Consider the following 143,562-nt stretch of genomic DNA (forward strand, 5'->3'; position numbering starts at 1 on the left):
CAAGGAAATCCTGAAAATTGCAGGCAAATGGATGGAACTAAAAATGATTATCCTGAGTGAGTTAACCCAGACGCAGAAAGATACACATAGTATATACTGACTTATAATTGGACACTAGCCCAACAGGGATGTCCCCTGAAAGTCTTCAGTTAGTAGGAGATTGGGATAGTTGCTGGGACTTCCTATTGGGACTTCAGGTGAGAGAAGTATGGGAGAATGGGGAAATAGAAGGATCCAGAGGGTCCTAGAAACCTACAAGAAGACCATCAAGGCTGCCGGATCTGGACCCAGGGGGGGTCTGCTCAAACTACTGTACCAATCAAGAACAATGCATGCAGTAAACCTAGAGCCCCTATGCAGCTCTAGCCAATGGACAACACATTCTCCACAGTTGTCTGGAGAGTGGGGACTGATGCTTACATGAACTCTGGTGCCCCCTATTTGACCACTTCCCCTTGGTGGGGAGGCCTGGTGGCACTCAGAGGAAGGGTAAGCAGGCCAGGATGAGACCTGATAGGCTGTGACCATATGGTGGGGGAGGAGGTCCCCTTCTGTCACAGACCTAGGGGAGGGGAAAAGGATGAAAGAGGAAGAGAGAGGGGAATGGGAAGATACAAGTGAGGGGATAACAATTTAGATGTAATCTGAATGAATTAATTTAAATAAAAATATATAAAATAAACAAACATTTAAAATACATATAAGTACAGGGGTGTGGCTCATTAGTGGAGCATTTACCTAGCAAGTGTGAAACCCTGAGACTTCAATCTCCAACACCAAGAAAGATTAAAGAGAGATGAAGAAGGCAAGGAGAAAGGAAAAGAGAAGAGGCGGGTACAGAGAGGAGAGGAGACGGGCAAGGAGGCTGGGAAGGAACCCACAGCAGGAATGTCAGATACAGAGTTGCAAATAAGAATCTGGGAGTGAGAGAAGATGACTGAGTTTGGGGTATAAAATTGAGCATCCTATAGATACAGGTGGTATATAAAGCTGGCAATTCAGATTAACACCTTGCTGTACATCTTTCAGTAAGGCATGTAATTTCTCTGATCCATCACTGGGCACTGTCTTTCCTGGCATCATCTCAAACAACATGTGTTCATTCTCTTAATCTTAATAATTTGAGCTAAATATTTTTAATCCTTAGAAAGAAGGAGGAAGGGAGAAAGAAAGAAAACAGACAGATAATAAAGGTTTAATTTGACCAAGACCGTGAGGTACCAAAGAGACAAGAACAATTTCACTGCATGTGCCTCAGCCCTTTTGAACCAGCAGCACTGGTACTCGGTTTTATATTTAAAAATTAGGGCAGTAAGATAAGGTATAATAAGGTATTTTTTAAAAAAGGTTCCAGGCAGCAGATATTATGTTGTAAGAGGAGTTTATTAAATGAGCATGGGGCGGGTACCCCAGAGAGAAAGAATGAGATGAGAAGAGAAAGGAAGGGTAAGAGGGGGGGGGGGAGAGGGGGAGAGGGAAGAGGGAGAGAGAGAGAGAGAGAGAGAGAGCACACGCACACGCGCGCGCACGCACGCACGCACGCACGCACGCGTACACACACACACACCACTGGACGGTTTGTCCTTTTATATGGCCCTTGGCAGGGTCACGCCCTCCCCCACCCCCACCCCCGTGGCAGGTAAGCAATGACATCAAAAGTAGGCAGACTGAACTGAATCACACAGTCAATTTTAACAAGCTACCCAGATTATTTGCAATTAAATGAGAGACGTAAACAGACATAGTTACGCCTGTTTTTAGCCTTTGGTCCCAGCACCCCAGGGGAAGAGGAACGAAGTGTCTGTGTGTTCGAGGCCAGCCTGGTCTATATAGCGAGTTCCGGCCCAGCCAGAGCTAAACTGTGAAAATGAACTACCACAACAAAAACGCGAGAAGCACTAGACTTTAACCTCCTTCCGCAAGGGGGCAGGTGCTGCACAGACAGCCTAATTCAGCAATATTAGGATCAGAATGACCTCAGCTCTGTAAGTCTGCTCAAACCATTCTCTCTAACTGGATTTAACTTTCCAAGGGCCCTCGGTGTTCTCATTCTCAAGAACTTTTCATCTGTGTCACTAAGGAAAAACAACTGTCTTCGTTACCACTTTGAACATTTTATAGGGGGTTTTCTCACGTAAGTTTCCCAGACCAAACAAAAAGCAAGACCCAAAGCAAACGACCAGCCACCATTTGAATGGAAGTAAGTACTAACAACAACAAAGTGAATGAATGAATGAATAAACAAATGTCACCACAGAGGTCTGCGCAGGCGCAACTAAGTCCTCCTGGCTTGAGAGACGACGGCGACAAGGCTGGAGGTTTAAACGCCGGCGCTTTCTCCAGCCAGCGCCCGGAGCAGCCGGCGCATGCGCAGAGAGCACAGGCGCCGCCTCTAACGGCCTTCCCCGCTTGCGCAGCGTCCCGGAAGTGACGGGACTGCAGGAATGGCGGCGCTCAGGCTGGCAAGCGGTAGTGGCCATTGGTTTTCGGCTTTGGCCCTCGGGGTGACACTCCTCAAATGCCTTCTCATCCCTACCTAGTAAGGACCTGCAGAGACAGGGGCTGAGCGGGAAGGCCCCGAGATCGGCAGGGTGGGCGAGACTTACGTGGATGCGTTCTCTCTGCCGCTGCTAAGCCTCCTTTCGCGGGGGTTGGTATTTAACCTGAGAGCTAGACTATGGCCACGTCTGGCTAGGATGAGACCTCACGCTGTCTAATGTTGGGCAAGTCACCTTCAAGTTTTTAAGCTTCCCGGGCCCTCATCCTCCATACGCAAATGAATGACACCCACCTCCACCAGTCTTTCAGCCAGTGTGACCTGCTGCTCACAAGACAAGGCGTTCTAAATCCTGAAGTGGTCAACAAAACGTTTCAGGGCCTCGTCTTCCCTGGAGCTGGGAGCAGCAAACTTTCAGACTCTTGCAAGATTTAGAAAGGAGACTGTAACTGATGGGCAGGGCTTTTACTCTTCTTGTAGGAGGTGATGTTTGAGTTCAAATTCTCAGTATGAAAAAAAAAATAGCCAATGTGGAAAATGGTTCAGGAGTAGGAAAGAGTAAGTGCAAAAGCCCTGTAGTAGGAAAGAACCCAGGATTCTAGGTACAGAAAGTTGTCATTGTAGCTGAAGAGGTGGAAAAGAAGGGAAGAGGCACAAGATAACATAAGCAGTGGCCAGATCACACAGGGCTGTGGAAAACGTAGGTAGCTTTGTGTAAAAAGAAATGACTTGTATGGTCAAAACTGAAAGCCCAGGAAACACCACTTAGTTGTGTGTAGACAGTGAGTATTCAGTATGCATATTTAATAACTTCTGCCATCCCTGAACTCTTCTGATGTGCATGCTTTGTGCATACACACACTGGCACACTCGGCCTCCACTGGATCTTTACACTTCCTAGCTTAGGGTTTATTAGTATTCTTTAATTCAAGAATTTTTTTTTTTTTTTTTTTTTGAGACAGGATTTCTCAATGTTATCTTGGCTGTCCTGGACTCGCTTTGTAGACCAGGCTGGCCTCGAACTCACAGCGATCCATCCACCTGCCTCTGCCTCCCGAGTGCTGGGATTAAAGGTATGCACCACCACGCTTGGCCTTAACTCAAGATCTTGATCTCTTGTTGAGTGTGAGAAAGCCATTTGTGTAGAATGCATGCCCATTATAATGTATGTGTAAATATAAGTACTGCAGTGTATAAGTTAGGCAGTGAACTTGGGGAAAGAAGGGATCAGTTGGCAGAAAACATAGCTAAAAGCAAAATCACCTTTCCTATCTGAAGAGACACTGCCACCCCAAGCTCCTTTTAAACAGTATTTTCCTGCATTAGTTATTTCAGTCTAGAAATATCTCCTCAGGGTCGATACTTTGAATACTTGCCTTGGTCCTGGATTAATCTTGTCCTAGAATACCTTTGTAGTTGGTTCTCTGTGTTCACTGTGGCCACTTGTTAGTCTGTCCATCACACTGCATCCCAAATAAAGTAGTGGCTGGGCGTGCTGACGCAGGCCTTTAATCCCAGCCCTCGGGAGGCAGGGGCAGGCAGATCGCTGTGATTTCAAGGCCAGCCTCGTCTACAAAGTGAGTCTAGGACAGCCAAGGCTACACAGAGAAACTGTCTCAGAAAACAACAACAAAAAACAAAAACAAATACAGTACTATGTCATTTGATGATAATGTTTCTGTCGCTGGTAGACTAGGTATACAATGATTGTCCTGTAAGGTTGTATGTTTTCCTTTGTAAAAGAGATTTGTGTGTGTGTGTGTGTGTTTGTGCGTTCACGCACGCACACTCCCCACATATGTGAGGGCACCCTTGGAGGCCAGAAGGTGTTGGATCCCTTGGAGCTGGAGTTAGAGGAGTGTGAGAAGCCTAGTGTGGGTTCTGGGAACTGAACTTGGGTCCTCCGTAAGAGCGTTTGAGCCACCTCTCCAGTTTATTCTGTAGTGATGCCACAGCTGGATTGGTTTGTATAACTGTGCTCTGTAATGTGTATGCGATGACAAATTGCTTAAGGTTTCTGAAAGTGCCCTTACCTTAAGTAATGCGTCACTGCAGTTGCTTGCTATTTGACACCATGTTTCTCGACTTAGTTTTGCCCTTTTTTTCAAGTACTCTTTCAGCAAGTTATAATTACCTTCATTCTTCATATTCATTAATTAGAAAAATGAACTGCTGATACTACAAAACTAACTTTCTCTCCCTTTGGTTTAAATTTATACAACACAGTTCTGAATATTTATAGCTATTCATTCCTATATCAGTATTGAATGAGGAAGAAATAACTATATCTATATCAAAACCTTCTATTTACTTATTTTTTTGAGGCAAGGTCTCACACTACCCTAGGCTGGCCTCGGCATGTAGCAATCTTCCTCCTTCCATTTCCTGAATGCTGTGATTATAGCTGTGTCTCACCAAGCTCAGCTTGTAATTTATCGTTGTTGCTGCTAGTTTTGAGACAAGGTCTTACCATGTAGCCCAGGCTGGCCTCAAACTGAAGATCATTATGCCTCCACCACCTTGTAGGTGCCGGGAATTGAACCCAGGTCCTCTGGAAGAAGAGCAGCCTGTGCTCTCAACTACCGCCCCACCTCTCCAGCCCCTTGCTTTATTCTAAGCACTATACCAACACAGAGCACTAAGATTTTTTTTTGATTGCTCACAGTAGACATGGAGAAACTCACAACTTGATTAAAGGTTTTGGTTACGAAAGGTAATCTCTTCTCCAAATCTCATTAAAATGGTGCCAAAATAGTATAAATTAAACCCAGGCATGGCAGTCCACATCTGTAATGCCAGCAGGAGTCTATAGTACCTCCGGAGTTCTGGTAGGAGCATCATGAATTGGAGGCCAGCCTGGACTACATAGCACAAACCCCCTTCTCAAAAACAGTAACATAAACTGTAAATATGATAAAGGGTATTGATAGTTATATGAACAGCATTCCACGGTCGAACGATGACTGATTTAGTAAGAAGGGGGCCCTTTAACTGTTAAGCTGGGTGCATGCTTAATAATTCCAGCACTTGGGATGTGGAGGTGGACAACTCCAGAAGGCCAGGGTAAAAGCACTTGTAGGCAAGCCTGACAACAGGAGTTTGATGCCCAGACACTATGTTGTGAGAGGAGAGAACAAACTCTTCACGTTGTCTTCTTGATCTGCACGCACACGAGAGCACACAGACACCAGTGCACTTGCACACGCAAGTGGCAGCTTGTTCCTCCTCTCTGCACAAAATAAATAAATGTAAAAAAATAGAAAAGAATATAAGGCCAGCCCGGACTGTGTATCCAGACTTTGTCTAACCAGGCTGGTGGGGGTTGTTGCACAAAGGCACCTTTATATTATTGATGTTAATTCAAGAGAGTTTCCAAGGTCAGGAATGTAGCCCATGTCACAGCATGGTCTCAGTGAAAGAAAAGCGTTCGGTGCTGGATGTGGTGGCTCATATCTGTAATCTCAGCACTCTGAGAGCAGAGGCAAGACAACTGATGCAAATTCAAGACCAACCTGGTTTATGAAGCAAGTTCAGGTCCAGCCAGGGCAACATAATGAAAACAGCACGTGCTCATGAGATGCTCAGTGGGCGAAGGGCCCCTGCTGGCAGGTGTGACTCACATAGTGGAAGGAGAGAACCAGCTCCAGTACGTTGTCCTCTGCCTTCCACACGTGTACCTACACAAAGTGATGGAAATGTAGTTGTAAGACTTTAAAGCTCCTTGGTAAGGCATTTTCTAGATTATGGGTTTGTTAGGATTGTTTGTGAGAGAGAGAAAGCCACTCTTGTGCAGTGGTCTGAGAACCTGTTTGAAGCTTTTTGTCAGCCCTTGGATATCTGTGACCCCATCACAAACCCCCAGATCCTCCAACAACTTCAGGGGGAGGCCTGACCTTCTGACTGCTAACAAGTGAGGTGTTTTAGGACTTTGTATATGTATGCATGCCTGTCATTTTATAGGATATAATGAGATACAGCTCTTTCAAAACTCTCATTTTCTTACTTTAATTGCCCTGTGTAGCCATTCCACGGATTTTGAAGTGCACCGAAACTGGCTTGCTATCACTCACAGTTTGCCGATATCTCAGTGGTATTATGAGGTGAGTTTCACTTTTACCTTTTCAAATTGTATGTAAGCCAGCCTTTTCTTTTAAGATGGCTTCATGGTTGGCCTTGAATTCATTCTGTAGCCGAGGATGGGCCAATGTGTATACAGTACTGGGGATCCCAAGGCTTTGTGCATGCTAGATAAGCAACTATTAACCGAGCTGGATCCTCAAGTCAGCTTATTCCCTAGTCAGTGTAGTGAGGAAACCTAAAAACAGCTGTTCTAAGGGGCTGGCTTTACTTTTACCTAATAGTGCTGTAAGTATTTCATAGACATGCTGGGCAGCTTTAGGTGATTGTTTTAGCTTCAGCCATCACAGTCCGCGGGTGTGGATGCAAACCAGGGAAAGTGGTATGTATGTAGGCTGCTCGTCCAGAGCTTTACGGGGCTTGACAGCTCGCCTGCTTAATGACCATGCTGCGTGGTATTTGCAAGGTGTCTCCAATTGTGAAACGATGCTAGTTAAGATGAAACAAGTGGAAGAACTTGGTGCAATGCAAAGTGCTCAGTACGCATTAATTATTAGCATTATATGTATGAAAAAGCAGCCCCCTGTCATTTCCTCCTTTTTCTCCGACTTCCTTCTTAGTTTCCTTTGCAACTTTATTTCACACCGCTTAAAAAGCTGGTATTCTCGGGCTCTGTGGTCCATTTCCTTTCCTCCCCGCCCCCCAAACAGAGTTTCTCTGTGTCATCCTGGCTGTCCTAGACTTACTTTGTAGACTAGGCTGGCCTCCAACTCACAGCCTCTGCCTCCCGAGTGGTGTGATTAAAGGTGTGCGCCGCCGCCACCCACGCCACCCCCCCCTTCCTTTTCCCTTTTAATTCTCCGCCTCCAGCCATCTGCCTCCAGCTGTGACCACTCCCAGTCACCTGAGGACCACTCTCCTGTGCAAGGGAGTCTCCTGTGTCTGCTCGCTTTACACAGAAGACATGCTGCTGCGTCCTTGTTCTTTCTAACAGGGAACAAAAATTAGCAACCCAAAGTGCAGTACTGTGGCAAAGAAATGCTGTAGGACATAGGCCTGGGCAGGGCGGAGTTAGCCAGGCCGTGTCTTCAGGCCGTCCCAGGAAGGTAGACAGGTGAAAGTAGATTGTCTGTAGAGCCCTCCTTACTTGTGACTTCATCGGTCCTCACTGACCTCCAAGTGGCCAACTAGTTGGGAAAGGTACTGAAGAGACTGTTGATATCTATTGAGTGAAAACATCGTTTGAATCTTCATATGGGCGCGTGGGTTGTTATTTTGGTGTTTGGCCACCAGGCTTTGAGTCTCATGTCCTGTACACTTAGTGGAGTGACTGGGAGGAAATACTAGCTAATAAAAGCTATCTAGGTAAAATGATGGTGGCAGATGGAAACTTGGGGTGCAGAGGTCATCTGTGCCCAGTTTGGGGGTCTGTGTGGACTGGGAATGGTGTACAGAGAGGCCCTGAGTAGTGTGGAATTGGGGTGGCAAAGGGAACTCAAGGGCACTTTGTTGTGGGAAAATGGCCATCTCTCAGCAGCCCATGTCTTCGGCTGGTTCCTGCTTACTACTTTTAAAGAATGTATATGTGTCAGTAAACTAAAGTCAGAAAGTCTTTAACTTCCAATTTAAAAAAAAAAAAAAAAAAAAGCTCTCTCAGAGGACATTAAGCTCTGACATTTTAAATTATAGCTAGGATTTAAAATGTGAATTAAAGCCGGGCGTGGTGGCGCATGCCTTTAATCCCAGCACTCGGGAGGCAGAGGCAGGCGGATCGCTGTGAGTTCGAGGCCAGCCTGGTCTACAAAAGTGAGTCCAAGATGGCCAAGGCTACACAGAGAAACCCTGTCTCGAAAAACCAAAAACAAAAAAAAAAAAAAAATGTGAATTAAGTCTAAATTGACAGTAGAATTATGTCGACTTTTCTAAACATTTTTATTGTACATATCCCAGCAAGAAGTCATTTCTGAGTATGTTCTGTTGAATATGTCTATGTTAGTTACAAAGCCACTATTCTGTTAATGTACTGTTAAAATAGTAATTTTAACAAATAAAAATAGAACTTGTAGCTTTTCTTTTCCTCAGTTCAGTGGGTCATTTTGCTTACTTCCTACTTTGGAGACTTGGAATTAGAGAGGAGATGTTCTGTAAGTGTCGAAGTTAGGGGCTGCGTTCATTAGAGACTGAGAGCCTCTGGGTTTACCTGGGGCCATCTAAACCTTCTGTGTTATACCTGCAAACAGGTCATGATTTCTCCAGACCTAGCAGCTGTCTGTCATTAATTCTTATATGCAGAGGGCTAGCCTGGGAATGAGGCTGTGTTATAATGCTTGCCTGAGTCCAGCCCCCAGGACTTCAGAAAAGAACTTAAAATGAAAACAAGAAGAGAGTTTGCCTTGGGTTTATTATCTTTTAATCATGAGAGACCTTGAACTATAGTCCTCAAGGAGAACCAGTGTGTCCAGTGTGTCCAGTGAGCCTATACTGGACTTGTAGAGACCGAAACTTGGAGTGAAGGGTGCCAAGGGGCCAGAGAATAGGCTCTGGGTAAGAGCACTTGTTCTTACAAAGGAACAAGGTTCAAGTCCCAGTTCACGACAGTCTGTAACTCCAGGCCTGTTGATTCTGACACCTTCTCCAGACCTGCAGGGGCACCAGATACATGGTAGTGCATCTATATTTATGCAGGAAACAGACTCACTCACATTGAAAAATAATTTAAAACTTTAATTTTTTTTTTAAAGTAACAAGTGCAGAGAAGGAAAGTTATAACTAGTGTGTGGCCCTTCATACCAAGGGCTGGGATTACAGGTGTGTGTGCATCGTGTCCTGTGTTCTGATTCTCCTGACATAGCAACTGCTGTTGATTTTTAGGGCGATGTAAGTGCAACATCCTTTCATTATGCTTTTTTACAGACTAGTGAGCAAATCTAAATATGCCTTGTTTAGTTACTTAGGGTGTGTGTTAATTTTGATTTTTTTTTTTTTTCCATCACAGGCAACTTCAGAGTGGACCTTGGATTACCCCCCTTTTTTCGCATGGTTTGAGTACGCCTTATCACATATTGCCAAATACTTTGATCAAGAGATGCTTAATATTCATAACCTGAACTACTGCAGCTCAAGGACGTTGCTTTTCCAGAGGTTTTCTGTCATCTTGACAGATGCACTCTTTGTGTATGCTGTTCATGAGTAAGTGGTAAATGTCATGCTGTGTGGACATTTGTGTGGAAGGTATTGAGAGTGGAATACTGGTGATTTACAGGGAACACAGCCTTGCTGGTGTAATAGCACAAAAACCCAAGTTGAGCTTTAAAATGCCTGAGAGTATTTACAAGAAACAGTCTGTAAAAGGAACTTTTGTTTTCCTGAGGTAATTGTTATCTTGGAGGCTTACTGCCTGTCTCTGCTAACCTAGGTCTAGAATGTTTTCATCCTCTGAGACTTACTGCTGCATAAGCTCACCCTTTCTTGTTCTTTCTGAACTCTGGGCTGGCTGGTTCACCTCAGCTGTTGTGGTTCAAACTCCTCTCCCATTTAACTTATTCAACTTGGCTTCTCTCTCAGCCCCAGAATTGCTCTGCATGGCCTCAAACTAACCCCAGCAATCGTTTCTAATCTTCTGGCTCTTTCTCATTCTCTTGTTTGTTCAGTCTTCACCTGAGCTCGCTCTGTCCCTGTCTCTCTATTACTGTCCCGGTAAAATGCTCATATTCGTTCTCTACCCCCCCTCCCATTAACTACTTAACCTTTCCTCTCTTCTTTTCTTCTGAGAGTTGGGCGTATCCTGTTCTGTCAAATCTTGTCACTTTTTCTGCCACTCAATTAGACATCACTTTCAAACATGGGTGTGCTTCCTTCTACACACTAACATTGTTTTATATTAAGGCGTGTCTCACCACTCCTGGACCTAAGCTTTTTCTTTACCTGAAACTTGCATTAAACCAGGCTGGCCTTGAACTCAGATCTCCTTGCCTCTGTCTCCTGGATTAAAGGTGAGTTTGTATTCCAGTCTGATCTCACAGACAAGAGAAGGTCTTTGATGTGATCTCTTGCCAGAGCAGCCGTATTCTGAATTAAAATGCCTCTGCAGCAGTCTTGCGAGGTTTTGTAGAGAAATGGGAATAAATTAATATTTTTGAGGTGGTGGACTGTGAGCATTGTGAGTGTTGTGAAAGAACTAATCCAAATAGAATTCCAGGACGAGTTCTCTCACTCAGAATAACTCCACAAACCTTCCTTTCCTTTTGGCCATGACCAGAGGCTTTTGTGACCTGCCCTGCTTTGTGGGATGAAGCTCCATGTGGTACTGCTGTGCCGGGCTTAAATGAAACCCAGTCAACACTAGGAGCCGGTTCGGATGCAAACACACAAGGGTCTCGTTTATTGACTGTTCAGCTTAAGCTGGACCCACCCTATCACCGACACAGCGGAGCAGGTGCGAGTCCCGAGGACAAGTAGGAAAAAAGTCTCTATAGATGTAGTAAGCGAGAGAGCAAGTAAGGGGGTTTCTAGCTTGGCAAGCATCCTATTAATTATTTCTTAAACTAATTGATATTCGTCTGGTACCAGACCGGTATCACCCCACGAATGATTAACTTCTAAGGAATAACTCTTAAGAAACCCGGGGGAGCGTCTGATCTTATAGTACTTTCTTATTTTCCAGCTAATTGGCAATTCTATATCTCTGTGCCACGTGTATCTTTGTGGGTTTTTCTAAATCCAGAGTTCAGGAGTAGGTCACCTAAATACAGAAATGAAAATTTTAAGCAAAATGAAGTTGCTTTGGTCCATCAGTACATACACATTTATGCACATATGTCATGGGCCAGCTTAGTTGGGGATCGGTTTTTGGGATTGGGAGTTTTTGAAGTGTTGGTGGGTAGAAATAAGGTGGTTGACAAACAGACAAAATTTAGGATTGAGTTTGTATCTGAGTGTATTTTTTTAGTCAAGTAGTTCAAATTTATATATATATATATATATATTTTAAAGTGGGGGTTTGTGGTTACATTTTTTTTACAGAGTAGTTTTAAGGAAGTTAGTAAGTATATAGAGTGTAGGTATAGAATGTAAAGTTATTGTGTTGTTATATTTTGAATTATAACTTTGAATGTAACAATATAGGGTATTGAACACACAGTAAAGGCATTATTACTTTTAAGTTATTGGCTTGATATTAATATGTATGTGGTTTTTTTTGTTTAGGGTTAATTTTTTTTTAACAAAACTTATGTATAGTATCTGTGTTAAGACAGTTTTTTTTTTTTTTAATATTTGACTGTCACTATCTGGAGGTTTTTTTTTTTTTTTTGATATATCTTATTTTGTAAGTTATAATATAATTTATTAAATAATGATTAATTTTTAGTCAGTGATTAATTTTTTTAATAAGTGGAAGTGAAGTGGAATTACTCTGGGCCTGGACAGTCTTTGGCTGTAGTCTCAAGTTAGGCTTGTCTCACAGCAACGTTCATGTTTGAAAAGTCTTGATTTGGGAGTGAAGTAGAGTCAAGAAAATAATAGCTTTTAGTATAATGAGAAGAGAGAAAAGAACTGTAATTTAAAATTTTTTGGGGGGGGGCAGAAACATTAGTCTCAGTCTAGGAGGCTTTTTTTTTTTTTTTTTTTTTTTGGTCGGGGCGAGGAGGCGGGGCACGTAGTCTTAGGCCTGTGTAGTATTTGTCATATAGACACCACGGGAGGGGTCATGATAGTTTTCCTTTTTTAATTTTTTAATTGTAGTTTGTAAATTTTTTATTTGGCTGTAGAAATGGACCTAAAGATCAATTTAAGAAAGAAGGAAAGTATAGTAATATTAGAAATATAACTTTTATCATAACTTTTTTTTAATCATTTATTTTTACTTTATATGCATTGGTGTTTTGCCTGCATGTATGTCTGTGTGAGGGTGTCAGATCTTGGAGTTACAGACAGTTGTGAGCTGCCATATGGATGCTGGGAATTGAACTGGGTCCTTTGGAAGAGCAGTCAGTGTTCTTGACTGCTGAGCCATCTCTCCAGCCCGTTTTTGTCAGAACTTTAATAGAAATTAACCAATGTAGTTAATTGTCAGGATTTAAGTTGGTAAGTTTTGTTTGTAATGATTTTGTTATATTTTTTATTTTAAGAGAATCTACGTGAGCATGACTAATAGTAGTAATCTGTATTTGAAGAGTTTGTATATTTTGAGTAAGATCATTATTATTTTTTATTTTTAATAAATTATTTTTAGTAAGTTTTTAATTTATAGTTTTATTATAAGGAAGAAGTGTAACATATATATATTCAAAGTTTGTATGGTATTGGGTAGATAACTGAACTTTGATTTTTTTTTTTTTTGAGTGCCCAAACCATATTTTTTAGAGTATTAATTTTTGTTTTTAACTTTTTATTTATAATTTGTTGTTTAGTGAGAGCCTGAGAAATATTCTTGTTTAAGTTATTAACAAAATGAGTAGTTTGGTACTTTTGAAATTAATGAAACAGTTGATATTGTAAAAGCTGTAATAATGGCTATCAAAGCATTAATTTTTAGAATAAGGACAGTGACAAAATTTTTAGGCCTAATGAGTTTATAGACCCTTTTTAAAGTTTGTAGAGTTGTATTATTGAACCATGGATCTTTTTTAAGGTCCATTGGTAGGACAACATATTTTGGGTTTTTAAAAAAGTATCATGACAGAATAAGACATGTTTAAAGAAGGTTTTATATAATTAGTAAGAGTATATTTAGAATAATGTATATGAAAAGACTTTATATTAATAATTTATAAATTTTGAGATTGTTTTATTAAAATAGCATATGGATATCTAACACAAGTTTTAATAGTAACAGGTGAGGCATGTGTCTGTTTAGGTTATTTTAGTAAAAGTATGTTAATTGTTGTAAATAGTTTAAATAACCCAGAAAATAAGTGAATTTTTTTTTCTGTAGAATAATTAACATAACAGGTTTTATTTAGTCTTTAGAGTTCTACTTTTTTATAGGCTTAGGTGGAGGAATATAGTTATTAAATATGAGATTACAAGTGAGATGATTGTAATAGTTAAAGTCAGGAGATACAATAGAATAATAAAAAATTTTTTACATCTGATTTATAGGAACATGAGCAAAGTGTGATTATATTTACATTGTAACCGTGGAGGACTAGAGTCTTGTTTTGCTAGGGAATATCAAGTTTTGTCTTTGTTATATTTTTGTACATAGCTTTTTTTTTTTTTGGGGGGTACATAGCTTTTTAATGGCAGTGGGAAAGGAGGTATAGAGTAACTTTTATTATAATTGTAATAGTTTAAAGTTATAAGCCCAATTTTTTACATTTTTTAAAAAATCTTTTTATAAGTGAGTGACAGAGTCACAGGCCGTGATGAAGGAGTTGGAGCATCAGCTAGGAAAGTGTGATAGTTGATAAGGAGGCATCTTGCTGGTGTGAGGGCTGACAGAGCTACACAGATGGGGGCAGTGCTTGACATTTTTTAATAGGTAGTTACAGAAGATGTCAGCTTTGATTTATAGATTTTTTTTTTTAAGATTTGAGTATCATGAGTTATGACTTGAATATGTGATTTTTTTTTTTAACCCACAGGATGAAGTAGAGGGGGATGAGGAATGTAAATTTAATATAATTTTTTTGAAATACATGTTATTTATTGAGCAAAAATAGCAAGCATTGTTAGAAATATATCTTTTGGTGTAGGGTTCTTTTTTTAGGGTAGTAGACTAGTTTAGGGTAGTATAACTAGTTTTTAATATAATAAGAGACTAAGGCTTAGTATAATTAATTTGTTGCACTTTGGCATTTTGTATATTTTGTTTTATTAGTTTTAGTTGTAAGGCTTTTTGTGTTAACTGTCTGGGAGATCTTGGATCTGGGTCTCTTTAGAGTTTTTAACAAATGATGTAATTGTCTTGTAGTAATTTTTAAATAAGGTCTAATCTAATTTATATTTTTAAATAATTTTTGAAAATCACTAAGTGTTTTTAATTTATCAATCTTAAGTTGTAACTTTTGTGACATAATAAAGTTGTCATAGATAGTTTTTTAAAGTAATTAATTGGTCTATTATGTTGTATTTTATTAGGGGTTGTTACCAATCTATATTGATTTAAAGACTTAATCATATCTTTAAGAATTAATTCAGTCAGTTTTTTTGTTGGGTTTTTTTTTTTTTTTGTCATAAGAATATTATTTATATAATGTAAAATAAAAGTATTTTTATCTTGGGCTGGAGAGATGGCTCGGAGGTTAAGAGCACCGATTGCTCTTCCAGAGGTCCTGAGTTCAATTCCCAGCAACCACATGGTGGCTCGCAACCATCTATAATGTGATCTGATGCCCTCTTCTGGCCTGAGGTGTACATGCACACCACTGTATAAAAAATCAATAAATCTTTAAAAAAAAATAAAATTTTTATCTTTATCTTTTAACAGATTTTAGTGTTTGATCTATAAATTTTTGACAAAGAGTGGGACTATTTTTTATTTTTTGTGGCAAAACTTTTCATTGATACCTTTGATAAAGTCTTTGAAAGTTAACTGAAGGTATGTTAAATGTACATTTATGAGAAACTTTTAGGATGTAATTTAATAGTGAAAAAACAATCTTTTAGATCTATAACAATAATTAATATAACAGCCTTTAAGATAGTTATAGGAGAAGGGAGGCCAAGTTGAAGGACCCCCATATCATGTGTAGTCTTATTTACAGCTATTAAATCTTGTAAAAATCTTTATCCCTCTGATTTTTTAAATAACAAATATAGGAGTATTTTGTGGACTATTTGATATTTTTATATGTTTTGTACTTAATTGTTTTTAAACAAGTTGTTTTAATGTTTGTATCTTTTTTTGTATTAGGGACCACTGATTAATCTAAACAGGCTTTTTATTTATCTATGAAATTTTATCTGTATATAATTTATCAGTGGCCCCTATGAAAAATGTTGGTTGTTTTAAATATCATTTGTGGTTAATTTTATTTTTATTTTTTCAATATATCTGTTCCCCATAATGAAGAAGGAAGAGAAGGAATGGCATATAGTTGAAAAGTCTCAGTTTTATCTTTAATAGACCATTTTAGAATTTCTGAACTTTGGGCCGTATTTGAGGCTGAACCTAATCCTACCAAAGTTGATGTGGTGTGATAAATGGGCCAAGAAGCTGGCCAGTCTTTACCAGTAACACACGATTTGTCCGCGCCAGTGTCTAATATTTTTTTTACCTTTAGGGTTTTTAGAGGTCTCTGTTTAGTTACCTTTTGAGTCTAGGCTACCACTTCAGTAGACCAAATCTCTTTGTCTCTGTCTAGCTTTAAAATCGGATTAGGCAGGTGAACATCGGGAAGCAACAGATTCTGAGCCACTTGTTGGTTCTTGTGTAATTGTACAGTTTCTTTTAACGGTCTGGTTTTTGTTTGTTTGTTTGGCACAGTCACAACTAATGTGACCTTGTTGACTACAAGAAAACATGAAATTTTTTTATTGTTACCTCTCTGTTTTTTTAATTAGTTTCTGGCAGAGAGCATTGGCATTTTTTCCTGTAAGTTGTTTTAATGACATGTGTGGTCTCTCAGAGGGAGGAAGCATCTCATCTAGCGCCTTTTTCAGTCTGGCTCTCATGGAGCAGCTTCTTCCTCAGAGGGAGCTTTCTCCGTGAAGAACTCTATTTTAGGTTTGTCTGATAACAGGTCCCTAATATTTACCCATAAGGAAAATGTCTGTGCTGATATCTGACTTGGACCATGAGTTTTATAGAATCTTTTCACTTCTTTTTTTACTTTTTTAGTTCTCTAAAGATAAGCTTTTTTTTTTCTTCCAGGAACCAAGGACTTATATTTAATAAAAAGTTGTGAAATTTTGTCTTAAACTCTCTTTTGAGGTTTTTATGTCTCTACCTTTTAACATATGGCTTAATATTGTCAAGAACATTCTTCTGTTTTGGACTGAGAATATCTCATGGTTTTGCCTACTCACTCTTTTGGCTCAGCCTGTCCTTTGTTGCGGAGTCTGTAGTACTCTTTGGCGAGGTCCTTGTCTTTGTCTGAAAAAAGTATTTAAAAAGAGGAGAGAAAGCTTAGCTTACTTCGAGTCCCATGCATTGTGCACCACCTGTTATGGACTGGCTCAGTCGGGATAGGTCTTTGGGATCGGGAGTTCTTGAAGCATTGGTGGGCAGAGATAAGGTGGTTGGCAAACAGAGACAAAACTCAGGATCGAGTTTGTATCTAAGTGTTTTTTTGTTTGTTTGTTTGTTTTTTAGCCAAGCAGTCTAAATTTCTACACATACATTTAAAAAGCAGGGAGGTTCGTGGTTACATTTTTTCACAGGGCAGCTTTAAGGAAGTCAGTGAGCACTCAAGCACACATAGTGCAGGTACAGAATGTGAAGTTATTGTGTTGTCGTAGTTTGAATTACAATACAGGGTACAGAACACACAGCAAAGATGTCATCACTTCTAAGTTACTGGCTTGATATCAATATGTATGTGCTCCCTTTGTCCAAGGTTAATGGGTTTTTTTTTTTTTCCTACCAAAACTTATGTGCAGCACCTGTGTGTCAAGACAGGTTTTTTTTTTTCTTCTTGATATACCTTGTTTTTTTGTAAGCCATAATATAACTTATTAACTAATGATGAATTCCTAGTCATGTTTCTTTTAATAAGTGGGAGTGAAGTAGAACTGCTCTGGGCCTGGATAGTCCCTGGCTGCAGTCTCAAGTTAGGGTCGTCTCACAGCAATGTTCATGCCTGAAAAGTCCTGACTTGGGAGTGGAGTAGAGTTAAGAGAAGAATAGGTTTCAGCACAATGAGAGAAAAAAACTACAATTCAGTTTCTCCTGGCAGAAACATTAGCCCCAGTCCAGGAGGCTCTCCCTTGTCAGGAGTGGTAGCCTCAAGCCTGTGTAGTATTTGTCACACCGACACCACTGGAGGGGTCATGACACACATATATCCGTTGTGCGTCATCCAAGTCTGCTCTTAGGGAGTGTCTTCCAATAAACTCATCTTGTGGCATGCTGGAAAGATGGCTCAGCAGTTTAGAACATTTGTTCTTCGTGCAGAGGACACAGGTTTGATTCCGGCACCCTCTTGGCAGCTCACAACTGTCTAGGGGTTGGATGCCTTCTTCTGACCTGCAGGAACTAGGTGTGCACATGGTATACAGATACACAAAAGAACAAAGTACCATGTGGAAAAGGCAGCCACCTGGCACACATTTGTGATCCCGTTATTGAAAAGGTGGAACAAGTAGATCCTTGGTGCTTGTGACCAGCCTAGAACAGCCTACTTGGCAAGTTCCAGACCAGAGAGAGACCCTATCTCAAAAAAACAAAATGGATGGCAATCCCCAGAGATCCGCCTGACTCTGCTCCCTGACACTAGAACTACAAGTACTGCACTCAACATTTGGGGGCCTTGGGGGATTTTTGGTTTGTTGGTTTGGTTTGGTTTTATTGTTGCTGTTGGTTTTGGGTTTTAATTTGGAAATACTGGTTCTGGGGAGTGAACGTAAGTACTTGACTGACAGAGCCATGTCCCCGGCCCTTTACATAAAAATTTATTTTTGTCATCGTCATCATCATCGTCATTGTCATCTGGGTAGTGAGGAATTGAGACAGGGTCTCGCTGTGTAGCCCAAGACTGGTCTGGAGCCTGCGGGTTTAACTGAGTGCATGTGTATGGGTCTTGCATACACATTGGGGATTGAACCTCGCTCACACAGAATGTACCATTCTGCCACTAGGTGCCTTGCATTTTTTGCTCCTTCCCTTTTCTTCCTTATTTCCTTTTTTGTTTAGATTTTGTTGGTTTTTTTTTTTTTTTTTTTTTTTTTTTTTTTTTTTTTTTTTTTGGTTTTTCGAGACAGGGTTTCTCTGTGTAGCCTTGGCCATCCTGGACTCACTTTGTAGACCAGGCTGGCCTTGAACTCACAGTGATCCGCCTGCCTCTGCCTCCCGAGTGCTGGGATTAAAGGCATGCGCCACCACGCCCGGCTTGGTTTAGTTTTTTGAGACAAAATTTCTCTATGTAGTCTTGGCTGTCCTGGACTCACTTTGTAGACCAGGCTGGCCTCAAACTCACAGCCATCTTTCTGCTTCTGCCTCCCTGAGTGCTGGGATTACAGGTGTGGGCCAACCATACCCAGCTATCCTTTTTTGTTTATTAAGACAAGGTCTTAATGTTGCTGAGGTTAGCTTCAAATTTGCTATGTTGCCGATGATGACTTTGAACTTCCAATCCTCCTACCTCTACTCACCAGAGATGGACTTTAGGCATGCACTGCTGTGCTCAGTTGGTGCAGGCCCTGTGTGCTAGGCCAGCCCTCTACCAACTGAGCCTCACCCTTAGCCCACACTGTTCACTCGTAAGGACTGAACTAGTGTGTGCCCTCTTGTTTTTAAAATCCTTACTTACAGGTCTTCTATCACTATTTATTGGCTTTAGTTTTATTAAATGAGCACTTGTTTCTGACCTGCATATGTGAGGAAGAGATGTGGGATTGGGCCCTGAGGTCATGGACAGTTTGTGAGAAACGGCTCTGTGCAGAAGTGTTGTGAGTCCTGAAGCGTGATGTTACCTGTCTCTGCTGCTGTGTGCATGTAGGTGCTGCAAGTGCATCAATGGGAAGAGAAGCAGCAGAGAGCTCACGGAGAAACCCAAGTTCATTCTGGCCGTGCTGCTGCTGTGGAACTTCGGCTTGTTAATTGTAGACCGTATCCTTGGTGCTCTTTATCCTGACTCTGTCGTGCACTAACAGGTTAATTCTGGGTGTAGGGATGATTATGAAATGTGAACTGCTTTTGAAAGGGGGCGTGGTCTGGGGCACTTAACGCCCCAAACTGTGCTCTCTCCAAGTTTACCGGATTCTGGTAATTAAAATACTTTGTCCCTGGTCTTTAATCCCAATACTCAGAAGGCAGAGGCAGGTGGTGGGAGGCCAGCCTGGTCTACAAAGTGAGTCCAGGACAGCCAAGGCTACACAGAGAAACTCTGTCTTGGGGGAAAAGAAAAAACTTTGTGTCTGATTGAATTTTGAGAACTAGTTAAACTGTCATTTTTTATTTGCACATTAAAGAAAACACCCACAAGTTCTGTGCTCATTCATAGCACACCTCACGGTGAATCTAGTGTCGTCTTCCTTGACACCCACCCAGATATTCATTTCCAGTACAATGGCTTTTTATCTGGATTAATGCTGCTCTCCATTGCACGGTTATTTCAGGTAAACACAGAGGAACCTAGTGAGATCCCCCTTTTAGTTCTTAGCTTCTAATGATAGTATCGTAGCGGGTGACAGATAATTATTTGACCTACTCTTCAGAATTTCACCACATAGGCACTTTTCTTGTTACTTCCACAAATTCTACCTGGTTTTGGATGTTTGTTTTTTTTTTAATTTTACATATGAGAAAATTAAAATTATATCCTAAAAACTCATTACAGTGTGGCAGGTATGGATTAGAGTTCTGTGTCTGGCTGCACTGTTTCTGTGGAATCTCCAGCAGCACTTGCTGTATAAATGATAGTGGTCTTTTTCTTTTTCTTTTCTTTTTTTCTTCTTTTGTTTTTCTTTTTTTTTTTTTTTTTTTTTTTTTTGGTTTTTCGAGACAGGGTTTCTCTGTGTAGCCTTGGCCATCCTGGACTCACTTTGTAGACCAGGCTGGCCTCGAACTCACAGCAATCCACCTGCCTCTGCCTCCCAAGTGCTGGGATTAAAGGCGTGTGCCACCACACCTGGCTTTTGTTTTTTCTAGACAGGGTTTCTCTGTGTAGCTTTGGCTGTCCTAGACAAGCTTTATAGAAGAGGCTGCCTCAGAACTCAGAGCAATCTGCCTGCCTCTGTCTCCCTGAAATTAAAGGCGTGTGCCACTATGCCTGCCTGAAAGTGGTGTTTTTCTTTGAGATGTTTGTAGGTTACTTAGAATAGTGTGATGGAAATACAGAGGTTAAAATAAAAAGACCCATGTTTCTATCTTAACACTAATAAACTGTATGGCTTAGACAGGACTTAACAAGGCCATATTTGGTGGTTCTCCAGTTGCTAAGAGGTAGGTGGAATTCAGACTTCTTCTGTTAGAGTTTGTCTGAGGTTTTGTTATACTTTTATGGATTAAGTACCATATTTAGTCCTCTTAGCCTGGCATGGTGGTACACCCTATAGTCCATGCTGCCTAGAAGACTAAGGTAGGTTTGAGCCTTTGGACCTGGGAATTCAGGGCCAGTCTGGGCAACAGCTCCGTGAAACCATACTGGAGCTAGAACTCAAGGTCTCCCACACATTAGGCAAGTGTTCTAATCACTGGAGGGTTTTTGGTTTTTCTGTTTTTTGGATAGGCTGAGTATGTAGCTCAATAGTAGAATCTTGGCCCAGCACAACCCATAAACAAAACACAGCATTATAGGTTCTATTCATTCATCCTTTGAGCCTAGCTCCTCTTTGGCCAGGTTAACTATATTGCTTCTGTCTCCTTAGAATATAGTTTGTGGGTACTGATGGCATACCTTGTATCTTGGCATCAGGCTTGATGAAGTAACTATTATTTATGTGTATGTGTATGTGGTATGCCTATGAGTTTCCTATGAGCTTATGTGCACAGGTCTGTGCAGGTGCCCACAGGTGTCAGAGGGCATCAGATCCCTGGAACAGAACACCAACAGCTCAGGCTCTAAGATCAACAGTTAATAATGGGACCTCATGAAACTGAAAAGCTTCTGTAAGGCAAAAGTCGCTGTCAACAGAACAAATTGACAGACCACAGATTGGGAAAAGATATTTACCAAACCTACATCTGACAAAGGCTAATATCTAAAATATATAAAGAACTCAAGTAATTAAACACTACCAAACCAAATAATCCAATTAAAAATGGAGTACAGAACTAAACAGAGAATTCTCAATAGAGGAATATTGAATGGCAGAGAAGCACTTTTTAAAAAAATGCTCAGCATCCCTAGTCATCAGGGAAATGCAAATCAAAACGACCTTGAGATACCATCTTACACCTATCTGAATAGCAAAGATCAATAACTCGAATGACAACACATGCTGGTGAGGATGTGGAGAAAGGGGAACATTCCTCCACTGCTGGTGGGAGTACAAACTTGTACAACCCTCTGCAAATTAATATGGCACTTTCTCAGAAAATCAGGAATAGTTCTATCCCAAGACCCAGCTATACCACTCCTGGGCATATATCTGAAAGATGCTCTACCATACAACAAGGACATTTGCCCAACTATGTTCATAGCAGCCTTATTTGTAATAGCCTGAACTTGGAAACAACCAAGATGTCCCTCAACTGAAGATGGGGGGGAAAAAAACTGATATATCTACACAGTGGAATACTACTCAGCTATTAAAAAACAAGGAAATATTGAATTTTGAAGGCAAAGGGATGGAAACTAGAAATGATCATCCTAATTGAGATAACCCAGACCCAAAAAGACATGCATGGTATATATATATACTCATATCTGGATTTTAGCCCAACATAGACGTCCTCTGAGAGACCTCCACCCAGCAAGGTGTAAGGACAGTTATGGAGACTCGAAGCTGGACACTGGACAGAGTGCCGAGAGTATAGGGTGGCCCTGCCAGGCCACAGAGGAAGAGGTTATATGTGCTACAGGTTGACACTAAAAAATCTGAGATCAGATGCTAGGAGAGGGAGGGAAAGGGCACAAGGGAGGGGATGAGATTGGGAGATGTTAAGGGAGGGGGCTGCAATTAGGATGTAAAGAATTCAAACTGCAGAACAAGCAGGTAACTTATATCGCTAATCCCACTACATGGGAATAGCTCTGAGACTGGAGATACAAATGTAAATGCATAGAGAGGCTTCATGTTGGCCACAGATTCTCTGTGACTTATTACTAGAGACCATTCTCAGTATTGCATGAAGGAAGATTTGCAGATGTCTTACTTCTGTCCATACAAGGAGCAGAGAATCAGCCTTAATTGCTGTGTACATCCCACACATCTCATAAAATTATAATGTTAGAACTGTATAAGGCTTGTGAGAAATTATGTTTTCAGAACAAAAGAACTGGACACTGACGCTGAATCCAACCTGACAGGATTCATTCCTCTCAGCGTGCTGGACGATGACATCCTGCATCCTCCTTGCTCCAGCCCTGGATGTCTTTGTCACTGTTACCCATTAGAATTGGACAGCTTCCCAGCAGCGTTGCAGAAAGCTTCTGATCCCATTTGGTCCAGCATTCCAAACTCCGATTAAGCCTGGAATCTCTCAGCATTTAGCAACTGGACCACAAATGCAATCCCTGGCATGTTTAATCATTTTCCCAATTTTTTCTGGGCCCCTTCTAAGGTATTATTCGCCCCCAATTCAGTCTGAAGAAACCTTAAGCGAACGATGACCCATTCCCTCTAAGGGGGGTCTGGGAGATTTCTGTTTGCTCTCTTGGTCTACAAATGCTTTATTTTCATTGGGAGGGAGGGGGTATAAGTTATTATTGGTTTTCTACAGAGAGAAAACTAGGCTGAACTCAAGGATGTCTCTCTTTTCATTTATTTTTCATGCATAGGTAAAAGAGATAGGAGCTGAAAAGAAAGGGGGACATAGAAATATAGAGGGAGGACAGAACAAAGATAGGAGCTGAAAAGAAAGGGGACATAGAAATATAGAGGGAGGACAGACAAAGAGTAGATGATTGAACCTCCACCTTAACTCAAGGCCTAATTGTTACTCATAATGAAGGTTATTTCTAAGTCATTGGTATAAAATTTTGTATATTGATGCAAAGCATGGGCATGTCAAAACTAGTCAGATTTAGCATAAGAATATATATCCTAAGTCTAACAGATAAATATGAATCTATAGATGTATGAGGTAAACGAGTTAAGTAAGGTCTTCAAATGCCTCAGAGACCCACAGAATATGGCATTTTAAAATGTTTTTATTATTCTAAAGTTTCTTCGACAACAAGACAAGTTAACTCCTGACAACATCCAGCCAATCTCAAAGAAGATCATGATCATCAGAGAGCCTCCTTATGGTGTTGGCTTTGAATGTGGCAAACCATCCGCTGGGCAAAATGCCCTATTTCTGCCACAAACAGATTCTGCCTAAAATGGGCATCTTAGATGCAGGCAGAGTCAGCGGCAGAACTCTGCCAAGCCAGGGTAAACAAGACCTCAATAGTTCCTGCCTCACGAGAAGTCTGGTAGAGATATTGGGATAGAAGTCTGAAGATGAGGCTCCAACTGTCAGTTGGAGTTCAGGCAGTAAGCTGTTTCAGTCATTTTTTTCATTTTGGAAGCTGCTAACCTGCACTACTGGTTCACTCAGGCATTTAAGTTTTATTCCTTCTCAAGTCTCTGAGGAGGTTTGAAGACCAGATAGTTTCACAATCAAGTTTAGCTGGTTAGAGGTTAAGATCTTTTTAGATCAAGATAAAGGACTTAAGTCAGAAGATGAGATGATACTGAATTTCATTCAGAAATTTAGACCCAACAAGATAAGAAAGATGTTTACTTCAAGTTTGACATTCACTATGAATGTAACATTTATATAACTCATGATTATTACATGGTTCTCCCTGCTGTATGTAGTTTGTATTATGCATGTACGATAAAAAATGTATATGGGGGAAAAAAGATAGCAAAAAAAGAAAAGAAACCAGCATTGGGTTATCAAAACTAAGAAACAAGCACTGGTTTATCAAGGCCAAGAAACCAGCATTGTGTTATCAAGAACTAAAACCAGCATTGGGTTATCAAGCCTAAGAAACCAGCATTGGGTTATGCAGAGTAAGAAACCAGCATTGGGTTATCAAGAACTAAAACCAGCATTGGGTTATCAAGGCTAAGAGACCAGCATTGGGTTATCAAGGCCAAAAAACCAGCATTGAGTTATCAAGGCCAAGAAGCCAGCATTGGGTTATCAAGCAGCAAGAAACCAGCATTGGGTTATCAAAGTTAAGAAATCAGTCTTGGGTTATCAAGACTAAGAAACCATCATTGAGTTATCAAGGCCAAGAAACCAGCTTTGGGTTATCAAGGCCAAGAAACCAGCATTGGTTGTGCTGGGCATGGTGGCGCATGCCTTTAATCCCAGCACTCAGGAGGCAGAGACAGGTGGATCGCTGTGATTTCAAGGCCAGCCTAGTCTACAAAGGCCAGCCAAGACTACACAGAGAACTGTCTCAAAAAAAAAAAAGAGAAAAGAAAAGAGAAAGAAAGAAGAAACAAGCATTGGCTTAACCAAGCTAAGAAACCAGTCTTAGATTATCAAGACTAAGAAACCAGCATTGGGTTGTGGAGAAATGTCTTGAATGGATGTAACAACTGTCAATAAAGTTCTGTTTAGCCAATCAGCTGGGCAGAAAGACAGGAAGTGAAAGGCAGGACTTCCTGGAGAGAGGACAGAGCCAAGATTGACAGTTAGAGAGGAAGATGGTTGAGAGTTGATGAGGACAGGGGAGAGAAATGGCCAGAGGAACACCAGATTGGCTAGTGCTTGGAATATATGTATGTTATGAGTTTAGAGTAGTTCATTTATGTTAGTTTACGAGTAGATGTGTATCAGTTTAGATTCTGCTCAGGATAGTGCTGGCACTTTTAAAGTACTTTTCAGACTGTTTCATTTATTAGCCATCTTTGGCTGAAGGGACACATTTTACTGTAACAAATTGGTGCCCAACTTATTTAGTGTATCCAAACCCTTGATAAAGGATAATTTTTTATAGTTTGGTTGGGGAAATAGACTGCTATGGTTCCTCTCCAGCTCACTCTCCAACTCTCCAGAAGGCTCCTGGATCCTTTTTGGCCTTTTCTTGGCTTTTGTTCTTCAGGGAGAGAGGCAGAAAGCTGAGAGATGCCGGGCTAAGTTACCAATAATGAGAAGGGAAGAAGGAACCAAACTCCTTTCATAGTGTTGATAACGGCTGAAATTCAGAACTTATTAGCTGCAAGGTGTTTTTCAGCTCTCTCTCTCTCTCTGGAAAGAGTACACCTGTGCAACTTAGCAATAACTAAATTCAAAAGAATGGTGGACAGAGCCTCATTTACTGAAGCCTAAATTCGCCCAACTGACCCAAGACTTAGAATTTTTTGTTAACTTTTGAATATTACTTGATATTTTGTAGATTTTGACTGGAATTGAGATGAAATGTTTGTGCAGGGTAGTAGTGGCACACATCCTTAATTCTAACACCATGGAGACAAAGACAGACAGATATCTGTGAGTTCTAGACCAGCCTGGTCTCCACAATAAGTCAGGGGATGACCCCCTACTGATAAATTAAGTTACTCGCAGAGACAACCTAGCATTTAAACTGACAAACTTGTCCTTAAATTTATTAAGTATGTTCCTTTGTCTTAACAATAGATTATATGTTCTTACTAATCTAAAGGATGGCTACACATCAATCTTAGGTTTATGTAAGGAAAATGTCATTGCTCTAAAAAGGCCAGCCAATCTCCTTTAAAGTGGAGCTTCCATTGGGAGAGCTGATGCCAAAGGGTAATTGGCCTAGGAGATATATTCTGTTGGTCTATGTAAGGACCAAGGTTGGGCAGGGAGACAGACATGCAAACTGCTTGCCTCCCATGTCGAAAAGCCTTTGTATGCTGAGCTGAGGTGTCACTGCTCTGGCAGCTGACATATCCCTCTAAATGTGAGCTACTTTCATGGGGGACAGGTGGCAGTCACACCAGATACAAAAAGACACTGAAGACTTATAGATGACAAAGTACACGTCAGCCTAGTTAGGTCCCCAAAACTCAAAGGCTAAAATTCATATACTTAAAAGGGTAACCTTAATGCCTTTTCTTTTGCTCAGGGCAACCAGCTTGTCTCTAAAACAGGGTACATTTTCTCAGGAGACAGCTAGCAGCCTGGCCTATCCATCAGGTGCCACAGAGCCTAGAGAAGGACATTTAGTTTAAAAGGTAGAAGTGTCCACCCCTATGGAGAGAAGAGGTGAGACAAAAACACCTGCAACAAATGTAAAAACCCAGGTACAAGATGCCTAGGGAATGGATAAACTCTAAAATGAGAGTTTATATAAGTGTGAAAACCCAGGTATAAGATGCCTAGGGTATGGATAAACTCTAAAATGGGAGTTTATATAAGTGTGAAAACCCAGGTACAAGATGCCTAGGGTATGCATAAATTCTAAAATGAGAGTTTATATAAAGTTTAAAAGGTGGAAGTGTCCATCCCTAATGGAGAGAAGGGGTGAGACAAAAACACCTTCAATAAGTGTAAAAACCCAGGTGCAAGATGCCTAGGCTATGCATAAGTTTAATTAAGGCTTAATGCCTCTTCTTTTGCTCAGGGCAACCGGCTTGTCTCTAAAGCGGGATACATTCTCTCGGGAGACAGGTAGCAGCCTGGCCATACATCAGGCACCACAGAGCTTAGAAAAGGACATTTAGAACTATACAATCTTGTTTTAATTTCAGTTAAATAATGATTTTATGTTCTTTGGTAATGGTAATATTATACTTCCTCTTTGAAAGAAGTCAAAATAAAACAGACCTGGTTGAAAGGGAGACTGTTAACTTAAGTCAGTCTATATTTACATGAATGCAAATTGCAGAAACAGCCTCAATTGTTCTGTGTATCCTGCACACCTCGTGCATTTATAGATTTAGAACTGTATAATACTTGTAAGAAATCATTTATTTTCAGAACAAAAGTACCAGACACTGATGCTGGATCAGACCCAACAGGATTCATCCTCCAGCACGATGAAATGCTGACATGCTGCATTCCTCATGTTCCATCCACAACTGCTTCGGCTGCTGTTGTCATCAGAACAGAACATCTCCCAAGATAGCTTTGGAGAAAGCTCCTGATTCCAATTGGTCCTGCATTTCAGACTGTCCCACACAGGACTTTTATTAAGCCTGAATTTCTCAACATTTAGAAACTGGACCACAAATGCTATCTCTAGGTTGTTTAACCATTTTCCCAGTTTTATTTGGGCCCCTGCATAGGTATTATTCATCCCAAATCAGCCTGAAGAAGCCTTAAAAAGAGAACACTGTCCCATTTCCCTTAAAGGGGGATTGGGTAAAGTTTTGGGCTATGGGTGTTTATCTTCATTGGGAATTGGTTGTGTTATTACTGGTTTTGTTCAGAGAGAAAACGAGGTTGAACTCGGATTTTTCTCTGAGAATATGGAAATATATAGGAATGATAGAACAAAAGGTAAATTATTGAATCTACTCTTCAACTTAAGGCCTTAATTGTTATTCATAAGGCTATTTTTAATTCATTTGTATAGAATATTAGATATTGATGTAAAATAAGTTTATTTTCAATTGTACTATTCAATATTATCACAAGAATATATATCCTAGGTTCAATAGATAGATAAGGTAAATATTTAGATAAGGTCTTCAAAGGCTTCAGAGACCTACAAAGTATGACACTTAAGGAAATTTGTATTGTTTTGAGGATTCTTTGAAAATGAGACAGGTTGACTCCTGGTAACACCCAGACTGCCTCAAAGAAGGTAATGAGCATCAGGGAACCTCCTCGTGGAGATGGCTTCAGGTGTGGCAAATCGGCCACTGGGCAAAAATGTCCTTGTTTTCTGCCACAGACAGAATTCTGCCTGAAATGGGCAAGCTTGGATGCAGGTGGAGTTGATGGCCAAACTCTGCCAAGACAGGGTAGGCAAGTCCTCAATAGTCCCTGCTTCACAAATATGCCTGTCAGATATATTGGGGCAGAAGGCTGAAGATGATGCTCCACCATGTTAGAGTTTTGAGTAACTGTTAAGGCAGCAGTGTCTCTGTCATTTTTTCATTTTGGAAGCTGCTAACCTGTACTTCCTATTTACTCAGCTAATTAATTTTATTCTTTCGCAAGTCTCTGATGGGGTTGAAGACAGCAAAACATTATGAATATAACAAACATAATGATTGTTTTATGGTTCTTGTGTATGTATATTGTATTGGTGTAATGCTATAAATGTAGGTAAAAGAGTTTTTTTTATTAGACTACTAAAAAGGGGAAATGTGGAGAAATGTCTTGAGTGGCTGTAACAACTGTCAATAAAGCTCTGTTTAGCCAATTAGCTGGGCAGAAGGACAGGAAGTGGAAGGTGGGACTTCCTGGAGAGAGGGGGTAAAGCCAAGATTGGCACCAAGATTAACAGTTGAGAGAGGAAGATGGTTGAGATTGATGAAGACAGGGGAGAGAGATGGCCAGACGATCACCAGATTGGCAAGTGCTTGGGATGTATGTATGTTATGAGGTTTCGAGTAGTCTGTTTATGTTATCAGTTTAGATTCTGCCCAGCATAGTACTGGCAGCTTTAAATTATGTTTCAGACTCTGTTTCATTTATTAGCCATCTTATGCCAAACCAATACATTTTACTGTAACATTGGGTTATCAAGGCAGGCCAAGAAACCAGCATTGGGATATCAAGGCCAAGAAACCAGCATTGGGATATCAAGGCCAAGAAACCAGCATTGGGTTATCAAGGCCAAGAAACCAACATTGGGTTATCAAGGCCAAGAAACCAGCATTGGGATATCAAGGCCAAGAAACCAGCATTGGGTTATCAAGGCCAAGAAACCAACATTGGGTTATCAAGGCCAAGAAACCAGCATTGGGATATCAAGGCCAAGAAAACATCATTGGGTTATCAAGGCCAAGAAACCAGCATTGGGATATCAAGGCCAAGAAACCAGCATTGGGTTATCAAGGCCAAGAAACCAATATTGGGTTATCAAGGCCAAGAAACCAGCATTGGGATATCAAGGCCAAGAAACCAACATTGGGTTATCAAGGCCAAGAAACCAGCATTGGGTTATCAAGGCCAAGAAACCAACATTGGGTTATCAAGGCCAAGAAACCAGCATTGGGTTATCAAGGCCAAGAAACCAACTTTGGGTTATCAAGGCCAAGAAACCAGCATTGGGATATCAAGGCCAAGAAACCAGCATTGGGATATCAAGGCCAAGAAACCAGCATTGGGATATCAAGGCCAAGAAGCCAGCTTTGGGTTATCAAGGCCAAGAGACCAGCATTGGGTTATCAAGGCCAAGAGACCAGCATTGGATTATCAAAACTAAGAAACCAGCATTGCGTTATTTGACTTTCATTAGCTTTTCTACTAATGTTTACTTTGTGTTCCAGGATTCACTCCAGGGTACTACATACTGCATTTCATCTACCTTGAATTTAAAGTGATACATTCCCCTCTCTTTTTCCTAGAAAAGGCATATGGAAGGGGCGTTTCTCTTCGCTGTTCTCCTCCATTTCAAGCACATCTACCTCTATGTAGCACCAGTTTATGGTATCTATCTGCTGCGATCTTACTGTTTCACTGCAAGTAAATCAGGTAAGTCTTAGCAGTGGTTGCAAAATTCGTATTTTCTTCCTTGCAGCTTACAGTGTTATGAAGCACAGCAGGTGTCTCTCAGGTCCTGATCTATAAGCCCGTCATCATCCACAAAGATCAATGTACACTCGGGCATGGTGGCAGGCACCTCTAATCATAGTACTGGGGAGGCGGAAGTGGAAGGATGGTAGCTTCCAGAACATTCGGGCTATGTATGGAAACCTCATGAGTTGTTGGAGAGCATGTCTTCATGCTCCTGCTAATGCTGGCTTTTCTCGTCTACAGATGGCAGTGTGCGATGGACTAGCTTCAGCTTTGTCCGTGTTATTTCCCTGGGACTAATTGTTCTCCTGGTTTCTCTTTTCGCTGGGCCCTTTCTTAGCCTTGGTAAGACATTTTATTTTATTTCTGCTCTTTACTTTTTTTGTTTTGTTTTGTTTTGTTTTTTGAGACAGGGTTTCTCTATGTTATCTTGGTCATCCTGCACTCACTTTGTAGACCAGGCTGGCCGCGAACTCACAGTGAACCGCCTGCCTCTGCCTCACGAGTGCTAGGATTAAAGGTGTGCACCACCATACCCAACTCTCTGCTTTACTTTTTAAAAAATAATGTAAGTCACAGTAAGGTAGGGAGTATGTGAAGCACTGTACTCTCTTACACGAGAGAGCCAATTCTCATCATGGACTCTGCTTAAATGCAGCTACCTTAGCCTCCCAGATGAGTCCTTTGTACACAGCAAACGCTGGACAAGTCTTCAGATATTTTCTTTTCTCTCTCCGCATCCAAAAACAAGTTTTACTTTGTATTAAGAATGAAAAACGGGCTGGAGAGATGGCTTAGAGGTTAAGAGCACTGTCCGTTCTTCCAAAGGTCCTGAGTTCGGTTCCCAGCAACCACATGTTGGCTCACAGCCATGTACAATGAGTTCTGGTGGCCTTGCTGGATCACATGTGGGCAGAATACTGTGTACATAATAAAGAAATCTTTTTTTTTTTTTTTAATTGAGAAACACCGCATCTTTGTGGTAGACCTTGCTCCCCAGCACTTCAGCAGACTTAGATTGACTACATTCTGTGTGTCTGCACCACGTAAATTCTGTTGTTGTTCCTAGTAGCATGAATGGATATTCACTGATTCTTACGTGTCTCACTGGCCAGTTGAAAAGGCTAGGAAAAAAGAAAGTCTGTGACTTGATTGGAGTCAAAAACAAAGATGGAAACCCAGGCTGCTGAGCTTGCTACACACTATACCACACGCAGTTCCACTGTTCTGTTCTAGAATTTGGGAAAAAACTGATGACTATTTAATTGGTTTCTTTCTTGTTTTGACAGAACCAGCTGCCACAAGTCTTTTCCCGACTCTTTCCTTTCAAGGGGCCTTTGCCATGCCTACTGGGCTCCGAACTTCTGGGCTTTGTACATGCTTTGGATAAAGTGCTGTTCCCTTTGTCAAGGTTAATGGGTTTTTTTTTTTTTCCTACCAAAACTTATGTGCAGCACCTGTGTTGTGCAAGACAGGTTTTTTTTTTTTCTCTTGATATACCTGTTTTTTTTTGTTACGCCATAATATAACTATTAACTAATGATGAATTACCTAGTCATGTTTTTCTTTAATAAGTGGAGGTGACGTAGAATGCTCTGGGGCCTGGATAGTCCCTCGCTGCAGTCTCAAGTTAGGGTCGTCTCACAGCATGTTCTGCCTGAAACGTCCTGACTTGGGAGTGGCGTAGAGTTAAGAGAGAGAATAGGTTTCAGCACCATAAGGAAAAAAAACTACAATTCATTTCTCCTGGCAGAAACACATTAGCCCCGTCCAGGAGGCTTCCCTTGTCCGGAGTGGTAGCCTCAAGCCTGTGTAGTATTTGTCACACCGACACCACTGGAGGGGTCATGACACACATATATCTCCGTTGTGCGTCATCCAAGTCTGCTCTTAGGGAGTGTCTTCCAATAAACTCATCTTGTGGCACATGCTGGAAAGATGGCCTCGGCAGTTTAGAACATTTGTTCTTCGTTGCAGAGACACAGGTTTGATTCCGGCACCCTCTTGGCAGCTCACAACTGTCTAGGGGTTGGATGCCTTCTTCTGACCTGCAGGAACTAGGTGTGCACATGGTCTACAGATACACAAAAGAAACAAAGTACCATGTGGAAAAGGCAGCACCTGGCACACATTTGTGATTCCCGTTATGAAAAGGTGGAACAAGTAGATCCTGGTGCTTGTGGACCAGGCCTAGAACAGCTACTTGGCAAGTTCCAGACCAGAGAGAGACCCTTATCTCAAAAACAAAAGGATGGCAATCCCCAGAGATCCGCCTGACTCTGCTCCCCTGACACTAGAACTACAAGTACTGCACTAACATTTGGGGGCTTGGGGGATTTTGGTTGTTGGTTTGGTTTGGTTTTATTGTTGCTGTTGGTTTTGGGTTTTAATTTGGAAATACTGTTCTGGGGATGTGAACGTAAGTACTTGACGACAGAGCCATGTCCCGGCCTTTACATAAAAATTTATTTTGTCATCGTCATCATCATCCGTCTTGTCATCTGTGTAGGAGGAATTGGACAGGGTCTCGCTGTGTAGCCCAAGGGACTGGTTCTGGAGCCTGCGGGTTTAACTGAGTGATGGTATGGGTCTTGCATACACATTGGGGATTGAACCTCGCTCACACAGATGTACCATTTGCCACTAGGTGCCTTGCATTTTTTGCTCCTTCCCTTTCTTCCTTATTTCCTTTTGTTTAGATTTGTTTGGTTTTTTTTTTTTTTTTTTTTTTTTTTTTTTTTTTTTTTTTTGGTTTTCGCGACAGGGTTTCTCTGTGTAGCCTTTGGCCATCCTGGACTCACTTTGTAGACCAGGCTGGCCTTGAACTCACACTTGATCCGCCTGCCTCTGCCTCCCGAGTTGCTGGGATTAAGGCATGCGCCACCTCCGCCCGGCTTGGTTTCGTTTTTGAGACAAATTTCCTTTTTATCTTGGCTGTCCTGGACTCACTTTGAGACCAGGCTGGCCCAACTCCCAGCCATCTTCCTGCTTCTGGCTCCTGAGTGCTGGGATTACAGGTGTGGGCCCACCTACCCAGCTATCCTTTTTTGTTTATTACGACAAGGTCTTAAGTAGCTTGAGGTTCGCTTCAAAATTTGCTATGTTGCCGATGTGACTTGAACTTCAATCCTCTTACTCTACTCACCCGAGTGGACTTTAGGCATGCACTGCTGGTGCTCAGTTGTTGCAGGCCCTTGTGTGCTAGGCCAGCCCCTACCACACTGAGCCTCACCCCTTAGCCACACTGTTCACTCGTAAGGACTGAACTAGTGTTGTGCCCTCTTGTTTTTAACAATCCTACTTACAGGTCTTCTATCACTATTTATTGGCTTTAGTTTTATTAAAGAGCACTTGTTCTGACCTTGCATATGTGAGAAGAGATGTGGGATTGGGCCCTGAGTCATGGACGTTTGTGAGAAACGGCTCTGTGCAGAAGTGTTGTGAGTCCTGACAGCGTTGTTACCTGTCTCTGTGCTGTGCTGTAGGTGCTGCAAGTGCATCTAATGGGAAGAGAAGCAGCAGGAGAGCTCACGGAGAAACCCAATTCATTTGGCCGTGCTGCTGCTGTGGAACTTCGGCTTTTATTAATGAGACCGTTCCTTGTGCTCTTTATCCTGACTCTGTCGTGCACTAACAGGTTATTCTGGGTGTAGGGATGATTATGAAATGTGAATGCTTTGAAGGGGGCGTGGTCTGGGGCACTTAACGCCCCAAACTGTGCTCCTCCCAGTTACCGGATTTGGTATTAACATACTTTGTCCTGGTCTTTATTCCCATATCAGAAGGCAGGGCAGGTGGTGGGAGCCCAGCCGGTCTACAAAGTGAGTCCCGAAGCCAAGGCTACACAGAGAAACCTTGTCTTGGGGGAAAAGAAAAACACTTTGTTCTGATCGATTTTGAGCACTAGTTAAACTGTCATTTTTATTTGCACATTAAGAAAACACCCACAAGTTCTGTGCTCATTCATAGCACACCTCAATGGTGAAATCTAGTGTCGTTCTTCCTTGACACCACCCAGATATCATTTCCAGTACACAGCTTTTTATCTGGATTAAGCTGCTCTCCATTGCAACGGTTATTTCAGGTCAACACAGAGGAACCTAGTGTATCCCCTTTTTAGTTCTTAGCTTCTAATGATAGTATCGTAGCGGTGTGACAGATCTTATTTGACCTATCTTCAGAATTCACCACATAGGCACTTTTCTTGTTACTTCCACAAATTCTACCTGGTTTTGGATGTTTGTTTTTTTTTTAATTTTACATATGAGAAAATTAAAATTATATCCTAAAAACTCATTCCCAGTGTGGAGGTATGGATTAGAGGTCTGTGTTGGCTGCCACTTGTTTTGTGGAATCTCCAGCAGCACTTGCTGTATTAATGATAGTGGGTCTTTTTTTTTTTTTTTCTTTTTTTCTCTTTGTTTTTTTCTTTTTTTTTTTTTTTTTTTTTTTTGTTTTTCGAGGACCAGGGTTTCTCTGTGTAGCCTTGGCCATCCTGGACTACTTTGTACCCGGCTGGCCTCGAACTCAACGCAATCCACCTGCCTTGCCTCCCAAGTGCTGGGATTAAGGCGTGTGCCACCACACCTGGCTTTTGTTTTTTCTAGGACAGGGTTTCTCTGTGTAGCTTGGCTGTCTAGACAAGCTTTCTAGAAGAGGCTGGCCTCAGAACTCAAGCAATCTGCCTGCCTCTGTCTCCTGAAATAATTAAAGGCGTGTGCCACTATGCCTGCCTGAAAGTGGTTTTTTTCTTGAATGTTTGTAGGTTACTTAGACATGTGTGATGAAATACGAGGTTAAAATACAAACGACCCATGTTTCTTCTTAACACTAATAAACTGTATGGCTTAGACGGACTTAACCAAGTGCCATATTTGGTGGTTCTCCAGTTGCAAGACGGTAGGTGGAATTCAACTTCTTCTTTTAGAGTTGTCTGAGGTTTGTTATTCTTATGGATTAGTACCATATTTAGTCCTCTTAGCCTGGCATGGTGGTACACCCTATAGTCCCTGCTGCCTAGAGACGACTAAGGTAGGTTGAGCCTTTGACCTGGGAATTCAGGGCCAGTCTGGGCAACAGCTCCGTTGAAAACCAACTGGCGCTCTAGAACTCAAGGTCTCTCCCACACTTAGGCAAGTGTTCTAATCACTGGAGGGTTTTGGTTTTCTGTTTTTGGATGGGCTGAGTATGTAGCTCAATGTAGAATCTGGCCCAGCACAACCCATAAACAAACACAGCATTATGGTTTCTATTCATTCATCCTTTGAGCCTAGCTCTCTTGGCCAGGTTAACTATATTGCTTCTGTCTCCTTAGAATCTAGTTTGTGGGTACTGATGGCATACCTTGTATCTTGGCCATCGGCTGGCTTGATGAAGTAACTATTATTTTATGTGTATGTGTATGTGGTATGCTATGCGTTTCCTATGGCTTTGTGCACAGGTCTGTGCATGGCCCACAGTGTCCGAGGGCATCAGATCCCTGGAACGAACACCAACAGCTCAGGCTCTAAGATCCACAGTTAATAATGGGACCTCATGAAAACTGAAAAGCTTCTGTTAAGGCAAAAGTCCTGTCAACAAGAACAACTTGACAACCACAGATTGGGAAAATATCTTTACCAAACCCTACCTCTGACAAAGGCTAATATCAAAATATATAGAACCTCACGAAGTAATTTAAACACTACCAAACCAAATAATCAATTTTAAAAAATGGAGTACAGAACTAAACAGAGAATTCTCAATAGAGGATATTGAATGGCAGAGAACGCACTTTTAAAAAGCGCTCAGAATTCCCTAGTCATCAGGGAAATGCAATCAAACGACCTTGAGATACCATCTTACACTATCTGAATGAGCAAAGATCAATAACTCGAATGACCAACATTCTGGTGTCGGATGTGGCGAAAGGGGAACATTCCTCCACTGCTGGTGGGAGTACAAACTTGTACAACCCCCTCTGCATTAATTCATATGGCACTTTCTCAGAAAATCAGGCAATAGTTCTATCCCAGAACCCAGCTATCTACCACTCCTGGGCATATCTGAAGAGCTGCTCTACCATACAACACAGGACATTTGCCCACTATGTTCATAGCAGCCTTATTTGTAATAGCCTGAATCTGGAAACAACCAAGTATGCCCTCAACTGAAGAATTGGGGGAAAAAAACTGCTTATATCTACACAGTGGACTACTACTCAGCTATTTAAAAAAGGAAATATTGAATTTTGAAGGCAAAAGGGTGGATGGAACTAGAATGTCATCCTAATTGAGATTAACCCAGACCCAAAAAGACATGCATGGTATATATATATACTCATATCTGGATTTTAGCCCAACATAGACGTCCTCTGAGAGACCTCCACCCAGCAACGGGTTAGGGACAGTTATGGACGACTCGAAGCTGGACACTGGACAGAGTGCCGAGGTATAGGGTGGCCTGCCAGGCCAGCAGAGGAAGAGGTTATATGTGCTACAGGCTGACAAAACAATCTGAGATCAGATGCTAGGAGAGGGGGGGGAAAGCACAGGGAGGGATGAGATTGGGAGATGTAAGGGAGGGGGCCTTGCAATTAGGATGTAAAAGATTCAAATGCCGAACAAGCAGGGTAACTTATATCGCTAATCCCACTCATGGGAATAGCTCTGAGACTGGGGAGTACAAATGTAATGCCAGAGAGGCTTCATGTTGGCCACAGTTCTCTGTGACTTATTACTAGGACCATTTCAGTATTGCAGAAGGAAGATTTGCAGATTGTCTTTATTCTGTCCATACAAGGAGCAGAAGAATCAGCCTTAATGCTGTGTACATCCCACCCTCTCATCAAAATTCTTTCGAAACTGTATAGGCTTGTGAGAAATTATGTTTCAGAACAAAAAGACTGGACACTGACCGCTGAATCCAACCTGACAGGATTCATTCCTCTCAGCGTGCGGACGATGACATCCTGCATCCTCCTTGCTCCAGCCTGGATGTCTTGTCATGTTACCCTTAGAATTGGACAGCTTCCCCGCAGCGTTGCAGAAAGGCTTCTGTCCCATTTGGTCCAGCATTCCCAAACTCCGATAAGCCTGGAATCTCTCAGCTTTAGCAACTGGACCACAAATGCCAATCCCTTGCATGTTTAATCATTTTCCCACTTTTTTCTGGGGCCCCTTCTAGGTATTATTGCCCCCAATCAGTTGATAGAAACCTTAAGCGAACGATGACCCTTCCCTCTAAGGGGGGTCTGGGAGATTTCTGTTTGCTTCTTGGTCTACAAATGCTTATATTTCTTGGGAGGGGAGGGGGTTTATAAGTTATTATTGTTTTCACAGAGAGGAAACTAGGCTGAACTCAAGGATGTCTCTTTTTCATTTATTTCTATGCATCGGTAAAGAGATAGAGCTGAAAAGACAGAAAGGGGGAGGGGACATAGAAATATAGAGGGGGACAGAACAAGATAGGAGCTGAAAGAAAGGGGGACAATAGAAAATATAGAGGAGGAGAGAACAAGAGTAGATGATTGAACTCCACCTTAACTCGTCTAATTGTTACTCATAATGAGGTTTTTTCTAAGTCATTGATATAAAAATTTGTATATTTATGCACAAGCATGGACATGTCAAAAATAGTCAGATTTTTAGCATAAGAATATATATCCTAAGTCTAACAGACTAAATATGAATCTATGATGTATGAGGGTAACGAGTTAGTAAGAAGGTCTTTCAAATGCCTCAGAGCCCACAGACATATGGCATTTTAAATGTTTTTATTATTCTAAAGTTTCTTCGACAAACAAGACAAGTAACTCTGACAACATCCAGCCAATCTCAAAAGAAGATCATGATCCATCGGAGAGCTCCTTATGGTGTTGGCTTTGAATGTGGCAAACCATCCGCTGGGCAAAATGTCCTATTTCTTGCCCCAAACAGAATTCTGCCTAAAAAATGGGCATCTTAGATGCAGGCAGAGTCAGCGGCAGAACTCTGCCAAGCCAGTGGTGTAACAAGACCTCAATTCGTCCTGCCTCACGCAGACGTCTGGTAGAGATATTGGATAGAAGTCTGAAGCGAGGCTCCAACTGTCAGTTAGACGTTCAGGCATAAGTGTTTCAGTCATTTTTTGTTCATTTTGGAAGCTGTCATCCTGCACTACTGGTCACTCAGGGCATTTAAGTTTTATTCTTCTCAAGTCTCTGAGGAGGTTTGAGACCAGATAGTTTCACAATCAAGTTTAGCTGGGTTCGAGGTTAAGATCTTTTAGATCAAGATAAAGGACTTTAAGTCAGAAGCGATCGATATGAACTGAATTTAATTCAAATTTAGACCAACAAGATAAGAAAAGATGTTTACTTCAAGTTTGACAACTACAGTGACCCAAATCACTATTGAATGTATAACATTTATATAACTCATGATATTTACATGGTTCTCCTGCTGTATGTAGTTTGTATTATGCTGTACCGATACCACAATGTATATGGGGGGGAAAAAACAGCTAGCAAAAAAAGAAAAGAAACCAGCATTGGGTTCTCAAACTAAGAAAACACCAGCACTGGTTTATCAAGGCCAAGAAAACCCAGCATTGTGTTATCAAGAACTAAAACCAGCATTGGGTTTATAGCCTAAGAACCCGATGGGTATGCAGAGTAAGACCAGCATGGGTTATCAAAGAACTAAAACCAGCATGGGTTTATCAAGTTAGAGACCAGCATTGGGTTATTCAAGGCCAAAAAAAAACCAGCATTGAGTTATCAAGGCCAAGAAGCCGCATTTGGTTATCAAGGCCAAGAAACCAGCATGGGTTATCAAGCTTAAGAATCCTCTTGGGTATCTCAAGCTACGACAACCATATTGAGTTATCAGGCCAAGACGAAACCAGCTTTGGTTATCAAGGCCAAGAAACCAGCATTGGTTGTGCTGGGGGCATGGTGGCCGCTGCCTTTAATCCCAGCACTCAGGAGGCACGAGACAGGTGGATCGCTGTGATTTCAAGGCCAGCCTGTCTACAAAGGCCAGCCCAGACTACACAGAGAACTGTCTCAAAAAAAAAAGAAGAAAGAAAAGAGAAAGACAAGAAAGAAACAACGCATGGCTTAACCAAGCTAAGAAACCAGTCTTAGATTATCAAGACTAAGAAACCCAGCATTGGGTTGTGGAGAAATGTCTTGAATTGGCTGTAACAAACTGTCAATCAACGTTCTGTTTAGCCAATCAGCTGGGCAGAAAGACCGGAAGTGAAGGCGGACTTCTGGAGAGGGACAGAGCCAAGATTGACAGTTAAGGAGGAAGATGGTTGAGAGTTGATGAGGACAGGGGAGAGGAATGGCAGAGGAACAACCCGATGGCTATAGTGCTTGGACTCATATTATGTTCTGATTTAGAGTAGTTCATTTATGTTAGTTTACGAGTAGATGTTGTATCAGTTTGATTCTGCTCGATAAGTGTGGCACTTTTAAAGTACTTTTCAGACTGTTCATGTTATTAGCCATCTTTGGCTGAAGGGACACATTTTACTGTAACAAATGGTGCCCAACTTATTTAGTGTATCCAAACCCTTGATTATAATTTTTATAGTTTGGTGGGGAAAATAGACTGCTATGGTTCCTCTTCCCGCTCACTCTCCAACTCTCCAGAAGGCTCCTGGATCCTTTTGGCCTTTCTTGGCTTTTGTTCCTTCAGGAGAGAGGCAGAAGAGAGGAGAAAGCTGGAGTGCCGGGCTAAGTTCCCAATAATGAGAAGGGAAGAAGGAACCACAACTCCTTTTCATAGTGTTGATAACGGCTGAAATCAGAAACTTATTAGCTGCAAGGTGTCTTTTCAGCTCTCTCTCTCTCTGGAAAGAGTACACTGTGCAACTTAGCACTAACTAATTCAAAAGCATGGTGGACGAGCCTCATTTATGAAGCCTAAAATTCGCCCAACCTGCCCCAGAACTTAGAATTTTTTGTTAACTTTTGAATATTACTTGATATTTTGTAGATTTTGACTGGGAATTGAGATGAAATGTTTGTGCAGGGTAGTTAGTGGCACACATCCTTATTCTTAACACCATGGAGCTAAGACAGACCGATATCTGTGAGTTCTAGACCAGCCTGGTTCCACAATAAGTCAGGGGATGACCCCCCCTACTGATAAATTAAGTTACTCGCAGAGACAACCTCGCATTTAAACTGACAAACTTGTCCTTAAAATTATTATGTTCCTTTGTTCTAACAATAGTATATTTCTTACTAATCTAAAGGATGGCTACACATCAATCTTAGGTTTCTTATGTAGGAAATGTCATTGCTCTAAAAAGGCCAGCCTAATCTCCTTTTAAAGTGGAGCTTCCATTGGGAGAGCTGATGCAAGGGAATGGGATAATTGGCTAGGAGATATATTTGTTGGTCTATGTAAGGACCAAGGTTGGGCAGGGCGACGCGAACATCAAACTGCTTGCCTCCCTGTCGAAAAACGCCTTTGTATGCTGAGCTGACGGGTGTCACTGCTCTGGCAGCTGACATTACCTCTTAAATGTTAGCTACTTTCATGGGGGACAGGTGGCAGTCACACCAGATACAAAAAGACACTGAAGACTATAGTGACAAAGTACACGTCCCTAGTTAGGTCCCCCAAAACTAAAGGCTAAAATTATATACTTAAAAGGTAACCTTAATGCCTTTTCTTTTGCTCAGGGCAACCAGCTTGTCTTAAAACGGGTTAGGTACATTTTCTCAGGAGACAGCTAGCAGCCTGGCCTATCCATCAGGTTCCACCGAGCCAGAGAGAGGGACATTTAGTTTTAAAAGGTAGAAGTGTCCCCCCCTATGGAGAGAAGAGGTGAGACAAAAACACTGCAAAAAATGTAAAAACCCAGGTACAAGATTGCCTTAGGGACATGGATAACTCTAAAATGAGCGTTTTATATAAGTGTGAAAACCCAGGTATAAGAGCCTAGGGTATTGATAAACTCTACAAATTGGAGGGTTGTTTTATATAGTGTGAAAACACCCAGGTACAAGTGCCTAGGGTAGCATTAAATTCTAAAATGAGAGTTTATATAAGTTTAAAGGTGGAAGTGTCACCCTAATGGAGAGAAGGGGTGAGACAAAAACCCCTTCAATAAGTGTAACCACCCGTGCAAGATGCCTAGCTATGCATAAGTTTAATTAAGGCTTCACTGCTTCTTTTGCTCAGGCAACGGCTTGTCTCTAAGCGGGATACATTCTCTCGGGACAGGTAGCAGCCTGGCCCTTACATCAGGCACCACAGAAGGCTTAGAAAAGGACACTTTAGAACTATACAATCTTGTTTTAATTTCAGTTAAATAATGATTTTATGTTCTTTGGTAATGGTAATATTTACTTCCTCTTTGCAAGAACGTCAAATAAAACAGACTGGCTGTTAAAGGGAGATGTTAACTTTACGTCGTCTATTTACATGAATGCAAATTGCAGAAACCTATGCCTCAATTGTTCTGTTTATCCTGCCCCCCTCGTGCTTTATAGATTTAGAACTGTATAATACTTGTAAGAATCATTTATTTTCAGAACCAAAAGTACCCAGACACTGATGCTGGATAGGACCCAACAGGATTCATCCTCCGCACGATGAAATGCTGACATGCTGCATTCCTCATGTTCCATCCACAACTGCTTCGGCTGCTTTGTCCTCAACAGAACATCTCCAAGTAGCTTTGGAGAAAGCTCCTGATTCCATTGGCCTGCATTTCAGACTGTCCCACACAGGACTTTTATTAAGCCTGAATTCTCAACCTTAGAAACTGGACCCAATGCTATCTCTAGGTTGTTTAACCATTTTCCCAGTTTTATTTGGGCCCCTGCCATAGTATTTCATCCCAAATCAGCCGAAGAGCCTTAAAAAGAGAACCACTGTCCCATTTCCCTTAACGGGGGATTGGGATACAGTTTTGGGGCTGGGTTTTGTGTTTATCTCATTGGGAATTGGTTGTGTTATTATGTTTTGTCAGAGCGAAACGAGGTTGAACTCGTGATTTTTCTCTGTAGGAATATGGGAAATATATGAATGATTCGTAGGAACAAAAGGTAAATTTATGAATCTATCTTCAATTAAGGCCTTTAATTGTTATCATAAGGCATTTTTAATTCATTTAGTACGAATTTAGATATTGATTGTAAAATAAGTTTTTTTCACTGTACTATTCAATATTATCACAACGAATATACTTCTAGGTTCAATGATAGAAAGGTAAATATTTTAGCTAAGGATCTTCAAAGGCCTTCCACGAGACCTACAACGCCCTCAGACCCACTAAGGAAACTTGTATGCTTTAGGAGGATTTCTTTGAAAATGAGACAGGTTGACTCCTGGTTACCCACCCAGCCTGCCTCAAAGAAGGTATCATGCAGCATCCGGACACCTCCTTCGTGGAGATGCTTTCGTGTTGTGGCCAACATCGGACCATCGGGCAAAAATGTTCCTTGTTTTCTGCCACAGAACAGAATTCTGCCTGATATGGGCAGCTTTTGGATGCGGTGGAGTTAGTGATGGCCAAACTTCTGCCAAGACAGTGGTAGGCAAAGTCCTACATGTCCCTGCTTCACAATATTGCCTTCCGATAATATTTGGGGGCAGACGGGCTCTGCAGATTGATTCTCCACCATGTTAGATTTATAGTAACTGTTAAGGCCAGCGTGTCTCTGTCATTTTTTTTTGGAGCTGCTAACCTTTACCTTCCTATTTCCTCCGCTACTTAAATTTTATTCTTCGCACGTCTCGATGGGTTTGACGACAGCAAAACATTCTGAATATACAACAAACCATAATGATTGTTTTATGGTTCTTGTGTATTCTCTTGTTATATTGGTAATGGCATAAATGTATAGGTAAAGAGTTTTTTTATTAGACCTAAAAGGGGGGGCCATGGAGAAATTGTCTTGAGTGCTTAACACACTGTTCAATAAGCTCGTTTAGCCAATTAGCTGGGCAAGCAGGACAGGACGTTGAAGGTGGGACCTCCTGGAGAGAGGGTTAAAGCAAAGCTTGCACAAAGATTAACAGTTGAGAGAGGAGATGGTTGAGATTGATGAAGAGACAGGGGAGAGAGATGGCCAGACGATCACAGATTGGCCAGTGCTGGGATGTTCTGTATGTTGAGGGTTCGGCGTCTGTTTATGTTATCAGTTTAGATTTGCCAGCCTAGTACGGAGCTTTTAATTTGAAAATCACTAAGTGTTTTTAATTTATCAATCTTAAGTTGTAACTTTTGTGACATAATAAAGTTGTCATAGATAGTTTTTTAAAGTAATTAATTGGTCTATTATGTTGTATTTTATTAGGGGTTGTTACCAATCTATATTGATTTAAAGACTTAATCATATCTTTAAGAATTAATTCAGTCAGTTTTTTTTTTGTTTTTGTTTTTGTCATAAGAATATTATTTATATAATGTAAAATAAAAGTATTTTTATCTTGGGCTGGAGAGATGGCTCAGAGGTTAAAAGCACCGATTGCTCTTCCAGAGGTCCTGAGTTCAATTCCCAGCAATCACATGGTGGCTCGCAACCATCTATAATGTGATCTGATGCCCTCTTCTGGCCTGAGGTGTACATGCACACCACTGTATAAAAAATCAATAAATCTTTTTTTTAAAAAAAAAAGTATTTTTATCTTTATCTTTTAACAGATTTTAGTGTTGATCTATAAATTTTTGACAAAGAGTGGGACTATTTTTTTGTGGCAAAACTTTTCATTGATACCTTTGATAAAGTCTTTGAAAGTTAACTGAGGTATGTTAAATTACAATGAGAAACTTTAGGATGTAATTTAATAGTGAAAAAAATCTTTTAGATCTATAACAATAATTAATATAACAGCCTTTAAGATAGTTATAGGAGAAGGGAGGCCAAGTTGAAGGACCCCCATATCATGTGTAGTCTTATTTACAGCTATTAAATCTTGTAAAAATCTTTATCCCTCTGATTTTTTAAATAAATATAGGAGTATTTTGTGGACTATTTGATATTTTTATATGTTTTGTACTTAATTGTTTTTTAACAAGTTGTTTTAATGTTTGTATCTTTTTTGTATTAGGGACCACTGATTAATCTAAACAGGCTTTTTATTTATCTATGAAATTTTATCTGTAATAATTTATCAGTGGCCCCTATGAAAAATGTTGTGTTGTTTTAAATATCATTTGTGGTTAATTTATTTTTATTTTTTCAATATATCTGTTCCCCATAATGAAGAAGGAAGAGAAGGAATGGCATATAGTTGAAAAGTCTCAGTTTTATCTTTAATAGACCATTTTAGAATTTCTGAACTTTGGGCCGTATTTGAGGCTGAACCTAATCCTACCAAAGTTGATGTAGTGTGATAAATGGGCCAAGAAGCTGGCCAGTCTTTACCAGTAACACACGATTTGTCCGCGCCAGTGTCTAATATTTTTTTTACCTTTAGGGTTTTTAGAGGTCTCTGTTTAGTTACCTTTTGAGTCTAGGCTACCACTTCAGTAGACCAAATCTCTTTGTCTCTGTCTAGCTTTAAAATCGGATTAGGCAGGTGAACATCGGGAAGCAACAGATTCTGAGCCACTTGTTGGTTCTTGTGTAATTGTACAGTTTCTTTTAACGGTCTGGTTTTTGTTTGTTTGTTTGGCACAGTCACAACTAATGTGACCTTGTTGACTACAAGAAAACATGAAATTTTTTTATTGTTACCTCTCTGTTTTTTTAATTAGTTTCTGGCAGAGAGCATTGGCATTTTTTCCTGTAAGTTGTTTTAATGACATGTGTGGTCTCTCAGAGGGAGGAAGCATCTCATCTAGCGCCTTTTTCAGTCTGGCTCTCATGGAGCAGCTTCTTCCTCAGAGGGAGCTTTCTCCGTGAAGAACTCTATTTTAGGTTTGTCTGATAACAGGTCCCTAATATTTACCCATAAGGAAATGTCTGTGCTGATATCTGACTTGGACCATGAGTTTTATAGAATCTTTTCACTTCTTTTTTTACTTTTTTAGTTCTCTAAAGATAAGCTTTTTTTTTTCTTCCAGGAACCAAGGACTTATATTTAATAAAAAGTTGTGAAATTTTGTCTTAAACTCTCTTTTGAGGTTTTTATGTCTCTACCTTTTAACATATGGCTTAATATTGTCAAGAACATTCTTCTGTTTTGGACTGAGAATATCTCATGGTTTTGCCTACTCACTCTTGGCTCAGCCTGTCCTTTGTTGCGGAGTCTGTACTCTTTGGCGGGTCCTTGTCTTTGTCTGAAAAAAGTATTTAAAAAGAGGAGAGAAAGCTTAGCTTACTTCGAGTCCCATGCATTGTGCACCACCTGTTATGGACTGGCTCAGTCGGGATAGGTCTTTGGGATCGGGAGTTCTTGAAGCATTGGTGGGCAGAGATAAGGTGGTTGGCAAACAGAGACAAAACTCAGGATCGAGTTTGTATCTAAGTGTTTTTTTGTTTGTTTGTTTGTTTTTTAGCCAAGCAGTCTAAATTTCTACACATACATTTAAAAAGCAGGGAGGTTCGTGGTTACATTTTTTCACAGGGCAGCTTTAAGGAAGTCAGTGAGCACTCAAGCACACATAGTGCAGGTACAGAATGTGAAGTTATTGTGTTGTCGTAGTTTGAATTACAATACAGGGTACAGAACACACAGCAAAGATGTCATCACTTCTAAGTTACTGGCTTGATATCAATATGTATGTGCTCCCTTTGTCCAAGGTTAATGGGTTTTTTTTTTTTTCCTACCAAAACTTATGTGCAGCACCTGTGTGTCAAGACAGGTTTTTTTTTTTCTTCTTGATATACCTTGTTTTTTTGTAAGCCATAATATAACTTATTAACTAATGATGAATTCCTAGTCATGTTTCTTTTAATAAGTGGGAGTGAAGTAGAACTGCTCTGGGCCTGGATAGTCCCTGGCTGCAGTCTCAAGTTAGGGTCGTCTCACAGCAATGTTCATGCCTGAAAAGTCCTGACTTGGGAGTGGAGTAGAGTTAAGAGAAGAATAGGTTTCAGCACAATGAGAGAAAAAAACTACAATTCAGTTTCTCCTGGCAGAAACATTAGCCCCAGTCCAGGAGGCTCTCCCTTGTCAGGAGTGGTAGCCTCAAGCCTGTGTAGTATTTGTCACACCGACACCACTGGAGGGGTCATGACACACATATATCCGTTGTGCGTCATCCAAGTCTGCTCTTAGGGAGTGTCTTCCAATAAACTCATCTTGTGGCATGCTGGAAGATGGCTCAGCAGTTTAGAACATTTGTTCTTCGTGCAGAGGACACAGGTTTGATTCCGGCACCCTCTTGGCAGCTCACAACTGTCTAGGGGTTGGATGCCTTCTTCTGACCTGCAGGAACTAGGTGTGCACATGGTATACAGATACACAAAAGAACAAAGTACCATGTGGAAAAGGCAGCCACCTGGCACACATTTGTGATCCCGTATTGAAAAGGTGGAACAAGTAGATCCTTGGTGCTTGTGACCAGCCTAGAACAGCCTACTTGGCAAGTTCCAGACCAGAGAGAGACCCTATCTCAAAAAAACAAAATGGATGGCAATCCCCAGAGATCCGCCTGACTCTGCTCCCTGACACTAGAACTACAAGTACTGCACTCAACATTTGGGGCCTTGGGGGATTTTTGGTTTGTTGGTTTGGTTGGTTTTATTGTTGCTGTTGGTTTGGGTTTTTAATTGGAAATACTGGTTCTGGGGAGTGAACGTAAGTACTTGACTGACAGAGCCATGTCCCCGGCCCTTTACATAAAAATTTATTTTTGTCATCGTCCATCATCATCGTCATTGTCATCTGGGTAGTGAGGAATTGAGACAGGGTCTCGCTGTGTAGCCCAAGACTGGTCTGGAGCCTGCGGGTTTAACTGAGTGCATGTGTATGGGTCTTGCATACACATTGGGGATTGAACCTCGCTCACACAGAATGTACCATTCTGCCACTAGGTGCCTTGCATTTTTTGCTCCTTCCCTTTTCTTCCTTATTTCCTTTTTTGTTTAGATTTTGTTTGGTTTTTTTTTTTTTTTTTTTTTTTTTTTTTTTTTTTTTTTTTTTGTTTTTTCGAGACAAGGGTTTCTCTGTGTAGCCTTGGCCATCCTGGACTCACTTTGTAGACCAGGCTGGCCTTGAACTCACAGTGATCCGCCTGCCTCTGCCTCCCGAGTGCTGGATTAAAGGCATGCGCCACCACGCCCGGCTTGGTTTAGTTTTTTGAGACAAAATTTCTCTATGTAGTCTTGGCTGTCCTGGACTCACTTTGTAGACCAGGCTGGCCTCAAACTCACAGCCATTCTTCCTGCTTCTGCCTCCCTGAGTGCTGGGATTACAGGTGTGGGCCAACCATACCCAGCTATCCTTTTTGTTTATTAAGACAAGGTCTTAATGTAGCTGAGGTTAGCTTCAAATTTGCTATGTTGCCGATGATGACTTTGAACTTCCAATCCTCCTACCTCTACTCACCAGAGATGGACTTTAGGCATGCACTGCTGTGCTCAGTTGGTGCAGGCCCTGTGTGCTAGGCCAGCCCTCTACCAACTGAGCCTCACCTTAGCCCACACTGTTCACTCGTAAGGACTGAACTAGTGTGTGCCCTCTTGTTTTTAAAATCCTTACTTACAGGTCTTCTATCACTATTTATTGGCTTTAGTTTTATTAAATGAGCACTTGTTTCTGACCTGCATATGTGAGGAAGAGATGTGGGATTGGGCCCTGAGGTCATGGACAGTTTGTGAGAAACGGCTCTGTGCAGAAGTGTTGTGAGTCCTGAAGCGTGATGTTACCTGTCTCTGCTGCTGTGTGCATGTAGGTGCTGCAAGTGCATCAATGGGAAGAGAAGCAGCAGAGAGCTCACGGAGAAACCCAAGTTCATTCTGGCCGTGCTGCTGCTGTGGAACTTCGGCTTGTTAATTGTAGACCGTATCCTTGGTGCTCTTTATCCTGACTCTGTCGTGCACTACAGGTTAATTCTGGGTGTAGGGATGATTATGAAATGTGAACTGCTTTTGAAAGGGGGCGTGGTCTGGGGCACTTAACGCCCCAAACTGTGCTCTCTCCAAGTTTACCGGATTCTGGTAATTAAAATACTTTGTCCCTGGTCTTTAATCCCAACACTCAGAAGGCAGAGGCAGGTGGTGGGAGGCCAGCCTGGTCTACAAAGTGAGTCCAGGACAGCCAAGGCTACACAGAGAAACTCTGTCTTGGGGGAAAAGAAAAAACTTTGTGTCTGATTGAATTTTGAGAACTAGTTAAACTGTCATTTTTTATTTGCACATTAAGAAAACACCCACAAGTTCTGTGCTCATTCATAGCACACCTCACGGTGAATCTAGTGTCGTCTTCCTTGACACCCACCCAGATATTCATTTCCAGTACAATGGCTTTTTATCTGGATTAATGCTGCTCTCCATTGCACGGTTATTTCAGGTAAACACAGAGGAACCTAGTGAGATCCCCCTTTTAGTTCTTAGCTTCTAATGATAGTATCGTAGCGGGTGACAGATAATTATTTGACCTACTCTTCAGAATTTCACCACATAGGCACTTTTCTTGTTACTTCCACAAATTCTACCTGGTTTTGGATGTTTTTTTTTTTTTTTAATTTTACATATGAGAAAATTAAAATTATATCCTAAAAACTCATTACAGTGTGGCAGGTATGGATTAGAGTTCTGTGTCTGGCTGCACTGTTTCTGTGGAATCTCCAGCAGCACTTGCTGTATAAATGATAGTGGTCTTTTTCTTTTTCTTTTCTTTTTTTCTTCTTTTGTTTTTTCTTTTTTTTTTTTTTTTTTTTTTTTTTTGGTTTTTCGAGACAGGGTTTCTCTGTGTAGCCTTGGCCATCCTGGACTCACTTTGTAGACCAGGCTGGCCTCGAACTCACAGCAATCCACCTGCCTCTGCCTCCCAAGTGCTGGGATTAAAGGCGTGTGCCACCACACCTGGCTTTTGTTTTTTCTAGACAGGGTTTCTCTGTGTAGCTTTGGCTGTCCTAGACAAGCTTTATAGAAGAGGCTGGCCTCAGAACTCAGAGCAATCTGCCTGCCTCTGTCTCCTGAAATTAAAGGCGTGTGCCACTATGCCTGCCTGAAAGTGGTGTTTTTCTTTGAGATGTTTGTAGGTTACTTAGAATAGTGTGATGGAAATACAGAGGTTTAAAATAAAAAGACCCATGTTTCTATCTTAACACTAATAAACTGTATGCTTAGACAGGACTTAACAAGGCCATATTTGGTGGTTCTCCAGTTGCTAAGAGGTAGGTGGAATTCAGACTTCTTCTGTTAGAGTTTGTCTGAGGTTTTGTTATACTTTTATGGATTAAGTACCATATTTAGTCCTCTTAGCCTGGCATGGTGGTACACCCTATAGTCCATGCTGCCTAGAAGACTAAGGTAGGTTGAGCCTTTGGACCTGGGAATTCAGGGCCAGTCTGGGCAACAGCTCCGTGAAACCATACTGGAGCTAGAACTCAAGGTCTCCCACACATTAGGCAAGTTTCTAATCACTGGAGGGTTTTTGGTTTTTCTGTTTTTGGATAGGCTGAGTATGTAGCTCAATAGTAGAATCTTGGCCCAGCACAACCCATAAACAAAACACAGCATTATAGGTTCTATTCATTCATCCTTTGAGCCTAGCTCCTCTTTGGCCAGGTTAACTATATTGCTTCTGTCTCCTTAGAATATAGTTTGTGGGTACTGATGGCATACCTTGTATCTTGGCATCAGGCTTGATGAAGTAACTATTATTTTATGTGTATGTGTATGTGGTATGCCTATGAGTTTCCTATGAGCTTATGTGCACAGGTCTGTGCAGGTGCCCACAGGTGTCAGAGGGCATCAGATCCCTGGAACAGAACACCAACAGCTCAGGCTCTAAGATCAACAGTTAATAATGGGACCTCATGAAACTGAAAAGCTTCTGTAAGGCAAAAGTCGCTGTCAACAGAACAAATTGACAGACCACAGATTGGGAAAAGATATTTACCAAACCTACATCTGACAAAGGCTAATATCTAAAATATATAAAGAACTCAAGTAATTAAACACTACCAAACCAAATAATCCAATTTAAAAATGGAGTACAGAACTAAACAGAGAATTCTCAATAGAGGAATATTGAATGGCAGAGAAGCACTTTTTAAAAAATGCTCAGCATCCCTAGTCATCAGGGAAATGCAAATCAAAACGACCTTGAGATACCATCTTACACCTATCTGAATAGCAAAGATCAATAACTCGAATGACAACACATGCTGGTGAGGATGTGGAGAAAGGGGAACATTCCTCCACTGCTGGTGGGAGTACAAACTTGTACAACCCCTCTGCAAATTAATATGGCACTTTCTCAGAAAATCAGGAATAGTTCTATCCCAAGACCCAGCTATACCACTCCTGGGCATATATCTGAAAGATGCTCTACCATACAACAAGGACATTTGCCCAACTATGTTCATAGCAGCCTTATTTGTAATAGCCTGAACTTGGAAACAACCAAGATGTCCCTCAACTGAAGAATGGGGGGGAAAAAACTGATATATCTACACAGTGGAATACTACTCAGCTATTAAAAACAAGGAAATATTGAATTTTGAAGGCAAAGGGATGGAACTAGAAATGATCATCCTAATTGAGATAACCCAGACCCAAAAAGACATGCATGGTATATATATATACTCATATCTGGATTTTAGCCCAACATAGACGTCCTCTGAGAGACTCCACCCAGCAAGGGTTAAGGACAGTTATGGAGACTCGAAGCTGGACACTGGACAGAGTGCCGAGAGTATAGGGTGGCCCTGCCAGGCCACAGAGGAAGAGGTTATATGTGCTACAGGTGACACTAAAAAATCTGAGATCAGATGCTAGGAGAGGGAGGGAAAGGGCACAAGGGAGGGGATGAGATTTGGGAGATGTTAAGGGAGGGGGCTGCAATTAGGATGTAAAGAATTCAAACTGCAGAACAAGCAGGTAACTTATATCGCTAATCCACTACATGGGAATAGCTCTGAGACTGGGAGATACAAATGTAAATGCATAGAGAGGCTTCATGTTGGCCACAGATTCTCTGTGACTTATTACTAGAGACCATTCTCAGTATTGCATGAAGGAAGATTTGCAGATGTCTTACTTCTGTCCATACAAGGAGCAGAGAATCAGCCTTAATTGCTGTGTACATCCCACACATCTCATAAAATTATAATGTTAGAACTGTATAAGGCTTGTGAGAAATTATGTTTTCAGAACAAAAGAACTGGACACTGACGCTGAATCCAACCTGACAGGATTCATTCCTCTCAGCGTGCTGGACGATGACATCCTGCATCCTCCTTGCTCCAGCCCTGGATGTCTTTGTCACTGTTACCCATTAGAATTGGACAGCTTCCCAGCAGCGTTGCAGAAAGCTTCTGATCCCATTTGGTCCAGCATTCCAAACTCCGATTAAGCCTGGAATCTCTCAGCATTTAGCAACTGGACCACAAATGCAATCCCTGGCATGTTTAATCATTTTCCCAATTTTTCTGGGCCCCTTCTAAGGTATTATTCGCCCCAATTCAGTCTGAAGAAACCTTAAGCGAACGATGACCCATTCCCTCTAAGGGGGGTCTGGGAGATTTCTGTTTGCTCTCTTGGTCTACAAATGCTTATTTTCATTGGGAGGGGAGGGGGTTATAAGTTATTATGGTTTTTCTACAGAGAGAAAACTAGGCTGAACTCAAGGATGTCTCTCTTTTCATTTATTTTTCATGCATAGGTAAAGAGATAGGAGCTGAAAAGAAAGGGGGACATAGAAATATAGAGGGAGGACAGAACAAAGATAGGAGCTGAAAAGAAAGGGGGACATAGAAATATAGAGGGAGGACAGAACAAAGAGTAGATGATTGAACCTCCACCTTAACTCAAGGCCTTAATTGTTTACTCATAATGAAGGTTATTTCTAAGTCATTGGTATAAAATTTTGTATATTGATGCAAAGCATGGGCATGTCAAAACTAGTCAGATTTTAGCATAAGAATATATATCCTAAGTCTAACAGATAAATATGAATCTATAGATGTATGAGGTAAACGAGTTAAGTAAGGTCTTCAAATGCCTCAGAGACCCACAGAATATGGCATTTTAAAATGTTTTTATTATTCTAAAGTTTCTTCGACAACAAGACAAGTTAACTCCTGACAACATCCAGCCAATCTCAAAGAAGATCATGATCATCAGAGAGCCTCCTTATGGTGTTGGCTTTGAATGTGGCAAACCATCCGCTGGGCAAAATGCCCTATTTCTGCCACAAACAGAATTCTGCCTAAAAATGGGCATCTTAGATGCAGGCAGAGTCAGCGCAGAACTCTGCCAAGCCAGGGTAAACAAGACCTCAATAGTTCCTGCCTCACGAAGAAGTCTGGTAGAGATATTGGGATAGAAGTCTGAAGATGAGGCTCCAACTGTCAGTTGGAGTTCAGGCAGTAAGCTGTTTCAGTCATTTTTTTTTCATTTTGGAAGCTGCTAACCTGCACTACTGGTTCACTCAGGCATTTAAGTTTTATTCCTTCTCAAGTCTCTGAGGAGGTTTGAAGACCAGATAGTTTCACAATCAAGTTTAGCTGGTTAGAGGTTAAGATCTTTTTAGATCAAGATAAAGGACTTAAGTCAGAAGAGATGAGATATGATACTGAATTTCATTCAGAAATTTAGACCCAACAAGATAAGAAAGATGTTTACTTCAAGTTTGACAAATACAAGTGACCAAATCACTATGAATGTAACATTTATATAACTCATGATTATTACATGGTTCTCCCTGCTGTATGTAGTTTGTATTATGCATGTACGATAAAAAATGTATATGGGGGAAAAAAGATAGCAAAAAAAAGAAAAGAAACCAGCATTGGGTTATCAAAACTAAGAAACAAGCACTGGTTTATCAAGGCCAAGAAACCAGCATTGTGTTATCAAGAACTAAAACCAGCATTGGGTTATCAAGCCTAAGAAACCAGCATTGGGTTATGCAGAGTAAGAAACCAGCATTGGGTTATCAAGAACTAAAACCAGCATTGGGTTATCAAGGCTAAGAGACCAGCATTGGGTTATCAAGGCCAAAAACCAGCATTGAGTTATCAAGGCCAAGAAGCCAGCATTGGGTTATCAAGGCCAAGAAACCAGCATTGGGTTATCAAAGTTAAGAAATCAGTCTGGGTTATCAAGACTAAGAAACCATCATTGAGTTATCAAGGCCAAGAAACCAGCTTTGGGTTATCAAGGCCAAGAAACCAGCATTGGTTGTGCTGGGCATGGTGGCGCATGCCTTTAATCCCAGCACTCAGGAGGCAGAGACAGGTGGATCGCTGTGATTTCAAGGCCAGCCTAGTCTACAAAGGCCAGCCAAGACTACACAGAGAACTGTCTCAAAAGAAAAAAAAGAAGAAAGAAAAGAGAAAGAAAGAAAGAAACAAGCATTGGCTTAACCAAGCTAAGAAACCAGTCTTAGATTATCAAGACTAAGAAACCAGCATTGGGTTGTGGAGAAATGTCTTGAATGGATGTAACAACTGTCAATAAAGTTCTGTTTAGCCAATCAGCTGGGCAGAAAGACAGGAAGTGAAAGGCAGGACTTCCTGGAGAGAGGACAGAGCCAAGATTGACAGTTAAGAGAGGAAGATGGTTGAGAGTTGATGAGGACAGGGGAGAGAAATGGCCAGAGGAACACCAGATTGGCTAGTGCTTGGAATATATGTATGTTATGAGTTTAGAGTAGTTCATTTATGTTAGTTTACGAGTAGATGTGTATCAGTTTAGATTCTGCTCAGGATAGTGCTGGCACTTTTAAAGTACTTTTCAGACTGTTTCATTTATTAGCCATCTTTGGCTGAAGGGACACATTTTACTGTAACAAATTGGTGCCCAACTTATTTAGTGTATCCAAACCCTTGATAAAGGATAATTTTTTATAGTTTGGTTGGGGAAATAGACTGCTATGGTTCCTCTCCAGCTCACTCTCCAACTCTCCAGAAGGCTCCTGGATCCTTTTTTGGCCTTTTCTTGGCTTTTGTTCTTCAGGGAGAGAGGCAGAAAGCTGAGAGATGCCGGGCTAAGTTACCAATAATGAGAAGGGAAGAAGGAACCAAACTCCTTTTCATAGTGTTGATAACGGCTGAAATTCAGAACTTATTAGCTGCAAGGTGTTTTTCAGCTCTCTCTCTCTCTCTGGAAAGAGTACACCTGTGCAACTTAGCAATAACTAAATTCAAAAGAATGGTGGACAGAGCCTCATTTACTGAAGCCTAAATTCGCCCAACTGACCCAAGACTTAGAATTTTTTGTTAACTTTTGAATATTACTTGATATTTTTGTAGATTTTGACTGGAATTGAGATGAAATGTTTGTGCAGGGTAGTAGTGGCACACATCCTTAATTCTAACACCATGGAGACAAAGACAGACAGATATCTGTGAGTTCTAGACCAGCCTGGTCTCCACAATAAGTCAGGGGATGACCCCCTACTGATAAATTAAGTTACTCGCAGAGACAACCTAGCATTTAAACTGACAAACTTGTCCTTAAATTTATTATGTTCCTTTGTCTTAACAATAGATTATATGTTCTTACTAATCTAAAGGATGGCTACACATCAATCTTAGGTTTATGTAAGGAAAATGTCATTGCTCTAAAAAGGCCAGCCAATCTCCTTTAAAGTGGAGCTTCCATTGGGAGAGCTGATGCCAAAGGGTAATTGGCCTAGGAGATATATTCTGTTGGTCTATGTAAGGACCAAGGTTGGGCAGGGAGACAGACATGCAAACTGCTTGCCTCCCATGTCGAAAAGCCTTTGTATGCTGAGCTGAGGTGTCACTGCTCTGGCAGCTGACATATCCCTCTAAATGTGAGCTACTTTCATGGGGGACAGGTGGCAGTCACACCAGATACAAAAAGACACTGAAGACTTATAGATGACAAAGTACACGTCAGCCTAGTTAGGTCCCCAAAACTCAAAGGCTAAAATTCATATACTTAAAAGGGTAACCTTAATGCCTTTTCTTTTGCTCAGGGCAACCAGCTTGTCTCTAAAACAGGGTACATTTTCTCAGGAGACAGCTAGCAGCCTGGCCTATCCATCAGGTGCCACAGAGCCTAGAGAAGGACATTTAGTTTAAAAAGGTAGAAGTGTCCACCCCTATGGAGAGAAGAGGTTGAGACAAAAACACCTGCAACAAATGTAAAAACCCAGGTACAGATGCCTAGGGAATGGATAAACTCTAAAATGAGAGTTTATATAAGTGTGAAAACCCAGGTATAAGATGCCTAGGGTATGGATAAACTCTAAAATGGGAGTTTATATAAGTGTGAAAAACCCAGGTACAAGATGCCTAGGGTATGCATAAATTCTAAAATGAGAGTTTATATAAAGTTTAAAAGGTGGAAGTGTCCATCCCTAATGGAGAGAAGGGGTGAGACAAAAACACCTTCAATAAGTGTAAAAACCCAGGTGCAAGATGCCTAGGCTATGCATAAGTTTAATTAAGGCTTAATGCCTCTTCTTTTGCTCAGGGCAACCGGCTTGTCTCTAAAGCGGGATACATTCTCTCGGGAGACAGGTAGCAGCCTGGCCATACATCAGGCACCACAGAGCTTAGAAAAGGACATTTAGAACTATACAATCTTGTTTTAATTTCAGTTAAATAATGATTTTATGTTCTTTGGTAATGGTAATATTATACTCCTCTTTGAAAGAAGTCAAAATAAAACAGACCTGGTTGAAAGGGAGACTGTTAACTTAAGTCAGTCTATATTTACATGAATGCAAATTGCAGAAACAGCCTCAATTGTTCTGTGTATCCTGCACACCTCGTGCATTTATAGATTTAGAACTGTATAATACTTGTACGAAATCATTTATTTTCAGAACAAAGTACCAGACACTGATGCTGGATCAGACCCAACAGGATTCATCCTCCAGCACGATGAAATGCTGACATGCTGCATTCTCATGTTCCATCCACAACTGCTTCGGCTGCTGTTGTCATCAGAACAGAACATCTCCCAAGATAGCTTTGGAGAAAGCTCCTGATTCCAATTGGTCCTGCATTTCAGACTGTCCCACACAGGACTTTTATTAAGCCTGAATTTCTCAACATTTAGAAACTGGACCACAAATGCTATCTCTAGGTTGTTTAACCATTTTCCCCAGTTTTATTTGGGCCCCTGCATAGGTATTATTCATCCCAAAATCAGCCTGAAGAAGCCTTAAAAAGAGAACACTGTCCCATTTCCCTTAAAGGGGGATTGGGTAAAGTTTTGGGCTATGGGTGTTTATCTTCATTGGGAATTGGTTGTGTTATTACTGGTTTTGTTCAGAGAGAAAACGAGGTTGAACTCGGATTTTTCTCTGAGAATATGGAAATATATAGGAATGATAGAACAAAAGGTAAATTATTGAATCTACTCTTCAACTTAAGGCCTTAATTGTTATTCATAAGGCTATTTTTAATTCATTTGTATAGAATATTAGATATTGATGTAAAATAAGTTTATTTTCAATTGTACTATTCAATATTATCACAAGAATATATATCCTAGGTTCAATAGATAGATAAGGTAAATATTTAGATAAGGTCTTCAAAGGCTTCAGAGACCTACAAAGTATGACACTTAAGGAAATTTGTATTGTTTTGAGGATTCTTTGAAAATGAGACAGGTTGACTCCTGGTAACACCCAGACTGCCTCAAAGAAGGTAATGAGCATCAGGGAACCTCCTCGTGGAGATGGCTTCAGGTGTGGCAAATCGGCCACTGGGCAAAAATGTCCTTGTTTTCTGCCACAGACAGAATTCTGCCTGAAATGGGCAAGCTTGGATGCAGGTGGAGTTGATGGCCAAACTCTGCCAAGACAGGGTAGGCAAGTCCTCAATAGTCCCTGCTTCACAAATATGCCTGTCAGATATATTGGGGCAGAAGGCTGAAGATGATGCTCCACCATGTTAGAGTTTTGAGTAACTGTTAAGGCAGCAGTGTCTCTGTCATTTTTTCATTTTGGAAGCTGCTAACCTGTACTTCCTATTTACTCAGCTAATTAATTTTATTCTTTCGCAAGTCTCTGATGGGGTTGAAGACAGCAAAACATTATGAATATAACAAACATAATGATTGTTTTATGGTTCTTGTGTATGTATATTGTATATTGGTGTAATGCTATAAATGTTTAGGTAAAAGAGTTTTTTTTATTAGACTAAAAAGGGGAAATGTGGAGAAATGTCTTGAGTGGCTGTAACAACTGTCAATAAAGCTCTGTTTAGCCAATTAGCTGGGCAGAAGGACAGGAAGTGGAAGGTGGGACTTCCTGGAGAGAGGGTAAAGCCAAGATTGGCACCAAGATTAACAGTTGAGAGAGGAAGATGGTTGAGATTGATGAAGACAGGGGAGAGAGATGGCCAGACGATCACCAGATTGGCAAGTGCTTGGGATGTATGTATGTTATGAGGTTTCGAGTAGTCTGTTTATGTTATCAGTTTAGATTCTGCCCAGCATAGTACTGGCAGCTTTAAATTATGTTTCAGACTCTGTTTCATTTATTAGCCATCTTATGCCAAACCAATACATTTTACTGTAACATTGGGTTATCAAGGCAGCCAGAAACCAGCATTGGGATATCAAGGCCAAGAAACCAGCATTGGGATATCAAGGCCAAGAAACCAGCATTGGGTTATCAAGGCCAAGAAACCAACATTGGGTTATCAAGGCCAAGAAACCAGCATTGGGATATCAAGGCCAAGAAACCAGCATTGGGTTATCAAGGCCAAGAAACCAACATTGGGTTATCAAGGCCAAGAAACCAGCATTGGGATATCAAGGCCAAGAAACCATCATTGGGTTATCAAGGCCAAGAAACCAGCATTGGGATATCAAGGCCAAGAAACCAGCATTGGGTTATCAAGGCCAAGAAACCAATATTGGGTTATCAAGGCCAAGAAACCAGCATTGGGATATCAAGGCCAAGAACCAACATTGGGTTATCAAGGCCAAGAAACCAGCATTGGGTTATCAAGGCCAAGAAACCAACATTGGGTTATCAAGGCCAAGAAACCAGCATTGGGTTATCAAGGCCAAGAAACCAACTTTGGGTTATCAAGGCCAAGAAACCAGCATTGGGATATCAAGGCCAAGAAACCAGCATTGGGATATCAAGGCCAAGAAACCAGCATTGGGATATCAAGGCCAAGAAGCCAGCTTTGGGTTATCAAGGCCAAGAGACCAGCATTGGGTTATCAAGGCCAAGAGACCAGCATTGGATTATCAAAACTAAGAAACCAGCATTGCGTTATTTGACTTTCATTAGCTTTTCTACTAATGTTTACTTTGTGTTCCAGGATTCACTCCAGGGTACTACATACTGCATTTCATCTACCTTGAATTTAAAGTGATACATTCCCCTCTCTTTTTCCTAGAAAAGGCATATGGAAGGGGCGTTTCTCTTCGCTGTTCTCCTCCATTTCAAGCACATCTACCTCTATGTAGCACCAGTTTATGGTATCTATCTGCTGCGATCTTACTGTTTCACTGCAAGTAAATCAGGTAAGTCTTAGCAGTGGTTGCAAAATTCGTATTTTCTTCCTTGCAGCTTACAGTGTTATGAAGCACAGCAGGTGTCTCTCAGGTCCTGATCTATAAGCCCGTCATCATCCACAAAGATCAATGTACACTCGGGCATGGTGGCAGGCACCTCTAATCATAGTACTGGGGAGGCGGAAGTGGAAGGATGGTAGCTTCCAGAACATTCGGGCTATGTATGGAAACCTCATGAGTTGTTGGAGAGCATGTCTTCATGCTCCTGCTAATGCTGGCTTTTCTCGTCTACAGATGGCAGTGTGCGATGGACTAGCTTCAGCTTTGTCCGTGTTATTTCCCTGGGACTAATTGTTCTCCTGGTTTCTGCTCTTTCGCTGGGCCCTTTCTTAGCCTTGGTAAGACATTTTATTTTATTTCTGCTCTTTACTTTTTTTGTTTTGTTTTGTTTTGTTTTTTGAGACAGGGTTTCTCTATGTTATCTTGGTCATCCTGCACTCACTTTGTAGACCAGGCTGGCCGCGAACTCACAGTGAACCGCCTGCCTCTGCCTCACGAGTGCTAGGATTAAAGGCGTGCACCACCATACCCAACTCTCTGCTTTACTTTTTAAAAAATAATGTAAGTCACAGTAAGGTAGGGAGTATGTGAAGCACTGTACTCTCTTACACGAGAGAGCCAATTCTCATCGTGGACTCTGCTTAAATGCAGCTACCTTAGCCTCCCAGATGAGTCCTTTGTACACAGCAAACGCTGGACAAGTCTTCAGATATTTTCTTTTCTCTCTCCGCATCCAAAAACAAGTTTTACTTTGTATTAAGAATGAAAAACGGGCTGGAGAGATGGCTTAGAGGTTAAGAGCACTGTCCGTTCTTCCAAAGGTCCTGAGTTCGGTTCCCAGCAACCACATGTTGGCTCACAGCCATGTACAATGAGTTCTGGTGGCCTTGCTGGATCACATGTGGGCAGAATACTGTGTACATAATAAAGAAATCTTTTTTTTTTTTTTTAATTGAGAAACACCGCATCTTTGTGGTAGACCTTGCTCCCCAGCACTTCAGCAGACTTAGATTGACTACATTCTGTGTGTCTGCACCACGTAAATTCTGTTGTTGTTCCTAGTAGCATGAATGGATATTCACTGATTCTTACGTGTCTCACTGGCCCAGTTGAAAAGGCTAGGAAAAAGAAAGTCTGTGACTTGATTGGAGTCAAAAACAAAGATGGAAACCCAGGCTGCTGAGCTTGCTACACACTATACCACACGCAGTTCCACTGTTCTGTTCTAGAATTTGGGAAAAAACTGATGACTATTTAATTGGTTTCATTTCTTGTTTTTGACAGAACCAGCTGCCACAAGTCTTTTCCCGACTCTTTCCTTTCAAGAGGGGCCTTTGCCATGCCTACTGGGCTCCGAACTTCTGGGCTTTGTACAATGCTTTGGATAAAGTGCTGTCTGTCATTGGTATGGTACCCAGCATTTTCACTTAGACGATGAGTACTGAAAGGACTAGTCCCATCAGGAGGTGGAAGCAGCTGCCCATGTTTCGTGTTTAGATGTGTGTTCTGGAGTACTTGGTCTCCAACCCCACACTGCTTGAGACCAAGTCTTTTGAGCAGTAAGTGGACTGCGTTCCTTATAAAAGTTCCTCATGCCTATGAGGTTGTAGCTGCTTTCCTTGGGTGAGTAGATTAAATATTTAGACACTTTTAAAAAGTATCTTTAATGGGAGGATGCACTGGAGTGTGAGTACCCACAGAGGCCGGAGCGTTGGATACCCTGGACCTGAGGTTTCAGACAGATGTGAGCCACCTGACGTGGGTACTCAGAACCACATTCGGGTTCTTGGTTGAACTCTTAAACCTCCAAGCCCTTTCTATAGCCCAGCTCTTATTCAGACACTTCTTGAAGAGAGTTTTTGCCTTAAGTAAAACATTATTCAGCAGAGTTGACCCTACTTTTAAACTGAAATATTTGAAGAAGGGAAAAATAAATATGAACTGTGACTCTGGGCATTGGACCGATAAGAAAAATAAGCCTGTCTTTACAAAGAGTCAAAAGCTCTGATAGTGTCAGTGCTGCACAGATGCAGGCCACAGGCTGCATTTGAGCTTTATGCTATTTGCTGAGTCCTGATATCCACCCCTACCTAACCTGATGGCTGTGCACCATTGCCCAGTCACTTGGTTACCCTAGTATTACTCACGATACTTGGGGCATTCCTTGACCTTACTTTCCTGCAAAGCATGTTGTCAAGAGTGAAAGCAAGAATAAGTATATGTTAGGTTGAGCCAGCAAGATAGCTCAGCAGGTGAAGAGCCTGCTGCCAGGACTGACAGCCTGAGTTTGAGTCTAGAACCCATGTAATAAAAGGAGGAAAGCTGACTCTCTCAAGTTGTCCTCTGACCTGCACATGTGCACACACCCCTCCCAGCATAAAAATAATTGTAGGGGCTGCTCCTACAGAGGAACTGGGCTTGGGTCTCAGCTCCCACTTGGCAGCTGACAGCTACCTGAACTCCACTTCCAGGGGATTGATGCCCTCTTCTGGCCTCCTTGGGACCAGACACACACACACGGTGTTATCAGCAGTAGAGACTTTGGAGCCACCTAGACCCAGATTTGGTCGTGGTACCCAATGGTTACTCAGTTTGTGTGCTTGGGTCTAAAGTAAGGAAACAAAGCCTGGGAACATGGTAGTAGATGGTAGCTGCACTGAGGCTTCCAGTATGTTTGTTATGTACTTATGAGAAATTGATATTTTGTTTGCTTATTTAGTTTTAGAAATCATAATTTGGTTCCAACCCTCACTCATGAGTCCAGCATCAGTATAATAGCATTCTTACAAAGCTACTTCAGACGTGTGCAGAGAAGCTGTCACCAGTCACCCAGAGTGCAGTACAAGGCCTGATTAGCCCGCTTGAGTCGGGAAACTGCTGTACTTTACCTTGTGTACCTGCGCCCCAACGATGCCTCAGGTGGAAAGCAGTGGCATTCAGCAATGCAGGGGAAACAGCTGTTAGTTTTAAGATAGGATCAGGGGCTGGGGATTAACTCAGCTGGTGGAGTGCAGGTCCTAACTTCCACTGCCAGCATGGCACAGCCAGGTGCGATGGGTACACCTGCAGACCCAGCTCTCCAAAGGTGGCGGCAGAAGATGAGAAGTTCAGAGTCATTCTTGGCTGGCTTGACTACAGGAGAGCCTGTCTTAAAAAGAGGGCAGGGAGCTGGGTATAGGGTATAAGCTGTAATCCCAACACTTGGCAGGTAGACACAAGAGGATCAGGGGTTCAAAGCTAGCCTGAGCTACATGAGACTGGGTCTCAAAACAAAACAAAACAAAAAAAAAAAAGAACCAAAAACTGAAGGGGAAAGGAGTAAATAGAAAAGACACTGGGTAGGCTACGTGTTCCCCACGTTGCTGGCTCTCAGTGGCAATAGACAGTGCTATACAGGTGCTCAGGCTGTCTTGACTGCCCCGTTTTTACTCTGGAGTTCATTTTAGGTGGGGCCTGCATCATCTGACAAGGAGTTGTTGAACTTCTGTGTTTGGGGATAGAATGACAGCCACACTACAGTAGAGAAAGTAAGCACAGAAACAGCTCAGGGAACTTGCAAAGCAGCCTTGCCTCTCAATTTAGAAGATCTCTATGCATGACAGAGTTAGTCAGTTAGAGTGGACGAGTAGTTCAGAGGGAGTCTTGTGAGCAGAAGGACCCAGCTGTCAAGGGTGGTATGCTGAGGACTCAGTCAGTCCACTGAGACTAAGCCCACATTAGCACAGTTGAGACTGTAGGAAGGTGACAGATCAATGAAGACTGCTGTATGTAGGACCGTGAACTGGATGCTACAGGAAATGAAAGCTTTGGTGTGACATGGTCTGCACTTTAAATAGCTGCATCATTTAAGTGATAGAGAAGGACTGTTACTCACATGCCTCCTGCCCATGAGGCTCCTGAACGCTGCACAAACAGCTCACTCCAGTTTTAGTCTACAGCAGTAGATTATCATCTGAAACCAGCAAGAAGCATCTGCTGGAGGCAGCACGGCTCAGACTTACACTCAGAAAACTCGCCTATGAGACGCTGAAAGATTTAAAATTACTACTCAAGGATCTGACTCATAAGAAATGGAGGCATGTTGATTAACATAAGATGTCTGCTTCCTTGCTAGGTTTGGAATTGAAACTTCTTGATCCCAGCGAGATCCCCAGGGCCTCGATGACGAGTGGTCTGGTTCAGCAGTTCCAGCACACAGTCCTTCCCTCAGTTTCGCCTTTGGCGACCTTCATCTGCACACTGATAGCCATCCTGGTAAGAAGCTGGCATGTGGTTCTCATTTGTTAGCTCTGCCTCTGCTTTTCCTGTCACAGAGCTGACTGAATTGCAGCTTTCAAGGCCTTTCCAACTGCAGGAGAAATTCCATGGCTGACATCTTGCAGACTGGAGTATTTCCTAGCAATTCTCAGAGTACCTTGGAGCACAGTGGAGGGAGGATTACCAGAACAGCCTCTGTGAGAGAATCTTGCAGTGGCTGTTTAAGCCATCTGTCCATCCTGGCCTATGAGGAGAAAGAAAAGCCCAAGTGGGAAGCATGGAACATGCTGTGGAGAAAGGAACTCTCTGTGGCAGAACACCCAGGCTCTGTTTTGTGTTTCTCATCCTTGGCTAAATGATGAAAATGTGTCTGGAAAACAGGATGTTTTGTCTTGTTAGTGATAATGAGTTGGGAGGAGCAACAGCTCTTTGCACGTCACATGACAGTCTGTTGTGAAACTGGGCGTGGTAGCACGAGCCTGCAACCCCAGCTCTTCAGGGGAGGTGGAGGCAGGAAGATTGACCCTTGGAGGCCAATCTGGGCTACACAGCAAGACTTTGTCTCAAAAAAAAAAAAAAAAAAAAAAAAGAAGAAGAAGAAGAAAAAGAAAAAAAGAAAGAAAAGGAAAAAGTAGAAGCTATAGTTGAGTCAAATGTTAGAGTTCTCATTGACACCTGTCACTTGCTTGATGACTTCAATTTTTGCAATAGTTTCAGTAGGATTCAGCATAAACATCTCATCCCTGTGGCTAGTTACACTTTAGCTTTGATTTGATTTCTAAAGGATCTCCTGGCAGGACACCTGGCCCCACTTCACTGTGTGGCCGTATTGGTATGCAGGCAACTGAGTCCTGCTACTCTGCTTATTCACAGGCTTTAGCTAAGGTTTTAAAAATTCTCAGACCTCAGCCTTGGGTCCAGAGCTGCGGTCCAGTGAGTGAGCACACGATGTGCAAACTCAAGGGTCTGAGTTCCTATCTTCAGCTCCCATGATACAAACTGCCAGGCATAGCCGCACATGTACGTAGCATGAGAGCCGGAAGACGGCTGGGACTTGCTGACCACCAGCTCTAGATTCAACGAGAGACCCCGCCGCAAAGGAACAGTGCAGTGATAGAATGCACAATACCCACACCCTCCTCTGACCTTTTTGTATATATGCCCTTCCCCACACACAACTGTTCTCACACATACATATATCAGAGAGAGAAGTAAAAATTTTTAAAGCCATAAAATTTCAGTTTTGTAAACTCTATATATAGAGGCAATTGCTTATTATTGTAATTACACTGTAGCTCACAAAACTGGAAAGATCTAATGCACTTATCCCCAAAGCATCTATGAATTTTTGTAGTTTGACCTAGTAAGTTCAGTAAGTATTAGCTATTATACAAATAGTAAGCTGTTAAATTTTACACCCCAGAACTTAAATTTGTTAATTTGGATAGGTTCGTTTTAATGAAGTAAATACAATATTCCTATGGGCTTGCACTTCCGTCTGAAAAGCTAGCTTTGGGGAGTGTACACAGAGTGAGGGGTTATCCCAGTGCAGTGGAGAGTCCCCAGCTCTGCTGTTTCCAGGCATGACACAGACTGTTGGCGCGTGCCTTGCTTCTGTGAAGCTCGCTTTAAATGATACTGAGGTTCTGTCTCTGCCTGTTGTTTCCAGCCCTCTGTTTTCTGTCTTTGGTTTAAACCCCAAGGGCCCAGAGCTTTCTTCTCCGATGCCTGGTTCTTTGTGCCTTGAGTTCCTTCATGTTTGGTTGGCATGTCCATGAAAAAGCCATTCTCCTTGCGATTCTCCAATGAGGTAAGCAAAGGGCTCAGTGGTGGCATGTTTCCCACTGTCTTACTGCCTAATGGTTGTGCTGCCCTCGACAGGCCTGAGGTATTGGACAGACCAAGGCTGATTGGCTATTTAGACCTGTGAGGGTCCTCAGATATGCAGAAATCCATGTGCTGGTCCTATATTGTTGATGATGTAAACACTGTCGTGGGTCTGAGTGTTGGAAAGGAGTGTGGCCTTGGAAAGCTAGCATCCTTAGCATCAACACATCAGTAAAAATAAAGCTGTGGGGTCACCTGTTCCATGTTAGTCCAAGGACTGAGGGTCACAAAATGGCTCCATATGTGTCCACTTCAGACTTTCCAGAGCTGTTTGATTGGTCCTTTCTTGTCTTAATCATTGGCACGCCTTACTTTGCACTGCTCAGATCCTTTAGGGTAATAAACTGGTGTAATTTCGTCTTAGAATCTGCAGAAACCAGGGCCTAGAGAGCTTGTGGCTTAGCAGAGTTACACAGTTAAGCTTGTTTTGGTGGCACACGCCTGTATCCCTCAGTAGTAAGGAGGCTGAGGCAAGAGGGACCATGACTCCAAGGCCACCTGGTAAATACCAAGACACTGCCTTAGAGAATAAGTCACACTTAGGACTTCAGTGGCTTATGCTGCGGAGTCCTGTGAGCTTCTCCCCGTAAATGGAGCAGGTGACCACTTGATACCCTCATTAAATCCAGCACACAGATGGGAATGCAGTCTGCCCTTTTCTGGGTTTGAGGTGGTTTTTCATATCATGAGAAAGCATTTAAACTATGAGCAATATGTTTTCTTTGGAACCATAGAACTTCCAGATTGCCAAATGGAGCACACTCCAGTCTGAACTCATCCTGCAGGGCCAGGGATTGAACTACAGCTAAAAGGTTAGCTGTAGGTTTGGAGGTGAATGCTTAAGTTTCCTGTCTGTCTCTACTGAGCAGCTTCCAGTCCTCATTACTCAGCAGAGCAAAGTTCTCCCTCCCTCCCACCCTCTGTCTCTCTCTCTCTCTCTCTCTCTCTGTCTCTCTCTGTCTCTGTCTCTTTCTCTCTGTCTCTCTCTCTCTCTGTCTATCTGTCTCTCTCTCTCTCTCTCTCTCTCTCTCTCTCTCTCTCTCTCTCTCTCTCTCTCTCTGTGGAGGATGTCTGTCTTATTCCCCTATTCTCTTTGAAGTGTTTTATTGATTTCTTTAAAAATGACACCCGGGGCCTGGAGAGATGGCTCAGCACTTAATAGTGCTGGCTGCTCTTCCCAGCTCAGTTCCCAGCACCCATTTGGCACTTGTAACTCTGGTTCCAGGGACTTGATGCCTTCTTCCACAGGCACCAAGCACACGTGCACATAGTGCATAGACATACATTTGGACAAAGCATACATGCGGACAAAACATACACATAAGGTAAACAAACCTTTGGGTGATAAAACCTTTAAAACAAACACACATAGTTCTCATTTGAATTGGACTTACAACAAAACCAGTATTTATTTCACAGGGGGCTTATCAATATTCATTTTATAAAGAGATTAACAGTATTTATTTTAGCCAGTCCTAAGAATAATAACAGACATATTTACTTAAGCTCTTTGCAGTCACATTCAGTTGTGTTAAGGAATTATTGTAAGAATTTTTATTTTTAGCCTTTTGTCTGTGGAAAAAGCAGGAGATGCGACAATTTTTCTGATTCTGACCACAACAGGACATTACTCCCTCTTCCCTCTGCTCTTCACTGCAGCAGGTAAGCAGCTTCTGCTTAGGAAGATGCCTTTTCTCACCATGCCCTTTCCATTCAGGCTTAAAGCCAGTGAGCTCTAACTTAAACAACTGGAAGTCTTCTGAAAGAAGAGACTTGTTCTTTCTCTTAAATATAAACTCTGGTTTACCCCTAGTTTTGAGTATATTTAAATGCCTCAAAAATGGTTAGCCGGGCTGTGCGGTGGTGGCTTATGCCTTTAATCCCAGCACTCAGGAGTTAGAGGCAGGTGGATCCCTGTGAGTTCAGAGCTAGCCTGGTCTACATAGAGAGTTCTGTGCCAGCTGGAGTTACATAACAGACCCTGTCTAAAAAAAAGAAAGAAAGAAAGAAAGAGGGCTGGAGAGATGGCTCAGAGGTTAAGAGCACTGTCTGCTCTTCCAGAGGTATTGAGTTCAATTCCCAGCAACCACATGGTGGCTCACAACCATCTATAATGAGATCGCCTTTTTGTGGTGTTCAAGCATACACGCAGGCAGAGCATTGTATACATAATAAATAAATCTTTAAAAAGGAAGAAAGAAAGGAATATTAGCAGTGTCCATGTGCTATTTTGTCATCAGTATTTTTTTTTTCTTTTAACAGAACTTCCCATTAAAATCTTGCTCATGTTACTGTTCACCGTTTATAGTATTTCCTCACTGAAAACACTATTCAGGTAAATCTGTGAGGTGTTTGCTCTTAAGTAGTCAAAGGGGGCTTCAAACATGTCTTTAAGTTGGGGCTGGGGTGATGGTCCAGATGGTAAAGCTTTCTGTGGAGGCAGGAAGACTGGAGCTCAGATCCCTAGGAACCCACTAAACAGGGCCATGTGCTCTGAAAGCAGTCCCAGCACTGTGTGTGTGTGTGTGTGTGTGTGTGTGTGTGTGTGTGTGTGTGTGTGTGTGTGTCTGTATGTGTGTGTGTGTCTGTCTGTATGTGGGGGTGGGGTGGGGTCTGGGTCTGGGTGTGTATGTCTGTGTCTGTGTGTATGTCTGTGTATGTCTGGGTCTGGGTCTGTCTGTGTGTATATGTGTGTCTGTGTGTATGTATGTCTGTTTGTGTGTGTTCCAGTCTAAAAAAATAATGTCAAGGCCTGGAGCAGTTAAGAGCACAGGCTGCTCTCCTAAGGAACCCATGTATGGTTCTTGGCACCCACATGGTGACTCAGAACTATCTGTAACTCTAGTCTCAGGGGTCCAACACCTGTTTTTCTGGCCTCTGTTGGCACCAGGCAGCTATATGAAGGCAAAGCCCTCATACACATAAAATGAATTTTTTTAAAAGGTAGAGAAGCAATTACAAAGACACCTGACTTCAACCTGTGGCCTCTAGAGATGTGTATATATGGCATATGCACAGATTTGCACACGTACAGTTATAGCAGTATTATAACTAATACAGATACTTGATAAGTAGAGGAAGGAATTCCCCTAACCCTGACTTCTTACATGACAGCCTAAGTTGTATCCTTAATTCCTGGGGGGGGGGGGGCAGATACAGGCCTTTAATCCCCTACTCAGGAGGCAGAGCGAGCAGATCTCTTAGTTCTAAGCCAGTCTGGTCTACAGAGAGAGTTCCACGACAGCCAGGGCTACACAGAAGACCTTGTCTCTGAAAAAAAAAGAAAAAGAAAAGAAACTGGACATAAAAACATGAATGTTGTTTGATTCTGGGGCAGACAAATGCATAGACTGGAGGTTGGAGGGGAGCATTCCTGTAAGCCTCTGCCAGCATCATGTTTTGACAGTGGTTGTAATAGGCACTCCATGAGCACTGGGTGAATATTCAAAGGTTACTGAAATAGCAAAGTCTGTGTGACTTACATAAAGCATGTTTAGAATCCCTGATTCCATGTATGTTCTTATTGTATTGTCACAGTGCCCAGCCACTGTCTGTCTTCTAAATCAGGACTAATTTTATCTGAGCGGCAGAGGTAAATGTGGCAGGTTAAAATTGTTGAGATAATGAGTGCCATAGCATTAAATGTCTTTCTACATGGGAAACTGAAACACAGTCCTTTTGACTTCAGCCTTGGCTGTCACACAGTGAGAGAGTACAGGCGGGAAAATATTAGCTGTGGATGTTTGCTATACCAGGGTGCAACTCATCTAAAATCAGACTTCTCTCCTTCAGAAAAGAAAAACCTCTCTTTAACTGGATGGAAACTGTCTACCTCCTTGGCTGGGGCCTCTGGAAGTCTGCTGTGAATTCCTCTTCCCTTTGACCTCCTGGAAGCTGAAGTTCCCCTTCATCCCTCTGCTGCTGACCTCAGTGTATTGTGCAGTGGGCATCACATACGCCTGGACCAGGCTGTATGTCTCAGTGTTGACTGGCTGTCTTGTCAGCAAGACAAAGAAGCAATGACTAAAGAAGTGTTTGGATGAAAGCCAAGCAGTTACTTCATGGGATATTAATCAGAACTTGAAGAAAGCTGCCGATGGCAGGATCTATTTATTCAGTAGATCTGTTTAAGGACCATTCTTCCACATTTGGCCTTGCCTTGCCTAGCAACCGGATTGTTTCCATGGTGAGAAGCCACTCACCCTCTCACTTTCCTCTCTTAGAACAGGCTGCCATCACTGAGACCGCTGTGCCCACTGAAAGTGCCCCGGAGCTGCCCAGAAGCAACGTCTCTAGCTCGTACTGTCCATTGTTCGGATGTAATGCAAATCAGATTCCATGCCTAAGGAAATACAAATAAAATGTCATTTTGTACTTATGCATAAAATACCAACATGCTTTGGGTCATTACCAGCTCTTAATAGCTTCCTGTTGACATGCACATCGACCGATGGTGTATTGTCTCTGTTCTGTACACCTTGTTCCAGGAGAATGGGCGTCACTGACATGATACAGTGATAACACTCAACAAGCCAGATATGTCTAAGGCACTGCTTTCCCAAGCCACTGAGACTCAGACACATTAAGCATCTACAATAGCTTCCTCTCAGCAAGCCCTGCAGTTTGCATAAGACTATAATGTACCCTTTCCTCTCCTGAACACTCTGAAGTGGTTTTAGTTCCTCCATTTAACTTTTTTAGGATTTATCTATTTTTATATTATGTTTATGTGTGCTTGCGTGTATGTGTGTGCACCACAGGTGTGTTTGGTGTCCGAACACCAGGAGAGGGTGTTGGATCCCCTAGAACTGGACTTACAGGTGCTATGAGCCACATGTCTAGAAGCTGGGAACCAAATTCTGGTCCTCTGTAAGAGCAGCCATTGTTCTTAACCAATGAGAACCAATGAGCTGTCTCTCCAATCCCTTTTCTTTTTTTTCTTGAGACTACCTTATAAACATTTTTTTATCTAGGTCCTCAGGTTTCCCACCATATTTATACTGCACATTCAAAATCAGCCAACATTAGCTGTCACCACAGCTTTTATACATTATAGTTACCCATTATCCCCTACAGAACTAAGAAAGTCCAAAGTCAGTGTCATCTTGGGGTGCTGATCCAGTCGTAGACATGGGGACTGGACCAAAGGGAAAGGAATGCACACCTAGCTTCAGCCATCCACTTTACACCCTCTGTTCAGTCCCCCCATAAGTAATAATCTCCCCTCTCCCCCCTCCCTCCCTCCCTCTCTCTCTCTCTCTCTCTCTCTCTCTCTCTCTCTCTCTCTCTCTCTATGTGTGTATGCTATAAATAGTAAACCTAGCACAGCATGGTGATTAAAGAGTAGGGGCCTGGGAGATCAAGCTTTTTTTTTTTTTTTTCCTTTATTTTGTGTGTTTATGTGAAGGATGTGTATGCACTGGCGCCTACCTGTGGAAGTCTGGGATTATATAGGGGAGTCGGGTCTGTCCTTTCTCCATGTGGGTACCAGGACTGAACTCCAGTTACTTAGTGGCAAGTGCGTTAGCCCACTGAGCCATCTCACAAATTATTTAACCATTCTTTATCATAGCGTCTTTATTTCTAAAATGAAAGATAGCCTGAAATTTTTGGAGGGTAAGGAGGGTTCAGATAGTCTCTGTAGTCCTGGCTGGCCTGGAACTCAGTACATAGACCAGGCTAGCCTTGAGTTCACAGATGTCTGCCTGCCTCTGCTTCCTGAGTGGTGGCATCATAGCTGTTTGCCGCCACTCCTGGCCCAGCCTGAAACGTAAGTTTCCATTGCTTATCAACTGCTGTTTATCTGCATCCTCTAACCCTCTGTCTTTCCATCCTACCTGTGCTCCTGCTGTGCCAGGGGGTCTGCCACCATGAGTGTGTTTATCTGTTTTCCTCAAAGTACACAGGGAAGTCTAGATTTTTGGCACAAGTTCCAACAGTTAAGTAGAAGTCAGAGGATCAGGAGATAAAGGGGATCCATGGCTACAGAAGAAGGTTGAAACCACCTTGGCTAGGCTATGGGCATGGTGGTGCAGGCCTTTAATCCCAGCACTCGGGAGGCAGAGGCAGGTGTATCCTTGTGAGTTCAAGGCCAGGATAGCCAGGTCTACACAGAGAAACCCTGTCTCAGAAAAGAAGAAGAAGAAGAAGAAGAAGAAGAAGAAGAAGAAGAAGAAGAAGAAGAAGAAGAAGAAGAAGAAGAAGAAGAAGAAGAGAGTTAGCAAGGTAGCTCGGTGGGTAAAAGTGCAAAAAGGCAAGTGGGTCTTAGTGAGTTCAGACCCATAAAAAGGATGTCGAGTTGGGGGGGGCGGGGCATGTCTCTAGAGAGATGGCTTAAGAGTGTGTGCTGCTCCTCCAGAGGACCTGACTCCAGTTCTCAGCACTCAGGTGACTCACACCCACCTGTAACTAACTCCAGCTCCAGCGGATCTGATGCGCTCTTGGGGCCTCAGTACATGCACTCACATGCACATACTACACACACACACACACACACACACACACAAAAGCTCAAACACACAATTTACAAATAAATAATTTAAAATGATTTATAGCTAGGTGTGGTGGCACATAAGTCAGGAAGGTCAATAGTTCAAAGTCAGCCTCAACTACGCAGCAAGTTTGGGGCCATCCTGGGAAACATCAAAATGTGTCTTTATTGGGGGATGGTCTGCGGTATTTTGATGCTAATTACTGCTTGCTGTCTGACCCACTTTTTGCTTAATAAAAAGCCGTCCCACCTGGGCTGGGCAGGAGATAGGTGGGGCTAGGAGAGAGAGAAAAATTCTGGAAAGAAAAAAGACTGCTAGGAGGAGAGAAGGAGACCTGAAGGGAAGAGAGGAAGGCCGCCATGGGTTAGCTGGAGAAGCACATGGCCCGCGGTGTGGATGGAGAATCCAGCCCTGATGAAGAACATTAACAAGTATTTGGGATTATGGATGGGAGGTAGCTTGATAGAAGTTATTAGAAGCAGATGGCATGGGATTGAGGCAGGGATCCCTTGCCTGCCCCACTATGGGAGGTAGTTTAGAGGATTGAGATCTGCCCTGCCCCAGGTTAACTAAGACTATTTTAAAATATAGTGTCTGTGTCTTGATTGATTGCTAGCCGGGCCTACAGATAATACATGTAATTTTTAAAACTGATAAAAATAACACACAAAGAAAAGACAACCTGAGCTCATACAGATTTTACACCCAGTTTATGCAGTGCTGGGGTTTGAACCTAGGGCCTTATGCATGCTAGGCACGCACTCTACCAACTGAGATACAGCTCCAGCCCTGCTCTCTCCCTGAACAGACTTACCAGGCACACTGTAGGCTTACAGATGGAAAGGGAGTACCAGGACACTGGGTGATAAAGATCCTTACTTGTACAAACAAGGAGAATGGGCTTCAGGCGTGGTGCATCAAGCATTTTAACAGTATTGCTTGTGAGCACGGATGCACCAACTCTCATCTCGGTGCTTTAGAGTCCATATGGTTGTAGAAGATCCCAGGTCAATTCGCAGTACCCGTATCAGGTCACTCATAAACTACTTGTAACTATTCCAGCTCCGGTAATCCAGTGCCCTCTTCTGACCCCCAAGGGCACTTACACACACACACACACACACACACACACACACACACACACACAAATAAATGCTTTTGTAAGAAAGAGATACATGTACTTTTCTTTCATGTAGACTGGCAGTTATGCCAAAATTCCTTGGTGCCATCCGGGAAGAGGCATAAGGCATAAATGACATAAAGACATAAATGGGCCGTTTCCTTTCTCTTCCCTCTAACTAGCTATCCTTGACTGGAATGAGGCCGTCAATCCTCTGCACTCATTTGTTTATTGACACAAGATCTCCATATATGTTGTTCAAGGTGGCCCTTCTTTGTTACTGTTTCTAAGACAAGATCTCCCACTGCCCAGGCTGACCTTGAACTCCTTATGTAGCTGAGAATACTCTTGAACTCCTAAGCACCCTGCTTCCACTTCTCAAGTACTAAGATGACAAACATGTGTCACCAGGTAAATTTCTTTGTATTTTTTCAAATCAGCCAGGTGAGATGATCGGGTGTGTAAAGGCACATGTCACCAAGCTTGACAACCCTCATTTGATCCCCAGAACCCACAGTCAAAGAAGAGAACAAACTCCCAAAAGCTGCCCTTTGTCCACCACAAGATTCCATGACACATGTGCATATATGCATATTGTTTCAAAAATTGTTCTAAGTCTCAGGTTGAGACCTAGAGGAGAGTGGGAGTGGTGTGCTAAGGATGGGTGGGTGAGCTGCCATTACAGAGCCCCTTGCACACAGCTGAGAAGCTGAGCCTTCCTGTGTTCAGTGCAAAAATATGTGTGATAGTATAAATGTGTGTTTATAGTTTTAACTATCCAGAATTCTCTCTGGAGAATATTTTTGGTGGTTTTACTTGTTTTTATATAATTGTAAAACAAATCCTGTGGCAAAAAGCAAAACAACCACAAAAGGTCATTCTGCAAGCTGGGTGTGCTGATACACACCTGTGATCCCAGGATGTGGGAGATAGAGACAGTAGGTCATGAGTTCAAAGCCGGTCAAAGCTACATCGTGTACTTGAGGCCAGCTTGGCTTTATTCTTATTGTGTGTCTATGTGCATCTTTGTGTGTATATGGCCACAGAAGGCATATGACCCTCTGGAGCTGGAGTTTCAGGCAGCTAAAAAGCCAACCAATGTGGGTGCTGGTCATCTAGAAGGTCAGAAAGCACTCAACTCTTAGCCATCACTCCAGCCTCCAAGACTCTACCTTAAAAAAAGAAATGCAGAAAGGATAGTTCATGTTATTTTTCTTTTTGTTCCATTTGCTTTGTGCTTTGTTGAGCTGAGGCTGGAACTCAGGGCTTAGTGCATAATAGGCAAGCACTGTATCACTGTATCCCCAGCCCTGGTGTTTGGTTTTATTTTGTTTGAGACAGGATCTCACTCTGTAGCCAAAGCTGACCTCAACTTTTGGAACTTCTGTTTTCTTAGCCCCCACGTGTTGGAATGACAGGTGTGAGCCAACACACCCTGCAGTGTTATACTATTCCATAGGACAGATTAGGAGATGTATAGTTACTGGGCCATAAAGTATGAACTTTCACATCTTTTGGTGCGTTCCAGGAAAAGTCTAACATATGCTTTCTTAAATAATTTTTATTTGAAAAAATCTTTCTTAACATATGTCAGTTTGGGCACGCTTTCTATGGGCATGAAGAGTCCTCTTAGTGGGGTGGAGGTGAGGAGAGTGGTACAGGACTATCAACCCAGCACTTGGGGTAGAGGCAGGAGGCTTACCATTAGTTTGAAGCTTACCTGGTCTAAACAGCAAATTTCAGGCCAGTTAGTGCTACACAGAGACATGGAAAGACCCTATCTTGAAAAATAAAAATAAACCCACCTACTTGCTTCATGCATAATAAGCACCACAGCAGCCCCAGGCCTTTATTAATTAGAAGGTAGAGGTGATCAGTAGAGCCATGGAAAGGGGTCTCACTCTTTTATTGGGGGGTGACACCCTAATAGAAGACCCTAGTCCTGGTTCCTTTAAGTCCTATTCCTCCTTACCTTAAGACAGAATAATTAACTAGCAAGCTCTGTGGGACCAAATGAAAATCCCTGAGCAAACCTCAAGAAGGAATAAATAGCTTCCAGTTCAAACCAGTATTGAACAAAGACACAGGAGAAAGAAAACCATTTAAGCCGGGCGTGGTGGCGCACGCCTTTAATCCCAGCACTCGGGAGGCAGAGGCAGGCGGATCGCTGTGAGTTCGAGGCCAGCCTGGTCTACAAAGTGAGTCCAGGATGGCCAAGGCTACACAGAGAAACCCTGTCTCGAAAAAAAAAAAAAATAAAAATAAAAATAAAAAATAAAAAATAAAAAAAAAAAATAAAAAAAAAAAGAAAACCATTTAAACTTGCTAATTCTAGAGCCAGGCGTGGTGGTGCACACGCCTTTAATCCCAGCAATCAGGAGGCAGAGGCAGGCGGATCACTGTGAGTTTGAGGCCAGCCTGGTCTACACAGTGAGTCTAGGTCAGCCAAGGCTACACAAAGAAACCCTGTCTCGAAAAACCAAATAAAGTTAATTAATTAATTAATTAAATATACTTGCTAATTCTAGGACTCTGGTGAGGCTTAGGTAGACTCCCAGACCCTACAAAACTCTCCCTTTGTCTTCCTCTCATCCATGGTCTGCCCATTGCTGATGTAACTGTATTGCTTTTATGTATTGTTTATCTATTTTTTTATTTAGGCAGGGACTCAGGAGTCCTGCACCCTGTACATCCTGTACCCAAGGATGACCTTCCTGCGTGCCAACTGCTATGCTTATAAAAGATTCGCTCACACACTCCAACGCTTTTATCTATGTGTCTTACAAATCGTTCTTAAAGAGTACAAAAATGTAGAGCTATCTCCACACTTAACTCTGAGCTGGTATTTAGCGCTCAGGTCTTTGACGCATAGCCACTAGTGTTGATCTGTGGTTTAGTGAGCATTCTGGATTAAATGCTAAAAGTCACAAACAGATGGACAAAAGGCTAAGGCATTTTAGCTCAGTATCAGGAAGGGCTTTGGAAAGGGAGCTCCTCAAATATGGAAACGTCCTTTATTCTAGGTTGGTGAGCAGAGAGAGAGACTGGACAACGGCTTGACAGCGTTATAGATTCCTTCTCTCGCTCCGTACTCCTATAGGGAACACTCCCGTCAGTCACCTAAAGGCCCGGAGGGAATCATTTTAGCAGACTATCACCAGAACTGGATCTCAAGAATAGGTTAAAGATATGCTCCTGGCCTTCTCCGAACACTCTATTGCTGACCGTACCTTAACTTTAGGCTTGGAGAGTCGGGCGTGTAACTGCAAATGAAAGGCCGGAACCCCAGAAAGCTAGCTTTTATGGGCTTTCAATAAAAGAACTATCACAACCACTTGTGAGTGTTGATTGTTGGTTGCAAAGAGAATCTTTTCTGAAGAGCCATGGGGCTGGGGTAGGGGGCAGGTGAGTGAGACAATTTCGTATGCGAGAACTGGGCTAAATAAATATCAATGTCTACTAGTTTTTGCCCACTTTGGATCAAACAAACAAACAAATATCAATGTTTCCTACCTTTTGCCCACTTTGAATCCCTCACTGTACCCCTGGACTGCGTTGGTGCCTGGCCCCCAAACCCTCGCTACGACGTCAGCGCAAGCCTGCACGCATTGTGGGCCACTTAGTAACCCGGAACCTCGCGTGCAGGAGTTCCTACGGTTGCACGCACGGGGAAGCTTTTCGGTGCTGCACCGCCGTACCCTATGCCCTTCAGCCTGGAGCTCGGAGGAAAACCTTAGCTCGGTCGCGGCGTTCGTGGTTTTTCTTATAGTTGGAATCTTGAGGTGAGACCTCAGGTGGAAACGGCATCAATATGATGGACGGACGGCCGGGCCGCGAGCCCTTAAAATTCCTGCCGGATGAGGCCCGGAGCCTGCCCCCGCCCAGGCTGAACGACCCGCGGCTCGTCTACATCGGCTTCCTGGGCTACTGCTCCGGCCTGCTCGACAACGCGTTGCGGATGAAACCTGTGCTGAAAGCAGGTGAGGGCTGCGCGGGGGCCGCCGGGAGGAGGGGCTGCGGTGCTCCCGGCTGCGGTGCTCCCGGCTGCGGCCCGCCGGGATCCGGGCTTTTCTGCGCCTTGCTGCCTAGCCGGGAGCCTCTGGCTTTCCCGGTTTGTGCACCCCCTGGAGCTCTTCAGAATTTAGCCACATTAAAGAAAGCCAAGGGCGGCGCAGCAAGGAATTCTAAACCCCACGATCTGTGAAGGACCCGAGAGGGCGCCTCACAGTTCCCGCTCTGAAGTTCGTGGTAACAGTAGGTCTCTCCCCCCCCCCGCTCAGCCCCCCCCCCCCCAAAAAAAAAGACTTGGGAAAGTATTGTTACAAGAACGCGGAGCCAAAGCCAAAGAGAGGTTAAAGCAGCTTGCCCACGGACATATGGCCAGTTAGGAGCGGAGCTTGGTTTATGTGTTCAGAACCAGAGCTTCTCAGACTTCAAGCATGTAAGAATGATCTACTGTTAAAATACTGGTTTGATCCAGGAGGTCTGGGGAGGGGACTAATGAGTACAAACTCCAGATGCTACCACTGCTGCCGTTCAGGGAACATTTCGGATAGGAGACTGTCAATAAACTGGTATACTCTAGTATGTCACTGGCTTCCTGTCAGGATTGATTATAGCTGACAAAGTAACTGTGCTAAGAACTCTAGAATTCCAAAAACAGACAAACTAACTTTGGATGTCTTTGAACTTTATTGCATTTATTATTTGTGGGTGGGAATGTGGAGGGCAGCTGACAACCTAAGGAAATGGCTTCTCACACCGCCACCAATCCGGGGGTTGAACTCCAGTTGTCAGGTTTAGTGGCTGATGTCTTTATCCGTGAACTTAACCTTTAATATCAGGCAAAAGTTACAAGTTTCCTAGGCGTGAGGAGGCGGTGCAAGAACTTCTGAAAGCGAGTGCTTTTGGTTACCTAGTGTGCAAGATTGGGGTAGTAAGGCTGCAAACATTATGTCAGTGGTGGCAGTTTGTCCCCTGGACTTTTGAGGGTTGAGGGAGTTCACTGGTGAGGGTCAGGTTTGTCAGCAATATAAGCCTTCAGTTGGCTGCTAAGGGCTACAGTTACAAGAACGCTAATGAAATGGTTCCAACCACTAGGAATTAGCCCAGCGAATCCTCTCTGCCTTAGGCCTGAAGGTCAGAATCCGTGAAATCTTGGAACATTAGGACTCAAATACTACTGGAAGCTCATCTCTCTTGGAAATGGGCTTTGTTTGTACCCCCACCCCCTCCTGCATATCACGTTTGCCCAAGCCCGTCACTTGGGAACTACATGGTTTTATTCCATTGTTTCCTCTCTGTGTCACCTTAGCAAGCCATGTGGTCCAATCTGCCAGTTTCCTCATCCATCACATGAGAATAATAGATCTTTGTGTATTTGTTCAGTGAGTTCTATAGATAAGGAGCCTAACACAAAAGGTGCTGAGTGAGAAGGAATTTTCTCTGTACCAGACCACGGGTATACATACTGAGTATGGGGGAAAGAGCTGACTTCAAGAAGCAAGTCAGCCAGAAACAAAAATAAATGTCTGTTATTGATCTTGGAGTGATAGGCACATGCTTTGATAGAGATGGCATGATAGCGTACTTTGGGAGCATAAAAGAAGTGCAAATTCAGGCTGGGTGCAGTTGGGCACACCTGTATTCCCAGCACTCAGGGAGGCAGAGGCAGGTGGATCTCTGTGAGTTTAAGGCCAGCCTGATCTACAAATCAAGTCCAGTATAGCCAGGGCTACACAGAGAAACCCTGTCTCAAAAAAGAAAAGAAAAAAGAAAAAGAAAAAAAGAAAGAAAAGAAAAGAAAATATATATATTCCTATGTTTCATAGGAAATACAAATTGGCTGAAATATGGACTCTGTGCCAGCTAGTAGCACTTGATTGTCTCCAGTTCAGTGTTTCTTCTAGAAGCTGGAGAAAAGCATCCGCTTTGTGTCAGGCACAGTGGTGCACACCCTTAATCCCCACACTAGGGAGGCAGAGGCTGCTGGTTCTCTTTTCCTTTGCCTGGTCTACAGTGTGACTAGCCCGCCAAGCTATACAGTGAGACCCTTTCTCCAAAAAGAAAAAGAGGAGCATATGCTTTAGAGTGTGATACTGTCTCTACCCTACTAGTGATTTAATTCCAAGGGAACTTTCTATCTCTGTAAGAAATGAAATACTGTTTAGACAGCACTTAGGACTAGGCCTCAGAATTCCTTGTCTGCCCTTACTGCTTTGGAGATAACAGTGCTGAAGACTGTTTCCTCTGCAGCGTTTACTGAACACATTCTGAGTTGTTCTAGATCAGTATTCTTAACCCTTTTCCACTCACAGCACACTTCTGCCCAAGAAATGTTTAAACCCGCCCCCCAGTCTTTTTGTTTTTGTTTCTATTTTTGTTTTTTGTTTTTGAGACAAAAATCTCACTGTGTAGACGAGGCTGGCCTAGAGCTCAGAGGGATTTGCCTGCCTCCCAAGTGCTCACCACCACGGCCGGTGGTATTTTTAAATAGGTATTTAAATCAAACATTACATTACATAAATCATAAAGGAGTTTATTTTAAAAGTTTTGAGTTAGGTGTAACAGTTTTCTGCTCCAGCCTCCCAGAATAATGCCATGAACTGGGGACCAAAGGCGTAAGTGGAGGACGTGGAGTAGCGAGTGCGGCCATGCATGCCGTTGCTCGGAGAGCTGAAGGAGTGGGGACTGAGGTGAATGCGGGATTTTGGGCTGTAGCCTTAGAGAACACAGCATTCTACAGATAAGGACAGCATGTTCTGGCAATGAAGTAAAGTACACAAGTATCTTTTACGTTTGTGGAAATACTAAATAGGATTTCTTTTTATTCTAGTCCCTGTCATCTGTATTTTAAAAGCTTTGTTGATAACCACTCCAAGTTAGCTGGTAATTAAGTCTAAACATTGGTAATGTATCATATGGGTTTTTTGGGTGTGTTTTTGTGTTTGGTTTTTGGAGGGAGGGTTTCTCTGTGAACTTTTGACTGTCCTGGACTCACTTTGTAAACCAGGCTGGCCTCAAACTCACAGAGATCTACCCGCCTCTGCCTCCGGAGGGCCAGGATTACAGGTGTGCACGACCACCCATCAGATATTTTTTTTTTTCAAAGATAGTAAATTTACTTGCCCAAAGCCAGTCACTGATTTAATAAATATATATTAGGCGCTATCTGCTGACTGGTATAGCCAGATGAATTAGACATTGCTTGCCCTGATGGTAGTAGAGACAGGAACACATTATGATACAGTTTATAATAGAAATGAGTGCACCTTTTGCACTCCACACTTAGGGACCCACTGTAGAGGCGGTGATGTCTGCGCCTGGAATATGATGATGCAGTCTCTGGGCACTGCAGCAGCCGGTGCACAGTGTCTCACAGATGAGTGTTTGGGTGAGAGGCAAAGGGTGACCAGGTGAAAGTGGATCCGAGCAGGTGGCTCTGATAAAAGGATGAGCTCCCTGACGGGGAGAATCTGGGAGCCGGTGTCTGAGTATGGGAGAGAGGCTCTAAAGTGAAAACATGCTCCAGTGTTTGCTGAGCAGTACCGTGTTGGCTGAGGTGGAGAAAGGGGTGGAGAGGAAAGAGCTGAAGTGCAGGCCCCAGCCGGGGCTGTGTGAGAGCCTGGCGGGAGGGTCTTCCTTCTATGAAAGAACACTGGCAAGAATACCACAGTAGTGTGTCTGAGGGGCAACCTCCAAATGTAATTCTCTGTGCATTCTGGCTGATTTGTTCTCTTGTCAATCACAGGCTTGCATCGCCAGCTTCTGTATGTTACTTCCTTCTTCTTTGCTGGATATTATTTTTTAAAACGTCAAGACTATTTGTATGCTGTGAAGGACCGTGACATGTTTGGATATATAAAATTACATCCAGAAGATTTTCCTGAAAAAGGTATTTTATGCTAATTGAAGAATGAAAAGCCTGTTTATTCCGTCTCGTTGTCCATGTCTATGGCTCAGGTGCTGGCTGGTTGTAGATAGAATCTCTTGAATCCATGTCTTTTACAAGAACATATCCATTCAGAATGGCGACACCCTTGCTGCTTAGTCACCTTTTAAGGCCCCACCTAGTAATACCAACGCCCTGGGAACTGAGTTCCAGCGTGGATTATGAGGAGGCCCAGCATTCAGCAGGCTTCCGTCAGAAAGATGAATTGTGTTGTCTTTTTTTTTTTTTAATATGGCTTTATTTATCTACTTAAGTTATCACCATCGTCATTATTTTATGTGTATGGATTTTTGCCCATGTGTGTCTGTGTATCATATGTGTGTCTGAGGAGGCCAGAGGAGAATGTTGGATCCCCTGAAACTGGAGTCACAGACTGTTATGAGCAGCCACATAGACGCTGGAAATCAAACCAAGGTCCTCTGGAAGAGCAGCCTGTGTCCTAACTACTGAGCTCTCTCCTGACCCTGACCTTTATTTTATTTTATTTTATTTTATTTATTATGATTACAATGCTCTGACTGCATGTACACCTGCAGGCCAGAAGAGGGCATCAAATCACGTTATAGATGGTTGTGAGCCACCATGTGGTTGGTGGGAATTGAACTGAGGACCTCTGGAAGAGCAGCCCGTGACTTTTATTTTTTGAATGCTAAGGAATGAGCCAGGGGCCTTATACACACTCGGCAACTGTTCCACTCCTGAGCCTCGTCCCTGGCCCAAGAAACCAAATTTTTAAGTATAACTTTAAAAGTAATCCTTTATGATTCTTTCACAGAGAAGAAAACTTATGGTGAAATTCTTGAGCCATTCCATCCAGTGCGTTGAAGTCTTCAAAAGGCTTGCTCCTGTTCACCACAGCCTGAATATTTCTGAATTTTATGGAATATCTTTCTGTGACAGTTGAAGTTTAGGTTAATATGTTAATACCTATAATTAAAATGGTTATTATGAGTACTCTGGTCCTTTCTTGTTTTCTGGTGTGTGTGTGTGTGTGTGTGTGTGTGTGAGTGTGTGTGAGAACTGAAGTTTATAAGTGGGTGTGAGTGGCCCAATGTGTGTGCTTGGAACTGAATTAAGAACAGTATACACTCTTAACTGTGGTCTCTCCAGCAAGGCTCCTTAAGAAAAAAAGAATTGAATGTATTTGGGTAGGTGTGGTGGCGCACACCTTTAATCCTAGCCCTGGGAACGCAGAGGCAGGTAGATTCATGAGTTTTCAGCCAGCCTGGTCCACATAGCAAGGCCAGGGTTATATATTGAAGCGCTGTATGACGGATGGTTTTGGTTTTGGTGTTTTGTTTTGGAGCTGGGTCTTCTGTAACCCAGGTGGCCTTGAACTCCTGCTCCTCATACCTCCACCTCCTAAGTTTACAGGTTTCGGGTGTATACTGCCATATTCATCTTGAACAGAATTTCGCTGTGTAGCTCAGGCTGGCCTCAACCCAGCCATCCTACCTCAGCCTGCCAACTCGAATTCCAGTGTGTGCCACCACTAAGCCTGACTTCTGAACCCTTGGTGGGCATGGTTCTGTGTTGTCTTTTTATTCTAATTTTTCTTTTCTCATACAGTACATCCCAATGACAACTTCTACTCCTCCCAGTCCCCACCCCACCCCAACTTCCCCTCTCCCCTAGACCCAGCCCTGACTCTGTCTACCCCCAGAAAAGACCGGCCTCCCATGGACGTCAACCAGACCAAGTCACAAGAAGACGCAATAAGATCAGGCACAAGCCCTCACATCAAGGCTGGGCAAGAACACCCAGTAGGAGTAAAAGGATCAGAGACACCCCCGCTCCCACTTTCAGGAGTTACTAAGCAACAACCATAGCACATAAGCAGAGGATCCATGCATACTCTGATTGCCGATCAGTCTGTGAGTCCTGCGGAGTTGACTCTATGGGCCATGTTCATGGTGTCCTTGACCCCTCTGGGTCCTACAGTTCTTCCTCCTCATCTTTGAATTTTTTTTTTTTTTTTTTTTAAGCAATTAGCTCATTACACACACACAAATCATTTTAGCCATGCATGGCAATACACACCTTTGTGTGTGTGTCTTAGGTGAGAGAGTGCACTTGAGTGTGCCATGCCATGTGTGGCCCTCAGAGGACACCTTGTAAGTCAGTTTTCTCCTTCCACCAACTGGGACCCAGGGACTGATCAGGACATCAGGCTTGTCGCCGTTACCCACAGAGCCAGCTCCTTGGCCCCCTGTTTACCCATTTCCAAGACAAAGATGTATTTTGCATTAATTTATTCTATGTATTATGTGTGCATGTGATTTTAAGACATTTGTTTTTACTTTATTTGGTTGTTTTGCCTGCATGTGTGTCTCTGCACTGAGTAGGTGTTCTCAGTGGCCAGCAAAGGGTGCTGGATCCCCATCAACTAGAGTTACAGGCGGTTGTGAGCTAATATGTGGGTGCTTAGAATTGAACTCAAGTCCTCTGGAGGATCAGCCAGTGCTCTTACAAGCTGAGCCATCTCTCCAGCCCCGTCCCTCCAGTTAAAATATTAAATATTTAAATATTAAATATTAAAATATTTCTAGCAGCTACAAGACCCTGGTTCCATTCTTAGTAAGATAGATAGATAGATAGACAGACAGACAGACAGACAGACGCTGGTTCCATTCTTAGCAAGATAGATAGATAGACAGATAGACAGACAGAAAAACTAGTATGGTCAGATCTGGCTAATAATGAGGAGGGTTGTTTTTTCTGAGGCAAGGTCTCTAGTCCAGGATGTCTTTGAACTCACTATGCAATTGAAGCTAACCTTAAACTTCTGCACTTCTGTTATGGGTGTGCCGTACAGCATCCATTTTATACAGCTTTGGGGACTGAAGCCAGAGCTTCATGCTTGCTGGGCAAGAACCAACTGAGCTATATCTGAAACCCAGTGTTGATAAAGTTTTATTAGAAGGCAACCATGTTCATTTATTTTTGTGTTGTTTGTGACTGCTTTAATGCTACAACTGAGACTTAATTAGTTGTGACAATTTTTTGCCTTGTTAAGACTGAGATAGTGTCTGACCCTTCACCAACATTTCTCTGCTCCTTTTCTGGTGCAAGGAAGGTAGCAAAACAAACCAGATTAGGAAGGGTTTGTGTCGTGCAAAGAGATTTAAACTTGATCCCAATAAGTCCTGGGAACTTGCTAGAGGAGTGTTTGGCTTGGGTTTGGGTTTGGGTTTTTATGAGACTTCATTCCTATGTAGCCCAGCCAACCTTGTACTTTTGATCTCCTGTCTCAGTTTGTCCAAGCATTAGGATTAAGACGTACTCTTAGCTCACCAAAAGATTTTTATTTCATTTTACATTTAAGGTGTGTGCATATGCACATGCCAAGGCATATGAGTAGAGGACAGTTTGTGGGAGTTGGTTCTCTCCTTATGTGAGTTTCAGGGACCCACTACCATCTTGCCAGCCCCCCTTAAATGTTTTGGGGTTTTTTGTTTGTTTGATTGATTGTTTCTTTTTGGATATGGTTTTTCTGTATAGCCTTGGCTGTGCTGGACTTGCTTTGTAGACCAGGCTGGCCTCAAACTCACAGAGATCCGCCTGCCTCTGCCTCCTGAGTGCTGGGATTGAAAGTGTGCAACACTGTGCCCGGCTCCCTTAAATCTTTTTAAGGAGAAAAGGTTTGTATTTCTGAGCTCTCTCTGTAACAGTACAGAGTAGAGTTTGGGAAGATTCAACAGGATGGATAGTTTGATAAAGTTTTGCACTTGGATGGATCGTGCTAGAAAAGATGGCTCAGTAGCTAACCATAGTCTGCCACTAGAAAACGATACCTAGCAAGCCAGAAGTGTTTGTTCAAACAGGGTCTCATTAGGTAGCTTAGAACTCACAGCGATCCACCTGTCTCTGCCTCCAGGGAGACAATTCTTTACAGCTCATCAAATCCAAATGCTGTCCAGACCCTTTTCAGATTATATTTTCAAGGTAAGTAAAATTGGTAGGTACTTAATTTCAAATTGGATATGTAACAAATTGGAATATAACAAATTGTTTCTTGGGAAAAATCAAATGAATTTGGTGGCCATGAGTTCACTTGTGGGAATTATATTAGAGAAAATACATAGAGGAATTTTAATCCAGAACATGGCTGCTCTGGCAAGAGATCACATCCAGAGACCTTGTAGGTCTGTGTGATCAAGCTAGAATACAGACTCAACCTTAATGCCAGAAGACAGGCAAGCAGATCTCTTAGTTCAAGGCCAGCTTGTTATAGAGTAAGTTTCAGGTAAAGAAAAGCTTAGGTCCAAGCATGGTGGCAAATGCCTTTAATCCCAGCATTCAGGAGACAGAGGCATGTGGATCTCTGAGGTCTAGTCAGTGCTGTTCAGACTGTTTGTTGACAGTTGAGAAACAGTGCAGTCCATGGAATTCAGAGGCAGTTTTATTGGGACAGGTGGAAGAGCGAATAAGCTAGACACAGGTGAAGATAGGACAAACCAGAGAATGAGAAGGAGCCAGAAGGCTAGAACATACCGCCAAAGTTAGTATGAAGCCAAGCAGAGCAATTCAGTCAGCAACTGAGAGAAGCCAGTTTGAATCAGTCAGCTTGCAGAGGAGTTTTGAGCCAGACGTCTGAGTTGAACCAACCAGGCAGAGTTCAGTAAGAACTAGAAAGAGTGAGCTTATTCAGCAGTTACATCAGATGAATAAACATTACTTTTACAAAGGTACAGACACACATGTGTGCACAATGAAGAGAGGCAGAACTGGAGACTTGAGGGTGGTGAGCAGCAGCCTGATGTGAATAGCCTGTGATACCACTTGAGGCCATGGTGAGGTCCTGGCCCCTGCTACTGCTAAAGGCCATGTCTGTCTGTGGCCCTGAAGCAGCAGGGGTCTGTTACCACCAAAGGCCAGGTGGATGCCCCAGGGTCTGAGGGCTATGCAGAGCTGGCCCTGCCCCTCAGTGGTTGCAGCACTCGGGAGAGCATCCCTGAACCTCACCTGGGCAACACAGAGCTGGCCCTGCTGTAGTGGGTGTGGGAGAGCTGTCAGGCTGACCAACTCAGCTACCACCCACACCCAGATCCAGGGCTTTGAGTTGGCTCACCCACCTACGCCATCTATGAACTTCTAAAGTGGGTGAAGGGCTGGCCCTCCAGAACCAAATCTTCAAGATCTCCACAACAGAGGGCAACAACAGGATGTCCAAGAGGAGTCCCCGTGGGCATCCAGTATTGATAGTGTACCAGAAACCAGAGGCCTCAAGCCATTTGCAAGAAAAGCTGTTTGGGCAAAAGAGTATATACTGTGCGACACAATACAACTTCCACAGATAGATTTTCTTTGTTTCTTTTCTCGGGGAGGTTGCAAGGGCAGAGGGCAGATATGGAGGGACTGGGAGATAATGTGAAATTCACGAAGAATCAATGAAACTTTTTTTTAAAAAAAGACATAGCAGCATGCTGGGCTTTTCTTCCCTCTTTTAATTGCTACTGCAATAATTAGGTTCCTAGTTCAGCTGTGCTCAGCCTCCTCAGTGGTCATCATACCCAACAGGGTGAATAGTTCGTCCTATGCGCTCAACTACCTCAGCATCTTCCTAAGATGGAAAGCGACAGCCAACCTATAGCATGTACTCCGAGGAAGGTAGATGAGACACCGGATGTTCAAAGGCCCACACATGCCAGGTGCTTTTGATTCCACGTTTCCTTTTAGTAACCTCGTGAGGTAGATACAGCATCCCGGGTTTTACACACGAAGGAATTTTGGCCCCAGTGAATAAATAATTTGTGACACACACACCCCCCCTGGCCCCCCCCCCCCCCCGCCCCGACCCTGCCACACCAGGCACTAAGTGACATCCAAGAGGCCGTTTGGCCACTTGCTAATACCTTTGCTTTCTACTGATCCTGGCTGCCTTGTGAACCTCAAACTGCTAAGACAATACAACACACATCTTAAAGGCGAGCCTGCGACGGAGTCCGCAGAGGGGCATAGGGAGGCACCCAGAGACACAGTTGCCTTCACGTCCAGCTGGGTCCAGGCCTTCCTTTCTGGTCTCAAGGGTGACGCACCGCTGTGTCCTCATCAATCTTCTCTCTCTCGTGTAAAGTGATCTGTAGAATGTGGAAATGTTTAAAAAGCCAAATGTCTATACGTTTAAACAAGCACCATCCCACACCTACTGAAGCAGAATGAGGCAAAAAATGCTGATTTGCTGTTTGGAAGCTGGTAGTACTTCAAGCCTGAGGCATAAAAACTGTGGTTCTCAACCTCCTTAATGCTGTGACCCTTTAGCACAGTTCCTCATGTTGAAGCGACCCCCAACCATAAAATTACTTCTTTTAACGATTCGTTACAGCTGGATGTGGTGGTGCACACCTTTAATCCCAGCATTCAGGAGGCAGAGGCAGGCAGATTGTCATGAGTTCGAGGCCAGCCTGGTCTACAAAGTGAGCCTCCTCCCTCCCCGCCCCCAAAAAGATTTATTTATTTATCTATTTTATGTATATAAGTGCTCTATTTGCATGTACATCCGCAGGCCAGAAGAGGGCATTAGATCCCAGTATAGATGATTGTGAGCTACTATGTAGTTGCTGGGAATTGAACTCAGGACTTTGGAAGAGCAGACAGTGCTCTTAAATGCTGAGCCATCTCTCCAGCCACATAAAATTACTTTTGTTGCTACTTCATAGCTGTAATTATGCTACTGTAAATATTTGTGTTTTGCAGTGGTCCTAGGCAACGCCTGTGAAAGGGTCGTTTGAGCCCCCAGTTGAGAACCACTGCATCAAAGGCCGTCAGAGCCAGGGCTACTTGTCCTTTGTCCTGTCACCCTATTTACAGACACTAAGGCAAGAGGCCTAGGGTGGCAAAAAGTAACAGCGGAGCTAAAAAAAAAAAAAAAAGAGCCCAGATTTTTGAACTTCTGCTATGCCATACGGCCTCTGTGAATGAAAACCAGGTCAGCGTTGTTGGACTATCGTGGTAGAGAAGTGCTTCTCTAGCCTTTAAAGCTATTTGTTAGTTGGAGAGTGTGGTTTCCACCTGCCCTGCTGTCCCCAGTTGCCGTTCCCACCCTAGGCTGCAGGCTTTATTGCCCTGAGGAGCACAAAACCACCAGTGTAGAAGGAAAGAGTGAGATTCAAGCCAGGGCGAGGAACGTCGGGCCTTATATTACTTCTCAATCCTCTAGGGTTTTTTTGGTTTGGTTTGGGTTTGGGGACAGGGACTTGTATATCACACGCTGACCTCAAGCATGCTGCGTAGCCTAGGGTGGCTTTGAACTTCTAGTCCTCCTGCCTCTACCTCCCAAGTGCTGGAATTACAGGAATGCACCGCCATGTGCACTCTGGGTGGCCCAGTCTTGATCTCTGGAACCCTTGATGGGAGGAGAAACCAACTTCCAAAAGTTGTCCTTCAGCACAGGAGCCTGCATGTGTTTGCATACACATGTACACACAGCAATAATAAAAGTCTCTCCCCACACACACAAAGAGGGCGCTGAGGGCCAAACTCAGGGCCTTGGGCTTACTAGGCGAGTGTTCTACCATTGAATCACATCCCCAATCACTCGATTATAACATCCTTTTAAAGTAATGATAATTCATTCAATAATGTATATGCAAGGAATTTAAACACTATTCAAATGCCAGTTGTTTTTATTATTATTACTGTGCAGTGAAGAAACAAACAAGATATCACAGTGGCCCCGCCACTGCTTCACAGCTCTTTAGTGTTTGGTGATGAGCTCAGGGATTGAGGCTCCGCTCCCCTGACACCCGTGGCTGTTGACCCAGTCTAGTTGAATTCAAGGAGATCCTTTGGAAGGTAGCCCAGGAAGTCTCAAGGGGAGAGGGAAACAGGGCTGAGGTTGACAGTTCAGGTTTGAAGTGGAGAAAAGAAAACAGCTAGGAAAGTACTTAGCACAGAATGTCTGTCTGGTATCTGCGAGGGAAGGGAGGCACGTCGATTCCCCACCTTTCCAAAATGGCAAGGCATGGGAAGAACCCTCAGCTCAAAGTTGGGGCCAGTTTTGCTCTTTGTTTGCGTGCTTGTTGGTTAGGTGCGGGCTTGTCAAGCTGGCCAGCGAAGACCAGTTCTCCTACCTCTGCCTGAGTGCTGGGAACATGCCACGACTCACCCGACTTCAGATGGATCACTCAATTCTCCAACTTTAATTTCCTTACTAGTAAGTGGAGGTACAATTCTTTTACACTGGTCGGTGGGCCAGTGCCCAGGGCACAGTGCACACGTGGAGGACAGAGGACAACTTGCAGAAGTTAATTCTCTCTCTCCCATGTGAGTCCTGGGGATCAATACCAAGTTATCAGACTTGGTGGCAGGTGCCTTTACCTGATGAACCATCTCACCCTCCCTGGAGGTACAACTCTAGTCTCTCAGTCCTATATAAGGCAGGGTATAACTGATGCCAGTTTGAAATCAAGTGGGGCTGGCAAGTGGCCCATGGTCAAAACCAGGAGACACTGCAATCTGATTTCTCTCAATCCCTGCCTATGAGGGACCCGTGTCCCAAGCCCCCTTTCTACACCCTTCTCTATACCATGACCTGTCTGCTTGCTGTTTATTCTCATTTCACAAACCCAACCTCTACGCATGGGCCCAGGAATTCCCAACAGGGGCTTCCATGCCCTCATGTGACTGAAATAATTCAAATGTCAAAGTAATTGCTGTTTGTCTGGTTGCAACCTGGGATAGGTGGAGCATCCCTGCCAGTTTCAGGAGCACTGTGAGCAGCCTTACCTAGATGCCCCTATGTGTCAGCGAAGGATAGTTTACCATGTTATGAGACAGTGCGGGCACATACACATAGAATTCACAGTGCACATCTACATGAATACTTCTCCCTCGAGAAATGAAAACAACAAGCCTCGTCTTTGGCAGTCAGGCACGGACAGCACCACCTGCGGTCCCAGAACTCAAGAGACATGCAGAAGCATGGCAGGTTTCAGACCAACGGGATGTATAGTGGGACCCTGGCTCCAAAACACAAGTAATCAAAATATAAAAGCTACTTTCATCTTTGTAGGCACAGGACTTATACAGCAGCTGGGAGCCATACTGGCATTTAGTGTGGGGAAATCAATGGCAGCAGAGGTCTCAGGGTTTGTGGGTGGTGTGTGCCCTGGAGGCAGAGGCAGGGAGAATCTCTGAGTTTCTAGGCCAGCCAGGGCTTTATAGAGACCTGTCCAAAAAAAAAAAAAAAAAAAAAAAAAAAAAAAGGAAGATAGATGAGAAGGAAGAGAAGTGGGTATGACTTTGGGGCTTTGGGATGGTGAGGTGGCTCAGTGGGTGAAGTTCACCTTCCCAAGCCTGGTGACCTGAGGTTGATCCCTAGAACCCAAGTTAACGGTGGAAGGAGAGTAGTAACCCACAAAGTTGTCCCCTGACTTCTACACACACACACCAGAGCACACTGGTCCATAACACACAGCATGTACACACACCCAATAATAATAACTTCATAAAAGGGCCAGCCAGATTGCTCAGCAGATAAAGGAGCTTGCCACCAAGTCTGGTGATCAGAGTTCAATTCCTCCGACTTCCACATGTATGCACATGTGTCCCCCCCCCACCAAACACACACTAAATAGCATGATTTTAAAGTTTAAAAAAAAAACTTGACCTTGAGAATAGACTCATTCAAGTCAATCTACAAACATTCATATATTTACTAACCAATACACACACACACACACACACACACACACACACACACACACACACACACGCAGGCCCATGTACTCAGGAAGGATATGTTCATAGGCTGCATTTCTGTTCCCTGCAGGAGTTCACAGTCATTGCTTATCAACCCCGGATAACAAGGCTAGGGAGGCAGGCCCAGCTCTGGGCCTTCCTGTGTGACAGTCCCTTATGTGAGAACCCACCCCCTCCTACCAAGTGCCACCACCATTCACCCCCTTCCTCCCTTGGAATGTCCTTTGTGGATTGTAACCCACCAGCATGGCCACCATTACCTTCCTTAGCGCTGGAGACCTACAGGACCTGTCCTGTCATTTCCTGGTATTTCCTTGTCACTTCCTGGGCTTTCCGGGTAAGGTGGGTAAGGATGTGATGGAGGCTGGAGAAGTGCAGATGGAATTGGGCTTCTAGGTCCAGCTCCGCAGAGATCCTGTCTTCTTCAGCCTCTTCTGTGTCAGCAGCTTCATTCTCACCCTCGCTGGCTTCGGTGCCGGCCACCTTGGCCTGCCACTCCTCCCTTGGCAGCAGCCCATGGTCCACTTCTACACAGATGGCCTTAAGCATGGTGAAGTAGGTATAGAGATCAGGGGCCCCCTCCTGGACCGAGCCTCCGTGCGCACTCAGCTGCACATCCCTCAGAAGGCTGGGGATCATCACCACCTGCTCCATGTTCCGCACCACGGCTGAGTACCGGTCCATGACCGTCAGCAGGCAGTTCTTGGGATAGCGTTTAGTTAGCACTTGCATGGCTGCTTCCTTTCTCACAGCCCAGCAGATTGCCCCAGCGCTATTTCTAGGCTTCTGAGCAGACAGCAGATTGACAGGGTGCCAAAGCCCAATCGCTGGCTCAACACAGCCCTGTTTTTGAACCAATCCCAGGGTTTGGTTCCCAGTGTGTATATCAGGTGATCCATCTACCCAAGGGACAAACCCTGCCAGCCTTCTGCTTGTCATCTCAGGCCTGCATGACTGCCTCAGTGAGAGGCCAACTCTTCCTTCAGCAGCTTGCCCAGCCAGTTAGAGGGAAGCTTTGTCCTCTTGGCACCCAATACACTTGACTGCGGGCTATCGATAGTTCTTTCAGGTTACCTGAAGTCAAGTTGCCTCTTGGCTGCTGCTTGCTTCCCTCCTGACGCACACAGCACATGTCTTCAATCTCGGTACCTAGACCGAGAGCCCTGAAGCCAGGGCCGGAAGTCCAGTCACAGCGGGTACAGCACTTGTCTGTGAACAGAACTGATGGCAGGACACTTGTCCAGCAGCAGTCAGTAGTTAAAGATGTGCCATGAAGTTGTTTCCTAACTTGAACTAGAAAAGAGTAGGGTTTTCTTTTTCTTTTTTCTTTTCTTTCTTTCTTCCCCACCCCCACCCCCAAGACAGGGTCTCTCTGTGTAACAGCCCTGGCTGTCCTGGATTCGCTTTGTAGACCAGGCTCAGAGATCTGCCTGCCTCTGCCTCCTGAATGCTGGGATTAAAGGCAGGCGCCGCCACCATGCCCAGCTATAGTTTTTCAAAATTAATATGTTAAACTAAAGGATCTGCCAGCTGTGGTGACTCACACCTGTAATGCCAACATTCAGGAGGTTGAGGCAGTCGGATCACCACCAGTTTGAAGCCAGTCTGGTCTACATAATAAGTTCCAGACCAGCCTAGGCTACAAAGTAAAACCTTGTCTCAGAGAAAACCAAAACTAAAATAAGAGACTAGAAGATGTAGCTCAGCGGTAGGATTCAGAACATGCTGGGGCTCTGCATTCGATCACATCGCCACAAACAAGCCAAGTAAATAAGTGAAGGGTTTGGCAGTTGGGTTTTGATTGTTTTGTCTTTTGTTTTTTGAGACAAGGTTTCACTGTGTATCCTCGGCTGGCTTGGACCAGGCTGGCCTTGAGCTCACAGCGATCTGCCTGCCTCTGCCTCCCAAGTGCTGGGATTAAAGGCGTGTACCGCCACCACCGGCTGGTTGGTTGGTTTTTAAACTATTTCACTTTAATTTGTATGTATGAGTGTTTTGTCTGTATGTATGTCTGTGCACCACATGTGTACTGCGGCCTTCAGAGGTCAGAAGAGGAAGAGTGTTGGGTCCTTTGAAACTGAATTTACGGAGGTTTCAAGACATCATGTGGGTGCTGAGAACTGAACCTGGGTCCTCTGTAGGAGCAAAAAGTACTCTTTTAAGTAAATGTGTTATCGACTCACTTCTACGTTTCACTTTACATTTTCTGGGGCGAAATTCTTCCTATGCTCATGCTGAGCCTAAGGCCATGAGGCAGGACACTGGTGTCGCTGACAGCTGCCATGCAGCCAGCCTCCCTGGCTCTAGCTTATACCTGCAAACTGAAAGATTTGGAAATCTCCAAAGGGAGCCCTTCCCAGCCCCGGTTGTGTAACTCCTTCTGAATCCACATTTAGGTCCCTGAGGGCGTTACTCTCTGCCTTAGTGCCCAAGCCCAGGGCCACCGAGTGAGAACTGGCAAACAAAATGTTCTGTTGTGGTCAGGTCTTGGAGAGCTGACTCCAGCGTGGCATGGAGAACAGCCAGAAGGGGCCCTGGAGCCTCGGGAAACAGCTGCCTCCCGCCTCTGCCCCAGTGGCCAGGTCAGCCCTGCGTCTCTTCTGCTACAGTTAGAAAACTCAAGGGCTACTTTTTGTTAAGGCCTCTGCACCTCAGACTCAAGGGCGGGGGCTTCCGCAAGAACTTGGCCCTCGGGCCTCACCGGGCTTTTGTTGTTGTTATTTAGGTTTTTGTTTGGTTTGGTATTTTTGGTTTTTTCAACAAGTCTCTGTGTAGCCTTAGCCATCCTGGAACTTGCTCTGTAGACCAGGCTGGCCTTGAACTCAGAGATCTACCTGCCTCTGCCTTCCGAGTGGTGAGATTAAAGGTGTGTGCCACCACTGCCCAGTGTGCTGAACACATGGGAGCCGTAGGAAGGAGTGAGAGTGTCTGCATGACCAGATCCAGCCAGCAGATGACAGACCAAGACAGTCTCCAGGTCTGCATGGCCGATACAAAGCCCTGGCTAGAATGGGAGCAGGCTACGTGTCACATCAGAAGGCAGACTAAGCCGGGGACTATCTCGGTTGGTAAAGTTCTTATTGCATAGGTGTGAGGACCTTAGTTTGCTCGACAGGACCCACATAAAAAGGAGGGGGTGATAGTGTCTGCTTATGATCCCAGCACTAAGAAGATGGAAACAGGAGGAGCCCTGGCGCCATCCAGCGGGTTAGCCTTGCTGAATTAGGGATCTCCAGATCCAAGAGAGGGAGTCCCTATCTCAAGCAGAGGGAAGAGATGGCTCCTGAGGAATGACACCCAAGGTTGACCTTTGACCTTTGCGTGAGCGCGCGCACGCGCGCACACACATACACACTTTCTCTAGTCCTTCCAAGACTACAATCATACAGAGAAACTGAGGATGGCTGACATATCTATCTCCTGGAATAACCTCACCCTGAAAGCCCCAAGCTGGACAAACTGAATTGTCCCCAGAGAGGCTGGGGTCAAAGGCCTGGCCAGGCACACCATGTGAATGTGGTACAAGGGTAAGATGAGCAAGTGGTACGCTGCCAGACACCAAGCAACCTCAGCTGGCCCTGAGCCCAGGTGGCTACAGCCCAAGCTAGGGGGACAGCCTTTCCAGTTCCAGCATGGTATCTACACGCACACATGTCACCTATGTCGGTGGGTTCCAGGCTGCTCAGCTAGGCTGCTAGGAATCTCTCCCCACCCCCATCCCCATCTCTCCCTCCCCTGCTTCAGGGCTAAGATCGAGTTCAGGGCCTTCTCGGGCTTGCATCTTTCCACTGAACCATATTCCCCCATCTCCCATGCTGTTTTCCTTGACAGATTTGCTCCGGTGAGGTCCAGGGTCAGAAGCACTGCTGAGCCGAGGCTGTAGCTTAGTAGAGAGGGTTTGCCTAGCATGGTATAGGCCCTGAGTTTGACCTCCGCGAATACATCGCCCCGCCCCCCAAGGTCAAAGGTCTTATACCCATGATCTGCCCTGCTTCCGCCCTCAGTCACTTAGCCCACACAGTGTACTCAAAGCCCAAGAGATGGCCCTGCCCCGAAGCCTCCTAATAGCACAGGTGGCAGCTGAGATCTGGGGTAGGGGTGGGGGTGGGGAGAAGCCAAGATAAACATATCAAATCTGACGCGGTGTATGTCAGGGAGGAAATAAATTAAGGTCATAAGCTAGAGTCACTAGTGTGATGTGCAGACCAGCCATGCAGTTTCTCAGGCCCTGTCCAGCCTGACTCCAAACAGACGACAGTGGAGGCACTCAGCCTCTGTGGAATACCCTCCAAGAAGGAACAGGTGCTACCACTCACCCACCCACCCAACCACCCACCCAAGGAGCCCTTAAAGAGACAACTGGCTCCACACACGAAACCTCTGTAGGCCTCAGTCTCCTACCTGGAAACTGGAGATATTGAGCTAAATGGAGGACTTTTTCAAGCTGGGGAAAAAAAATCTGGCTATGGAGGCACCAAGAGTTTATTGAAGAGGTGACAGGGACCCTTCCCTGGGGTCCTCAGGCATACAGGAGGTCCACGTTCTTCCTACTTTTGCTGGCTATAATGTGAGTCCTTGCTGTTCAGAGAACCTGCTGCAAGCATGGCTGTTAGAGGCACTGTGTGAGGTCCTGACCAGAGAGGACCCAGGAAGCTGGCAGGTCTTCCTATCCCGCCCTACTCTTCAACTTCCCCCACCCCACCTCACCTCACCCCTAGTTCTTGGAAAAAAAAAAAAAACAGTCCTTCCTGCTGCTGATGCAATGGGCTCACAGGCCAAGGCCCCAGGCCACACTGGTCTTCTGAGACTGCGGAGCAGGCTTGCCGTGGCCACAAAGCGTCCCTAAAGTTTACTGATGAGGAAACGGAGACCCCAATTTGCATTTCCATCTACGCTTCGCCTCCTCTGCTGGGAGAACTGCACCTGCCACATTTATCACTCACTATAAGGCTCTGATAGTTTAAAACTCTGTCACCAGCCAACACTTGTCACTCTTGTCTATCTGGGAGGCCTTGGGAGGTGAGCTCTGGGTCTTTCCTATTTCCCCCTGCAATTCAAGATCCTGTTTCCTTCCTTTCCAAAAGGAGGGGTGGTATCTATCTATCTATCTATCTATCTAACTATCTATCTATCTATCTAACTATCTATCTATCTAATTAAACAGGTTTTGTATATCCCAAACTTGCTTAGAATTCCCTATATGCTAGAGCTGGCCTGGAACTCTGTGATCTCCTGGCTCCACCTCTCAAGTGCTCTAAAACAATAAATGATGAAAGAAAAGCCTGAAGGTCCAGCTTCCTCCTCTCTGCTCCAGGTGTTTTCTGAATTTATTGGGGGGGGGGGTTGTTTTGTTTTGTTTTGCTTCTTCTATTGTTTCAATCCACATACTTTTGCTGGGCTCTCCTGAGTGAAAAGCTGGCTAGAGAGAGGTGTGTGTGTGAGAGTTCATTTGGAAAGCCCAGAACCCAAAGAGCTTACCTGAATTCTTTGCCTTGGTCAGCCCTTCGTCAATGAGTCACCTTGTTTAGGAGAACTACCCCCCAGAGCCAGCCCCCAAGCTAGGACCCTAGCCAGTGTCCGGGAGGTGACAGGGGCTTCTTTCTCACTCTGACTGAGTGCTAGGAGGAGGAGTTGCTGGAGATGAGGGAGACCTTGCTCAAAATCCATAATTTGGCTGGGTGGTGGCTCACACTTAGCAGGCGAATAGGAGCAGGAGGATCCAGAGTTCAAAGGCAGCCTGGGCTACACAACCGATTCCATCTCAAAAGACAAATCAAAGAATCCAGGAACGCACAAGTGAAGCTCAGCCCTTAGACAACATCCTCTCGAACCTTCTCAGCTACCCCTAGCTATCCTTAACCATCTTCTTCCCTGTGGGCTAGGCTCCTGCTCCAGCTTCTGCATGAATCGAGGACCCCATTCCTCCCTTCTGACATATTTTCCAGGCTTCTTCTGTCAGTTTTGTGTCTCTGCTGTCACAAAGGCCATAAATCCAGTGTCTCAGAGGGACAAAGATTTGTTGATTATATTACAGTCTTGGAGGTCTACGTTCCAGAATGGATCTCACTGGCCTAAAATCAAGAGGTAAGCAGGGATGCAGCGCTTTCCAGTGCTGGGGGAGGGGATGCACTTTGTGCCCTTTCTTACACCTTCTAGAAGCTGTTGTGTTCCTTCATCAGTGATGCCCTCCTCTCTGGTTGCAGCCTCCCTCCCACAGCCTTGTTGCCTCCCCTCCCCTCCCCTCCCCTCCCCTCCCCTCCCCGTTTCCGCCTTTCTTTCCTACTTACACTGAGCACATCTGGATGGTCCCAGGTGATGCCCTAGTCCACTGTCTGCTGGTTAGTAATCGTATTTCTGACTGCAGCCTCCATTCCTGTTTGGCATGTAAGCCTTCATAGTCACAAGTCCCAGGGTTAGGGCATGGATGCCTTTAGGGTCATTATTATTATGCCTGCCAGACTTCTCATCTCTTTTCAATTTTGATTTCACAGCCTATGCTTTTATTTAACTGAAATTTTGCGTTGAAGACCAGCAAATAAGGGAAGGCAGATGCTGACATGAGTGGAATAGGACAAGGAAGACTGTGGTGGTCATCTTACCTCAGCCCTCAGGTCAGCGTGTAGAGACTGAGGGCGCTCCACACAGTCCATCTGGAGAGCCACCTGTCGATTAAAGTCCAAAGCCTTACCCTGACCTCCCCGGCCTTTCTGACCCTATTCCCTGCCAGCCAGCAGTGAACTAACCTGACCTCACCCCTGTGCCAAGTTCCAGGCCAAGTGGAGGGACACGTGCCCACAGACGTGTGTGTGCTGGCGCGCACATCATGCGTTTTGAGACTCAGGGTCATCTGCTTGTTCACGGGTGGCAGCTGGTAGGAGAAGAATCCTCCCATCTTTCCAAGATGTCCACAGTTGGGACCCACAGCAGGGAAGGACAGACAAGCACGCTAACAAATGTGCTGCATCAGCAGAAATCGAGGAACACAAAAGCACAGGCAGATGGCGATACGAAGTGTTTGGCTTAGCCTGGGAGTTTGGAGAAGTTTCCAGAAGGATTAATCGCTTGGCAGAATTAGCAATGCAAAAGTTGAGAATAATCTTTTTGTTTTGTTTTGTTTTGTTTTTTCAAGAGAAGGTTTCTCTGTGTAGCCTTGGCTGTCCTAGACTTGCTTTGTAGACCAGGCTGGCCTCGAACTCGCAGTGATCCACCTGCCTCTGCCTCCCGAGTGCTGGGATTAAAGGCGTGCGCCACCACAACTGGCTGGGAATAATTTTAAGTGCTAAGGGAGAAACAGCCTCTTCCTCCCTCTCTTCCTTCCCTCCGTATACTGTACATATCCACGCTACATAGACACAGATAGACACTGCTACACTGCATATACCATACACACTACACATTACACACTACACATTACACACTACACATTACACACTACACATTACACACTACACATTACACATTACACACTACACATTACACATCAGGATCGACATGCATGGCATAGTGTACATAGTAAAAGATGTATCCATTATACTTTTTATAATTTCATATATCTTTACATTATCTACGAGTATATAAATAGGCAGTAAGTGGAAACTTACATAGGGCTAGGCCTGGTGTCACAAAGCTGTAATCTCAGCACCTGAAAGCTGAGGCAGGAGGAGGATTGATTGCCTGTTGGAGGTCATCCTGGGCCATGTGGTGAGACCCTGTGGGCATGAGTGGGGATAGGGACTGGAGAGATGGCTCAGTGGTTAGGAGTAGTGGCTGCTCTTGCCAGCAGGCCAGCTTTGGTTTCCAGCCCCCACATGGAGGCTCACAGCCATATGTAACTCCAGTTCCAGGGGATCTGATGCCTTCCTATGAACCCCATGCACCGCTACACACACACGGAACACTCATGTGCACACAGACAAAACACCTATACCTAGAAAACAAAAATAAGCTATTTTAATAAAGGGGGCTAGGTGTAATTCAGGGACAGTGTTCTTACTGAGTATCAGCGTAGGGTTGTGGATTCAGTTCCCAACATTGTACATGAGAAAAACTCACCAGATGATGAAAGCCGGACTTAGACGTCAGTCTTGGGGCATGGGGGTACACTTACTTTGCATTTGCTAGGCTTGTGTATCAAGCTAAGAAATGGGCGTGTTGGTATTTATAAATATCTGGGTTTTTTTTTTAACGCTACTTAGAAAAAAGCCAGACACGTGGTGTACGCTGTGACCCCAGCACTCTGGAGGCTAACGGAGGAAGAGTGGTGAGTTCAAGGACAGCCTGGGCTAGTTAGTGAGACCCTGTAACAGAGTGGGAGGAGGAGCAAGAGGGGAGCAAGGGAAGGGAGGGGGGAGATTTTCCAGGTAGAAATCCCAGCCTGAGTAAAAAGCTCAAAGGCACAAACTTGCAACCATACACACAGGATTTGGCAGCGGCTGCAGCTCTTTCCCGGTTTCCAAAGCAGCTGTCCCAATCTGTTTTATCCTAACTCCTGAAAACCAGCCTCACTCCCAATAGCTGAATTTTCGGACAAGACCTTCCCTCTCCCACCGTGTAACTGGCTATCTTGCCGTTGTGATAATCCACCCAAGCTGTCTCTTGTCTAATCGCCCAGTTCACCAGACTATAGACTGTGAGAACCCAGTGCGGTCAGAGGGCACTGCAAGGCGAGAGCCTGCCTCTCTGGTTCTGGCCAGCAGAGGGCGCTGCCGGGCAGCTCTGCGGACCTCCGCGGAGCCAGTGCCTCCAAGATAATACTACACATGAAGGCAGCCTAAGGGAAAAGGGCTAAAAATCCACCTCCTGACCTCAGAGAGAAAACTGAACTCCCTCAAGAACTTGGAAGGGAAATTTCATTGGAAAACTGTCAGAGCTCTTCGGGATTGTCCCTATGAAACCAGGGAGTAGAAAGAGTTGTCCCTCACCTAACACAAGGACTCTGAGAGAGCCTTCCTTGGGGTCCTTGGGGTCTGGAATCTGGCGTCATCTGAAAAGGCTGGCCTCATTCTGGGAACTCTGGCCCTCTAGTTGGTGACCATCTTTTGGTATTTGAAGCCAAACGTCACCTCTTCCAGGGAGCACCTCACTTGACACCCCCAAGCTGGTCCAGGCTGTTCCTCCACTGTTTCTACACTAAGTACTCTGAGATGCTGCCCCGATATGAATTCTCACTTGATTCTGAGATCTTTGAAGACAAGGATGGTGGGTTTTAGTATGGTAAATCTTTTTCATAGGCAGATATACACACCACTAGATAAATACATTTTTAAAAACCAGAATCATCCATAATCCAGTACTTCTTTTGGTAGCATTAAAAAAAAAAAAAGACCAAGAATTTCCCTCTTCCTACCATAAAACAAACAGTGCTATAACACCTATGGCCCACATAGGACTCCTGGGGATGGTTTGATAGAAGAAAGTCTTGGAAATGGGCTACAGAGACATAAAAGTGAGCAGCACAGCCCGGTACGGTGGCGCATGCTTGTAATCTCAGCCCTCTGGGAGGCAGAGGCAGGGGGGATCACTGTGAGATCAAGGCCAGCCTGGTCTACTAAGCGAGTCCAGGACAGCCAAGGCTACACAGAGAAACCCTGTCTTGAAACAAACAACAACAAAAACAAAAACAAAAAAAAAACACCCAACAAAACAAAAACAAAGAGTGATCAGCACACCCAGCTTTAACAGTGGATGCGTGATCCCATCTCAGACCCTCTGGTTTAACAGGGATGTCTGGGAATGTAGGAGTTTGGTTCCTGAAGCATCCTCACTTTGACATTGTGATGCGAGGCCACACCTTGGGAAGCACAGTTATGGTAGCCCGCTGTGTCGCTGCGCTCGCTGCTTAGAACCCTGAACCTGGCCATAAGGAGAAAGTCTGCTCTGGGAGCCACTGGGCTGAGTCATCAGCACTGGGGGATAGAGCCGGGTGGTGAAGCCATGGAGGCAAGCTCCATGGATTGTGTCTCCAAATCCTGGAAGCCCACACAGGCTGGGTTAGCTCCTTGTTCTGGGATCTGCTAGCGCTGCCTTGGAGGAGGTTAGCTCATCTTCATTCGACTCCAGTCCGAGGTGGAGAAGCCTGGCTGGCTGAATAGTGACTCACACAGAAGCAGTGGGTGGGAGACAGCGGTGGGTATGAGAGAGGAAAGAGAGAGAAAGAAGGGTTGGTTCAAGGGAGAGAACACTGAAAGGAGAAGGAAACAGAGAAGAAGAAAAGACAGACACATGGGGGGAAAAAGTCAAGACAAAGACCAGAGTTAAAGTCATAGAAGGGAAGCCAGTCCTAGTGAAACACATTTTTAAAAAATAAGTTATTTATTTATTCACTTTACGTCCTAGTTGTAGCCTCCTCTCTCCTCTCCTCCTGGTCCTACTCTCCATCCCTCTTCCCTGTATTCCCCCCTACCCTACCCCTTAGAAAAGGGGAGCCCCTTCCCCCATCCCAGCAGGTCAAGTCACATCAGGACTGAATACATCCTCTCGCCTGCAAGAAAGTCCCACCCCACTCCCCTTAGTTGGGGGGGCCCACATGAAGACCAAGTTGTCTATCAGGTACATATGTGTAGGGGGTCCATACACACACACACACACACACACACAGGTTGGTTGGCTCTGTTGGTCTTCTTGTGGCGCTCCTGTTCCCTCCAGGTCCTTCTATCCTTCCTCCCACTCTTCCACAAGGCTCTCTGAGTTCGCCCAATGTTTGGCTGTGAGTCTCAGCATCTGATTCGATCCGTTGCTGAGTGGGGCTTCTCAGAGGACAGCTATACTAGGCTCCTGTCTGCAAGCATAGGAGAGTGTGGTTAAATGGGTGACACACATTTATAATGTCACATTTGAGAGGCAGAGGCAGGTGGATCTCAGTGAATTCCAGGCCAGCCTGATCTATCTGCATGGCCAGTTCCAGGCCCGTCAGGGCTACACAGTGAGTCCCTGCCTCGGTAAAACAAAAACATCAAAACAGGAATATCATAGAGAGGAAGAAAAAGCAGGAAAGAGAGAACAGGGACAGAAAAAGAGAGAGAACATGGGAGTGGGGAATAGGGCTGGACTTTGGAGTCCTTCAGAAGAATGCTCCTGCATCAGATTCAGCAAGACACAAAAGGCAGCTGGGGGAAGCCTTTGGCGCAGCTGTAGGTCTGGCTGCGAGCCAACCTGGCTTGCAGTAAGTGCCCCGTCAGAGGACAGTTTGTAGGAATAAGTCCATCCAAGCACTGAACTAGCTCAGGTGGTCAGACTCGAAGGCAAGCACCTTTGTGCACTAAGCCATCCTGCTGCCACAGGTAAATCGAGTTTAAATCAAGTCGAACGGCCGTGTGGTACCAGACTTTGAACTCGAGGCAAAAGCAAAACCCAGGGATACTCACACTTGGTGGGCCAGCGGGTGGCATAGTAGTCTTAGGAATTTAGCAACCGGATAAAGTCCCCAAAAAGTGCATACTCTTTGCACACGTACTTAGCCATGATGACTGCTCGTTGCAAGGCTGTTTATGGTACAGAGACAGAGAGTGTAAAGGAAGAACCAGAATGGAAGTTCACACAACACAGTCCTGTAGAGCTTTGGTATTGGCACAGGCTGGGGCTGGGGTTCGATTGTAGAATGCTTACCTAGCATGCATGAAAACCTGGGGCTGATCCCGGGCACCCAGAGGCACGCGTCTGCAATGCCAGGACTTTGGAAGTGGAGGCAAGAGAATTGGGAGCTCAGGGTCATCCTCAGCTGCAGAGTGAGTGGAAGGGCGGCCTGAGCTACATGAGACCCTATCTCAACAACTGACAATAAAGGCGGAGAGCGATGAGAGGGTACCGACATCCTACCCTGGCGCCACTGTGCTCCCACAGTACACACCTGCGCAGGCGCGCGTGCGCGCGCACAGACACACACACACACACACACACACACACACACACACACACTGTTAGGATTCTGCTTCAGTCTGCCTACCTGTGATGTCATAGCCTATGTGCCACAGGGGCGTGGCCCTGCCCAGGGCATATAAAAGGACAGACCCTCCTCATGGCTCTCTCTCTCTACGCTCTCTCTTACCCCCGCTTCTCTCTTCCTCTGTCTCTGTCTCTGTTTCTCTCTCTCTCTCTCTCTCTCTCTGGGGTACCCCTTCTCCCTTTCCTTCTCTCCCCATGCTCACTTAGTAAACCTCATATAATAGCTGGTACCTTATTATTTTATTGCCTTATTTCTCATACATAAAACACACCACATACAAGAATATAAAAATACTCATTTAATGTTTATTATATTAAAAGTGTGTGTGTGTGAGTGTATCTGTGAGTGCAAGTATCCTAGGCAGCCAGAGGCCTCAGCTGTCCTGGAACTGGAGTTACAGGTTGTTGTGAGTCTCTGATCAGGGTAGTACTGGGAGTCAAACTCCAGTCCGCTGGAAGAGCAGGACAGTCATGCTCTTAACCAATAACTTATTTCTCTAGTCCCAAATAAATCTTTTAAAAAACGAAAATAAGGAGGCCAGGTATGGTGGTACCTGCCTTTTTCCCAGCACTTGGGAGGCAGAGGCAGGTAGAGTGTCTGTGAGTTTCAAGGCCAGCCTGTCTACAGAGCAAGTTCTAGGACAGCCATGGCTACACAGAGAAACCCTGTGTATGTGTGACATGTTGGGGGGGGGTGTGCATTGCTCTTGCAGAGGACCCAAGTTAGGTTCTCAGCACCCACATCCAGGGGCTCACAACTGCCTATAACCCCAGCTGCTCAGGGTTCTGACACCGCTAGCCTCCGTGAGCACCTTAAGATGCCCACAGGCACATTCACATAATTAAAAACAACAAAAATGAAAGTGTTGAGACAGGTTTGGTAGGTGTGAAACCTTGGTTTCCAGTCACAGTACTTGGAGGAAAAGGATAATGCAATGCCAGGTGTGGTGGCCCACATCTATAGTCCCAGCATTTAGAGGGCTGGGACAGAAAGGTTGGGAGTTCGAAGTCAGCCCAGCTACTTAGTAAGGACCTTCTCAAAACTATATAAACAAATGAGTAAACAGAAATAAAGAAAAAGAACAGAGAAAGGCCCTTCATAACATGAGAAAAATCCCCATGATACTAGGCCGGGAAATAAGTGTGCATATGTATGTATGTGTGCACAGGAATATTTAAAACAGTGCAATTCAAATTTTCTGAACGGATGAACATATAACAGGGTGGCGCCAGCCTCCATCTCCCCACCCCGTTCAGAGTCACCTTGAATTTCAGTTTGTTTCCACCCTTGGTAAATGTTTTCAATCCTCTAAAAGCCAGACTGGTCCCTCCCTCCTAGCCCCCACGCTCTCCCTGTGTAGTGAATTTTCTCAGTCTCTGGCAGGAGGCCAATCCCTTGCTCTCGCTGTGAAAGCCTAGTAATTGAATTTACCAGAAACCTGCCTGTCACCATAGCAACAGGGTCATCAGCTGTACGCTAGGTCAGGCTTCTGCCACTGGGGCACCCTGGCTTGCCGTCCTCCGTGAAAGCAGACGGCTTAAACTGTTTTTGTGAAGGTGCTGCGCAAGCCTCCAAGAGAGGGAAGCAAGCAAGGCTCCTCCCAGCTACGACGCCTGGGAACTTAAAACAATGAGCGACGGGGCACAATAACCCCAAGGTCGCTGCAGTAGCTCTAGTCCTTTCACAATAGCCAACAGCTCTCTAATTGGACTTAAGGCCCACACGACAGGAGAGAAACCGCGTCCCCGACAGGAAACCCGGTCAACAACCCCAGACTAGTGAATCCTGGCTCTTGGAGGAAAACCTACATCTACTGCTTTACCAAACCTGCACGGTTCCTAACTTCTAAATATCTAAATATCCTGTCCCCACAGAAAGTATAGGTTTCATCCGCATCCAAGAAAAGTCTCCTTGCAACACATAGAGACCATCACACAAACAACAACAACAACAACAACAAAAACCCACAAATGATTTAAGTACAGAGAAAAAGCCACAGCGCGGTCCAACTCGACAGATACACCTCCTGCACCGAGGGGGGCGCTCTTAACGGGGGGGTTAGGTGTAGGGGAGAGATTTTTAAGAGTCAGAGGAACAGGAAGTTGGCTGTGAAATTTTGCCTCCTAGAAATGTCAGAGGGTCATGGGGGGCAGAGGGGGTGTCTTATGGAGCCTCAATCCTAGACAAAGAACTACAGCTCTGAAGTAATGCCGACAGCAAGAGAACTAATTAGTCTTCTTCAGGGAAGAGCCTCCATATTGGTTAACCAGTGCCAAGAGCTCCTCCCTGAAAGCATGCATGCACGCCTCTGTGTGTGTGTGTGTGTATTTGTGTGTGTAACTTCATATGGACCAAGCCGATTTATTTATACATTTAGAAGTCTATATACACATATATTCATATATGTACATATATACTCACATATATAGTGTGTATGTATGTATGTCACAGTAGTTAAAGCAATAGAGGAAATGAATTTGAGGAGGAGAGCAAAGGGAGTTGGTGGGAAGGGTTGGAGGCGGGAAAGGGACAGACAGAAATGATGTGATTATTTTGTTTTCAAAAATACTGTAAAATCAGGCTGGAGAGATGGCTCAGAGGTTAAGAGCACTGTCTGTTCTTCCAAAGGTCCTGAGTTCAATTTCCAGCAACCACATGGTGGCTCACACCCATCTATAGTGAGATCTTGTGTCTTCTTCTGGTGTGCAGGCACACATATGGGCAGAATACTGTATAAATAATAAATAAACAAATTTAAAAAATAAAAATATTGTAAAACCAAACAGAACAAAACAGTATTCCTAGCATGGTGGTGAATGCCTTTAGTCCCAGTACTCAAGAGGCAGAGGCAGGCGGATCTCTGTGAGTTCAAGGCCAGCCTGATCTACATAACAAGTTTCAAGCTAGTCAGTGCTACATAGTGAGACTCTGTCTCAAAACAGCAAAACTGTGGGTCAAGGTGGCACAGGCCTGTAATCCCAGCACTCAGGGAGGCAGAGGCAGGCGGATCTCTGTGAGTTCAAGGCCAGCCTGATCTACACAGAGAAACCCTGTCTTGCAAAAACTAAAAAAAACAAAACAATAACTATTTTGATTGTATGTTTATGAGTGTGCGCCTGTATGGATGTCTGAGTGCCACATCTCTGCCCGATGGCATGGAGACCACAAACGGCCATCAGAACTCCTGGACCTGGGGTAAGTGAAATGACCAGAACAACGCCACCTTGTCTTGAGATGAAATGCGGGTAGGAGTGGAGCAACCCCTCCCCCTTCTTTATCTTTGCTAAGAGCCCAGGTATCCAGGCAGCCTCTTCAGCCATGGTGTCCAGGGCCTCACCTCGGAGTGGCCAAGGGACATGAGGCCAGTTTTTGTGTGCAGGAAATTCCTGTAGCTCTACTGCTTAGGTGGGAGCCTGGAGAGAAATCTGTGCTGGGCTCCTCCTGTTGGGTTCCCAATCTTGCTTCCTCTGTGCCCAGGACTCGCTTGCCCTGTGCCCAGGGTCAGACTCAGGGTCCGCCTTGACTGTGCTTCTCCAAGCTGGGTATTTTTTTTTCCAGTTTTTCGAGATAGGGAGTGTGTGTGTGTGTGTGTGTGTGTGTGTGTGTGTGTGTGTGTCAGCTCTGGTTGCTCTGGTTGTCCTGTAATTCTCTGTAGACCAGGCTGGTCTCAAACTCACAGAGACCCTCCTGCCTCTGCCTCACAAATACTAGGATTAAAGGCGCGCTACCATACCCAGCTTTAGCCTGGACAATCTTGCTGTTTCTACTTTTCAGTTTTAGAAAAACAAATGCCTTTGGGGATGGATAATATTCAAAATATATTGTCACGCTGTTTCAGATCACTGAAAAGCTGGTTCTGGGGATGGGGATTTGTCCTTCCTTTCTCAGACCCATGCACACTTGTCTCAAAGTTTCCTCCAAAGCCCCTATCCTGGGTCAGGCTGGCCCACTCCCTCTGTGATAGGGAAAAGAAAAACAACAAAACAACCCAGAAAAAGGCTTTGTGCACTTAAAAACAGCTAAGATAAAAAAGATGTCTGTGAGCTGGGCAGTGGTGGCACATGCCTTTAATCCCAGCACTCAGAAGGTAGAGGCAGGTGAATTGCTGTGAGTTCAAGGCCAGCCTGGTCTACACAGTAAGGCCTGGACAGCCAAGGCTACACAGAGAAACCCTGTCTCGAAAAAAAAAAAGTTGCCTCTGTAATCAAGTGTCTTAGCCCTGAGCATCTCTCTGGGTTTCTCCATCCCAGGGTCATCCATGTCTCTGAGGCTCTTGTTGACAGGTAAACTATCTCCCTCTTGGGACCCATAAAACCTCGGTGCAGGAGCTTTTAAAAAACTGTAAAATTCTAAGCAGAGAGAAAGTTTTCTTCAAACTCACAGTAAAAAAGGTTCAGGAAAGTATGTATATAGTAATCTTAATTTGCCCATTTGACACTTGTTTAGAAAAATAAAAGCAAAAGAAACAGTGAGGAGGTATTCAAAGTTCCCATGGTTATAACATATGAGGTTCTATGTTTCAGTAAAACTGGCTAAACGTATTTTGGATACGGATAAATTTTGTCACAGGAGGCCTGAGAACATTAGACAACGTTTATGGAGGAGGGGACTTCAGGATGAGATACATTTGATGATTGACATCTATAAATTTCAAAGACAATAAGGGTCTATTCATGGCAACAAAACCCAACTTATGTCTCAACACTTCTTTTTAAGATTTATTTTTTATGTATACAGTGTTCTGCCTACACACCAGAAGAGGCACAGGATCTCATTACAGATGGTTGTGAGCCTCCATGTGGTTGGTGGGAATTGAACTCATGACCTTTGGAAAATCAGTTAGTGCTCTTAACCTCTGAGCCATCTCTCCAGCCCCATGTCTCATCACTTTTGCGTTTGCTAACATTGTTAAGCTTTTGGAGAAACACTAAGTCATAACAAAAACTGTAATAAATTCTTCGGAATGTCTCCTTATGAAAACAAAGCTTAAGCAGTTCTCTCTGCAACTTTATTCTTTGTGATAAATTAAGCTTCTTAATAAAAAATGTCTATTAAGTCAATTTAGATCTTGTGAAAATACACTATGAAAAGGATCAGGAGAATAAGGTTCCCCGTTTCTCTATGGATTACATTTGATATCTAAAGCTTATTTTGATACTAAAAGAGCCTCAGTTAAAAAAAATTGTAAATTTAGCTGGGCATGGTGGCACACGCCTTTAATCCCAGCAGTTGGGGAGGCAGAGGCAGGCAGATAGCTGTGAGTTCGAGGCCAGCCTGGTCTACAAAGTGAGTCTAGGACAGCCAAGGCTACACAGAGAAACCTTGTCTCAGAAAAATAAAAACAAACAAAAAATTGTAAATTTAAATCTTAATAATAATAATAATAATAATAATAATAATAATAATAATAATGCCTTACGAATCTGTTCAGGTTATCAAGGGCTGTTTTTCACAAAGTATTTTATTCTAATGGATTCCATTAACATACTTCCTAAAGATGAATCAAGGCTACATTTTTATATGTATAATGAACAATCCAATTGTATTATTAAGACATTGTTACATTTTATTCTGCAATTCCTTGCATTTTTAAATCTCTCTTTGTAAATAGGAGTGGCTGACGGTGTCTGTCGGGGGCGAGGACTTCTGTGGCTATGTAGCCCTTGTGTAGCTTTGGAATCAAGATGTGCTTAAGTAAATAAGAACGAGGAAGCTATTATGTGCCACAAGAAGTAAAATGCATGAGAATTAAAAAATAAAAATAAAGCTCAAAATCTTAACATGGATAAATTACCTTAAATTATAAAATTCTAATCTTATGAGCGTTACTAATTTAATGTAAACTGTTAAAACATGGGTAACTAAGATATAAAATGATCACTCATCTTATAAATAATTAAATGTCTTTAACATGGAATTGTATTAAAGAATTTATTTTTAATTCTATCTTTAATTCATTAAAAAGAATTTTTGTCATGCTAAATACAAATGTAATTCGTTTTCAGAGACAAAGGAGGGAGAGACCAAGTTATATCTCCCATTATACAGTCTTCTGGATATGTTGTGGAAGTTCCCTAAAGCAAGTAACTCAAAACAAATTTATAGTAAACGTAACTTTTAATGTAAAACAATATTCAAAATTAATTTTTAAAACTGGTTATGGAAATTTAAATCCCCAAGTGAAATGGGTTAAATTCGTCCTTGCACGGCAGGACAGACCCATGTGCAAGGAGCCCAGACCCCGTTAGAGTAAGTTGCACTCTAGCCTCGTCGCATTTGGAGGTGGGGATCACCACGACCTTTCTTCCCTTTGGGCTCCTGGTGACATTAGCCATAATGCTTCATACAGGGCTGACTTAACCCAGTGGCTCCCCAGGACTGGATTCTGATGCAAAGTTCTACTAGCTCTGCTGTATCTAAAAATAATACGTTCGAGGAAAAAAAAAACCTGATTTCTTTAATAAGTTATGCCTGACTATGCATGTAACAGCTGGTCCTCATAAGTAATAAAAAGGCCAACAGTCCTATTTCCATGGCTGGTTTGATTGGAGTCCATGCCATGGCTGACAGCCTTCCTCACAGGCCCTGAAAGGCCTCTCATCCATCGCCTCCAAAGTCTAGTGATTGGGGTCCTCCTTAATTAACGATTGTTAGATGTTGTAAAACAGCAGCCAGCCTTTGTCAAATCAATGACCCTAAGGGCCCAGCACTTGCTTCTGCATAAAAATCAAAGATCCAAAAGTAACTAAAAGAAGCGCGGGGTGGCGGGGGGGGGCTGTTATGCTCTGGGGAGGGGGTATACTCTCACCACAAGACTCTATCATCTTATGTCTCCTCAGGAGCTTTTCAGCCCTCAGCTCCTTGAAGTATCATGACTTCCTATGGACGTGACCACACCCAGATGCGTGACCAAATATCTACCGGATTGGTAACCAGAACGAATGGCGCCAGGTTCCCCTGCCTACACCCGACAATAACGTTCCTCTAGTTTTTGCATTTAAGAAACTGTACCCTTGAGCTGTGGTAGTGAAAATTCTCTGGGGGTAAGAACCTGTTCTCAGCCGCCGGCTAATGAAGCACTCTAATTTGGCCCTGTATTTGTGGTGGTCTGCAGCTCTCTCGCCCGCACTACAACAGTAGGCTGCTATGTGGGTGTTGGGAATCGAACCTGGGTCCTCTGGAAGAGCAGAGAGTGCTCTTAATCGATGAGCCACCACAGACAGGTTTCTATGGCAGGGCTTCTTAAACTTTTTTCACTTGTGACTCTTTCCTACCCAAGGCATTTTTACATGATCCTGAGTGTGCAAAGATATAAAATAGGTATAAAAATAAACATTTATTACTAATAAACATGAAGAATTTTTTTTCAAATTTATTTTGTGTGTTTGTGGACAGGTGTGCCATGACATGCATGTGGAGGCCAGAGGACAGCTTTTAGGGGTCAGTTCTTCAGGGGATCAAACTCAGGGCATTAGTGTTGAAGATAAGCACCTTTATCTACTGCCCAAACACGCTTATCTCGCCCAGGCGTGGTGGCGCACACCTTTAATCCCAGCACTCAGGAGGCAGAGGCAGGTGGATCGTTGTGAGTTCGAGGCCAGCCTGGTCTACAAAGCAGGTCTAGGACAGCCAAGGCTACACAGAGGGACCCTGTCTCGAAAAAACAAAACAAAAGCAACAAAAAGCCAAACACGTTTATTTCAAAGTAATTATTTGTTGTGCATATAATTTTACTGTTCATTAAAGATAAAAACAGATTTTCAAACCAATGAGATAGATTTGATTGTTTATTTTTATGCAAAGAATTAAATCATGGCTAAATTTTGATGTTGTAGGCTACAGAACCCTGCCAACATTTTTCAGTTGATTGCTATTTTGGTTTTATAATTGTTGGTGCTGAGAATGCCACTTTGCATAAATATATATGCAAAAGTCTGTTTAGAGTCATTTCTGAAATTGTTAGAAATTCTGTTTTAGCCGGGCGAGGTGGCACATGCCTTTAATCCCATCACTTGGGAGGCAGAGGCAGGCGGATCGCTGTGAGTTCGAGGCCAGCCTGGTCTATAAAGTGAGTCCAGGGCAGCCAAAGCTACACAGAGAAACCCTGTCTTGAAAAACCAAAAAAAAGAAAAAAAAAAGAAAAAAAGAAAAAAAGAAATTCTGTCTTAATCCCCCCATTTTGAGAGGCCTAGCTAGGAAGGTTTCAAATTGGAGATCAGCCTGGGCCACACAGTAAGACCTTATCTTAAAAACAAGCAAACAGACAAGCAAAAACAAAAACAAAAACAAAACAAGCATTGCTTAGCATCCCAGAAACTCATTTGAGAGGCAAAGCTTTTTATTTTATTTTCATTCTTTGTGTGTGAATCTATGCCTGTATAAGATGTGTGTTTCTCTTTATGTGCACAGATGTGCCACGTCAGATGACAACCTCCTACCTTGTTTGAATCAGTCTTTTTGTCCACTGTTGTGTATGCTTGCAAGTGTCTGAGGAATTCTCCTATTTCTGCCTCCTATCTCTCTGCAGGAGTGTGAGAATGCACACCAGCACCACATGCAGGTTTCATGGGGTCTGGGGATCCAAACTTAGGTCTCCAGACCTCAAGGGAAGCATTTCCCCCACTGAAACATCTCTCTAGGCCAAGGCAATGATTCTGGTTTTTTGAGACAGTCTTTTTTTTTTTTTTTAAAAACATTTATTTATTTATCTATTTATTACGTACACAGTGTTCTGCCTGCATATACACCTGCACACCAGAAGAGGGCACTGGATCTCATTATAGATGCCTGTGAGCCACCATGCAATTGCTGGGAATTGAACTCAGGACCCCTGGAAGAACAGACAGTGCTCTTAACCACTGAGCCATCTCTCCAGCTCCTTTTGAGACAGTCTTGCATAGCTCAAGCTGGCCTTGAACTTACTAAGTAGCCATGGAAGACCTCAAGCTCCTGGCCCTCCTGCCTCGGTCTCCAAAGTGCTAGGATTACAGCATTAAGTCAGCATGCCTTGTTGGGCTTTCTAAAGAGGACAGTGCAGTGTTACAGTTATTTTTATAAAACAGTGTTTCTATTACTTTCTCTCTTAACCTGGCTATGATACAAACAATTGTGACTCTTTTATATTTGTTTAAAAATAAGCTTCATGCCTGGCGGTGGTCATGCAGGCCTTTAATCCCAGCACTTGGGAGGCAGAAGCAGGTGGATCTCTGTGAGTTCGAGGCCAGCCTGGTCTACAAAGTGAGTCCAGGACAGCCAAGGCTACACAGAGAGACCCTGTCTTGAAAAACCAAAACCAAAACCAAACCAAACCAAACCAAAAACAAACAAACAAAAAAAAAAGCTTCACAACACAATCTTGAGCAGTGTCTTAACCTCTGTTATCCTGACTCCACCTTTGCCACAATCCCCAGGTTATTTGTGTTTTAGTTCTTTCCTTGCTCCAGCCTAATCTTTATGTTTTTGTTGTTTGGTTTGGTTTGGTTTTTCTGTGAGACAGGGTTTCTCTGTGTACCCTTGGCTGTTAGCTGTCCTGGACTCACTTTGTAGACCAGGCTGGCCTCGAACTCACAGCAATCTGCCAGCTTCTGCCTCCCAAGCGCTGGGATTAAAGGCGTGAGCCACCACACCTGGCCAGTTTAATCTTTTTAATCTCTTGTGCACCTCTGCCTGCAGAATCTCCTACTTTCTCTTCTAACTCCTCCTCCTCTAGCTGGCAGGAAGTCCAACCCTATTCTCTCTCCTGCTCAGCGATTGGCTTAAACTGCTTTATTAGCATACCCGGAACATCTGGGGAGCAGTGTTTACACAACATTGAGCCAGAAATCAGAATTTAAACTACACAATAACCTTTGCCTACAGTGCAGGGTCTGGGAGCCAGAGGAGAAGGAAAAGCAAGACCCCCAGCAGCAGCTTGGGCTGATGTACATGTCTAAGGACTTAGCAGAAATTCCTTTGTTGTTTGTTTGTTTGTTTGTTTGTTTTGTTTTGTTTTTAATCATTGGAATTTGGTAAACTGGCCTGCATGTTGAACTCGGGGTCTCAGGAGCACCATGCCCAGGACCTGGGGTTTAAGTCCGCCTCTGGGAACTTGGTGAGTAGTTTGCTCATAGAACAGCACTGCAAAGAGAGTGGAGACTCCCTACCGGCCACAGATAGGGTGGAATTGGGCCCAGAGTCTAAGAGCAAACAGAGGAGAGATGGCTTCCTGGCTGGGCTGGAGAGTTTGTGCTTGAGATGGTCTGGGAGTGGCTGGCTACAGGAGAGTGTTCACAGTAGACAGTATTTGCTCACCAAGTTTCTATTTGTCCAAGAATGATTCACATGAGTCCCACTGGCCAGACTTTCCTCTTATACTCTGGTCAACTCTTGAGTGAGGGACAGAAGGAATGAAAATGTTTGTGACAATAGAGGGGCCCATATTTGAAGTCCAGATCAGGGCTGTGTGACTTTGAGAAAAATCACACTTCCTCTCTGGCTTCAGTAGTTTTCTTGTCAATAAAATGGGATAAGGACCATTTTAGTTACTGCTCTATCGCTGTGAAGAGACACTGTGACCGTGGGAACTCTTGTGAACCGTGTAACTGGGGGATTGTTTACAGTTGTAGAGGTTAGGCTAAAATCATCATGTTGGGAAGCAGACAGACATGGCACTGGAAAGGTAGTCATGAGCTTTATGTCCTGACTTGTAGGAAACAGGGAGGGAGGGAGGGAGGGAGGGAGGGAGGCTGGGCCTCATGGGAGCTTTTGATCATTGGTGTTTTTCCTGCATGTGCGAGGGTGTCAGGTCCCGTGGAACTGGAGTTACAGACATGTGTGAGCTGCCATGTGGGTTCTGGGAGTCACACTCAAGTCCTCTGGAAGAGCAATCAGTCCTCTCAACTGCTGAGCCATCTTTCCAGGCCCTTTGTGTGGGCTTTTGAAACCTCAAAGCCCACTTTACCTACTTCTTTATTCAACAAATATCCCAAAATCATACCCAGACTGCCTCCCTCAGGGAGACAGGTGTGAGTCCTCCACACCAAGACTGCCTCCCTCAGGGAGACAGGTGTGAGTCTTCCATATCCAGACTGCCTCCCTCAGGGAGACAGGTGTGAGTCCTCCACACCCAGACTGCCTCCCTCAGGGAGACAGGTGTGAGTCCTCCTACTCTCCCACCTCCATGGTCTCTCCTTTGGCTGCCTTGCTTACAAATAAACTTCCTTTCCAAAAGCTCATCACAGTGATTGGCTTGCTTTGTGATGCATAAAATGGTCCAGGTTCATAACGGGAATGCTTTTTTCTTTAGATTTATTTTATGGATTTGTTGCAAAGATTAAATAAGATAATCCATGTGAAAAGATAAAATAAAAGATAATGTCTGTGAAACAAAGGTTATCTCTTGTCAACACTCTGGGCCTCTTAAGTTCTCCTTGCAAGAGGAGTTCTTATGTAAACTGGTGAACTAGGAGTATCCCTGGCCTCCAGCCACAGTCCCTGTTTTTCTAGTCAAGGCTAAATTGACCAAGCTATTAAATGCCTTTAGTGCTGGTGACTGAACCCAGGTCTTAGCACATGCTAAGCAGGCGCTCTATCACTGAGTTACACCCTTTACCCAAAGACTCTAGTACCTGCTTTTCCTGGCTAGATCTGGCACCTTTGGACAAGAAGCGCAGAGTCAGATTGTGTTGGTGCACATCTTTAATTCCAGCACTGGGGAGGTGGAGGCAGGCAGATGTCTGAGTTCAAGGCCAGCCTGGCCTAGGACAGCCAGGACTACACAGAGAAACCCTGTCTCAAAAACCAAAATAGAAGAAGAAGAAGAAGAAGAAGAAGAAGAAGAAGAAGAAGAAGAAGAAGAAGAAGAAGAAGAAGAAGAAGAAGAGAAAAAGAAAAAGGAGGAGGAGGAGGAGGGGGAGAAGAAACAGTAGCTGTTGCTCAGTCATTCATTCTATCTATGTGGGTGCCTGCCTGTGCCTAGACATTGACAGTACATAATCCCCCAGATTCTATATGAGTATCAAGCAAAGAATGTGAGGCTTCCAGAAGAGAGAGGGGGAAAGAGGGAAATTTGGGAGGTAGATGAATGAACAAATGCTACAGTGCATGCTCAGAGGTGAGAGGATAATGTTGTGGACTTGGCTCTTTCTTTCCACCTTTATGTGAGTTTCAGGGATTGAACTCAGTTTGCCAGGCTTGCTAGCACAGAGGTTCCTAGAGTTAAAAAGATATGTATAGATCATAGTAAAGAATTCCCAGGAGGGGTGGGTGGAGAGTAGGTGGGATTTCCTGGGAGAATAGAGGACACACTGACTGATGTGGCAGCGATTAACAGAGACACTGCATGATGCAAGTTCATATATAGTTTCTCCTAACAGAGACTGCATCAGCCAAAAAACGATCAAAAGAGATGCCTGTGTTTCTCCATATTCCTCCACAGACTTGGTCTTCTTAGTCCCTCAGGGCTCAGTGTCCTGTGCACCCCCCCCCCACCCCCCCCACACTCTGCTTTTCCATCTAGCTCCTTTTCCCTTTTGAAACGTCACCTCCCAGAAGTCCTCACTGCCCCCGCCCCCAGCCGTCCACCATTGAATGAAATCACAGGCTGTGTGCTGAAGTGATTGGTAGATTTACAACCCATAAGGTAAAGCCACAGGTCACAAGGGTTGCACAGAGAAGCTAAGACACGATTTTACTGTGCGCTGCAGTCTTGCTTATAAGAGAGTCTCAGAAAATTGCATGTTTGTGTCTGGAGAAGGAGTGCAGTCACGCTTAAAGGTCATGTACACTTAGGCATGGTACATTGCGGTCTGAACACTCTTACTTGAAATGTCTCTATATAGAAGTGATGCCGGCTCTTTGTAGGCAGCTCTCTTGACTCCCAGAGCCCAGTGTGAGGGGGGCCCTGCTCTTCCCGTGTCTCCTCACTTTTCTCTGTCTTTCTGTTCTGCCTCAGCAGACACTCAGGTCCATGTGCTCTTCTTTCAAAGTAGATAGATGTGTGGCAGCGCACCTGTAACCTCGGTACTTGGGACAGAAGCGGGAGACCCAAGTGTTCAAAGTCAGCCTGTGTTGTGTGAAACCTTGATTCAAAAAGAAGAAAGAAAAAGAAAAGAAAAGGGGGGTGGGCAAAAGTGTCCCAGCACCCACGAGGCAGAAGCAGGTGGAGCTCTGTGAGTTTAAGACCAGCCTGGTCAACATAGTATGATCCAGGACAGCCAGGGCTATATAAACTTAAAAAAAAAAAAAATTAAAACCAGATGTGGTGACACAAGTTTGTAATCCCAGGGGCAGGAGGAACACAAATTCAAGTTCATTCTCAGCTACATTGGAAAGTTCAAGGCTAGCCAGGGCTAAAGACTCTATCTTAAAAAGAAAGAAAGAAAGAAAGAAAAAAGGAGGAGTAATAAGAGGAGGAAGAGGGGGAGAAGGACTAATGGTGGCCAGATGTGTGGTAGGCACCGTAATCCAAGTGCTCAGAAGAGACTTGCAAATCTGAGCTAACACGGTTACATAAAAAGTGAGACCCTGACTAAAAAAGGTAATAATTGCTACCAGTACGTTTCTGAAGATTAAATGGGATACAACGGTCCAAATTTCCTGGCACAACGGCAAGATGACCTGGTCAGAGCCTGAAGCATTCATTCCCTATGGGCCACTGCTCGAACTACTATGGCACCGAGGGGACGGAAAGGGGTAGCCATGGGTTGGCAGGGACGTGTCCTTGTGTGGGGCTCACAAAGAGAGCTTTGTGTGGGAGTGGTGGACAGGATGCCTCACGGGACATTTGGGCTCAAAGCTGCCAAGGCTGCGCTGGGCATTTTGCCACAGGTAGCTTTCTGAGGGCCCTTTCATCTGAGTCCCAGCTGCCACTTGACTGGCTGGCATGAAGCCCATCTGCTTGCGGGAGCGGAGTGGGAGCGGGGTGGGGGCTGGCAGCTTTGTCTCAGGAGGAAGGACAAAGGGCTGGGGGTCGGTGGTAGGAGGGCAGAAGGGAGCAGCGCTTGTCCTCAGAAGAACGAGGCCAGAGGGAAAGAAAATCCAGTCTTAGACAAGAACAAGGAGCATTTTGAATTCTTTTGTGGCCACAGCACGAAGCAGGATGAGATTACGAGGGTCCTTTCAGATAATGCCCAACCTCTACCCTACTACAGATAGAAAATGAGACCCGGGAGACAGGGACTGGCCCAAGGTAACTGAGGACACATGGCAGAGCCAGAGCTAACCTCTGGTCTCTTGTTTGCTTCTGACTCTGAAAGAGGCCTAAGGATCAAAACAATGGAGGTGCCCTTCCCTCATTTGAACCATGAGGGTCAAATGTGCTAATGAACACAAAAGGGCGGTGGGGGGCGGGGAACCACGGAAATTCGTCTTCAAAGCTCAGTCTGAGTTTTCTAGGCAGAGGAAAGGGCCGTCCCGCAAAAGGAGTGCGGGCTGTTTCAGGACATCTGGGCTGAGGGAGACAGAAGATAGAGCCAAAAGCGGTTACTCAGAATGTGGAGCCCTCCATTTTGGGTTGAAGGTCTTTGGGGACCGCTGCTTTCCTGGGGAGCCATCCCAGTCTATGCCGTTAATTCCTCTGGGAGTCCAACTGCAGAAAGCGTGTAAAGCCGGGAAGCATGAGCTGAGGAGATCATAGGCCTCTCCACACGGCTTCCACCCTTTTGCAGAATGATGGTGTTTGAGGCACGTGGCTTGCCCGGGACTGTGGTTTGGATATGATGTGAGCATGCACCCCAAAGTTCCATGTGTTGGAAACTTCGTACTCAGGGTGGTGATGTCAGCAAGGGGTGAGCCTTTAAAAGGTAGGATCTCTTTGTAGGAGGTTGTTATTGTCCCCTCACTGGTCTCTCTCTGGGTTTTAGTATAAAATGTTCTCTCTCCCTCTCTCTCACACCTTGATGTCACACACCATAATGTGACTCAACAGGGACATATGATCTTTTAGCCTCCAAAACTGTAAGCTGAATAAATCTCTTTTCCTTATAAAACACCTAACTTCAGGAATTTGGCTATAGTGACGACAAAAAAAAAAAAAAAAAAAAAAAAAAAAAAAAGATCCAATACAGTCTGATACAAAGCAGTTAATTCTGTGTGGTCAAGAGAGAGGACTATTCAGAGAGAAAAGTCGTTGTCTTAGTTACTTTTCTACTGCTTTAAGTTCTCTGGCAAAGGCAAGTTAAGAGAGAAAGGGTTTATTAAGCACACAGCTAAGGTCATAGTCTGTAATAGTGGGGAGGTCACAGTGACAGGAGCACATCCTCACTCATGATCAGCTGGTTTCTCAATTTTATGCAGTAGAAGACCCCTTGCCTAGGGGATGGTGCCGCCCACAGTGGGTGATCTTCTTACGTCGATGTAATTAAGATACTCATCCACAAAGCTGGGCGTGGTGGTGCACGCCTTTAATCCCAGCACTCGGGAGGCAGAGGCAGGCGGATCACTGTGAGTTCGAGGCCAACCTGGTCTACAAAGGGAGTCCAGGACAGCCAAGGCTACACAGAGAGACTCTGTCTCAAAAAGCCAAAAAAAAAAAAAAAAAAAAAAAAAAAAAGAAAAGATACTCATCCACAGACAGGTCAAGAGGCCAATTCTAAGGTCATCCCACTGTCTTCCCAGCTGACCATACTATAGTCATGGTATTCAGACTTGGTTCTGAAAATGGCCTCCTATGTGGTCTTCGTTTAATGTCTTCAAGCTTCAGTTCCTGTGCCCATAGAATATCTCTAGATACTTATTTGTAGGTGTTACATGAGAGACAGAGCTCAGCAGCCTGGCGTGGTGGCACACACCTGTAATCCAGCACTCAGGGAGGCAGAGGCAGGCAGATCTCTGTGAGTTCCAGACCAGCCTGGTCTACAAAATGAGTCCAGCAGAGAAACCCTGTCTCAAAAACAAAACAAAATAAAATGAGAGAGAGAGAGAGAGAGAGAGAGAGAGAGAGAGAGAGAGAGAGAGAGAGAGAGAGAGAGAGAGGTTGTTCAAGCTGGGCATAGTGGCATAAACCTCTGATCCCAGCACTCAGGAGGCAGAGGCAGGTGGAACTCTTTGAGTTTGAGGCCAGCCTGGCCTCCATAGTGAGTTCCAGGACAGCCAAGACTACATAGACCTTGTCTCAAAAAACAACAAAAAAACAGAACAACAAACAACTAAATCAAGCAACAAACCACCACCACCAAAACAACAGAAAAGCAGTGTTCAACACACGCTCGTTTTCTTTCTCTTTCTCCCCTTCACTTATACAACCCTCTACAAAATGATCTAATCAGGTCTCTCTCAAGCAAACATCTTCCTGCAGCAAGACCAAGCTTACATGCCACCACTTTTCTGAAGCCTCACATTTAAAAGCCTTATATTTGTCTTGTAGTGTTGCTTTTTTTTATTTACCCTTTTACTGTAATTAATATCAATGCAAAGGTGTATAAACAAAAACAACAAAAACAAAAAGAAAGGGGAGAGGGTCTCTACATTCCTATACCCAACCGACTGAATGACTGTTAGTACTAGTTTCTTTCTTTCTTTCTTTTTTTTTTTTCAAGACAGGGTTTCTCTGTGTAGCCTTGGCTGTACTGGACTCACTTTGTAGACCAGGCTAGCCTCGAACTCACAGCGATCCTCCTGCCTCTGCCTCCTGAGTGCTGGGATTAAAGGCGTGTGCCACCACCTCCCGGCTAAGCACTAGTTTCTATTACCGTGGTAAATACTATGACCAAAAGCGGCATGGGGAGGAATGTCTTCATTTGGCTTACCTATCCCATATTACAGTCCACTGAGGGAAGCCACCGCAGGAATTCAAAGCAGAGAGCTGGAAGCAGGAACTGCAGCCAAAGTCACGGAGGAACACTGCTCATATTCATTTAATTTTAATTGGTTTGCTCCCCTGGGCTTGCCCAATTTGCTTTCTTATACATCCTAGGACCACCTGTCCAGGGATAGTACTTCCCACAGTGGACTGGGGTCTTCCACATTAATCGTCAATAAAGAAACACTCCGCACACACGAGGTTGTCTACAGGCCAATGTGAGGGAGGCATTTTCTCAGTTAAGGTCCCGCTTTCCACACTGTCTTTCATATAATATGCTGATACACACAGATATTGACTTGCCCAAGAGATGGCTTGCTGTGTTTATTATGGTTTTCACCGGTGTGTCCCCACTATATCACTGCTGTAATACTTACTATCTTATTATTTTTAACTGTGTGTGTGCATGTTTGTGGGCTGCATGTATATAAGTATGGGCAATCACATGTGTATGCATGTGTGTAAAGGCTAGAAGGAAACCTCTGATGTCATCCTCAGGAATGGTGCCTGCCTTTGCGAAGGGTCTCTCACTGGCCTGGAGGTCATCACTTAGGCTAGATTGGCAGGCCAGTGAGCCCCAGGGATTCTCCTGTATCTATTTCCTCAGCTCCAGGGTTATAAACTTGTACCACTATACTAAGTTGTTGATTTGGGGGGGGGTTGATATTTTGTGTTGCTTTTTTGTTTGTTTGTTTGCTTCTGTTTTTGCTTTTGCGGCATGGTCTTACTATATAGCCCTGGCTGGCCTGGAACTCATTATGCAGAAGAGGCTGGCCTCAGTCTCACAGGGCTCCCCAGCCTCTGCCTCCTCGGTGCTGAGACTACCATAGTGCTGCAGCACCACACCCAGCCAGCCTGAGTATTTTGATGGCTTCTTTGGGGTGGAATTCAAGTTCCCATGCTTGCAAAGCTTGCACTCTGTGAACTGAGACATCTCTCCAGGCCTACTTTTTCTCCTTTTCTTTTCTTTCTTTCTTTTTTTTTTTTTCCTTTGTTTGTTTTGGGACAGGTTCTTGTGTCTCCCAAGTTGGCCTAAAATTTGCCTTGACCTTCTGACCATCTATTCTTTCTGCCTCTACCTCCCAAGTTCTGGGATCACAGGGATGTGTGCACAGGTGTGTGTGTGTGGGAGGGCATCAGATGCCCTGGAGCTGCAGTTAACAGGTAGTTGTGAACATCCTGATGTGGGTGCTGGGAACCAAACTCTAGTCCTCTCAAAGAACAGCGAGCAATCTTGACTGCTGAGCCATCTCTCCAAACGCTATCTCTTTTTACAGACGTGTGCACTGTATGGCACAGACAGACGGCGATCTGGTCACCTACTAACTACCTCAGTTTGCTAACACAAACAGATCAGTGGTGAATACATTCACTCACATACCCCTTCTGAAAGGTGTCCCCCCCCCCCCGTTGGATGGATTTCCAAAAGTGGAGTTCTTTTCTTTTTTGTAGAGATGGTCATATTAATATCTAAAGTTAACAGCAGTTTACATTCCAGCCCAGCAGGATAGGAGCACCTGTTTTCTTGCATCTCTACCATCTCAGGCATTTTGCTCTTATATTTTCCAAATTTATGGATTAAAAATAGTACACACCATGCCAGGCCTGGTACTGCACACCTGCAATCCCAGCACTCAGGGAGGCAGAGACAGGCAGATTGCTGTGAGTTCGAGGCCAGGCTGGTCTACAAAGTGAGTCCAGGACAGCCAAGGCTATACAGAGAAACCCTGTCTCGAAAAACAAGACAACAACAACAAAAATAGTACACACCATTGCTCCTTCAGCTGTGCTCATTTACCTTCTAAGCTGCAGTAATGATTTATTTCAGCTACTTTAGCTTTTTAATTTTTAGTGTTTCTATTTGTATTTAAAAAAAATCTCCCTGGTCTTTTAAAAAAATATTTTCTTTTTTCTTTCTTTTTTTTTTTTGCTGGGCATAGTGGCGCACGCCTTTAATCCCAGCACTCGGGAGGCAGAGGCAGGCGGATCGTTGTGAGTTCAAGGCCAGCCTGGTCTACAAAGTGAGTCTAGGAAAGCCGAGGCTACACAGAGAAACCTTGTCTCAAAAAACAAAACACCAACAACAACAAAAAAAAATTAAAAAAAAATTTTTTTTATCTTCTTGTTATTTACTCATGTTTAGGTTTCTGTTTGCTTTTGGTTTTATAGATGTGTGGCTAGGACTCAGGACTCTACCACTGAGACATGCCTGCGGCCCAATTTACTCATGTTTAAAATGCCCTCTTTTATTTATTTAATGACCTTAAATAAGCTTACACTGTATGCCCAACCGTCTCAATATCTAAGGGACTGTGCATTTTTCCGTTGACTTTTCTTCACGGTGCCTTGGTTTGTGGTTTTGGACTGTGAGTTTGTTTGATGGCCTGCTTGCAATCTGTGTAAATCCTTTGAAACTTGGTTTGATTATACTTTCATTCAGGGATGGGTTTTGTTTTCTCCTTCCTTCCTTCCTTTCTTCCTCTTCCTTCCTTTCTAGCTTCCTTCCTTCCTTCCGTGTGTGTGTGTGTGTGTGTGTGTGTGTGTATGTGTTTTGCTGGGGGTCAAACCAAGACTGTATACATGCTAAGCTAGTGTGCTACCACTGAGCTGGGCCCCAGTCTCAGGATCCCTTTTCTTGACCCAGTGTGTGATTGCATTGCCTACTCAGTTTCCTTTGAGTTAGATTTCTGGTTGTTGTCTCTGCTGATGACCATCCTGGGCTCTAGACCTAGCTGTGCTCCCTCCTGTAGTGTCAATAATTTTAGAGAAGATTTTTCTCACACAGAACTAAAGAAAGAACCAGGCAAGTTTCACAGCATTCGCCTTTGAGTGACAGCTTTTTCTCTTCTAATTTACCATTTTATAGTCTCTGCTCTGACAGCCTACCCTCCGGGACCCCCAGGATTTGTCTCCTAGTACCCCAACCCTGAGAAGTTATAGGTTACCAGACGTTGATGACAGCCCAAAGAACCCATGAGGTCCGCTCAACATTTCAGGGCACCTCCTTAGTCCAGCTAAATAAACAGGAACTAAAAGTATTTTACAAAAGAGGCAAGAGGGAGGTACTGGCATAGGGTTCCTCTGGGGGCGGAGAGTCACGAGCCTTTCAGGGTCGAGAAAGTTATCTACACGTGGCAAGACTGTGTTCCCTGCCCATAAGTTATACACTCACGGCAAGCTGTGCAGTTAGTGCGAGCTGTTCCTGTCCCGCCAGGATGAGCCTGCCCGGAAACCAATTCAAGCTGCCCAACCAGGTGTGTCCACCCGCAAACCAGATCAAGGAGCACAGTCAAGACTCTCAGACCGTAAACCAACCCAAGGAGTACGGCCAGGCGCCCCGGGTGGTGTGCCCTGACCCTGACGCAGTAAGTGCACCCCTGCGCCGCTCTGGTTGTCCTGAACGCCCCACCCCCACACCTGCCGCAAGCTTCCCTAGCTCCGGGTCTATTTTCCGTCTTCCACCCTCCAGTCATCCCTCACCCCCACCTCCACCCCTAACCCCAGAAAAGGATTCTTTTATGCCTGTCAGTAAACTCCTTTGATTCCAGTGCTTCCGGCTCCACCTAGCTCTGTGCAGTCTCTCTTTCGCTTTTTCTTCCCTGGCTCTTGCTCTCTCTCTTCACTTAGTCTTTAGTTTTAGTTCCTGGGTGTGTCCCCGTTGAAAGCCTCTGGCTGGGTGCAGTCCCGGGAGTGGAGATGGAAGTGGCTACTTAGGTCAGTCCCTCTGCGCTGCCATCTGGCAGAGGTAGTCTGTTCAAATCCTCCCTTGACTCCCACATTGGCCTTCTCTCAGATCGGCTGAGAAGACTTTGGGAGTGCAAGCCGGGTTTACTGTGAAAACCCAGAACACACACCAGGGGGAAAAGAAGAGAGAAAGATTAACTGAAGTTAACGAGACTAGCACTGGAGCTTTTCTCAAAATAATTCTAGACCTCAAGAAGGAAATATTGGGAAGACTGTAATGTCCAAACAGGAAAGCGCATTCTCAGTTTTAGTTCATAGATGACATACTCAAAATATTTAAAGAGGCCAGTTAGGCCCAGGATGTGGCTCAGCAGTAGAGGCCGCTTTATAGCACTCAGCACTCAGAAGGACCTAGACTCAATCCCCAGCACTGCCCCAAACCAGAATAACAAGTAACAATAGTCATCTATAACTGAACCCTACCGCACACACCTACAGTCCTGCTTTGGCATCTGGAGCCTGTCTTTAAAAAAAAAAAAAAAAAAAGGAAAGATGGCTAACGTGAATTCTTTTGGGACATGTTCAACTTTGAATTATAATGAACCAAGTTTACAATGAGCTGCCTAAAAGAGTAAATTAGAAAACTCAATGGAATTTCTCCAGAGTTTTAGTTTAAATTAAAGAAAGGACAGGCTGGAGAGATGGTTCAGTGGTTAAGAGCCCTGCCTGCTCTTCCAAAGGACCTGGGTTCAATTCCTGGCACCCACATGGCAGCTCAAGGTCAAGATCTGACACGCTCACACAAGTGCACATAAATTAAAATTAAATAAAATATTTTAAAAAGAGAAAGGACAACATTGAAGGTGTGTTAAGTGGGTGGCACGTCCCCCCTAGAGGTGCCTGCCTCACTCAGCAACTAACAGTAAGTGTGGGTACACTTTGAGAGCATAAAATCCTAATTCTCATCAGGATTGGTGCCTTCCTCAAGAGCAGGAGAGAAAGCAGCTCCCATGGTAGGGAAAGTGGCTCGGTCCAATGAGTATGTCATTGTTGGCCGTTCTCAAAGCTACCTGCCTAGTGTCCAGGTGCTCCGCATTCAGGGCGGTCCATCTTCCCTGCTCAAGAAGAAGTGCTTGAGTGAGTTCCTGGGCAAAGGTCATCCATGGAGCTATTACTGAGCTCGATATCAGGTAGGGCAAGATCTGTGCTTATCAGAATACCAGCTTCTCCCATGGATCGGCGTCTGGGGTGAACTTCACTCAATATAAGAGGTATTTATTGAGCATCTGTGGTGTGCCGGCCCAGGCCTGCTAGTGGGTGCTGGTCATGTGACTATGGACCAGGAGTAGTGTCCCCTTTCAAACCTCGCAGGCTAATGGAGGATGAACAAACAGGATTCCAAGGGAGCAGCTACTGTCATAGTGTCAATCTAGGATCATGAGACTACCCATCTGGAAGGGACCTTGGGGAACTAGCTTGAAGGACAGTAGACTTGACAAACATCATGATACCTGCCTTTAATCCCAGCAGTTGGGAGGCAGAGGCAGGTGGATCTCTGAGTTCAAGGCCAGCCTGGTCTACAGAGTGAATTCCAGACAGCCAGGATTGCTCAGAAACCCTGTCTTAAAAAAAAAAAAAAAAAAAAAAAAAGGCAGGGCTGGGGGTGGGGTAGGGTGGAGAAGAAGAAAGATGGGTAAGGTGAGCTGTAAGAGACTGAAGTCCTGGAAGCCGAGGGCCCCAACCTGCCCGGGATGGAGGGAGGGGTGCAGCTGGTGATTTTGTTCTTTGTTTGCTAAGGGCCAAGCAGCAGGCCTGTTTGCAAAGAGCCTTGGAAGCCTCAAGAAATAGCAAAGAGTCATTCAAGTGTTTAGTGCAGGAAATGAGAGACTCAGGTTTGCTTCGGAGAAAAAGGACTCTGGTTTCAATGTACAGAATGGATCAAAAAGCAGGTGAGCAATCACGAAGCTTACCAGAGAGAACTGCCAGGTCTCAGTGGTAAGTGTGTGAGGAGACAGAAAAGAAGGAGAAGCCACGTTATCCTAGGCTTCTGGCTCAGCTAAAATGGGAAGCAAAAGGAGAGGTCAGAGTTGGGGATGAGAAAGAGATTTTTTAATTTTATTTTATTTATTGCATATGAGTGCTTTACAGAAGAGGGCAGCAGATCTCACTATGGATGGTTGTGAGCCACCATGTGGTTGCTGGGAATTGAACTCAGGACCTCTTGAAGAGCAGATGGCGCTCTTAACCACTAAGCCATCTCTCCAGCCCCTAGAGAGAGAGAGAGAGAGAGAGATCTTGAGGGGCCTAGAGGACATCTGAATGGAGATGTCACATATTAACTCAGCCGTGGGTCATCTAAGGAAACGTATGAGCTTTGAGCAGAGCAGGGTAAGATGTGTAGGGACCCTTCTGCCTGAACTCGGTGAGAGGGGAGTCAGGTCCATCCTGTATCTTCTTAGACATGACACCCCAGCAGGTTCCCCTAAGAGGCAAAGTCTCTTCCAACCACAGCCTTTCCCACCCTCCCAGGAATGTGTTGGCAGGGCGGCTGGTAGCAAAGGTGAGAAGGGGCCACACGGAAGAGCGGGCCTTCCTCCAGAGAACGGAAAGGGAGTTCATCTTGCTAGAAACACACTGGACAGTGTTTACGGATGAGACAGGATAGCTAGCATTTGCACTGAGGTTGGGAACTTTGGGGGGAAAGAAATAAAAAAGGAGCAAAACTAGGAAGCTTGAGAACAGGGCTGAGGTCTTATTTGATGATAAACAAAAGACGTGGGCACAGGGCGTTCGAGTAGGAAACTATTGGGGTTTTTTTGTTGTTGTTTGTTTTGTTTTGTTTTGTTTTGTTTTTTGAAGCTTGGTTTTATTGTACAGCCCAGGCTGGCATTGAGTTCGTGATCCTCCTGCGTGCTGGCTTATGTTTGTGCCACCACAGCTAGCTAGGAAACTGGTTTCTGTAAACTAGCTTCAGAAAGGACTTTGGAAGTAGCTGGGCAGAGTAGACTTTGAGAGCTGGGAGGACTTAAGAGTTCTCTATGTCCAGTTTGCTTCCCCCTCTCACAGACGCGGAAGCTTAAGGTAGAGAAAGATAGTGAACTTCCTTCCCCAGGCAGAGAGCTAACTGTAGTTGCACTGAGGCGTGAGGCAAGAGGTGGGTGGTGGGCGTGGCCAGAACACCCACCCTAGCCATGAGTTAGACTGATGGATTGGGCATCTAATTCGAGCTGCCCTTCAGTGCTTCCTAGCTCTCTGAATCTTTTCACATGGTTTCCTTCATCTGTCATATGAAGACACTGAGAGGACTTAGGAGCTGTGTTTCAGAGGAATACAAACACCTACATATTGATTTATTCAAGGGTTAGTCTATAGCTGCTAGATTAACTGTCTGCTTTAGAGAGGTGACCTCATCATTAACCAAACAGCCTTGTCAAGGGCCTTGAAGTTTAGGGGAGGCAGAAGGACACAGGTTCTGAGCTTATTTTCCTCAGCTGTATGGTCTGGCTCCTTCTTTTCCTCTGCTCTCTCCTCTCTAAATAGCAGAAATGGCCCCTGCAGTACTTGTTGCCATGGCAACTCAGTGCTCTGCACTCCCCTCCCCAGCAGCTTGGTTACCTTTGGCTGTCTTAATTCCAGTATAACACTTAAATCTTAAGAGGCAATGCCACAGACAGGTTGATGTGTGTGTGTGTGTGTGTGTGTGTGTGTGTGTGTGTGTGTGTGTATACACATATTTATAATTATTTTTATTTTATGTACATTGGTGTTTTGCCTGCACGTATGTCTGTGTGAGGGTGTCAGATCCCCTGGAACAGGAGATAACAGACAGTTGTGAGGTGCCATGTGGGTGCTGGGAATTGAACCCAGGTCCTCTGAAAGAGCAGTCAATGCTGTTAACGCCTGAGCCATCCATCTCTCCATCCCCCACCGACAGGCTGAAAATGAGGTCTCACCTACATCAAACTGAAGGACTGTCCCCGTCACTGGTCCCGCACTGACTTGTGCTTGAATCTTCAGATTAGAAATCCAGACTTGGGCTGGAGAGATGGCTTAGAGGTTATGAGCACTGACTGCTCTTCCAGAGGTCCTGAGTTCAATTCCCAGCAACAACATGGTGGCTCACAACCGTCTGTAAAGTGATGTCATGCCCTCTCTGGCCTGCAGGTGTCTATGCAGGCAGAGCACTATATACTAATAGATCAAAGGGTCCTTCTTCCTTGCTGGGAAATAATAAATACATCTTGAAAGAAAGAAGGAAAGAAAGAAAGAAAGAAAGAAGGAAAGAAATCCAGACTTAACCTTTATCGCTGCACAGAGTTGCTGTGGGTCTTTTGCTTGCTTGTTTGTTTGTTTGTTTGTTTGTAGCAGCAGACAGCACATCCTCTAATAAGTTGTAAGTTGTAGCTGTGTGTGTCCTGGAGGTGGTGGTGTTGGTTCACTCTGCTGTTTATGTCTGCAGGTTGTGGAGCTGAACGTAGGTGGCCAGTTCTACACCACCACCATGGGCACCCTGATGAAACATCCGGGCTCAAAGTTTTCAGAGATATTATCCAAGTCAGCTAGACACCAGAGAGATGCACAGGGCCGCTTCTTTGTTGATCGGCCTGGCACCCATTTTGGGCTTCTCTTGGACTACCTACGCACCGGGCAGGTGCCCACAGAGTTCATTCCTGAGGTATACCGTGAGGCTAAGTTCTACCAAATCCACCTTCTGGTCAAGATCTTGGAAGATACACCACAGATCTTTGGCGAACAAGTGGCTCGAATGCAGTTCTTGTCGGGAGTGCCAAACTACAGAGAGAACCTGGAGGTCCTGCTGCGTCTGGCTCGGGCAGAGGCCGTGGCGATGCGCTCCTCCAAGGTGATGGTGTGTGTGGCGCGCACGGAGGAGGAGAGTGCCAAGTGTGTGGAGCCTTTGCATATCTTGGAGGCCAAAAAGACACCCGTCGTCAAATTTGGGCCCTGGAAGGCAGGCCCTGTGACAGAGGACTTCTTGTACTGCCTGGAGAAGGACATTAGAGACCAGGGGTATAAGGTGACCTCGCACAGGTACCTGAATAGGGACCCACACTCCTGCTTCTGGGTATTCAGCTTCATCTGGTGGTGATCCCCAGGGACAGAGGGGCAGGGGTGGGCGGGAGGGGCGGCTGTGGTGGGACTCTGTGAAATCGGCTGCCATCAAACTCCATGTTCTAAAGCCGAGCCTGTGGTAGTTCCAGCACTTGGGAGGCTGAGACAAGAAGATGGCCATTGGGTTTGAGGTCGGCCTCGGCTATAGGTGGAGACCCTATTGAAATGGTCCAGGGGAGGTCAGGCTGCCCTAACTCCACACCTGCTCCACTCTGGAACCACATCCTGCTTGACAGAAAACAAAGTAGGGCTTCTCCCATCTTTTGAGACATAAAGCTTGTCAAATGCTTAACAGATCCAAGGGTCTTCCTTTCTTGCCTGAAAATAATCCTGAAGTAAAACTCCCCTAGCTTGGACCTAGTGTGAGGTACTGTGGGTTTTGTCTTTATAAACTCTGTAGTGCTTAACTTCGGGACCAAGAGTTCTTTGTGGCAGGAGTCTGATGTCAGCCACCAGATTAAATAAAGGACTCTTATCTGGCCTTGTGTTTGTGGTGGTTTGTAGCTTTCTCCAGTGAACTGTAACAGTATCTTTAAAATAGTAGGCCTTGCTGGGAAGTGGTGGCACACATCTTTAATACACACACACACACACACACACACACACACACACACACACACACACACACACACACACACACACACACGAAAGAAACAACATGGGGCTGAAAGGATGGCTCAGCAGATGAAAGCTTTTGCAGAAGGCCTGAGTTCACTTCCCAACAACCTGGCACAGTGGTTTACAACTGCTCATAACCTCAGCTCCAGAGGATCCAACGCCCTCTTCTGGCCTCCATGGGCAACTACATGCTCATGCACATACCCTCTGTCTTAGGTTTTTCTATTGTTGCTGTGAAACGCCGTAACCAAAAAGCAAGTTGGGCAGGAAAGGGTTTATTTGGATTACACTTTCAGATCATAGTCCTGCATAAGGAAGTCAGGATGGGAACCCAAGCAGGGCAGAAATGTGCAGGCAGGAGCTGATGCAGAGACCATGGAGGGATGCTGCTTACTGGCCTACATCATATGGCTTGCTCCACCTACTTTTTTGTAGAACGTAGGACCACCAGCCCGCAGAAAGCACCACCCACAATGGGCTGGGCCCTCCTCCATCAATATGTAATCAAGAAAATGCCTCACAGCTGGATCTTAGGGAGGTATCTTCTCAGATAACTAGTTTGTGCTTCAGGTTGACATAAGGCCAGCTAGCACACCTCCATACAGATACACACAGACACACATAATTGGCAAGGAAGCTAAAACAACAACAGAAGGTATCCTGAGCAAGAAGGCTCAGGAGGAAAAGGCCCTCTCTGCCAAGCATTACAACCTGAGCTTTATTATCCCTGGGACCCTCACAGAAGAAAAAAAGAGAAATGTCTCCAATATATTTTCCTCTGCTCTGTATACACACATAAATAAGTAAATGAATACAAAAAAATTTAAGCCATTTTTTTTTCTAGCCAAGCAAGGTGGCTAGAAATACCAGAACTTGTGAGGCTGAGGCAGAAAGATCACACACTCAAGGCATGTTTTGGTTACATAATAAGACTCTGTATCAAAAACCAGAAACCAAAAACAAAATACTTGCTCAAGCAACTAGCAGATAGGTTCCAACCTGGAGCTGCTAAAGGGCTGGGCTGGATCACTTCAGAGATTATAAGCATTTGAGAGAATTGCTCAGCTTTTTGAAGAAACTGCAAGATACGTTAAAAACTTAAGTCCCCAAGAAGTCTGGTTCCTGAGTGTTCAGATTTTAGACGTGAGCTACTACTGCCCCTCCTTCACTTCCACTCACCAAAAACGAAGCAGGAATAAATACTTTGTGGCATATTACTTACTTCCCTGATGCTCTGCTGAAGATACCACAACCAAGACAATTTATTGGGTTGTTTTGGGGGGCTTATGTTTCCAGAGGGATAAAAGTCCATCAGGAGAGGCAGGTGGATCTCCGAGTCCAAGGCCAGCCTGATCTCCAGGCTTACACACAGAGAAACAACAACAACAACAAATAGTTGAAAAAGCAACATTTGGCCGGGCCACAGTGGCCCACGTAATGTATGCATGTGAGGGTGCAGGCAGCATGTCTGCACATGTTCATATGAAGCCCAGAGGGAGATGTCATGTGCTTCCCTGTATTTTCTACTTTTCTCTTGCTGTGTTAAACATCATGACAAGCAGCTTCTGGAAGAGTTTTATTTGGCTTTTGGTTCCAGAAGTTTGGCATCTATCATGGCACCAGAGAGCTTCTGTTATGAACCATAAGTACAAAGCAAAGAACGTGAACTGTAATGGTGAAGGATTTAGCTGTCTGGGCCTACCCCAGTGACACATCCTCTATCAGGGACACACCACCTAAACGTCCCCAATACAACTGCCCAGGAAGATCTAGTATTCAAATGCCTGGGACTGCGGCTGGGGTACACTTCTCATTCAAACGAGGGTCTCTCATTGAACTGAAAACTTTCAGTTTGAGCTAAGCTGGCTAGTCAGTGAGCTCCCCGGACCCACCTGTCTCTGCCCCTCCAATGCTGGGGACCCAGGCACACACAGCCGTGCCCAGCTTTTGTGTGTAGGTGCTGAGTCTTGAGTTTGGGCCCTCATCCTTGCATAGCGAGTGCTCTTACCCACTCCGCCATCTTTCTGGCCTCTAACTTCCTGGTCTCACTTAGATGGCAAGAGCCAGATTTACCCCTCTAGTTGAAACAATGAAAAAAATTGGACAAAATGTATTAAACAATGTTAGAAAAAAAAAGTACAGATGGAACCAGATAAAGATAGCAAAGCAGTGTCCTTGCAGTTACTGAGCTGCCTGCTGTTTCCTGCACCTTGTTTTTGAGACAGAGGCAGGAGAATCCTGAGCTCAGGGGAAACATGGTGAGATTTCATGTCATAAAAAGTAAATAAGGAATACTTTAAAAACACACTAAGTGGGATTCACAACAGATGGGACACTTCGGCCCTTTTCTCCCTAAACAGTGGACTTGACGTCAGAGCAACAGAAGATCTCCAAAGTGAATCACAGGGAAGGAAAGAACCACTTAAAAAATACCCAGGGCTAGAGAGAGGGCTCTGACCCAGAACATTGTTGTGAGAGTGTGGCAGGGAAGTTAGGGGCGCTTGCTGCTCTTCCAGAGGACCCGGGTTCAGTTCCCAGCACCCACACTGGGTGAGTCACAACTGTCTGTAACTTCAGGTCCAGGGGATCTGATACCCTCTCTGGCTTCCTTGGGCTCTGAATGCATGTGAATGCATGCACTCACCCATGCATGCACACATGGTCACGCTCACACACACACACACACACACACACACATACAAATATCAAAAACAAATAACAACAACAAAACCCCAAAGCATCACTGAGGTGTGGAACAAATACAAATACCAAATATCACTATATTGGAGTTTTTTGTTTGGTTGTTTGGTTGGTTTTTCCAGACAGGGTCTCTCTGTGTTAGCCTTGGCTGTCCTGGACTCGCTTTGTAGACTAGGCTGGCCTCGAACTCACCCGGTGCACCAGCACACCTGGCTTAGATTGGAGTTTTTGATGGAATGAGGTGCTGTTGATACAGTAGCCGGCTTACTGTAGGGAGCGAGGGAAAGGGGATCATGATAAAAACTACAAGTGACTTGCAAAAGTTACAGTCAGAATGGCCATTAGGAATAAAACAGCAAGGCCAGGATCCCTAAGAATGAGAGACAAAGATGCTTACAGCCTAGTGGACCTGATAAGAGACAGACATTCAGGCTCTGAGAAGCAAAGCCGGTGTTGGTGGGCAGGCTGCCTGGCTTCCAGGAGATGCCCCCACATCCTCAACTCTGGGGTAACATGCTAGGCACTACCGCCCTTTTTACATAGTGTTGCGTCTACTACAGCTAATTCTGACAGACGGCTCCTAAGAAGGCCTCTACCTGTTTCAGAAAGGAGACACTAGCTCAGTGGTTCTCAACCTTCCTGTTGTTGCAACCCTTTAAGACAGTCCCTCGTGTAATGGTGACCCCCTAACCATAGAGCTGTTTTCATTGTCATAACTGTAGGTTTTGCTACAGTAAATATTTTTGGAGATAGAGGTTTGCTGGAAGGTTGAGAACCGCTGCACCAGGCCATCCCATAGACAAGGAGTTAGTTAAGATAACTAAGAAAAACTACAGCTACTTTCTGGTAGCCGTGAGAACAATGCGCTCTACTATAAGAAAGGGCACTTGCGATAGCTGCAAAGTTTGAGGTGGCAACGCAGCCAGCCACACATATGGCAGCTGGAAGGCAGTCAAAGCCAACAGCTGACAAAGCCAGAGTTAGGAGTGGACAAAAGGGGTGAGGGACATACAAACCCCACGATTCTTTCCCTGGCTGGACCTGGAGGCCATGCATAGAGTGTGGGGTCTTCCGACTGGCCAACGAATAATACTAAAGTCTTTGGCCAGCCCCTCGTAAAAAAGCCCCATGACCAGCCTACCTTGGCAAGCAGCTCAGGGCCCCTCTCTTTGGTGCTGAGAGCTTTACTTTCCTTCTACATTAAACCTTAAGGCTCCCCTTCATTTTTCCTTAATTTCTTTTCTGAAATCCGCTTCAATAAAATTTGCCTTGGGCTGGGGAAATGGCTCAGCACTCCAGAGCACTTGCTGCTCTTTCTGAGGACCTGCATTTGGATCCCAGAAGCTGCATGGCAGCAACCAACCATCTGTCCAGCCAGTTCCAGAGGATCTGATGCCCTCTTCTGGCCTCTGTGGACACCAGAGGTGCACAGGCATACATGCAGGCAGAACACTCACAGACAGAAGATAAAAACAACCCATTCAAACAGAAAATAACCTGTTGCAGAACACTGTTGTGACAGTAGTGGGGTGAACAGTGGTCCTCTAAATGGTACACATGCTCACCCCTCAATTCCACTCTCTGAAACCTGTAAATGTTATCATAGTTGGGAAAAGGGTAGAAGCAATTACAATAAATATATTGTAGATGGATTCTCAATCAAATGACAGGCAAACTCATAAGAGGCGCACCAAGGGCTGGAGTGATGGCTCCGCAGTTAAGGGATCATACGGCTCTTGCCAAGGACCTCAGTTCAGTTCCCATGTCAGGCGGCTCACAAATGCCTGCAACGTTAGCTGTCTTCTGTCCTCTGAGGATGCCCTAACACATACACTCACACAGACATAAACACAATTAAAATAAAATAAATCTTTAAAAAATGAATAAAAGACACAGAGGGAAGTGAGATCTTTTCTCTCCCCATCCTGAGTTTTTATGTGGTGAGTGAAAGGTCATGGAGCCTGGGAAGGCTGAAGTAGCCACCAGAAACTGGAGGAGACGGTTGCCCTTAAAAACCCTCATCCTCATCAGGACAAGGTTTTATCAACATTTTCATTTTGAAGTTCTATGACACATAAATACAGCTGGAGAGTCAGTAAAATTGTTCAGTGGTTACAAGCATTTGCCGCCAAGCCGGATGACCCGAGTTCAAACCCCAAGACCCATATGGAAGGAGAGAACTCCAGCAAATTGTCCGCTGATCTACACACACACACACACACACACACACACACACACACACACACACACACACACATGCATGCATGCACGCACAGAGAGAGAGAGAGAGAGAGAGAGAGAGAGGAGAGACTAAAACATAAAAAAATCTATGAAGAAATACAATGATATAGGTTTTGTTTGTTTGTTTGTTTGTTTGTTTTTGAGACAGGGTTTCTCTATGTTATCTTGGCTGTCCTGGACTCACTTTATAGACCAGGCTGGCCTCAAACTCACAATGATCCACCTGCCTCTGCCTCCCAAGTCCTGGGATTAAAGGCGTGTACCACGATACCTGGCTCAATTATACGGTTTTAAGTCACCAAATTCGTGGCAATTCACTGTGGCAACATCAGGAAAATTGTACAGAGGACTAAATTAAGTCATAGATTAAAATAAGTTATTTTGGTATGCCTATATAATGCAATGTTATACAGGTTATAATTATTCTTATGGATGATTTCGAATTACTGGAGAAATAAATGCTCACTTAAGTCAAAACACTGCTTTCTCCTTTCTTCTTAACAGAAAAAGTAAAAGTATTAACAATGTTCAAAACAGCTGGGCAGTGGTGGTGCACGCCTTTAATTCCAGAACCCAGGAGGCAGAGGCAGAGGCAGGGGGCCCCTTGAGAGTTCAAGGCCAGTATTGTATACAAAGTGAGTTTCAGGACAGCCAGCGATGTTGCAGAGAAAAACCTTGTCTTAAAAAAACTAAACCAAACCAACAACCGTCAAAAAGACAACAAACAAACAAAACCCAATGTTCAAGATAGCATGTTTCACTTATGAGTAAGGCTTTGCATATCTGCTTGGGCTAACTTAGAAACATGGCAGAGCTGGAAGATGACAACTTTAGACAGTGTTAAACATGGCTGCCATAATCCGAAGGAGAAAAAAATGCAAAGAGGCTAAAACCTCTACAGTCTGCCCTCGTGGAGATATCCTAGTTCCATGCACTACACCGGGTTTTCAGATGTACACTGCTACCCTAGGGTACCCATCCTTTTCAGTTCCTACTTACTTTCTCCATCCTTCCCTGCATCCCAGGACTTCCTCACCTGTGCCCTTTCCCACTCTGCACATTATGTAAGACTAATCCTAAGGCACAGCAGACCCATTCCTGTTCCTGGTTGGCCAGTGTTGGTTACTTTTCTTATCACTGTAACTGGATACTTGGCAAGAAGCAATTAACTGGCTTGGGGAGTGGAGGGATTTAGTCCATCGGTACAGTAAGCTCAGCTGTGGCAGGAGTGCTCCAGGGATGGGGAGGCAGATGACAGCAGTCAAGAAACATTCCACCTGGTTCCCCAGGAACCCATTTCCTCTAAGTGAAGGTTCAAAAACTTCTCAAAACAGCTCACCAGGTGTCTTAGGAGCCACATGTTCCAACACATGGGTCTGTGGTGGACATGCCACATCTAAATCACGTAAGTCCCAATAAGTCAAGAGTAAGAGACTGGTGACAACTGGCCCTGAGTGAAAACATTGCTTCTTCTGCATGTCCACCAGAGAGCATCCATTCAAGAAGAGGTTCTAAATAATTAAAATGACACAATAGTCCAACCTCTGGGTGTCAGTCCTTTTGACCAGCTCCTCATATACTTGCTTAATTGAGTAATGACAGATCAAAATGCCACAAAGGCAGGGCTGGAGGCTAGGCATGGTTCTACACTATGGACGTCTCATCAAAGCTAATCTTGCCTAACCTGTCCACAGCAAAGACCAACGATAGGGCATCATTCTGCTTTTAGAAACAAGGCTTCACACAGTTTATAGGCTGGCCTCAAACTTGCTGTGCAGCTGAGGATGAGCTTGTACTCCGTGTTCTCCATTTCCACCTCCCGAATGGTGTATTATAGGTATGTGCCACCACACCTGGCTCCTTTTGGGATGCTGTGGATTGACCTCAGTGCTTCATACATGATAGACACACATTCTACCAACAGAGCTACCTCCCAGTACTCTGTGGTGGCAGATTTTCTTTCACTGCACATCAGTCAGCTCTGCTAACTGTACCAAACTGTTGGGAGGCATTCTGGCATTTCTGAGCAAATGGTACTGACAGCTTTGTTTGAGGATGTTTACAAATATGTTGAGAGTCTAGGAGCAGATTTACTTTACATAATGAGGTAGTAACACTAGAGTGTCCCTCCATTCTTGGGAGTCGTTTCAGGGAGCTAAGATAGTCTCCCATGGGATGGAGTATAACCAAGTCTTTATTCAAAGGTCAGATGCATACTATGCTTAAGTCAAGTCTATTACATTGTTATTTCTGCCACACTCTGCTGGTGATTTTTAAAGATTTATTTATTTATTATGTGTACAGTTCTCTGCCTGCTTGTACCCCTGCAGGCCAGAAGAGGGCATCAGATCACATTATAGATGGTTGTGAGCCACCATGTGGTTTCTGGGAATTGAACTCAGGACCTCTGGAAGAGCAGTCAGTGCTCTTAACCACTGAGCCATCTCTCCAGGCCCTCTGCTGGTGATTTTTTAAAGACAACCAAAATTCACAGGCAGGGGAGATGAAGTCTACCTTCCCTTTTTTAACAACTGGGTCTTATTATGTAGTTCTGAGTGGCCTGAGACTTCCTATATACCCCAAACTGGCCTCAAACTCTCACAGAAGTCTGCTTATCTCTGCCTCTGGGGTGCTGAGATTAAAGGTGTGTGTCACCATACCACCACACCCGGAAGATCCCATCTCTTAATGAAAGCAGTCACAAAGTCATAGGGTTACACAGAGCTAGCAGCAGGATCTTTATTGTAAACACACACACACACACACACACACACACACACACACACACACACAAGTGGTTTGAAGAAATAACTAAAGAATGAATGGTGCTTTCATACTTTTTAGACAAAGAACAATAAATCTGTGAAGGAATGAAAAAAAGAATTGAAGGTGTGGACGAGGGTGGCAAACTCCCTCAGAGATATGTGAGGGTAGAAGTGGAAGCTAGTGGAAAAGAAGGGTGGTTTCTCATACATAGTCCTAGCCGACCTCTGCTTTCCTCTGGCCCCTCTGGGAGGCAGCTGGAGCTGAGGGGGGTTGTTTGAGTTTATGTCCCTTCCTCCTTCCAGAATCACTCCCAGATTGAAAATTAGTTAGGCTCCTTTTCTGTTAACACATCCACCTGTATTAAGGAGCTCTGCTACCTTTCCCAGGCCCATGACCTAACATGGCACAGTCTTTATGTCATCCAGGCTTCCACTCTCACTCCCAGGGACTGTCGATGGGTTCAGGCAGCTTCCAGGCAGTATGCAGGCCAGACTCATCTAGTGAACAGTACAGTCCCTGTGGGTGACCGTGGCGGTGCTGGCTATGGAACCCAACTGGGAGTATCACCTGGGTCAAAATGGCTGCCAGAGGAGGGACCTCATGGTCCACTGCATCCTTCAGGGTATGAAAATCTCAAACAAGGTTATTAATTTTGATAAGCTCTACAAAATTAACAGAAAAGATAAAAATAGAAAAGGCTGAGGATGGTCCCCAAGCCCCTATACAGGAGTTGGTGAAAATGGTCTTTAACACCAGAGAGGAGGCAGCCCAGTCTTCCTGAAAGGCTTGGCTACCACAGAAGGTTATGGCATCCCAGGCCCGAGCCTTGGTAGCTACCCTGAGGAAGATGGCACTCTTGAAGAGGAAACAAGGAAGGCCCACCAGGCCCCTTTCTGTGAGGCACCTGGACTGTGCCACCAGGGAAACAGTCATGGAGCTAGAGTGAGATTGAAACATCCAAACTCTAAGAATCTCAGTCTCCAGACCAGCGGGAGAAAGGATCACTCCCTCCCTGTTCTGTGCTTGCACGGCCCCAACACACGTAGTCTCCGTTCCCTACCCCCACAATTCTCAATGTGGTTGTGGGATGCCTGAGGGGCCGGGACAATGGTCCAACACAAAACGTAGGCAAACCAGAAGAACCTCATGGCAGGACCTAGAGAGCAGTGGCTGCTTCCCCCATCATCACAGAAGTTCCCTGGTACCTAGGCACCAAGCACTTCCCTCAGTGAGGCCAGCTGGTCCTCACAGTGATTAGCTATCCAAGGGCTTGTGTCCAAATCCCATTGGCTCTAACCCCATTGGTCAAGAGAATGTATTAAAGACTTGGGCCCATGATGGCCCAATGAGGTAAAGAGAGAAGTGACCTACCCAGTCACAATCTGCTGTCACTTCTCTTTACTGTGGGAAGCCCTCGTAGTGACCCCGAATCTGGCTCTTCCAGACTCCACCTGCCCCTACCACCTATTTACGGACAAGAGGATGGGAGTGGCCATGGGTGTCCGAGTTCAGATTGTTGGGCTTGCCCATCAGGCTATAGCTTTTTTGTTCAAACAGCTAGATCCCATGCTATGTGGATGGCAGCCAAGTTTGAGAGCCCCAGCAGTGGTGGCCAAACTCACCCAGGAAGCCCTGAAGATCACTCTGCTCCAGCCTATCATGGCGTACTCCACACATTGCCTCTTGGACCTCCTGAGTCATTTCTCTCTTTCCCTCCTTGGGTCCTCACAGGTCCAAGTCTTTCCTCTACTCTTTCTAGAAGACCCCCCAAATTACCTTGGCCTCCAGTCCTGTCCTAAACCCTGCAACCGCCCCACTCCCTGTTCTGTTGTCCTCTGATACCCCCTCTCACTCCTGCCCAGAGGCAGTAAAAGTCCTAGGCTCACCCAGCCTGGTATCCTAGACCAACCCCTCACAGACCCCCAACTCACCCTCTTTGTGGGTGTATGCTCTCTCATAGACAGATTGGGAAACCGCCAGGCAGCCTATACGGTGGTCACCTCCACTCAAATGGTTGAGGCAACCCATCTGCTGCTAAGGACCTCTACAGAAAAGGCTGAGTTAATCACCTTAACTAGGGCACACTCCAAATAGCCAAGGGCCGATGGGCTAACATCTACACTGACTCTAATTATGCTCTTTAAAAAGCCCATACCCACTCTGTCCTTTGGAAGGAAAGGGGCTTCCTCACTACCAAGGGCACTCCCATTGTCAACGCCCTAACCCCCCACAGCCAAACTCTTAGAGGCCCTCCAACTCCTGTCAGAGGTAGCCATAATCCACTGCCAGGAGCATCAGACCCCTCTAGACCTAGTGGCTTTGGGCAATGCCAGAGCTGCCACGGTGGCCCAGGGACTGGCCTCTAGTTCCACTAGATCCACAGGACAAAGCCTCTTCCTGGCACCCTCCACTCAGTCCTAATACCAATAGGAGGAGAGCTACACACTCGTCAATAAAGGGACTACACAAAGGATAGATGGTTCTATTTGAACAATTGTCTTATTCTTCCCCAGAATTGGGTGCTCTCCACCATCTCTGATAGCCACCAAACCCTACACATTGGCCCCAAGGCTCTATTCCACTGTGTAGTTCCTCTCTTTGACCCCACTGACTTCTGGGCAACACAGCTCTTCCAGTAACACAGCTCTCTTTATTGGGGGTGGGGGTGGGGATAAGGGCTCTATAAGCCTTGGGGATGTGCGTAGGGACTTTTGGGTGAGTGAACATCACTGGCTGGGGCTGAAGTGTTAGGAATGCTTCATTTGCATGTAGAGGAATCCCAGGTGCCAGGCTACATACCCACCTTGGGAATTGAAAGGTGGTGGTGGTAGTGGGGTGTCAAAGGACTATGTGCACTGGGGCATGCAGACACAGGATAGCGAGGAGCAATCCTTACTCTTGCCAGTCTCAAGATTGAGATTTTCCAGGTTTGGGTACTTCTCAACCTCACTCTAGCTCCATGCCAGTTTCCCCTGTCCCATAGCCCAAGTGCTCCACAGATCGAGGCATTCCTCCCCACCTCCAGAGAACTGGTAGATGTGGTGGCTCAGGTGCTCCTTGAACATATCCCTCAGTTTGGCCTGCAGCAGACCATCCAAACAGACAGTGGTCCAGCCTTCACCCCCAGGGTCATCGAGCTCGCATCTGAAGCTTTCAACATCTCCTGGAAAATCCAAATCCCCTACCTTCCACAGTCCTTGGGAAATGTTGAGAGAGCCAAAGCACTCATCACACAGCAGCTTTTTAAGCTCTCTCTTCAGCTCAGGTTATCTCGGCCTTCCCGCTCCCCGATTCCCATTACCCACCTCAGAGTCAGCCCATGCTCTCGGGCAGGCCTGAGCCCCAGGACAGACAGCTTAGGTGTAAGTGCCTAGGGTAGCAGGTCTAGGTATAGCTGGATCTGCTGGGTTGGGAACTGCATTTCTCATTATGGGAGACCAAAGCTTTAAAGATCTAAATCAACAAACTGACCAATATCTTTCTGGATTGGAGGAGTCCATCAGTCATCTGACTTCCTCCCTTGATTCCCTTGCAGAGGTAGTACTGAGACTGACGAGCATCTCTTCATGCAACAGCGAGGCCTATGCACAACTCTTGGTGAACAATGTTTTTATGCCAATCACTCGGGGATAATCAAGGAGAGCTTGAATCTAGTTAAAGAATTAAAGAAAGAGGACAACGTCCTACAAATAGCCAAAATTGGCATGGATCTCTGTTCTCAGGGTCTCCCTGGTTAACAACGCTCCTGAATGCTTTAGCAGGCCCAATTCTTTTCCTTCTGCTTGTCTTTACTTGCGGACCTTGTCTTTAAAATAGTTAAGCTCATTAATCCGTGCATTAATTCTGTAAAACTTACACTTCTGAGGAGTCAATATGAACAGTTAAGGCCAGTCTCTCATCACTCATATTGGTCTTCAAAGATTTGAAGCTCCTCAACAGCAGTGGGGAATGTTAGAGGCTGACTACCCCATTTCTGCCTTCACCACTGATTTATTTTTATTTTTCGAGACAGAGTCTCACTGTGTTATTCTTGGCTATCCTGGACTCACTTTGTAGACCAGGCTGGCCTCGAACTCACAGTGATCCACCCTGCCTCTGCCTTCCGAGTGCTGGGATTAAAGGCGTGTGCCACCACGGCCGGCTGACGGCTACTGATTTTAATACGGGTTAAATAATAACAGGGCCTCCATTCTTCCCGTTGTTGAGCTTCCAGACTTGTTTCTAGAGTCTTGATATTTGTACTTGTATTTCTTTGATAAAACGGGATTTGCGTCCCTAGTGTACAGATTGTTTTTTTCAAACCAACGGACCAAAAAGACCTTCTGGGAACCCGAGACTTGACTGGAAAGATGAAAATGTAAGAACAGATAGGTTTGATCATCTTGACCCCTCGCTGGAGCCTTCTGGAGAACCAGAAGGTGGAGGGTCCCAGGTGTTAGACAGACCACTCATCTTGGGGAGGTGCCCTCTTGAGCCTAGAGACGTGGTATCAGCACAGCTTGGCAGCTGAAGGGTCAACAGTGCACGGGTCTTCCCACCAGGAGATAACTGCTTGAGGGGTATCCAGTCCCTTGGGGAGAGTGGGGGCAGGCTTGGGAGCAGGTAGATAAGTGCCAGCAGGTGACCAGAGAAGGGATGGTGGGAGGAAGAGGAAGAGGTAAGGTAGGTTCCTAGCCAGTGGAGGCGTCTGGGGCAGGAGCTGGTGACTCAAGAGGAATGTAGTCCCTCCCATACAGGAGCCTGACCACAATGACATTAAAAACTTGTAATAACATGTTTCTGCTAAACACCCATTATCAAAGTTATGCTTTGTAAAGCTTTGCTTGCTTGCAAAAGTCATAAAAGACCTCCTACTAAGGGGGGAGTATAAGCTTGGTCTGGTCATAAAGATAAAACTTTTGCCTTTCAATATCCTGGTGTTGGCTCATGGTTTCTGACACCACACGTGGCTGCAGCCTCAGTCTCAGGATTCTTTTTTTTCTTTTTTCTTTTTCTTTCCTCCGAGTCCCCCCCCCCCATGGTTGAAATCCTATTTTATTGTAAGGGGAATTTTTTTTTTTATTATTATAGATTTCCTTGGTCTAGACATTGCACTTTATAATGCTTTTATTTTACATTGCCCTTCGTGAACTTAAAAATACATTTCCCCCAGAGCCAAATGATCGACCAGCTACAAGTAAGTTTTTGTATGGTGTGTTTTGGTTTGCTTTATATTGTGATAAAGTAATAAAGACCATGAACAAAAGCCAGGAAACTCAAGGCATTGCTATTACTTAACATTAGGAAACGCAAGGAATTGCTATTACTTAACATTAGGAAACTCAAGGTATTGCTATTACCTCATATTAGTATTCCTATAAAAAATGTGTGTTCCACAGCTATCAGGAAGTATTAGTCTCTTCTCTAAGGATATGTGGAGCACGCTGACAGTTCTGACAGAGGCTAGTGGAAGACAGACCCTCCCTCCGTGTGTGTGTGTGTGCGCGCGCGCGCGCTGGCGTTTTTCTTTCTTTCTTTCTTTTTTTTATTTCTTATTGTGGGTAACTTTTAAATTACTGGAACGACGGAAAATGAACTTCAGGGGAGAGTTAGAACTAAAGCAACATTCACCGTAAGATTCTAGCAGGAAACCGTCAAGGAAGACCGGAACTTCAGCTCTGCCTCCAGGACACAGCTCCGGGTTTTGCCTCGAGCTCCGGACCGCCCAGCTTTCTGGACGCGCTCTTAATTTCCGTATCCGCCGCCGTAAAGTCAGCCAATCGGCTCACAGCGTGCCTGAGCAGTCGAGCTTCAGGAAGCGGCCTCTCTATCCAGGAGCCCCACTGCCTTCTGGGATTGCGGCGGAGTCGGTGCGTTTGAAAGCGTTTCCTGGGCGCTCCTAGCGAGTACGGAAGCCGAGGAAGTCCGGCTCAGCCATGGCGGCGCACCTTAAGAAGCGGGTGTATGAGGAGTTCACTAAAGTGGTTCAGGTAAGCTGTGGTGGGAAAAGTCGTGGGCCGGTCGGCGCGGGAAGGTTGTCCACAGTCCACGCTGTTCTCCAGATAGGCGCCTAAATTTGTGTGTAGCCGACTCAGGTTTTAGCTCCAGGCTGCACTTCAGGGGGCGTGTTAGGTCGAAGCCGCTGTTCTTGTGTGTGTGTTTTGTTTTGTTTAGTTTTTAAGTTTCTGGACATCGAATTCAGGGTGTTGAGCATGCTAAGCAAGCACTCTACCTCTGAGTCACACCCCGACCGCACTTGAAACGAAACCAAACAAAATTAGCAAAAACAAATCACTGTATATTTTTTAAAAACTGTCCGCTGTCTGACTTTGACGTCTCACAAATCGGTTGTGCCAGATCTGGTTACATTTGCATCCTGTTGTCCTCGGGTGGAGGCAGAACTCCTCCTAACTCTTGCTCCCCAACTTTCAGAGACGAGCAGGGCTGTATGCAGAGCCCCACGGGCATGGCAAAGGGCTCTGTAGAACATTTTCTGGTTCCTTTTTGCATGTAACTAGTTCTGAACTTTCTGAACGAGGTAAGAGTCAGAAAGCTGTTCTAGCTTTGCAGAGCGCCAACATCTGTGGCTGATTTTCTGTTTTGTTTGTTTGTTTTGTTTTGTTTTTCCTGGCTCTGTATTCCTTCCCCTTCCTACCTCCTCTCTCCTTTGTCTCCTCCCCGTTCTTCGTTAAAGATTTATCTTTATTTGTGTGATGGTCTGTGTGTGTGTGTGTGTGTTGCATGTGTTTGCGCGCCTGCGAAGGCCGGAAGAAGGTGTGTCAGAAATCTGGAGCTGGAGTTAAAGGTGTTTGTGAACCACCTGAGCTGGGTGCTGGGTCCTCTGAATGAGCAGCAAGTGCTTTAACCACCGAGCCTTCTCTCTAGCCGCCCCCCACCCCCCACGCCTCCTTTTCTTTCTATTGTTGTAAATATAGGTAGAATAAGCTTGCCAGCTTAATGGGATTTGTTTGTTTGTTTTTTACAGTTAGAGGCGCCAAAGAAGTCACATTTTTATTTTATTTTTATTTATTTATTTATTATTGTTATTATTATTATTATTTTTTTTTTGGTTTTTTGAGACAGGGTTTCTCTGTGTAGCCTTGGCCATCCTGGACTCACTTTGTAGACGAGGCTGGCCTCGAACTCACAGCGATCCACCTGCCTCCGCCTCCCGAGTGCTGGGATTAAAGGCTTGCGCCACCACGCCTGGCTAGTCACGTTTTTATATAGTGCCACTTCTTCCTCCCCTTACATTCCTTTTCTAGCATGACACGGGTCACACCCCAGAGAACTTTTGTAGTTGTCAGTTTTACACAAAACACATGCTGTTCTTTGTTACTTTTTACTCTATACTGAGTGGCCTTTTGGTTTTGCTTCAAGACTTGACTGAAAGAGCTTAGTTTCCTCTGCTGCTGTTTCCGTGCGCTCTGTTGTACCCTCTGTCCGACCTCATTCAGGGCTCCTGTAGGCGCCAGTGTATCTGTGTCCCCACCAGTCTGTGCTCCCTGATGGCAAAAGTGATAGGACCCGGTTCCATAAAATGTTACCACGTTGGCAGATATTATTCCCTTCCTTACCTGTCCCCCCCACCCCCGGGGAGAAAGTCATTCCTCGCTTTTGAGCCAGCTGCAGTCCAAGTAAATAAATGTGTTTTAGAGCCTCCTGCTTCTATCTCCCAAATACTGGGGTTACAGGTGTGCACCCCAGCTATTGGAAGAATTCATTTTTATACTTTGTCTGCTCCTGGTGACCTGTTTGTTGTGAAGATAAGGAGGGAGGGCGTGTGTTTAGTGCTTGTCACAT

General features: G+C 44.3%; 5 protein-coding genes across 5 annotated transcripts in view; 4 read left to right on the forward strand and 1 right to left on the reverse strand.

The window, feature by feature from the left end:
- The first annotated feature begins 2,422 nt into the window (after nucleotides 1–2,422).
- On the forward strand, nucleotides 2,423–68,957 carry Alg8 (ALG8 alpha-1,3-glucosyltransferase). The gene is given in 15 exon segments (XM_051148966.1): nucleotides 2,423–2,539; nucleotides 6,519–6,597; nucleotides 9,570–9,763; nucleotides 19,177–19,286; nucleotides 19,728–19,795; nucleotides 29,777–29,903; nucleotides 58,750–58,853; nucleotides 59,800–59,920; nucleotides 62,630–62,769; nucleotides 64,442–64,489; nucleotides 64,492–64,582; nucleotides 66,196–66,321; nucleotides 66,922–66,994; nucleotides 68,452–68,498; nucleotides 68,501–68,957. Coding segments are annotated over 15 exon segments (1,605 nt in total). The 5' UTR covers nucleotides 2,423–2,444; the 3' UTR covers nucleotides 68,683–68,957.
- A 6,980-nt stretch (nucleotides 68,958–75,937) lies between these two features.
- Ndufc2 (NADH:ubiquinone oxidoreductase subunit C2) lies at nucleotides 75,938–81,175 on the forward strand. Its single transcript, XM_051148967.1, has 3 exons — nucleotides 75,938–76,250; nucleotides 80,021–80,164; nucleotides 80,997–81,175. The coding sequence occupies exons 1-3, from the start codon at nucleotides 76,082–76,084 to the stop codon at nucleotides 81,044–81,046; spliced, it is 363 nt and encodes a 120-aa protein (XP_051004924.1). The 5' UTR covers nucleotides 75,938–76,081; the 3' UTR covers nucleotides 81,047–81,175.
- An 8,961-nt stretch (nucleotides 81,176–90,136) lies between these two features.
- On the reverse strand, nucleotides 90,137–90,756 carry Thrsp (thyroid hormone responsive). Its single transcript, XM_051149461.1, has one exon. It carries the CDS (start codon nucleotides 90,653–90,655, stop codon nucleotides 90,203–90,205), a length of 453 nt encoding a protein of 150 aa, XP_051005418.1. The 5' UTR covers nucleotides 90,656–90,756; the 3' UTR covers nucleotides 90,137–90,202.
- A 31,006-nt stretch (nucleotides 90,757–121,762) lies between these two features.
- Kctd14 (potassium channel tetramerization domain containing 14) lies at nucleotides 121,763–127,435 on the forward strand. Its single transcript, XM_051148968.1, has 2 exons — nucleotides 121,763–122,006; nucleotides 126,785–127,435. Exons 1-2 carry the CDS (start codon nucleotides 121,857–121,859, stop codon nucleotides 127,430–127,432), a joined length of 798 nt encoding a protein of 265 aa, XP_051004925.1. The 5' UTR covers nucleotides 121,763–121,856; the 3' UTR covers nucleotides 127,433–127,435.
- Nucleotides 127,436–141,583: 14,148 nt separating this feature from the next.
- Nucleotides 141,584–143,562, forward strand: part of Ints4 (integrator complex subunit 4) — a 65,264-nt gene continuing 63,285 nt past the window's right edge. The window contains exon 1 of the mRNA XM_051148977.1: nucleotides 141,584–141,749. Within this exon, the coding sequence (XP_051004934.1) occupies nucleotides 141,696–141,749 (54 nt within the window). The 5' untranslated portion in view covers nucleotides 141,584–141,695. The remainder of the gene's footprint in view (nucleotides 141,750–143,562) is intronic.

Source organism: Acomys russatus, chromosome 7 (genome assembly GCF_903995435.1).
Source record: "Acomys russatus chromosome 7, mAcoRus1.1, whole genome shotgun sequence".
NCBI classification, from domain to species: domain Eukaryota; kingdom Metazoa; phylum Chordata; class Mammalia; order Rodentia; family Muridae; genus Acomys; species Acomys russatus.

Excerpts from the sequence above, each read along its gene's own strand:
- Ndufc2 (XM_051148967.1), top strand. The coding sequence starts at position 76,082 with ATGATGGACGGACGGCCGGGCCGCGAGCCCTTAAAATTCCTGCCGGAT. Across the intron at positions 76,251-80,020 it reads GAAACCTGTGCTGAAAGCAG|GCTTGCATCGCCAGCTTCTG; the intron begins GTGAGGGCTGCG and ends TGTCAATCACAG. Across the intron at positions 80,165-80,996 it reads AGAAGATTTTCCTGAAAAAG|AGAAGAAAACTTATGGTGAA; the intron begins GTATTTTATGCT and ends ATTCTTTCACAG.
- Thrsp (XM_051149461.1), bottom strand. The coding sequence starts at position 90,655 with ATGCAAGTGCTAACTAAACGCTATCCCAAGAACTGCCTGCTGACGGTC.
- Kctd14 (XM_051148968.1), top strand. The coding sequence starts at position 121,857 with ATGAGCCTGCCCGGAAACCAATTCAAGCTGCCCAACCAGGTGTGTCCA. Across the intron at positions 122,007-126,784 it reads TGTGCCCTGACCCTGACGCA|GTTGTGGAGCTGAACGTAGG; the intron begins GTAAGTGCACCC and ends TTATGTCTGCAG.